The following is a 141,367-nucleotide window of genomic DNA, read 5'->3' on the forward strand; positions in this document are numbered from 1 at the left end:
AATAATAATAATAATAATTTAATGGATACTTAATAATCAGTAGTGAGCACATTTGGCTTGCATCCTAATAGTCCTGGTGAAGAACGAGCCCTCAAGATGTATGGGCGAGATTTCCTTACATCCAGCCTCTCAATTCAATTCAATTCAATTCAATTCAAGTTTATTCTCTATAAGGGTTACAATGTGGGGTTTACAGGTTTTGGGTATTGTGTGGTTTACATGTTATAAAATACTAATTACAGAGGGGGGCCCTAGGACACCTAGCATGGCTAGGCATTTCGAGAAGACTTAGATTAATTCTTAACATTAAATCCTTACAGATTATGGCATTAAGGCTAAGTGACTACATCATAATTTGTGAGTTTAGCAATGTGAATGCTTTTGTTTTGGCACAATACAAAGTGTCTATATTGGAGTATCATAGGCAAATTTATGACTAGTTAGGATTTATTATTTTAAGATTAAGATTAGTATTTCTGGGTTTATAGTCAGTGGGTGAGCGAGTGTAATTGTGAACCACCAGGTGGTTATCATGTAGTTAGTTGTCGGGGTGGATCAGGGAGATAAGATGTTTTCTAACTGTAGTTTTGAAAGTGATGAATATGTCTGCAGTTCTCGAGTTTTCAGGTAGGGTGTTCCAGATTTTAGGTCCTTTGAAATATACATTGAATTTTTGTAAAGGTTTAGTCAAACACGGGGAATGTCATAGAGATGTTTGTGTCTGGTGTTATGCCTGTGGATCCTGTCACAACTATCAAGAAAGCGTTTTAGGTCAAGGTTAATATTGGAATTTAAGGTCCTGTAGATATAGATTGCACAGTAGTAAGTGTGGATGTTCTGAACAGGGAGTAAGTTTAGATCTATGAAGAGTGGGGGGGATGGGTGTTGCCAGGGATGAGATTTACTGATTATTCTTACTGCGGCTTTTTGTTGGGTTATTATTGGCTTTAGGTGTGTTGCTGCAGTTGAACCCCAAGCACAGATAGCATAGGTGAGGTATGGATATATAAGTGAATGGCATTGTGTGAGAAGGGCAGTTTGCGGCACGTAGTATCGTATCTTGGAGAGGATCCCCACCGTTTTGGATACTTTTTTTGTTATGTGTTGGATATGGGTGCTGAAATTTAGGTTGTTGTCAAGGTATAGGCCAAGGAATTTGCCCTCATTATGTCTGGCAATTAGAGTGTTGTCGATCTTAATGTTAAGTTGCGCATCTCCTGCTCTGCTACCAAACATAATATAGTAGGTTTTGCCAGTGTTAAGTGTAAGTTTATTGGCTGTCATCCAAGTCGATATTTTGAGCAGCTCCTCGTTAACAATGGTGTTGAGGGTGGCAAGATTAGGGTGAGAGATGATATAAGTCGTGTCGTCAGCAATGAGAATGGGTTTCAGGTGTTGGGATATGTTTGGAAGATCATTGATGTAAATGAGGAAGAGCAGGGGTCCAAGGACACTTCCCTGCCGAACTCCAGTATCAAGTGGCTGTATTGATGAGGCTGTGTCTTTAATGGTGACATACTGATACCTATTAGAAAGGTAGGATTTAAAATATGCAAGCGCATGGCCTCTTATACCATAGTGGTCAAGTTTGTGGAGTAGGATGTCGTGGTCTGCTGTGTCAAACGCTTTTCTTAGGTCAATTAAAATTCCTAGTGGATATTCCTTATTTTCCAGTGCTGTGTAAAGTTGTTGTTTAATATGTTTATTATGCACCCCATACCCATCCTGTGGGCGGTAGTCAAAAGATTACAGAGGTACATAATTGGTCCAGGGACTGGACTCCAAAGTTTAGATAGCTGAGCAAGTTACAGAGGTAATGAACTCACAATTTACAAAGGTAATGAACTCACAATTTACAAAGGTAATGAACTCACAATTTACAAAGGTAATGAACTCCAGGTAGGTCTAGTCACAATTATGACAAGTTACAAAGGTATTTACAGATTACAGAGGTATGTAATGGGTCCAGGGACTGGGCCTCCAAAGTTCTGATAGCTGAACTAGGTACAAAGGTAATGAATCCTGTAAGAATGGTTACTTACGTTTATACATGGCTACAATCATGAACAAATTATAGAGTAATGAGCAATTCACACTTCCACACCCGGTCACAACTGTAATGAGTTATTGGTGCAAATATTGATTGTTGAGTCACATACACACACACACACACACACACACACACACACACACACACACACACACACACACACACACACACACACATACATGCTGTGCGTGCCTCTAACCACAATCTTCAATACATCCCTTGAAACTGGGCAACTACCTGAGAAATGGAAGACAGCTAATGTAGTCCCCATATTTAAGAAAGGAAACAGAAACGAGGCACTAAACTACAGACCTGTGTCTCTGACATGTATTGTGTGCAAAGTCATGGAGAAGATTATCAGGAGGAGAGTGGTCGAACACCTGGAAAGGAACAAGATTATAAATGAAAACCAGCATGGGTTCATGGAAGGCAAATCTTGTATCACAAACCTCCTGGAGTTATATGACAAGGTAACAGAAGTAAGACACGAGAGAGAGGGGTGGGTAGATTGCGTTTTCCTAGACTGCAGGAAGGCCTTTGACACAGTTCCCCACAAGAGATTAGTGCAGAAGCTGGAGGATCAGGTGCACGTAAAAGGGAGGGCACTGCAATGGATAAGGGAATACCTGACAGGGAGGCAGCAACGAGTCATGGTACGTGAAGAGGTATCACAGTGGGCGCCTGTTACAAGCGGGGTCCCACAGGGGTCAGTTCTAGGACCATTGCTATTTTTGATATATGTGAACGACATGATGGAAGGAATAGACTCTGAAGTGTCCCTGTTCGCAGATGACGTGAAGTTGATGAGAAGAATTAAATCGGACGAGGATGAGGCAGGACTGCAAAGAGACCTGGACAGGCTGGACATGTGGTCCAGCAACTGGCTTCTCGAATTCAATCCAGCCAAATGCAAAGTCATGAAGATTGGGGAGGGGCAAAGAAGACCGCAGACAGAGTACAGTGGACCCCCGGTTAACGAACTTTTTTCATTCCAGTAGTATGTTCAGGTGCCAGTACTGACCGAATTTTTTCCCATAAGGAATATTGTGAAGTAGATTAGTCCATTTCAGACCCCCAAACATACACGTACAAACGCACTTACATAAATACACTTACATAATTGGTCGCATTTGGAGGTGATCGTTAAGCGGGGTCCACTGTATAGGCTAGGTGGACAAAGACTACAGACCTCACTCAGGGAGAAAGACCTTGGGGTGACCATAACACCGAGCACATCACCGGAGGCACATGTCAACCAAATAACTGCTGCAGCATACGGGCACCTGGCAAACCTGAGAATAGCGTTCCGATACCTTAATAAGGAATCGTTCAAGACACTGTACACTGTGTATGTTAGGCCCATACTGGAGTATGCAGCACCAGTCTGGAACCCACACCTGGTCAAGCACGTCAAGAAGTTAGAGAAAGTACAAAGGTTTGCAACAAGGCTAGTCCCAGAGCTCAAGGGAATGTCATACGAGGAAAGGTTAAGGGAAATCGGACTGACGACACTGGAGGACAGAAGGGTCAGGGGAGACATGATAAGGACATACAAGATACTGCGGGTAATAGACAAGGTGGACAGAGATAGGATGTTCCAGAGAGGGGACACAGGGACAAGGGGTCACAACTGGAAGCTGAAGACTCGGACGAGTCACAGGGACGTTAGGAAGTATTTCTTCAGTCATAGAGTTGTCAGCAAGTGGAATAGCCTAGCAAGTGAAGTAGTGGAGGCAGGAACCATACATAGTTTTAAGAAGAGGTATGACAAAGCTCAGGAAGCAGAGAGAGAGAGGATCCAGTAGCGATCAGTGAAGAGGCGGGGCCAGGAGCTGAGTCTCGACCCCTGCAACCACAATTAGGTGAGTACAATTAGGTGAGTACACACACACACACACACACACACACACACACACACACACACACACACACACACACACACACACACACACACACACACACACACACACACACACACACAGCAAATGTAGTCCCAATCTTTAAAAAAGGAGACAGACATGAAGCATTAAACTACAGACCAGTGTCACTGACATGTATAGTATGCAAAATCATGGAGAAGATTATCAGGAGAAGAGTGGTGGAACACCTAGAAAGGAATGATCTCATCAACAGCAGCCAACATGGTTTCAGGGACGGGAAATCCTGTGTCACAAACCTACTGGAGTTCTATGACATGGTGACAGCAGTAAGACAAGAGAGAGAGGGGTGGGTGGATTGCATTTTCTTGGACTGCAAGAAGGCGTTTGACACAGTTCCACACAAGAGATTAGTGCAAAAACTGAAGGACCAAGCAGGGATAACAGGGAAGGCACTACAATGGATCAGGGAATACTTGACAGGAAGACAGCAGCGAGTCATGGTACGTGGCGAGGTGTCAGAGTGGGCACCTGTGACCAGCGGGGTCCCACAGGGGTCAGTCCTAGGACCAGTGCTGTTTCTGGTATTTGTGAACGACATGACGGAAGGAATAGACTCTGAGGTGTCCCTGTTTGCAGATGACGTGAAGTTGATGAGAAGAATTCACTCGATCGAAGACCAGGCAGAACTACAAAGGGATCTGGACAGGCTGCAGACCTGGTCCAGCAATTGGCTCCTGGAGTTCAATCCCACCAAGTGCAAAGTCATGAAGATTGGGGAAGGGCAAAGAAGACCGCAGACGGAGTACAGTCTAGGGGGCCAGAGACTACAAACTTCACTCAAGGAAAAAGATCTTGGGGTGAGTATAACACCAGGCACATCTCCTGAAGCGCACATCAACCAAATAACTGCTGCAGCATATGGGCGCCTAGCAAACCTCAGAACAGCATTCCGACATCTTAATAAGGAATCATTCAGGACCCTGTACACCGTGTACGTTAGGCCCATATTGGAGTATGCGGCACCAGTTTGGAACCCACCATATTGGAGTATGCGGCACCAGTTTGGAACCCACACCTAGCCAAGCACGTAAAGAAACTAGAGAAAGTGCAAAGGTTTGCAACAAGACTAGTCCCAGAGCTAAGAGGTATGTCCTACGAGGAGAGGTTAAGGGAAATCAACCTGACGACACTGGAGGACAGGAGAGATAGGGGGGACATGATAACGACATACAAAATACTGAGAGGAATTGACAAGGTGGACAAAGACAGGATATTCCAGAGATTGGACACAGTAACAAGGGGACACAGTTGGAAGCTGAAGACACAGATGAATCACAGGGATGTTAGGAAGTATTTCTTCAGCCACAGAGTAGTCAGTAAGTGGAATAGTTTGGGAAGTGATGTAGTGGAGGCAGGATCCATACATAGCTTTAAGCAGAGGTATGATACAGCTCACGGCTCAGGGAGAGTGACCTAGTAGCGATCAGTGAAGAGGCGGGGCCAGGAGCTCGGACTTGACCCCCGCAACCTCAACTAGGTGAGTACACACACACACACACTCATACACAAACTCATACGCACACACGCACATACACTCATACACACACACACACACACACACACACACACACACACACACACACACACACACACACATACACACACACACACACACATACACACACACACAAACACACACACTTCACACACACACACACTTCACAAACACACACACTTCACACACACACACACACACACACACACACACACACACACACACACACACACACACACACACACACACACACACACACACACACACACACACACACACACACACACACTCATACACAAACTAATACGCACACACGCACATACACTCATACACACACACTCATACACAGCATGCCAGCAAACACACACACACACAAACACACACACTTCACACACACACACTTCACACACACACACACACACTTCACACACACACACACACACACACACACACACACACACACACACACACACACACACACACACACACACACACACACACACATACACACACACACACACACATACACACACACACACACACAGGAGCTAGGACTCGACCCCTGCAACCACAAATAGGTGAGTACACACACACACACACACATACACGTGGTAATGCATTATTTACAGCTAGCAAAGTCAGGTTATTTCTCCAGAATGGTCTGTAATATACAACTGTGGATAAAATACTTTGCCATTTCTTGAACATTTCTGAGTGAGTTGTTTCTAAATTCAATAATTTTATCGCACTCCAGTACATAATGACGCAGGGTGTGACAATAGTCCATCTGGCGAAGTTTACATTTCGTTTGGTCTACATCTGGTGGTGGTGATTTAACCTGCCAAAGATACTTGTAACCCAGCCGGAGCCGGGCAGTAGTGACATCCAAGAGTCTGCTTATTTTGTTGGATGCACCATAGACATGTGGCTCCTCCTGCATAATAGAATGATGATAGATGGACTGACTGGTGTCAATCTCCCTGAGTCTTAAGTCAATAAAATTCAGTTGAAGTTCTTTTCGTATTATAGTTCTTAAACTACTACATGACAAGCCAAGATTGTAATCTACTCCCTCTTTGAAAGCATACAGTTTAGCCAATTTATCAGTTCTATCATGCATCTGAAGACCAATGTGAGATGGAATCCACAGCATGTGCACTCTGACTCCACTGTCCACAATCTTACCATACCTATGTCTGGCTTCTGACACAAGCATGCCACAATTTATACTTAATGAGTTGAGAGCATTTATGGATGACAGAATCAGTTACAATTAAACTGTCAATCTTAGATACATAGATGCATTTCAGTGCAAGGAGTATGGCAAACAGTTCTGTCTGAAGGGTAGAGGCCCAATTATTGATGCATGCTCCAAATTCTTTAAGAGAGCCATCACTCTGCACGACAACAGCAGCACTACCAGCTGCACCAGTGGATTGGTGAACAGAACCATCAACGTAAATAATTTGCGAGAGTGTGTGCTGTGTGACTAAGTTATCAATACAGCTTAAGGCCTCATGTTTGGCTTCAAGGCGAAGTTTTGGTTGTGATTTAAGAAGTAGTTTGGGGGGGAATGGTAGATTGGAATGGGGTAATATCCCATGGAGCGGAGAATTGCCGCTGTTGCCTTAGTTGACATAGATCATGTAGCTCAGTGGTTCCCAAACTGGGGGTAAATTACCCCCTGGGGGTAATTTAACCATTTCTGGGGGATAATGGAGGGGTGACAAAAAAAGTTATGAATTCTGAAAATCAAGAAAACAATGCGGTACCCGGTATGAGGATTATTGTTAACTTTGTCTTAGTATATAAAGTTGTAAAGTAAACCTATTATAAGTAAGTAATAAAGTTAAACCAAATAACAATAAACATCAAAAACTAATATACAGTATTAGAAAAGAAATATATAGCTAAGTGTGTGGAAACCCAAAAGTATTTTGACAAGTATGCTTCAGGACAAAAGTCACTCAGTAGCCCTGATCGACCTGTCCAGTACGCGTCACTCACTTCCTGAGGCTGCCTCTATTTCACACTGTCAGTTTATCTGTGAGCATCAGCCGAGGTAGACATAAGCTGGTATGAAGCCAAGAATTCCTAAACTAGCTTCAAGTATGCAACTCCATCCATCCCACTGATGTTCTTGACATCTTTGGTAATAGTCATTAGTTAGTTAGTTTAATATGTTTATTATGCACCCCATACCCATCCTGTGGGCGGTAGTCAAAAGATTACAGAGGTACATAATTGGTCCAGGGACTGGACTCCAAAGTTTTGATAGCTGAGCAAGTTACAGAGGTAATGAACTCACAATTTACATTAGAGATGCACAATGTTCAAATACAATAAATAAAAGAAAATATCTCAAGTGTTTTAATTTAGCCATATATATCAATAATAACAACATTTTGTGAAAGGGGTAACATGCTTTATGTGGCATGTTAAATTGGGTAACAAGCTGAAAAAGTTTGGGAACCACTGATTTGTAGCTGGTTCATGCGGAGGTCGATTCCAGTTTTTTCGATCCATCTGGAGGAGTGTTCACCAGTGCTGAGGAAAGTTTGGAGGGCTTCTGTGCAGGGGTTTGAATGGGCTTACCTGAGCATATTAACCCCAATTAGGATATTTCTTTTAGTAACACGATCTCTGATGCTTGGAATATCAAGTTCTTTTTGCATATTTAAAATTTTGGCAGTACGAGGGCATCCTAAAATGATCCTCATTGCTTCGTTCTGCAGTTTTTCCAGCCCTCCAAGCTTCCAGTCAGACACAAGAGCAAGTAGTGGCGCAGCATAATCAACCAATGATCTAATATAAGCAAGATACATCATTTTCACAATTGTAATAGCACCATACCTGGGGTGAAACCCAGCCACAACTCTAAGTGCTCTTAGTCTTGTTACAACAGGTCCAAGTAGTGGAACCTCAAAGCCTAGATACCTGTATCTGCTTACATATTCTAGAAGAGACCCATCATGCAATTGGATCTGACGAACTGTGCCTCTCTGTCGGGGAGGACGCCTATTGAGTATCTTTGTTTTATCAGTAGAAATTATCAACCCCAGGTCCTGACACGAGGCTAGTACATGAATAAGAAAGTTTTGGGTGTTGGAGAATCCGGTGGTGTGAATCATTATATCATCAGCAAAACTAATCATATAATGATGGGGCTGACTAGGCATAGCATTAAGTAATGCATTAATTAGAATATTGAACAGTGTGGGACTGAGCACACCTCCCTGTGGGGTTCCTAATTCCAAGTCTTTAGTTACACTTCTATGTCCCTGGAACAACACAGACGATTTTCTGTTGGACAGGTAGCCTATGATTACATGTCGGCTGGCTACATCAAAAGCGGATTTAAGGTCAAGAAAGGTAGTGTATGAGCTGTCAGTGTGCAGGGTGAGAAAGGTGGCTATGCAATGATGCACGCTCCTTCCATGCATGAAACCATGTAACCGGGGAGACAAAAATTGTTTAATTCTGTACATGAGACGATTAAGAATCATTCTCTCAAATGTTTTACACAAGCAGCTAGTAAGAGATATTGGGCGAAATGCATTTTGTTGATTGAGCTTAGGAATTGGAATGATGAGGCTGTTGGTCCACGATTGAGGGAGCTCCCCAGTGACATAGTTCATGTTATATAATTCAAGTAATGGATTACCTGGTACTCGACACAGCAATCTGAGTATGTTGTAAGTAATACCATCCTCACCAGGCGACGTGGAGTTGCCCTAGTTAGTGCTGCATCAAGTTCGTAATTAGTGAATGGAATGTTGCAGTCATCTTCCTTGCTGAGCATAAAGCAAACAAGTCTCTCCCTTGCATCATATTTGTCATTTAATTTTTCCTGTGTGGTACTGGGAAGATTGTCATAGCTAGATGAAGCAGCCCAAGCACTGTGTAAAGCAGGTCTAGCATTTTTATAATTGCATCATTAGTGCTTTTATTTTTCCTGAATCCAAACTGGCAGGGGTTGAGTATGTTTTGTGATGTTATAAATGAATATAGTCTCCTGTGCACGAGTTTCTCGAGGATTTTGGATAGCAATGGTAAGTTTGATATTGGCCTATAGTTGTTTACGTCTGTAGGGTCACCACCTTTATGTATTGGTGTATTGAGGTTCCTTGACCCTGGTGAGGGGCTCTTGATCTGGGGAATTGGATCTGTGCTCCGGTTCCCTGAATTGAACCTGAATGCCTTCCTTATCCCTCCCCAGGTACTGTATGATCCCTACGGGTTTAGCGCTCCCTTATAATCCTTACATCCCTGCCTATTTAGCAGGGAAAAATAGGTATTTGTGTTAGTCATGTTATTAGTCGCTAATGTGGGTTTAGCGCTTAGTTATTATAATAATCAGTCGCTATACCGGAGGGAAAGTCACTATGCAAATATATTAGAAACTCCTGAAGCCACAGACTGGGCAATACGCCAATGTGAAAGTAAACGTCAGACCTTTGGAAGTATTTCATTGTGTAAAGCAATGTATTTATTAATGTTAATAAAATATACGACTTTATTCGTATTATTAACTCTAGTGTTATATAACGGGAAACAAGGTACGTGATCTGTTTCCTATATGATTCTTTATGGATTTTCTGTGTCCTAGGTGTCTACTGCTAGATTAAAATGAACAATAGTTGTATAAGAGACAATCATACCTACACTTTTCTCCGGGGATTGAACCTTGGTCCTTCTGGTTGTGAGCCGAACGTTCCACCTCATAAAAATCAAGATGACGTTACAGATGACGTATTATCTGGCTTCATCGTTACGGAATAATTCAACTGGGGTCATTAACATCGTCCTATGTACCTATATACATCCACAACTGTACATGTCTCACTTTGAATGACTTTCTAGGGTTATCCTAGGGAATTTACTCTACGTATGATAATTGTACTTATGTGTATCTGTATCTAAAAATCTCAGCATCTATAAAGGGTTATTCTAAGACATTTTTTTTAGGATTTGTAGTTTACTGCAAGATAAAGTACATGTGAACTGTGGCCTTAATGGTCTTTGTGAATTCGATAAATCTTGATTTTAACTGATTTGTTTCTGCTATAAAATATGTACACAATAAGCTCTAAATAATGAGTGAACTGACAATAATACCATCTAAAAAAAGTATCTAGTGTCAAATAACACATTATAAATTTATGTAACTGTACTCATCTGTACCTCAGTTATTATTATTATTATTATTATTATTATTATTATTATTATTATTATTATTATTATTATTATTATTATTATTATTATTATTATTATTATTATAAAAAAGAAGCGCTAAACCTACAAGGGTCATACAGCGCCGCTGTACCTCAGATTTTTAGATTTCAGACGAAGTGACTTATTTCTTATATATATATATATATATATATATATATATATATATATATATATATATATATATATATATATATATATATATATATATATATATATATATATATATATATATATATATATATATATATATATATATATATTTATATATATATATGGTAGGGCAATTTTTAACCGAGATAATGTTCATTCAGGAAATTTACAAATGATTTTACAGATAGTATAGATTTGTATGGTGGTTAGGAGAGCACGTAGATGATGTAGGCAAACATTAATAATGCATTACGTAGATTTAACTCAATAAAGTGAAACAATGTGACTTTATTTCCATATTTCTATTGGTCTTTTTTTTTTATCCATATTAGGTATAAGCAAAAAAAATTACTATAGTATTTAATCCGGGGGATATAAGGTTGGATTCTTTGTGAGACGCTCTCTAAGATAACCTAAACAGTTTTGAAAGCATCTGATGGTACTTTGTCCATATCCATTGATCGTGTCGTCTATAGTGAGTGTGGTGTGAGGGGTCGTGTGGAGGTGGTCATGGAATTATTACTCTAGTGCTTAGAACAGGCAAGATGACTTCTATGAAGAAGATACCTAATGTGCTGGGAGCGAGGAGAAGCAACACCCTGGACCAGGAGAGGGACCAGTTTGAGAGAACACAGGTACTTTTATTCCTGTGAGTGAACTCTTCCACGATATCAAGATCCTGGGGTGGGTTAGGGAAGGAGGATATCCTGTTGACACTGCTTAAATGACAGGATGGACCGGGACACCTTTCTCATGTCTTACCCCTGTCTCTTGCCAGTTACACTTGTTTCTCATCTTGTAGGCCTCGTCTCTCATACCCTTGCCTCTCCACTTAACATTTTTCGTACACTTGTCGTTCGTCTTGTACACTCGTCTCATGCGCTGGTTTCTCATCTACTCTTCTTTCTTGTCTTGTATGCTTGTTTTATGCACTTATGTTTCATTTAACACTTACGTCTCTCTTATCTTAAAAGTGTAAGGTGAGAGATTTCATCTCTCAATGAAATCTGTCAACTTACACTTGTCTCATCTTCTATACTTGTCTCGCAACGTACACCCGTACTCTCATCTCTCATCTTCAAAATATTCAATTGTCTCATCTTCTACCTGTACACGTCGCATCCTCTACCTGTACACCTGTCTCTCATCTTCTACCTGTACACCTGTCTCTCATCTTCTACCTGTACACGTCTCATCTTCTACCTGTACACGTCTCATCTTCTACCTGTACACGTCTCATCTTCTACCTGTACACGTCTCATCTTCTACCTGTACACCTGTCTCTCAGCTTCTACCTGTACACGTCGCATCCTTTACCTGTACACCTGTCTCTCAGCTTCTATCTGTACACGTCGCATCCTCTACCTGTACACCTGTCTCTCAGCTTCTACCTGTACACGTCTCATCTACCTGTACACCTGTCTCCTCTTACCTGTACACTTCTCTCATCTACCTGTACATTTGTCTCTCATCTACCTGTACACCTGTCTCTCATCTTCTACCCCCCCTCAAGGAAGGTTCCTTGATTGTGGTGAGGGGCTCTTGATCTGGGAAATTGGATCTGTGCTCCAGTACCCTAAATTAAGCCTGAATACCTTCCACCCCCCCCCCCACAGGCACTGCATAATCCTACATGTTTAGCACCGCCCTTGATTATAATAATAATCATCGTCATCTACCTATACACCTGTCTTGCCTTCTACTTGTGCACCTCTCTCTCATCTTCTACCTGTACACCTGTCTCGTCGTCTTCTACCTGTCTCGTCGTTTTCTACCTGTCTCTTCTACCCATACACATGTCTCATTTTCTACCTGTACACCTGTCTAATCTACCTGTACACCTGTCCCATCTATCTGTACACCTGTCTCATCTACCTGTGCACCTCTCATCTTCTGCCCGTACACCTGTCTCGCTTCTACCTGTACACCTGTCTCGTCTACTTGTACATCTGTCTCTCATCTTCTGTCTGTACACTTGTCACTCATCTACCTGTACACTTATCTCTCATCTTCTACCTGTGCACCTGTCTCATCCTCTACCTGTACACCTGTCTCATATTCTACCTGTACACCTGTCTCATCTTTACCTGTACACCTGTTTCTCATCTTCTACCTGTACACCTGTCTCTTATACCTGTACACTTGTGTCTTATCTTCTACCTGAACATTTGTCTCTCATCTTCTACCTGTACACCTGTCTCATCCTCTACCTGTACACCTGTCTCATATTCTACCTGTACACCTGTCTCATCTTTACCTGTACACCTGTTTCTCATCATCTACCTGTACACCTGTCTCTTCTACCTGTACATCTGTCTCTCATCTACCTGTACACCTGTCTCTCATCTACCCTCCTCTAGGAAGGTTTGTTGATGCTGGTGAGGGGCTCTTGATCTAGGGAATTGGATCTGTTCTCCAGTTCCCTGAATTAAGCCTAATACCTTCCACATTCCCCCCCCACAGGTGCTGCATAATCCTACAGGTTTAGCACTCCTCCTTGATAATAATCATCATCATCTACCTGTACATCTGTCTCTCATCTACCTGTACAACTGTCTCATCTTCTACCTGTGCACCTGTCTCTCAGTCTTCTACCTGTACACCTGTCTCTCAATCTTCTACCTGTACACCTGTCTCTCAATCTTCTACCTGTACACCTGTCTCTCAATCTTCTACCTGTACACCTGTCTCTCAATCTTCTACCTGTACACCTGTCTCTCAATCTTCTACCTGTACACCTGTCTCTCGTCTTCTACCTGTACACCTGTCTCGTCTTCTACCTGTACACCTGTCTCTCTTCTACCTGTACACCTGTCTCATCTACTTGTACATCCATCTCTCATCTTCTGTCTGTACACCTGTCACTCATCTACCTGTACACTTATCTCTCATCTTCTACCTGTACACCTGTCTCATCCTCTACCTGTACACCTGTCTCATATTCTACCTGTACACCTGTCTCATATTCTGCCTGTACACCTGTCTCATCTTCACCTGTACACCTGTCTCTTATACCTGTACACCTGTCTCTTCTACCTGTACATCTGTCTCTCATCTACCTGTACACCTGTCTCTCATCTTCTACCCTCCTCTAGGAAGGTTCCTTGATGCTGGTGAGGGCCTCTTGATCTAGGGAATTGGATCTGTGCTCCAGTTCCCTGAATTAAGCCTAATACCTTCCACATTCCCCCCACAGGCGCTGCATTATCCTCCAGATTTAGCAGTCCCCCTTGATTATAATCATCATCATCATCGTCTACCTATACACCTGTCTCTCATCTTTTACCTGTACACCTGTCTCTCATCTATCTGTAAAATTATCTCATCTTCTACCTGTACACCTGTCTCTCATCTACCCATACACGTCTCATCCTACACACTTGCCTCATGTTATATATGCTTGTCTCATCTTTTACACCTGTATTTTGTCTGTACAAGTACTTCTCTCATATTATATTCACTTATGGCTCAGTGGTAGCGCCTTTGGCTCACATCCAAGGGACCCGGGTTCAGTCCTTGAGTCCTTACATCTGTTGCCCTTGTTCACTTAGCAGTATATAGGTACCTAGGTGTTTGCTGACTGCTCTCATCCTGGGGAAGACCAAGGATCCCCGAGTAGAAACAAGCCACGTCAATTGTCTTTCTTGGATAATTCTGGGTTACTAACCCTCTGAGCTAATCCAAGTACATTCTTCTACATGCTTAGCTCTTTCGTGTACGTTTATCTCTTATACAATACACTTGCCTCTTGTCCTAAACATGTCTGTGTTTTTTTTTTTTGATACATTTGGTAGGCTTTGCAAATTTAAAGTGAATAAGCCCTCAATTGCAAGGTGTCCCATGGTCTGGTGGCAAAAGCTCTTGCTTCACATGGTGAGGGTCCGGGTTTGATTCCTGGCTAAGGGATTGAAACATCAGAAACGTTTCCTTACACTGGTTGTCTATGTTCACTCATCAGTAAAATGGGTACCTGGGTGTTAGTCGACTGGTGTGGGTCACATCCTGGGGACAAAACTGACTTAATTTGCCTGAAATGCTCAGCCTAACAATGGGCTTTCTATATAGTAGTACACATGTATGTCATTGATGTCAGCTAGGCCTGTATACCTAGTACATGTATGTACTTGTAGTAAATAAAGATATTATTATTATTAAAATGTAGGCAAACCTATAACCCCCCACTAAACTTGTGTGATGGACAGTAGAAAAGTAGTCAAATGCAATAATGCGATCCTTTATGGACTAAGTTTTGCTTACACATTTGGCGAAACATAATCCATAAAGGATCGCATTATGCTGCATATGTGTATATTTCCGTTGTTTCAGTATTTTATACCATTTATCTCCATCGTGTTGGACAGTGCACGGACAGCTGGAAATAAAAAAGTGGTTTCCTTAATCAGGATATACTTTTCGTGGAGAACTTTTGATGATACCATTTTCTTATTTTGAGATACTGCAAAATTCATGTTCTCAGTGCATTGTTTTTGCACTCTGCTTTTCCATTATCTACCCATACTTTAAAAATCAAATCATTTATTTCTCCGTGCAATACAGTGTATAGTTTAATTGTAATAAAATATTGTCGAGCACAAAGAAAGCCACTAGCATGCATGAGCATTTTGAGCAGTCTAACTCTGATGCTTACAGGCTATTTACTACTAGACGTAAGTTACGGAGTGGTAAATTTTAATTATGTATTATTATTTATCATTATTACAACAATGGGATGTATGCCTGGGGATCTACTTTGGCAACCCACCTTAAACCACTCATCACCCACAATCACAGATTCTTATTATAGCCAACACACTGTCCTTATTAAAGTCCCAAAACCTACTAAATATAAATGTCATTCATACATACTGCTGTTTGCTCCACATTTTTAGAATAGTACATTGTGAAGTTCATGCTGACATAAGACATTTTCTAGAAAATTCTAACAGAAGATACAGACACAACACTAGAAATATAAATTTATCTTTGTTAGCCCTCGTGTTTGATTAAACCTTTTCAGAAATTTTGGCCTATTAAAGGCCAAGAATATGAAATTGCTTATCAGACAAGCAAGTTTCTGAATTCAGGTCAGCGCTAAAACAAGTAGTGTGTGCTTAAAGACCTTAATCAGTCATTTTTGACCTTGAACCTAACCTGACCTTGAACAATGAGAACTTTCAAAACTAGGGATTCCATGATTCTCTTCAGATCGCTCGTTCTCTCTAGGCAGGAATATTGCTGCACACTAATGGCCCCTTTCAATGCAGGCGAAATTGCAGAGAACTTTCATGGCACATATAAGTACGATAAAGCACTGAAATTACTGGAACAGTTGAAGTCCCTTGATTTGTACTCCCTGGAACACAGGCGAGAAAGATGCATGATAATATACACTTGGAAAATCCTAGAGGGTCTAGTCCCAAATTTGCAAATGAAAATCACTCCCTATGAAAGCAAAAGACTGGGCAGGAGATGCATCATCCCCCAAATGAAAAGCAGGGGTGCCACGAGTACACTAAGAATCAACACAGTGTCAGGGGTCCAAGACTGTTCATCTGCTTCCCCACATACATATGGGGGATTACAATTGGACCCCTGGCTGTCTTCAAGAAGGTGCTGGACAGGAACCTAAAGTCAGTACCTGACCAGCCAGGCTGTGGATCGTACGTCAGTTTAGGTGCAGCCAACAGTAACAGCCTGGTTGATCAGGCTCTGATCCACCACAAGGCCTGGTCACAGGCTGGGCCGCTGGGGTGTTAATCCCTGAAACCCTCTCCAGGTATATTCCAGGTATCCATCCTTTTCCAATTAATTACAATTTTAAATTTTTAGTTAACCTTGTAAAATGGATTTTGACTTATTCTTAATTTCCTGTCATTATTAGACCCACAAGCATGAAAAATTCCACATATATAGTAATTTTAGTATTAAGTAGATTTAATTCATCTAAGTTTGCCCAAAAAGCTGTGCATTCTACAGGAGGGCCTTGCTGTACAGTGGTTCGCTTTACAGTGTTTCACTAATACAGCAGTTTTCTATTACAGGGGAACCCCGGATTTCGTCCTTAATCCATTCCAGAAGGTCGGTCTAAATCCGAAATGGACGAAAACCAAAGCAATATTTCCTATAAGAAATAATGTAAATACAGTTAATCTCTTCCAGACACCCAAAAATATTAACAAAAAATACATTTTTTAAAGAATAACTATAGTTTTACATAACAGAAAACAATGAGAAAGAAATATAAATGACTAATGAAATGGATAAATGAACATTTAACATCACACCTTTATTGAAAACTCTTGTTGGGGTATGGATGGCGAAGAGGGGAGAGGAAGGAGGAGCAGAGGTTATTGTTTGGAAGGGGAATCCCCCTCCATAAGGACTTCAGGTATCAAAGCCCTATCCAGGGTTACTTCCCTTCTTTATCTTTTACTGGTACTGGGCCCCTGTCACACTAAAAATCTGTCCAGTGAGCTCTGTTTCTGGCATCTCTAAGATTTGCCTAAAATGGAACAAGGTATTGTCACTGAACACGTTGCAGATGAGGCTTGTATCAGCTTGGTCAGGGTGATATTTTTCCACAAATGTTTGCACCCCTAAACGGTTCAAACGTATATATACGTTCACTCGTGTAGCGCCCCAAATTTTAAAAAAAAAAAAAAAAAAAAATTTTTTTTAATAGGAAAAAAGAGCATATGGTACCCAGGCATCCCCAATTATTTTCATGTGGTGCACAGTGAGTGCGCACACCCATTCTCTCATGTCTAGGTGACTCAGGCTTACCTGGAGTTTACCTGGAGAGAGTTCCGGGGGTCAACGCCCCCGCGGCCCGGTCTGTGACCAGGCCTCCTGGTGGATCAGAGCCTGATCAACCAGGCTGTTACTGCTGGCTGCACGCAAACCAACGTACGAGCCACAGACCGGCTGGTCAGGAACCGACTTTAGGTACTTGTCCAGTGCCAGCTTGAAGACTGCCAGGGGTCTGTTGGTAATCCCCCTTATGTATGCTGGGAGGCAGTTGAACAGTCTCGGGCCCCTGACACTTATTGTATGGTCTCTTAACGTGCTTATCGTGGCAGTGTTGAATGAAGGACAGAGAAAATGTATATATACATTTGGGGCGCTACACACATGAACATATATATACGTTTGGACCGTTTAAGGGTTAATTGCTGAAGAAGGCACCTTCTCCCCTCTCTTTTCCTCCTCCTCTAAAGCAATTTCCTCAGCTGTGGTCTGTTGTTGTTCCAGATGAAGGTCTTGCAGCTCTTCAGTGGTTAGCTCTTCCCTGTGGTCCTCCACCAACTCTTCCACATCCTGGCCACTCACATCCAACCCCATGGACTTCCCCAAAGACACAATACTGTAGATTCCACAATACACATAGGGTTGACAGGGTCAACCTCAAACCCTTCATAAATCTTCGTCGAGGACACATTCTGGCCACAATTTTCTCCAAGCAGGGTTCAAAGTTCTAGAAGTCACGTCCTGCCAAGCCTTACCAATAAGGCTTATGCAATGGAGGATATTGAAGTGATTCCTCCAGAACTCTTAGGGTCAATTCATTGTCCCAGGTCACTTCAAAGCACTTTTGAAGCATTGCTTTTGTGTAGAGTTTTTTGAAGTTAAAAATGACCTACTGGTCCATGGGTTGGATGAGAGGAGTGGTGTTAGGAGGCAAAAATTTCTCTATTATAAAACTGAAGTCCCTAAACAATTGGTCTTCCAAGTCTGGAGGATGAGCAGGAGCCTTGTCCAGTACCAGGAGGCACTGGAGTGGCAGTTTATTTTCCAGAAGGTATTTTTTCACTTTCAGGCCAAACACTTCATGGACCCAGTCAATGAAAATTTGCCTTGTGACCCATGCCTTATTAGCTTTCCACATCACGCAATTTACTCTTGACCACATTGTTTTTCTTGAACACTCGGAGATTTTCAGAGTGATACACCAGTAAAAGTTTCATTTTGAAATCCCCATTAGCGTTACCACAGAACAAAAGAGTTAGCCCAACCTTCATAGGCTTGTGTCCTGGGAGTGCCTTTTCCTTCTGCATGATGTAGGTCCTCTTTGGCATTTTCTTCCAAAAGAGGCCTGTTTCGTCACAATTGAAGACTTGTTTGGGGACAAATCCTTCAGCTTCTATGTACTCATTGAATTCGTCAACGAATTTTTTGGCCACACGTTTGTCTGAACTTGCAGCCTCACCATGCCTTACAACACTGTGTATGCCACTACGCTTCTTGAATCTGTTGAACCAGCTTCTTTTGGCCTTAAATTCACTAAGAGCAGCACTCATTGCAGGCATTTTCTTTGAGATCTGCATGCAACTGCCTTGCCTTTTCGCAAATGATCGACTCCACAACACTATCTCCCGCTAACTGGTTTTTGTTGATCCAAACCAACAACGTCGTCTCCACATCTTCGATTGTTTGTGATCTCTGTTTCGTTACCATATTTACCCTTTTTGCAACATCAGCTTCCTTGATTTCTACATACTTTCTTTGCCAGGATGGAACTGATTGTTGATTTGGACTTGCCATGCATCCTGGCAAGCTCAGCCACACATATGCCACTTTTGTATTTTTCTACAGTCTCTTTCTTGAATTCTATTGTGTTTCTCACTTTCTTTACCTAAGGCCTGGCACTAGGAACTTTCTTTGGGCACATGGTGGCTTATTTTGCAATTGCACTCAATAAACAAGCACAAAAAAAAATGGATTATTACAAAATGTTTCAGATGAATGCTCACTCAACCAGTGACAGAGCCAGACTTAGAGACATACACATGAGTAGCAGTGTCCCGGGTGGGCGGATGCATCTGATACGGACGATTTCCAGGATGAGGTACGAAATCCAGAGCAAAATTTTGTCAAAAAAATTGGTTGAAATCCGAATCGTACAATATCCAATGCGGGCAGAATTCAGGGTTTCACTGTATACCCGTTCTTCATTTATTCAGACTTCCTACAATAAATATATTCACCAATCACTATAAGATAAGGACTAAAATATTTCAAGGTAAATGATGTGTGTACTGTATAGTAGAACCCCCATATCTGCTGGTTCAGTATCAGTGGTTTCAGTTGTCCACTGTTTACTGGGACCCAAAAAATACCTCTGAATTTTTGCATAAAAATGGTCCCAAAGTGCAAAAGTAGAGAAGCTGGCAGTTCTTCAAAGCCTAAGAGAAGCCATGAAGTGCTTACCATCAATGAAAAAGTGATAATGCTTCACTTATTTTGCATAATTTATCAGTTACACTTTGTAATAGGTATGTACATATATGACATATACAGTTTATATCGAGTTTGCTACTATTCACAGTTTCAGTATCTACCACAGGTCCTTGGAACATATCCCCTGTGGATATGGGGGTCCTACTGTATGTGTATGTTTTAGGGCTACCTCTATTGCTCACTTAATGGTACAGTATATGAAAATGTAAACATGTTATTAGGCTTTTATGTGCATTTGAAAGTAAAAAAAAGGCTGTTTTGCTTTACAGCAATTTTTTTGCTTTATAGCAGTAGCCCTGAACCTAACCTGCTGTAAAAGCAGGGCCCTCTTACCTGCAGAGTTTACCTGCAGAGAGTTCCGGGGGTCAACGCCCCCGCGGCCCGGTCTGTGACCAGGCCTCCTTAGGTCAGTGTCCCAGGATGCGACCCACACCAGTCGACTAACACCCAGGTACCCATTTTACTGATGGGGAACATAGACAACAGGTGGAAAGAAACACGTCCAATGTTTCTACTCTGGCTGGGAATCGAACCCAGGCCCTCACTGTGTGAAGCGAGAGCGTTAACCACCAGGCCACCAGGCTTTAAATTTATTGTATGATTTATGTGCAGTAGGGCTTTATTTTTATGGCAGGTTAGGTTTCAGGCTACCTCCAGAGAGCGGACATCACCAGAAAACAGTCAGGTGGGGTAGGTATGGTAGACCTTCTGGCCACCCCACCTGCACATAATATACTATGACATTTAAAGCGCTCTAGAGTGATAAAATGCATATACAGTGGACCCCCGCATACCATTGGTATCACATAACGTTAAATCCGCATAGCGATACATTTTATCACTAAAATTTTGCCTCGCATAGCGCTAAAAAACTCGCTCAACGCTATTCGTCCGAGACGCGTCTATGTGAGGCCTGAGCCAGCCTCACATGTTCCGCCGGTGGCAATGTTTACAAGCCAGCCTCCGCGGTAACATCCAAGCATACAATCGGAGCATTTCGTATTACAGCGTTTTTGGTGATTTTATCTGCAAAATAAGTGACCATGGGCCCCAAGAAAGCTTCTAGTGCCAACCCTGTGTTAAAAAGGGTGAGAAATATTATTGAAATACTGTGGTACCATGGTCAACTGCTGATGCTGCTGCTGCTGTAGCACTGTCAGCTGCTGCTGCTGCTGCTGTACCACCGTCAGCTGCTGCTGCTGCTGTACCACCGTCAGCTGCTGCTGCTGCTGTAGTACCATCTGCTGCTGCTGTAGCACCATCTGCTGCTGCTGTAGCACTGTCAGCTGCTGCTGCACTGTCAGCTGCTGCTGCACTGTCAGCTGCTGCTGCTGTAGCACTGTCAGCCAGGATAACCCAAAAAAGTCAGTGTCATCGAAGACTGTCTAACTTATTTCCATTGGGGTCCTTAATCTTGTCTCCCAGGATGCAACCCACACCAGTCGACTAACACCCAGGAGAACAGGAATAAATGCCTGGAACTAGTGCTCATATTGGTGAATTTAAAGCCAGTAAAGGTTAGTTTGAGAGATTTAAGAATCGTAGTGGCATACACAGTGTGATAAGGCATGTTCTGGAAGAAAATGCCAAACAGGACCTACAGTACTCAGGAGGAAAAGGCACTCCCAGGACACACTGTCTCATCAGTCATTGCTGCATCTTCAATAAAGGTGTCATTTATTCTTCATTTAGTAGAGTAGTACATGCACAATATATATTGTGCATGTACTACTCTACTATTGTGCATGTATCCTTCTCTTTGTGTGTAGGAAAATGTATATTTCATTTGGTAAAAATTTTTTTTCATACTTTTGGGTGTCCTGCACGGATTAATTTGATTTCCATTATTTCTTATGGGGAAAATTCATTCGCATAACAATAATTTCGCATAACAATGAGCTCTCAAGAATGGATTAATATCGTTATGCAGGGGTCCACTGTACAGTATACTCATTACTTACCTTAAAATATTTGTAGTCATAATGGTCTTAATGTAGGGTGAGAGGTGAAGTATTTATTTGTAGAAAGTCAGGTGTGAGAGGTATGGTAACCCACCTGGCTACCCCACCCACACATATTACGTATACATTTAAAGCACCCTAGAGCTATAAAATGCATACAGTACACTCATTACTTACCTTAAAATATTTGTAGTCTTAATGTAGGGTGAGAGGTGAGTAAGCTAGATAAAAACGAATAAACATGAGAGAGAGAGAGATAGAGTAAGAAGACAGAGCCGCAGAGAACTATGCAAACAAATGCGTCTGGTTATGGTTGATACACTTTCATACAAACACCTTACATTGTATACAAGTTGTTTCCACAGTGGTACAATAGAATAAATAAAGAGCAACACTCCCATTCTCATGCAACACACCATTTTTAGAGTGAATAATAATTATTATTATTATTATTATTATTATTACATTGGACCCCCGGTTTATGATATTATTTCATTCCAGAAGTATGTTCAGGTGCCAGTACTGAACGAATTTGTTCCCATAAGGAATATTGTGAATTAGGTTAGTCCATTTCAGACCCCCAAACATACATGTACAAACGCACTTACACAAATACACTTACATAATTGGTCGCATTGGGAGGTGATCGTAAAGCGGGGGTCCACTGTATTATTATTATTAAAAATGAAGCGCTGAACCCACAAGGTTCGTGAATAGCTATAGATAGAGTGAAGGCATATGAAAGGAATAGTTTTCTCAAGTTATCCCCCCCAGTAACTGGTGTTTGAATAGAGAAAACTTAATTCTTCTGACACTTCTACAAACTGCTCGGTAAATACATCTCATATTTGTCAATTTTTATGCTGTGGGTGTATCATGTTTATATGTTATGTAGTGTGTTTATTGTATAATTTTGAAAAAAATATCATAGACGGATTAATGGAAACGTCTTTATTAGCGTATTATACGACATTTAACCCTTTGACTGCCTTGGTCGTATAAATACGTCTTACGAGCCAGTGTTTCTGATGTATTAACCCTTTCAGGGTCCATGCCGTAGATCTATGGCTTTACATTGAGTGTCCAAACCGTAGATCTATGCCATAAGCTCAGCTCACTCTGATAAGCTGTGAGCAGTAAATTTGGGCCTAGATATGAGAGAATACATCTATGTGGTATGTGTGTGCACTACATAAAACAAATCCTGCAGCACACAGTGCATAATGAGAGAAAAAACTGAGACCGTAATTTTCGATTAAAACAGCAACTTTGCAGTGTTTTTTCCTGTTTTTTATAGTTGTATTTGTGATTTCTTGGTCTCATTTGATAGAATGGAATATATATTACAGAAATAGAGATTGTAGATGAATGGTTCAGAGAACTGACATGTTGTTGAATTAGACACATGTGCAACTCTTCGGTATCTTTATTGAGGAAACTTTTTGCCACACAGTGGCTTCATCAGTCCATACAAAGGAGAAACTCGAAGAACAGGAGGAGAATGAGGTAATCAGTCCCTCAGCCTTGAGTCGATGTGGTCAGTCCATCAATCTTGATTAGAATACGGCATATGTGCGGAGAAGCAGCTTATAAACCATAGGCAGGAGAGGCGCAGCAGTCGTAGGTGGTGTCACATTTGTCCAATGTGGAAGTAGGTCGTGCCCAAGGGTTAGGCTGCTTCTCCGCACATATGCCGTATTCTATTCAAGATTGATGGACTGACCACATCGACTCAAGGTTGAGGGACTGATTACCTCATTCTCCTCCTGTTCTTCAAGTTTCTCCTTTGTATGGACTGATGAAGCCACTGTGTGGCGAAACGTTTCCTCAATAAAGATATCCAAGAGTTGCACATGTGTCTAATTCAACAACAGAAATAGAGATGCTTTTGATTGGTTTTAGTACTGAAAATAGCTTGAAACTGAGCTCAAAGTAGCAGAAATGTTAAATTTTTGCTGATGTTCAAGAGTAAACAAATGACTTCACACGTCTAATACACATCAGCTGGTGGGTTTAATATACGTTCACAAATGTGCTGATATTATTTATACAATTATTACAATATTGCATGACAGTAAATCTTCTATTTTTTGGTTTGAATAAAAATTCATCATGTGAATTAAAAATCAAAATGGAATTCATTTGTAAAGCCTGAAAACATAACTAATAAACAGAGGAAATGTTACTTTAGTTCCAGGAATGCCTGCATTATTTATTCTGGACCCTATTTTGAAATTGGAATATTTTGAACTTTGCACTAAATTGGCCAAATTACCAATTTCCAATCACTTTATTTTGTAGTTGAAACAGTTGAGTTAGTGATTTCTTGTGCTCAGTCTATAGAATAGAAGTAATACTAGTGAAATAGCTAAGAATTTGGTCGACTGGAGTAAAATAATTGGCCTAAAATGGGAGTCAAAGTCGACAAAATTCACGAGAGCATAATTTCGTCAATTTTCCATCAAATTTCGTACTTTTTGTTTTATTACCTTCAGAAAAAGATTCTCTACCATTTCGTAAGAAAAAATAACAAAATTATTTTTTGAAAATTCTTGGACACTGGTGCATACTTTGAAATTTGGCCTCTGGACCCTGAAAGGGTTAATACGCCAAAATTCTAGTGGCTTCAAATCAAGCGGGAGAAAGCTGGTAGGCCCACATGTGAGAGAATGGATCTGTGTGGTCAGTGTGCACAGTATAAAAAAATCCTGCAGCACGCATTGCATAATGAGAAAACTGACCATGTTTTTGGATTAAAACGCCGACTTTGAGGTGTATTTTCATATAGTATTTATGGTTGTATTTTCGTTTTCTTGGTCTCTTGTGATAGAATGGAAGACATACTACAGAATTAGAGATGATTTTGATTGGTTTCACAATGAAAAGGACCTTGAAATTGAGCTCAAAGTAGCAGAAATGTTCGAATTTTGCCGATGTTAAAGAGTAAACAAATGACATCACCGTCCAGTAAGTGTTCAACTAGCCATTCTAATATGCAGTCATGAATGGGTTGACATTATTTGTACAATTATTACAATAATGCAGTAGTCTGCATAACAATAAATCTTCTATTTTTTTGTGAATAAAATTCAAAATAGAAAGCAGGGGTAATATAAGATGGGCCTGGAGGCATGACTGATTAACAGAGAAAAATGTTATTTTAGTGCCAGGAATGTCTGCAGTGTTTATTCTGGGCCCTATTTTGAAAGTGGCATCTTTTTTAATTTGTGTGAAATTGGCTAAATTGCCAATTTCTGACCACTTTACTGGGTAGTTGAAATCGGTAAATGGGCTGTTTCTTGTACTCAGTCGATAGAACAAGTGGAGTTTTAAAGAAATAGGTATGAGTTTGGTCAACTGGAACAATGGAATTAGCCGAAAATAGGGCTCAAAGTGAGCGAAATCGTCGATGTGTATACATCTCTGAGATCGCTAATTTTGCGAGAGCGTAATTCCATAAGTTTTCCATCGAATTTCATACTTTTTGTGTCATTACCATCGGGAAAAGATTATCATTTCATAAGGTTTTTTTTTTTCGAATATTTTGTGGCAGAGACTTCAGGATTTGGGGTCTTGACAGTCAAAGGGTTAATGTGCCCAAGAGATTATTATATGGCATCAAGAGTAGAGAGAGACTTAGTGATTTTAATGTGTACCTGCACACCAGTACAGTGTGCAAGTATATTTAACCCTTTCAGGGTCCGTCCCGTAGATCTACGGCTTTACGTTCAGGGTCCAAACCGTAGATCTACGCCATGAGCTCAGCTCACTCTGATAAACTGTGAGTGGTACATTTGGGCCTAGATATGAGAGAATACATCTATGTGGTATGTGTGCACCACATAAAACAGATCCTGCAGCACACTGTGTATAATGAGAGAAAAAAAATGAAATCATGATTTTTCGATTAAAACAGCAACTTTGCAGTGTTTTTTCGTATGTTTTTTATAGTTGTATTTGCGATTTCTTGGTCTCATTTGATAGAATGGAAGACATATTACAGAAATAGAGATGATTTTGATTGGTTTTAGCATTGGAAATGGCTTGAAACTGAGCTCAAAGTAGCGGAAATGTTAAATTTTTGCCGATATTCAAGAGTAAACAAACGACCTCACACGTCTAATACACGTCAGCTGGTGGGTCTAATATACATTCACAAATATGGTGATGATATTTATACAATTATTACAGTATTGCATAACAGTAAATCTTCTATTTTTTGGTGTGAATAAAAATTCATTATGTGAATAAAAAATCAAAATGGAATTTATTTGTAAAGCCTCAAAACATAACTAATGAACAGAGGAAATGTTAGTTTAGTGCCAGGAATGCCTACATTGTTCATTCTGGACCCTATTTTGAAATTGGAATATTTTGAACTTTGTGTTAAATTGGCCAAATTAACAATTTCCGATCACTTTATTTTGTAGTTGAAACAGTTGACTTGGCGATTTCTTGTGCTCAATCGATAGAATAGAAGTAATACTAGTGAAATAGCTAAGAATTTGGTTGATTGGAATAATGTAATTGGCCTAAAATGGGAGTCAAAGTCGGCAAAATCGCCGATTCGTAAATATCGCTGACACATCAAAATTCGCGAGAGCATAATTTCGTCAATTTTCCACCAAATTTCGTACATTTTGTTTTATTACCTTCACAAAAAGATTCTCTACGATTTCATAAGAAAAAATAACAAATTTTTTTTTTGAAAATTCTTGGACACTGGTGCGTGACTCCAGATTTGGGCCTTGGACCCTGAAAGGGTTAGGTACAGGTACACATAAGTAATTATCAGAGTACATATAAAATATGCAATAACTTTAAAACACTTGAAATTTTGGAAAGTTTCCGGACATAATAGAGATGTACTCATGGAGAATGTAAACAAACCGGGTGGGGCACACCGTATTAGAAAGACAGGGAGCCGTATAGCAAGTTTTGGTCATAATTTGACATTGCCGTATTAGCAGAATGCCGTAAGGCGAAACGCTGTAAAACGTGGCCCTACTGTATTATAAATTGGGAAATATTATTATTATACATTTGGTCAAAAAACTATAGGATCTATGAAAGTTTATGCAAGCCAGATAATATTTAGCTACTGCCACTCATAAACAGCCTTTATATTACTGAATGGTAGATCCGTTGAGCAGGTTATATACAGTACGTACTTAACAGAGTTTATCAGCCCCTGGTAAAAGGACACTACATTCAGAGCAAACGTTTATTTACAAACTTATAATTTTTCTCTAGGTAGAGCTTTAGCCAGTCATGTTGGTAATGACTTTATAAAGCCTTACTTAGAGCAAAATGCCCTTTGTAAATGAAACTGTTCACATTTGTCAGCAAATCTTACCATCTTATATTGTGCCACTATAGTTATAGTATGGGTACTTGAGTAACCATAGACTTAAGTGTATGGATTGTATAAAAATTGTATATGGTACTATACTGGTACCATACTGTTTATAATTCAGTGCTGGAGAGAAGTGGATAGACCTAGAGTTACTTTCATATGTTAGAGGGAGAGGGTGAAAGATAGTGGGAATGTATAAGAGCCAGAGGGAAAATGGGAGATAAGAGGGAGAAAGATAGGAGGTTGAAGGTGAGAGATGGAAGGGAGAAAGTGAGAGAGATGGAGTTAGTGAGAAGCTTGTAAAATGGAGGGAGTGGAGAGTTGTGAAACACGGTGAGAGATAAATGGAGATTAAGAGATAAGGATACAGAGATAACAGAGAGGTGGGGGGGAATGGGAAGAGGGAGGGAGATATTTAAGATTACACTGTTTACAATTAATATATTGTGATGTACATTATGCATATTGGTGTAAACTTGGTTAGGATGCATGAGCACTTGCCAGTTCTGTGCTTGGGAAACCATTTACTGTACTTAATACAAGGTCAGCGTGAGGTTTGTAGGTATGATCTTGAATAAGTGATTAGACAAGGTACCACTACTGTGCAGCCATCATACCTCCCCACCCCTGCTACCTACAACCCACCACCTCACCACCCACAACCCACTGTTACCACCACCCACAACCCATCATTACCACCAAGCACAACCCACCATTACTACCACCCACAACCCACCATTACCACCACCCACAACCCACCATTACCACCAACCACAGCCCACCATTACCACCACCACCTACAGCCATCATTTCCACCACACCATCCACAACCCACCATTACCACTACTACCATCACCCACAAATTTCAGTTACTTCGTTATGGAAAACATGAGTTAATAATTGCTAGAACGTGGTATACAACAAATTCTAACAACATAAAAGAGCAAAAAACTAATGTGAAGGACTTGGGAGTGATAATGTCAGAGGATCTCGCCTTCAAGGATCACAGCAGTGTCACTATACATTTGCAAGAACAATGATAGGATGGATAATGAGAACTTTCTGGCCGAGGTATGCCTTGCCAATGATAATTCTCTTTAACTCACTTGTTCTTTCTAGGCTGGAATACTGCTATTTATTAACAGCCCCATTCAAGGCAGGTCTCAGATTGCAGATCTAGATAACGTACAGAGAACCTTCACTGCATGTATTAGTTCTGTCAAGCACCTTAATTATGGGAACATTTGAAGTCCCTTGACCTGTATTCCTTGGAACACAGAGGAGAAAGATACATTTTAATATTCACCTGGAAAATTTTAGAGGAATTGGTCCCAAATCTGCACACACAAATCACTCCCCACGAAAGCAAAAGACTAGGCAGATGGTGCAACATACTCCAGTAAAAAACACGGGTACCATGAGTACACTGAGAGAAAACACAATAAGTGTCTGGGGCCCAAGACTTCAACAGCCTCCCATCATACATAAGGGAAATTACCAATAGACCCCTGGCTGTCTCAAGTGGGAACTGGACTGATACTTAAAATCAATTCTTGATCAGCCGGGCTGTGGTTTGTATGCTGAATTGCTTGCTGCCAGTACTAACAACTTGGTTGATCAGACATTGATCCACTGGGAGGCCTGGTCAAGGACCAGGCCATGGATGTGTTGACCTCTGGAATAACCTCCAAGTTACCACCATCACCCACCATTACTACTACCACTGCCCACAACCCTCCATTACCACCACCCACAACTTGCCATTATCACTACCCACAACTTGCCATTACTACCACCCGCAACTTGCCATTACTACCACCCACAACTTGCCATTACCACCAACACCACACACAACCTGCCATTACTACCAACACCACCCACAACCTGCCATTACTACCAACACCACCCACAAACCGCCATTACCACCACCACCACCCACAACCTGCCATTACCACCAACACCACCCACAAACTGCCATTACCACCACCACCACCACCACCACCACCACCCACAACCTGCCATTACCACCACCACCACCCACAACCCGCCATTACCACCAACACCACCCACAACCCGCCATTACCACCACCACCCACAACCTGCCATTACCACCAACACCACCACAGCCCACCATTACTTCCAACACCACAACCCATCCACTATTACTGCCTCCACCACCCTCCACCCAAAACTTCTCAAAACCACCACCACCCACAACCCAAACCCACCTACAGCCTACAATCACCACCTACCCTTAATCCACCCACCAATTTCACCTATCTATGACCCACCAGTCATTCCTACTTCTACCACCCAAAGGCTCCCTTTCACATAATTGTTACCATTAATGACTCATTATCTCTCCACCCCCCTATCAAATCATACTTTCCCCACCACAAACTTTCCCCCTCTCCATCACCACCACCACCACCACAAAGGGCATCCATGCAGTGCTTTGCTATGACTAGAATTAGTAGCAAGTTTAGGATTAGTTTGTCTGGAATGCTATGTATATTAAGTGGCTTACTTTTGAACATGCAAATGTACCAAATAATATTTTAGCATTACTGCACCATAACAGTGACCAAATGAACTATATAGTCAATCATGAATTGAATTGAAATTGAATTGAAATGTTTATTTCTCTGTAAAAATTGCAATGTGGGGTTTACATATTATAGTACGTACAGTACATGTATATTAACCCTTTCAGGGTTTCAGCCGTACTAGTACGGTTTACGCACCAGGGTTTTTGACATACTAGTACGCCTAAATTGTAGCGCCCTCAAATATAGTGAGAGAAAGCTGGTAGACCTACATATGAAAGAATGGGTCTATGTGGTCAGTGTGCGCAGCATAAAAAAATCCTGCAGCACACAGTGCGTAATGAGAAAAAAAAAACTCTGACCGTGTTTTTGAATTAAAACAGCGAATTTGCACTGTATTTTCGTATGGTATTTATTGTTGTATTCTAGTTTTCCTGGTCTAATTTTATAGAATGGAAGACATATTACAGAAATTGAGATGATTTTGACTGGTTTTACAATGAAAAGTACCTTGAAATTGAGCTCAAAGTAGCAGAAATGTTCGATTTTTACCAAAGTTCAAAAGTAAACAAATCGTGCGAAGCGTCCAATATACGTCAACTGGTGAGTCTGATATTATTTCACAAGTGCGCTGATGTTATTTATACCATTACACTAATGCAGTGGTTTGCATAACAGTAAATCTTCAATTTTTTTGTGAGAATAAAAATTCAAAGTGGAAAGCAAAAGAATGTAAGGGGCGTGGGGACATGACTAATGAACAGAGGAAATATTATTTTAGTGCCAGGAATGTCTTTCTTGTTTATTCTGGACCCTATTTGGAAATTGGCATCTTTTGAAATTTGTGTGAAATTGGCAAAATTGCTAAATTCTGACCACTGTATTGGATACTTGAAATCGGTAAATGGGTGGTTTCTTGTACTCATTCGATAGAAAAAATGGAGTTCTAGCGAAATAGTTATGATTTTTGTCGACTAGTACACTGGAATTGGCCGAAAATAGGGCTCAAAGTGAGCAAAATCGCTGATGCGTAAACATCATCAAGAGCGCTAACTTCGCGAGAGCATAATTTCGTAAGTTTTCCATCAAATTTCATACTTTTGGTGTCATTATGATCGGGAAAAGATTATCTTTTCATAATTTTTTTTTTTTTAATTTGGGCGACCCTGAGAACAAGTCTGGGAGAGGGCCTGGGGACCCTGAAAGGGTTAATTACAATTTGTGGTTTACATATTATAAAATATGAATTACAAAAGCCACTAGTATGCCTAGGCATTTCGGACAGACTTATACTAGTTCTTACTCTGTATTGACACAGGTTATAGAGCGTACTGATATTACCCCTGTGACTGTCTTGGTCGTATATATACGTCTTACGAGACTGTTTTTGATGTACAGTGGACCCCCGGTTTATGATATTTTTTCATTCCAGAAGTATGTTCAGGTGCCAGTACTGACCGAATTTGTTCCCATAAGGAATATTGTGAATTAGATTAGTCCATTTCAGACCCCCAAACATACACGTATAAACGCACTTACATAAATACACTTACATAATTGGTCGCATTGGGAGGTGATCGTAAAGCGGGGGTCCACTGTACGTATTAGTATGCCAAAATTCTAGCAGCTTCAAATCAAGCAGGAGAAAGCTGGTAGGCCCACATGTGAGAGAATGGTTCTGTGTGGTCAGTGTGCACAGTATAAAAAAAAATCCTGCAGCACGCAGTGCATAATGAGAAAAAAAAAAACTGTGTTTGGATTAAAACGCCGACTTTGAGGTGTATTTTCGTATAGTATTTATGGTTGTATTTTCGCTTTCTTGGTCTCTTGTGATAGAATGGAAGATATTTTACAGAAATAGAGATGATTTTGATTGGTTTCACAATGAAAAGGACCTTGAAATTGAGCTCAAAGTAGCGGAAATGTTCGATTTTAGCCGATGTTCAAGAGTAAACAAATGTCACTGTCTAATACATGTTCAACTAGCCATTCTAATACACAGTCACAAATGGGTTGACATTATTTATACAATTATTACAATAATGCAGTAGTCTGCATAACAGCAAATCTTCTATTTTTTGTGTGAATAAAAATTCAAAATAGAAAACAAGAATAATATAAGATGGGCCTGGAGGCATGACTGATGAACAGAGAAAATGTTATTTTAGTGCCAGGAATGTCTGCAGTGTTTATTCTGGGCCCTATTTTGAAAGTGGCATCTTTTTTAATTTGGATGAAATTGGTCAAATTGCCAATTTCTGACCACTTTATTGGATAGTTGAAATTGGTAAATGAGCTGTTTCTTGTACTCAACTGATAGAACAAATGGAGTTCTAAAAAAATAGCTATGAATTTGGTCAAATGGAACAATGAAATTGACCGAAAATAGGGCTCAAATTGGGTGAAATCGCTGATGTGTATATATTGCCGAGATTGCTAACTTCGTGAGAGTGTAATTTCATAGGTTTTCCATCAGATTTCGTACTTTTGGTGTCATTACCATCGGGAAAAGATTCTCTATCATTTCATATTTTTTTTTTTTTTAACACAGAGACACTTTAGGATTTGGGGTTGCAACAGTCAAAGGGTTAAAGTTAGGTAACTGTAGTGATTAAATATAGATTTACAATAATGAGGTAGTTCAAAACGTTTAAGAATATTGCAATTTGTAAATTTAGTAATGAGAATAATTTTGTCTTGGCATGATACGCAGTTTCTATTAAAGCTCCTATATTGGGGTATCTCGGGTAAACTTATGACTAGTTTAAAATTTATTAGGCAGTAGCTATTTTTGGAACTTTATGTTTACAGTCATTTGGGTGAGTGTAAGTGTAAATCAGGAGGAATCACAGATATCAAGAGTAAGTCTATTTTGTTTTGCATGTGTGCATGATACGGGTAATAGTACAGTGGTACCTTGGGATATGAATTTATTTTGTTCGAGAAGGCTGTTCGAGTGCCGATACCAAATGAATTTGTTCCCATAAGGAATAATGTAAATTAGATTAATCCATTTCAGACCCCCAAAAATACACTTATAAAAGCACTTACATAAATACACTTACATAAATGTTCAAGTTTTGAGCTGTTTGTATCCCGAGGTACCACTCTTTAGGTGGTTTTCATGTAGTTAGCTGACAGTGGAGTGTGTTAGGGAGATAAGATGTTTTTTAATGGTAGTTTTGAAAATGGTGGTTGAGTCTGCAGTTCTTGAGTTTTCAGGCAGGGAGTTCCAGATTTTAGGCCCTTTTATGTACGTTGAATTTTTGCATAGATTTAGCTGGACTCGGGGAATGTCAGAGATTTTTGTGTCTGGTATTGTGCCTATGGGTCCTGTCACAACTATTAAGCATTTTAGTTCAGGGTTAATATTGGAATTTATGGTAACTTCTGTGTATACTTCTTAGAAATAAAGATCTTGATCCTTGATATTGGTTTGATAATGATAATTGTGATTGCCTTATTTTACATTAAACATTGTCCTGAGACTCCTGGCTTCTAGATTATACAGTGGACCCCCAGTTTGCAATATTAATCCGTTCCTGAGAGCTCATCGTAAACCAAAATTATCGAAAAGCGAATCAATTTTCCCCATAAATAATGGAAAACAAATTAATCCGTGCAAGACACCCAAAAGTATGAAAAAAAAAATTTTACCACATGAAATATTAAGTTTAATGCACACAAACTGAATAAGACATGCACAGTTTGTAGCACTCTACTAACAATAGAATACATGACACTTAACTTTAATGAAGATCTGGTGATGATTGATGGGATGGGAGGAGGGGAGAGTGTCGAACTTATTGTTTAGAAGGGGAATCCCCTTCCATTAGGACTTGAGGTAGCAAGTCCTTTTCTGGGGTTACTTCCCTTCTTCTTTTAATGCCACTAGGACCAGCTTGAGAGTCACTGGACCCCTGTCGCACAACAAATCTGCCCATAGAGCTCTGTACCTCCTGTTCCTTTACGATTTGTCTAAAATGGGCCACAACATTGTCATTGTAATAGTCACCAGCACGGCTTGCAATAGCCGTGTTAGGGTGATTTTCATCCATAAAGGTTTGCAGTTCAACCCACTGTGCACACATTTCCTTAATTTTTGAAGTAGGCACAATGGATTCCACAACTGGCATAGGCTTCTCAGGGTTAGCCCGAAACTCTTCAAAATCTTTCTTAATTTCCATACTATTCTCACCCTTTTTACCACAGGGTTGGCACTAGAAGCTTTCTTGGGGCCCATGGTGACTTATTTTGCAGAAACAAGCACCAAAAACACTGTGATAATATGGAATGTTCCGAATGTATCCTTAGATGCGAGCACATTGGCTGGCTTGTAAACACTGGCACGCACGGGGCAATTCAAGCCACACGTGGACACATCTCGGACGAATCGCGTATGGCGGGTTTTTTAAAGGGAACCGAGGCTAAATTTTTGCGTTAAAATGTATTGAATACCGGATTTATCGGATACCAATGCTAACGCAAACCGGGGATCCACTGTACTTGAGATAAGCCAGCAGATATATATTTTTCTAGTTACTCAAAGGAAGGCTTTGACTACAGTGGACCCTCGGTTATCGGCCATTCCTGTTATCGGTCAACTCGGTGATCGGCCATTTGGGACACATCCGGCCGCTGGCTGGGGCCACTTGTGTATCAGTTTGGCTGTCTCTCTTGGTGTGTGAGGAAGCTTCTGCTCATACATCCAAACATTTCGCTTGTTTTCCATAGTTTTTTGTGGATTTTTTGCAATAAGAACCATGGCTCCAAAGGAAGTTCATGTGGTAAGGAAAGTGAGAAACACCATAGAATTTAAGCATAAAGTGTAGCAGGCATGCAGGGAGTGTAACAAGCATGCAGGGAGTGTAGCAGGCATTCAGGGAGTGTAACAAGCATGCAGGGAGTGTAGCAGGCATGCAGGAAGTGTAGCAGGCATTCATGGAGTGTAACAAGCATACAGGAAGTGTAGCAGGCATCCAGGGAGTGTAACAGGCATGCAGGGAGTGTAACAGGCATGCAGGGAGTGTAGCAGGCATCCAGGGAGTGTAACAGGCATGCAGGGAGTGTAACAGACATGCAGGGAGTGTAGCAGGCATTCAGGGAGTGTAACAGGCATGCAGGGAGTGTAGTAGGCATTCAGGGAGTGTGACAAGCATGCAGCGAGTGTAACAGGCATGCAGGGAGTGTAGTAGGCATTCAGGGAGTGTGACAGGCATGCAGGGAGTGTAGTAGGCATGCAGGGAGTGTAGCAGGCATGCAGGGAGTGTAGCAGGCATGCAGGGAGTGTAGCAGGCATGCAGGGAGTGTAGCAGGCATGAAGGAAGTGTAGCAGGCATGCAGGGAGTGTAGCAGGCATGCAGGAAGTGTAGCTGGCATTCAGGGATTGTAACAAGCATGCAGGGAGTGTAGCAGGCATGCAGGAAGTGTAGCAGGCATGCAGGAAGTGTAGCAGGCATGAAGGAAGTGTAGCACGCATGCAGGGAGTGTAGCAGGCATGCAGGGTGTGTAGCAGGCATGCAGGGAGTGTAGCAGGCATGCAGGGAGTGTAGCAGGCATGAAGGAAGTGTAGCAGGCATGCAGGGAGTGTAGCAGGCATGCAGCAAGTGTAGCAGGCATTCAGGGAGTGTAGCAAGCATGCAGGGAGTGTAGCAGGCATGAAGGAAGTGTAGCAGGCATGCAGGGAGTGTAGCAGGCATGCAGGAAGTGTAGCAGGCATGCAGGGAGTGTAGCAGGCATGCAGGAAGTGTAGCAGGCATGCAGGAAGTGTAGCAGGCATGCAGGAAGTGTAGCAGGCATGCAGGAAGTGTAGCAAGCATGCAGGGAGTGTAGCAGGCATGAAGGAAGTGTAGCAGGCATGCAGGAAGTGTAGCAGGCATGCAGGGAGTGTAGCAGGCATGCAGGGAGTGTAGCAGGCATGCAGGGAGTGTAGCAGGCATGCAGGAAGTGTAGCAGGCATGCAGGGTGTATAGCAGGCATGCAGGGAGTGTAGCAAGCATGCAGGAAGTGTAGCAGGCATACAGGAAGTGTAGCAGGCATGCAGGGAGTGTAGCAGGCATGCAGGAAGTGTAGCAGGCATGCAGGAAGTGTAGCAGGCATGCAGGGAGTGTAGCAGGCATGCAGGAAGTGTAGCAGGCATGCAGGAAGTGTAGCAGGCATGCAGGAAGTGTAGCAGGCATGCAGGAAGTGTAGCAAGCATGCAGGAAGTGTAGCAGGCATGCAGGAAGTGTAGCAGGCATGCAGGAAGTGTAGCAGGCATGCAGGAAGTGTAGCAGGCATGCAGGGAGTGTAGCAGGCATGCAGGAAGTGTAGCAGGCATGCAGGAAGTGTAGCAGGCATGCAGGGAGTGTAGCAGGCATGCAGGAAGTGTAGCAGGCATGCAGGAAGTGTAGCAAGCATGCAGGAAGTGTAGCAGGCATGCAGGAAGTGTAGCAGGCATGCAGGGAGTGTAGCAGGCATGCAGGGAGTGTAGCAGGCATGCAGGAAGTGTAGCAGGCATGCAGGAAGTGTAGCAGGCATGCAGGAAGTGTAGCAGGCATGCAGGAAGTGTAGCAGGCATGCAGGGAGTGTAGCAGGCATGCAGGAAGTGTAGCAGGCATGCAGGAAGTGTAGCAGGCATGCAGGAAGTGTAGCAGGCATGCAGGAAGTGTAGCAGGCATGCAGGAAGTGTAGCAGGCATGCAGGAAGTGAGCATTAGTCTTCAATAAAGGTATGTATGTAATACTGATTTAACTGTTAAAATTTTTTTTTTTTTTTGTGAACATTTTTGTTTGGAACGGATTATTTGTATTTACATTAATTCTTATGGGAAGTAATATTTCGGTTTTTGGCCATTTTGGTTTTATGCCAAGCTTCTGGAATGGATTACAGCCGATAACGGAGGGTCCACTGTACTTTTGACATATTCAGGCCTAAATATCAAGTAAAGGCAGTAATATAAAACCACTATTTTAAAGAACACCATGTTAATGGCCTCTTCAGCTGAAGAATCATGTAGCTTGTGGTAATGATAATGGTTTTGTCATGTAACAGAACACACCAGAAAAAATTGCAACAATCTTACTAAAATTGCAGCAATCTTGTTAAATTCAAAACTAAGTTAAAGCATTGATATGTGCCTAGGCACTGTAGTTTAATCATTTACCTCATCTCTGTTGGTAATTACCTTTTTTTTTTTTTATCCATAAGAGCACAGATGCTACAGTATATTGTACTGCACTTACTTAAAATAGTCATTGTATCTAGAATCTGAGTTATTGTATTGCTTGTCACCTGATGTTATAAAAAAAAATGTACCCAGGAGCTTTAACCAAACTAGTTTTTCCTATTGTTATGTACCATGCTGTGTTTTTGTTATCTACTTGCATATACATTTGTATAATACCGTATTCAGTAAATTAATTTTATTATGTATTTTTTTTTTCAACACATTAGTCATCTCCCACCAAGGCAGGATGACCCAAAAAGAAAGAAAACCCCAAAAAGAAAGAAAAAACTTTCGTCATCATTTAACACTTTCACCATCACTCATACATAATCACTGTCTTTGCAGAGGCACTCAGATCGGACACTTTAGATGTCCCTCTAAACTGCCAATATTATAAACCCCTTCCTTAAAGTGCAGGCATTGTACGTACTTCCCATTTCCAGGACTCCGGCTAACCAGTTTCCCTGAATCCCTTCACAAAATATTACCATGCTCACACTCCAACAGTTCGTCGGGTCCCAAAAACCATTTGTCTCCATTCACTCCTATCTAACACGCTCGCGCACGCTTGCTGGAAGTCCAGGCCCTTTGCCCACAAAACCTCCTGTTCCCCCCTCCCTCCAACCTTTTTGTTGATGACCCCTACCCTTCCTTCCTTTCCCTAAAGATTTATATGCTCTCCAAGTCATTCTATTGTGTATATCTTTAATATAAGCATGTATGTAAAATTTTTTTGTACTTTTAATTTTAAGTTAGATTTAAATTGGCCTGAAATGCTCTGCATAACCAGAGGCTTTTCCATGTCCAGTATTAAATGTCACCCATTTTTTGTACAAACTATGTATCGTGTGGAAATGAGGAATTTGAATTTGGTTTTCTGTCACTTATTCTCATGTCATTGTGAAATTATCAATTTCATTCGTACATTGTAATTGAAGGTGGCTATTCAGTTATGCTACTCCCTGAACAGTATATACAAGCTCTGAGCTTGTGTGAACCTCTAAAGATTAGTGAGAGGAAATCCCACATGAGACTTTTCACATGGTATTTCCAACTGAGATCCCTCTCAGCAGAAGAGGACCTCAACTGAGCAGTCATATTATACAGACTACCATTCTTACATGTTTTTGTCTAATGGGGTTTCCTCTCTCATTGATCATGGTGTTCATTACACATTGTTCCACCAACATCTAATGATGAAGTTTGCTGTTCTTTGCTAGATGAGGTTACATCGATTTTTCTTCAACACCTTTTTGCACACTTACCATGTGACTGAAATGCAAATTCAGGTGTTACAGAATTAGTAGATGAAGTATGGTTTGCAGCAATGTTGAACATGATTATTAGTTGCAGCTTATCACCTGAGGTTTCATTATTGGAAGCTTATCAATTGAGATTTTATTATTAGAGGCTTGATTTTGAAATCTCAATCTTAGCAGTACAAGGATTTTTCTCAATACATTCTAGCACTGGGTAAATAATATTCATATAATAATACTGTAGTAATAGAAATAATACTGTACAGTAATAATTATAATGGTTGGGAGCAAGGGGCTAGTCACCCCTTCTTCTGTATAAATTACTAAATGTAAAAAGAAGAAAAACTTTGTTTCTTTTTTTTTGAGTCTGGCTCACTGGGAGACAATAATAATGATTATAATAATGCATAATAATAGTAATAATAATAATAATATAATAAAGGTAATATATGGCATGATATATTAATAATGATAATAATGCATAATAATGGTAATAATAATAATAATATAATAAGGGTAATACGTGGCATTCTTTTAACAGGAAGCCAGTTTTCGTAAAGCCGTTAATGATGAAGAAGTTCCAGTTAAAACAAAGCACGTGCGAAATCTCATCATTGGCACATTCACTGACAAGAATACCGACCTCTTCTGGAGGAACGTTGCAGTGTGTCCTCCAATTAGCACAGATGTTACTGGCTGGAAATTCTGCCATTGCCTTCATGTTGTCTTACGTGATGGACACCCAAATGTGCTTCGGGATTCTCAACGCCATATTAATCGGATCAAAGACACAGGACAGCATTTCGTAAGTACAGTTTAGTTTTGTATTGTACTACCCATCAACTGTAGCATACTGAAGAGATCTAAAAAGTCTCTCTCAACATTCACGAGGGTTAGGGGATAAAGAACCTCGCAAATATTGAAAAATCGCGAATGTTTGGTGCCCCAATATATTGTAGGGAAATATAATGCAATACTGCTTCCTTAACCTATTGAACCATGAACAATCATAAAGTGCATGAAAACATCGTAAAATATTGTAGTAGTGCCAGCCCTTTGGTAAAGAAGGTGAGAAAAACTATAGAATTCAAGAAAGAACTCATAGCAGAGTACCAAAGTAGAGGAGGAAGAGAGAGGAGAGAATGTGCCTTCTTCAGTGATTCTACTATATGTATGATACTAAAGCAGCATAAGTTGATAAGGGCTATAGAGCCAGCCAGCAATAAAGTGTAGCATTAACAGTGTAGCAAATAAGTTAAGTGATTAATCGATAGAAAAAGAACAGCATGAACCTAATTCCTCCACTCTTGTTGGAGTTATACAGGGCGACTGACAACACCGCCGTCTCTAGTCTCTGCTGCCTTTGATGCCGCCTCCACCACCACTAAGGCTTATGTCTCAGTGGCCCGTATACACCCAACAACAACAACAACACAGCAACACTCGTGACATAATGATGGTCACCTACCATCCGACTTACGACCTGCTCGACATACGACCACTCGATTTACGACCGTGTTTTGCATGCCAAATTTCTGGGAAATAAACAGCTGTTTGTAATGCACACAGTGTTTATCCTAAGCCTTACAGTATAAACCACATTACTAACAGCATAAAAAGTAATGTAAAAAATGAAATACCAGAATAAAACAATAAAATCAAGTCATTACAAAAATGTGATGTTGATATTCAGTAGTATGGTTTGACTTACGTCCATTTTGACTTACGACCAGTTGGTCGGAACCAAGCTCAGTTGTAAGTCGGATGGTAGGTGTATTTTATTCATTCTAGAGTATTTGTCATGTTTCTATGTTATTAATATTGTTTATTATGTCAGATGAGTTATGATAGATAAATAAACCATAGAGTTAATATTAGTGTCATATTGAAGGACTATCTTGTCCTATCTCCAAACAAACTCTGCCACTGCCACAATTCCTAAGATATGTAATGACATATTTTAAATATGATTGGGCGGCTGGGAATCTGCGAATGTTCGAAGACTGCAAAAGTGGAAAACGCGAATGTTGAGGGAGACCTGTATGTATTTGGTTGTTGCAGTTGGTGTATCATTGTCATTTTTTGCTAAACCTTCGTGAAGAAAAAGTAAATGAAATTGAAATTATTTTTGCTATTTAATTGTATATAAAGTTAATCACACACTATTATAGTTTTTTCTTGCTGATATTTTGAGAAGGGTAAATTAATTATACCAAAACGTACCAACTTTCTTTTACCAGAGGCACCTTGAGCATGGTTATGGACGACTGATTAATCGATACTGTGAATTACTGATTGCAAAGTTAAAGTTCCATCAACATTATCCTCGATTTCCGGGTTCATTGTCTGTGACACCAGAAGAATTGGAAGCCCTGGCAGAAAATGATGCCAATAATTAGTAAGTTATTTACGTTGCATCATACCTATATCTCTGATGCTTTAATGGTAGATGAAGAATTTTGTGTATGTCTTGCACAAAATTCTTCATTTACCATTTATGTCACTATACACTGACTCATTGTTAGTTATTTTCCAGGATAATATTTATGAAGGGATTCAGGAAAGCTGGCTTTGAAGGATTTGAGTTCTGGAGGGATGGAGTACAGAGACTCTATTATGAAGAATAGATGGGAAAGTAGCAGTTTTGAGAGGGTCATTTGAATTGTGTTGTGTGTGAGCTTCTGGAATAAAAGTGAGAGAATGAGTGATAGCAATTCTTGTTTTACTATAATATCTGTGCATGTTATAATAAACAGGTAAAATTTTTGCATATGGCCCCCACCCACAAGGATGGGAATATCACAGGTAGCAAGGCATCAGAGATACAGCATAGATAAATAGTCAATAAAAGCTTAAATTAAGCAGTGAACGGTTGAGCAGTTTGCTCAGCAGGTGATACGTTGTGTATCTAGTAACAGATTGAGTTCAGGATCTTTAATTTTTTCATTCAACTTAAGCTTAAGCCTAGGGTAAAAAGTCATCTACCATCAGTTCTAATTTAAAATAAGAGGTTCTTCTTTCAACAAACCAGCCATATCCCACTGAGGCAAAATAAGAGATTATATACATGTATTCTAAACAGTGAGCCACTGGATTAGTTTTTGCAACAATTTTGATATCTTGTATATAGCAGTATGACTTATCTTGGCCTACACAATTGACTTGTCACAAAATAAATATTAGTGGTCTGCCCTGCTTACACAGCTCATGTGTCCAAGCTAGTATTGTCTTGGTCTAGGGTCATACCATACCTCTTAAGGAAATCTTATGGGGGTTTTAAGCATCTTAAGATATGAGCAGGAAAGGAAATAAAAGCTTCTAATAATAAAATGTATTAACTATGGAAAATCAAATACTGTACTATAATCATAGTAATGCTGGTGGTGGTGAAACTTTAACATGATTTACAGCAGTTTGTACAAATGGTTATAGAATCATAAAACTGTTCTTTGTACTTCAAAAGAAGTTATGTCTGTTAAAATAGTGTATATACAACATGCTCCAGGGTCATTTAAATTATGATGTCCATGCACATTTGGCAGTAGTTGATGAATGAACAGTTTTTTTTTTCATTTAGGTCTCCATTAATGGGAAATAGCTATTGTAATAAAAAAAACTTTTCCAGGTACATAAATATCCTTACCAGGCAGCTCCAGTGCATACTGCTAGCACCCACATCCTTGAAAGGGCATGCAGCACAGTAGGCACCTGCGGGCCCACACTACAACAGATTTACAGGTTGCAGTATACACTGCACAGTTTAATTACCTGGATTGGCAACATTTTTGGGCTTATAAATCAGTGCATAATCTTATCACTACCCCACCTAGTCCTAAACCACCATACCTTCAAAAAAGAAAACTGTTGAGCACTACTCACAGATTTTGACTCTGCCACACAAAGTTTATGGTTGAAGTAGGAATGCCCATCATCCCCAAAATCCATGTTTAAGGCAGATTTATCATTCCTATATTTAGCTGCACTAGAGGCTTATTCTGTACTTTGTACTACAGGAAGTCCTCGCTTAACCCTTTCAGGGTCCGCTCCGTAGAGCTATGGCTTTTGAAGCCAGGGTCCAAGCCGTTGATCTACGCCATGAGCTCAGCTCACTCAGATTTGCGAGTGGTAAATTTGGGCCTAGATATGAGAGAATACATCTATGTGGTAAGTGTGTACCACATAAAACAAATCCTGCAGCACACAGTGCATAATGAGAGAGAAAACTGACTATAATTTTGGATTAAAACAGTGACTTTCCAGAGTTTTTTTGTATGTTTCTTACAGTTGTATTTGCGATTTCTTCGTCTCATTTGATAGAATGGAAGATATATTATGGAAATAGAGATGATTTTGATTGGTTTTAGTGCTGAAAATGGCTTGAAACTGAGCTCAACAAATGATGTCACACATCTAATGTGCATTAGGTGGTGGATCTGATATACTTTCACAAATGTACTGATATTATTTATACAGTTATTACAATATTGCATAACAGTAAATCTCCTATTTTTTTGGTGTGAATAAAAATTCATTATGTGAATAAAAAATAAAAATGGAATTCAGTAAAGCCTGAAAATGTAACTAATGAACAGAGGAAATGTTAGTTTAGTGCCAGGAATGCCTGCATTGTTTATTCTGGACCCTATTTTGAAACTGGAATATTTTGAACTGTGTGTTAAATTCGCCAAATTACCAATTTCCGATCACTTTATTAGGTAGTTGAAACAGTTGACTGGGCAATTTCTTGTACTTGCTCGATAAAATAGAAGTAGAGTGGACCCCCGACATTCGATATTAATCCATTCCTGAGAGCCATTGAATGTCGAAAATATATAAAGTTGAATTAATTTTCCCCATAAGAAATAATGGAAATCAAATTAATCCGTGCAAGACACCCAAAAGTATGAAAAAAAATTTTTAACACATGAAATATTAAGTTTAATGCAATAGAATAATTACAATAACAATAGATTAATAACAATAGAATAATTGACACTTACCTTTAATGAAGATCTGGTGGTGATTGATGGGATGGGAGGAGGGAAGAGTGTGGATGGTATTAGTGTTTAGAAGGGGAATTTTCTTCCATTAGGACTTGAACTGGCAGCCTCACCATGCCTTACCACACTGTGTATGCCAGTACGCTTCTTAAATCTTTCAAACCAACCTTTGCTGGCCTTAAATTCACTCACATTACCACTAGTTGCAGGCAATTTCTTTACCAAATCATCATGCACTCCGACACACGCACTCCACTTTCGTACTTTGCAATTATCGCTTTCTTCATTTCAATAGTCATTAGCACCTTTTTTCTCGAAGGGTTGGCACTAGAAGCTTTCTTGGGGCCCATGGTTACTTACTTTGTAGAAACAAGCACCAAAAACAGTGATAATATGGATAATATGGAATGTACCGAATGTATCCTTAGATGCGCACACACTGGCTGGCTTGTAAACACTGGCACACATGGGGCAGTTCAGGCCACACGTGGACATGTCTCGTACGAATCGTGTCGAATGTCGGGTTTTCCATCGAATGTCGAGGAGAAATTTTTGCGTTAAAATGCATCTTATGTCGGATTTATCAAATGCCGATGCCATCGAATGTCGGGGGTCCACTGTACAGTGGTACCCCGAGTTTCGTACAGCTCCCAACTCGAACAGTTATGTAAGTGTATTATTGTAAGTGCTTTTGTAAGTGTATTTTGGGGGGGGGGTCTGAAACGGACTAATCTAATTTACATTATTCCTTGTGGGAACAAATTCGTTCAGTAACGGCACTCGAACAGCCTTCTGGAATGAATTATGGCAGAAACTCGTGGTACCACTGTAATACTAGTGAAACAGCTAAGAATTTGGGCGGCTGGAATAACGTAATCGGCCTAAAATGGGAGTCAAAGTTGGCAAAATCGCCAATGCGTAAATATCACTGACGCATCAAAATTCACGAGAGTGTAATTTTGTCAATTTTCCATCAAATTTCGTACTTTTTATTTTATTACCTTCAGAAAAAGATTCTCTACCATTTCATAAGAAAAATATAAATTCTTTTTTGAAAATTCTTGGACCCTGGCTGTCACTCTGTGATTTGACCTCTGGACCCTCCAACTGTTAATATCATTGATAGGTTCTTGGAAACTGACTTTAAGCGAAATGACATATAACAAAACCAATTTTACCATAGGCTAATTGATATAAACAAGAGTTAAGTTGCTACAGCAAGGGAGAGCTGAGAGGGAGGGCAGTGGTGCTACAGATGCCATGACTATGGGGTGCTATAGAGTCATATATTTACTCTATTATTGACATTTTTATTATTTTAGGTGTCTCATGTTTTTCAGAATTACAAAAGAAACACACTACATATCATAAAATCCAAATACAAACAGCCATAAGGGAGGAAATTGACATAAGCCAACATGGAGAGTTATACCAAAGCATGTCCTCCATCCATATTTTTCATTCCTAGCTGGGAATCTGTTTCTTTTTCTCATCGTTGTTATAACGAAACAGCATTTAGTGAGGACTTCCTGTATTCCTTTTGCATGTATTGAGGTAGAAGGGGCTGGGCTTATGGAATATATTATGTACCTTTCTCAGATCACATAGCAACTGAAATACATCACTACCATACACAATAATATGGCAGCATGTCCTAAAATACTAGCTCTGTAATAATTGTTAGCAGCAAGCCCACAAGCATACACACCCTTGAAGCAAGATTATTTTCACTATCTGTCCTCACTCAGGGTCCTTATGAAATATTTTCAGCCTGTACAGTGTTCCTGTCACTTTTTTTCTTTTTTACATAGCTCATTCTCATTGTTGGGTGGCAGCTTTAATTAGAAAGTGAACTCTTCTGGTTGATGGAGTTGAAGACATTTCTTACGTAGCTGCTGGTGCTCTTATTGAGTCAACTATTGACAAAAAAAAAAAAAAGGAAATTAGGGACCTTATCTACTTGATGAATAGGGAAAAATTGGTTTTATTACAGCATCATACATTATCTTATTGAGCTTGCCCTTAATTACCTCATGTTTACCTCTTGTGGTGTGTTGGTAAAGTATTGCACGGACTTTAGCAGAAGTGGTTGAGGTTGTGAAGGACAGTTGATGAACTACCTGGACAGAGAACCTTTTATCTGGCAACTGGCATGTCAGTGACATATTTTTGGAGTGATGACAGAACATCATTTTAAGTTACTTTTTAGTCTAGTTAACTTTGCATTGACATCAGTTACTCTAAGTTTCCACATACTTTGTGGCTAGGTTTGGTGTGGTGTAAAGGGATGTTAGAATGGATAGATTAAGAAGTTTTTCTAACATATGGTTTGTTCAGAATTATTAGTATTGTATGTTCAGTTGATTCATTATTATTTTTGTGAGTGTAATACTCTGAGGCCTCACATTATCACTAGCACTTGTATATTTTTTTAAACATGCTATGTTTTTATGTCAGTACTACACATTTTTCAAAACTGTACTACTATATTCTTTACAGTTTTGAGTTGGCAGTTGAAATGTTGGAGTACATGGAATGCATCTTAAATCTGTATGAAGCAGGTATGTTTATTTGAACATAAAATTTATTTCAACACTGAAACTAAACCCACCTTAAGTTTGAAATTATATTCAACATAAAAATAATTTGTATTAATTCTTTATGCTGTTCATACATGATTTATAACAGCTACTCAAAAAGAGTGCATTATTTCCATGCCCTTTTATATGTACACGTTTATATATATATATATACAGTGGACCCCCGCATAACGATATTATTTCAATCCAGAAGTCTGTTTGGGTGCCGTTATAGACCGAATTTGTTCCCATAAGAAATATTGTGAATTAGATTAGTCCTTTTCAGACCCCTAAAAATACACCTACAAAAGCACTTACAAAAATAAACTTACATAATTGGTCGAGTTGGGAGCTGATCGTTATCCGGGGGTCCACTGTATATATATATATATTTTTTTTTTTTTTTTTTTTCAACAAGTTGGTCGTCTCCCACCGAAGCAGGGTGACCCAAAAAAGAAAGAAAATCCCCAAAAAGAAAATACTTTCATCATCATTCAACACTTTCACCACACTCACACATTATCACTGTTTTTGCAGAGGTGCTCAGAATACAACAGTTTAGAAGCATATACGTATAAAGATACACAACATATCCCTCCAAACTGCCAATATATGTATGTATGTATGTATGTATATATATATATATATATATATATATATATATATATATATATATATATATATATATATATATATATATATATATATACATACACACACAGTGGACCCCCGCATAACGATTACCTCCGAATGCGACCAATTATGTAAGTGTATTTATGTAAGTGCGTTTGTACGTGTATGTTTGGGGGTCTGAAATGGACTAATCTACTTCACAATATTTCTTATGGGAACAAATTCGGTCAGTACTGGCACCTGAATATACTTCTGGAGTGAAAAAATATCGTTAACCGGGGGTCCACTGTATATATATATATATATATAGTAAAGTGGGTAAAAATGTTGTGGAGGGAGTAGTAGGTAAATTTGGGGTGCCAGGGGTAAATGTAAATGGGGAGCCTTTATAGATGGGGTTGTAAGAGAAGTAAATGCGAGGGTCTTGGCAAGAGGCGTGGAGTTAAAAGATAAAGAATCACACATAAAGTGGGAGTTGTCACAGTTGCTCTTTGCTGATGACACTGTGCTCTTGGGAGATTCTTAAGAGAAGTTGCAGAGGTTGGTGGATGAATTTGGTAGGGTATGCAAAAGAGGAAAATTAAAAGTGAATACAGGAAAGAGTAAGGTTATGAGGATAACAAAAAGATTAGGTGATGAAAGATTGGATATCAGATTGGGGGGAGAGAGTATGGAGGAGGTGAATGTATTCAGGTATTTGGGAGTGGACGTGTCAGCAGAAGGGTCTATGTAAGATGAGGTGAATCATAGAATTGATGAGGGGTTGGATTTGAGTGGGACTTGTACATCATAGCTTATTTCTTGGGTAGCATTGAAAACTGGGTTGGGCAAATGTTTTGTTAGTGGGGTGAATTGTAAAGGACCTGCCTAGTATGGGCCAACAGGCCTGCTGCAGTGTTCCTCCTTTCTTATGTTCATATATATATATATATATATATATATATATATATATATATATATATATATATATATATATATATATATATATATATATATATATATATATATATATATATATATATATATATATATATATATATATATATATATATATATATATATATATATATATATATATATATATATATATATATATATATATATATATATATATATATATATATATATATATATATATATATATTATATATATATATTATATATATATATTATATATATATATTATATATATATTATTTTTTTTTTTTTTTTTTTTTTTTTTTTTTTTCAACAAGTCGGCCGTCTCCCACCGAGGCAGGGTGACCCAAAAAAGAAAGAAAATCCCCAAAAAGAAAATACTTTCATCATCATTCAACACTTTCACCACACTCGCACATTATCACTGTTTTTGCAGAGGTGCTCAGAATACAACAGTCTAGAAGCATAAACATATAAAGATACACAACATATCCCTCCAAACTGCCAATATATACATTATATATACATTATATATATATACATTATATATATACATATATATTATATATATATATATTATTTTTTATTATTATTATCACATTGGCCGATTCCCACCAAGGCAGGGTGGCCCGAAAAAGAAAAACTTTCACCATCATTCACTCCATCACTGTCTTGCCAGAAGGGTGCTTTACACTACAGTTTTTAAACTGCAACATTAACACCCCTCCTTCAGAGTGCAAGCACTGTACTTCCCATCTCCAGGACTCAAGTCTGGCCTGCCGGTTTCCCTGAATCCCTTCATAAATGTTACTTTACTCACACTCCAACAGCACGTCAAGTATTAAAAACCATTTGTCTCCATTCACTCCTATCAAACACGCTCACGTATGCCTGCTGGAAGTCCAAGCCCCTCGCACACAAAACCTCCTTTACCCCCTCCCTCCAACCTTTCCTAGGCCGACCCCTACCCCGCCTTCCTTCCACTACAGACTGATACACTCTTGAAGTCATTCTGTTTCGCTCCATTCTCTCTACATGTCTGAACCACCTCAACAACCCTTCCTCAGCCCTCTGGACAACAGTTTTGGTAATCCCGCACCTCCTCCTAACTTCCAAACTACGAATTCTCTGCATTATATTCACACCACACATTGCCCTCAGACATGACATCTCCACTGCCTCCAGCCTTCTCCTCGCTGCAACATTCATCACCCACGCTTCACACCCATATAAGAGCGTTGGTAAAACTATACTCTCATACATTCCCCTCTTTGCCTCCAAGGACAAAGTTCTTTGTCTCCACAGACTCCTAAGTGCACCACTCACTCTTTTTCCCTCATAAATTCTATGATTCACCTCATCTTTCATAGACCCATCCGCTGACACGTCCACTCCCAAATATCTGAATACGTTCACCTCCTCCATACTCTCTCCCTCCAATCTGATATCCAATCTTTCATCACCTAATCTTTTTGTTATCCTAATAACCTTACTCTTTCCTGTATTCACCTTTAATTTTCTTCTTTTGCACACCCTACCAAATTCATCCACCAATCTCTGCAACTTCTCTTCAGAATCTCCCAAGAGCACAGTGTCATCAGCATAGAGCAGCTGTGACAACTCCCACTTTGTGTGTGATTCTTTATCTTTTAACTCCACGCCTCTTGCCAAGACCCTCGCATTTACTTCTCTTACAACCCCATCTATAAATATATTAAACAACCACGGTGACATCACACATCCTTGTCTAAGGCCTACTTTTACTGGGAAAAAATTTCCCTCTTTCCTACATACTCTAACTTGAGCCTCACTATCCTCGTAAAAACTCTTCACTGCTTTCAGTAACCTACCTCCTACACCATACACTTGCAACATCTGCCACATTGCCCCCCTATCCACTCTGTCATACGCCTTTTCCAAATCCATAAATGCCACAAAGACCTCTTTAACCTTATCTAAATACTGTTCACTTATATGTTTCACTGTAAACACCTTGTCCACACACCCCCTACCTTCCTAAAGCCTCCTTGTTCATCTGCTATCCTATTCTCTGTCTTACTCTTAATTCTTTCAATAATAACTCTACCATACACTTTACCAGGTATACTCAGCAGACTTATCCCCCTATAATTTTTGCACTCTCTTTTATCCCCTTTGCCTTTATACAAAGGAACTATGCATGCTCTCTGCCAATCCCTAGGTACCTTACCCTCTTCCATACATTTATTAAATAATTGCACCAACCACTCCAAAACTATATCCCCACCTGCTTTTAACATTTCTATCTTTATCCCATCAATCCCGGCTGCCTTACCCCCTTTCATTTTACCTACTGCCTCACGAACTTCCCCCACGCTCACAACTGGCTCTTCCTCACTCCTACAAGATGTTATTCCTCCTTGTCCTATACACGAAATCACAGCTTCCCTATCTTCATCAACATTTAACAATTCCTCAAAATATTCCCTCCATCTTCCCAATACCTCTAACTCTCCATTTAATAACTCTCCTCTCCTATTTTTAACTGACAAATCCATTTGTTCTCTAGGCTTTCTTAACTTGTTAATCTCACTCCAAAACTTTTTCTTATTTTCAACAAAATTTGTTGATAACATCTCACCCACTCTCTCATTTGCTCTCTTTTTACATTGCTTCACCACTCTCTTAACCTCTCTCTTTTTCTCCATATACTCTTCCCTCCTTGCATCACTTCTACTTTGTAAAAACTTCTCATATGCTAACTTTTTCTCCCTTACTACTCTCTTTACATCATCATTCCACCAATCGCTCCTCTTCCCTCCCGCACCCACTTTCCTGTAACCACAAACTTCTGCTGAACACTCTAACACTACATTTTTAAACCTACCCCATACCTCTTCGACCCCATTGCCTATGCTCTCATTAGCCCATCTATCCTCCAATAGCTGTTTATATCTTACCCTAACTGCCTCCTCTTTTAGTTTATAAACCTTCACCTCTCTCTTCCCTGATGCTTCTATTCTCCTTGTATCCCATCTACCTTTTACTCTCAGTGTAGCTACAACTAGAAGGTGATCTGATATATCTGTGGCCCCTCTATAAACATGTACATCCTGAAGTCTACTCAACAGTCTTTTATCTACCAATACATAATCCAACAAACTACTGTCATTTCGCCCTACATCATATCTTGTATACTTATTTATCCTCTTTTTCTTAAAATATGTATTACCTATAACTAAACCCCTTTCTATACAAAGTTCAATCAAAGGGCTCCCATTATCATTTACACCTGACACCCCAAACTTACCTACCACACCCTCTCTAGAAGTTTCTCCTACTTTAGCATTCAGGTCCCCTACCACAATTACTCTCTCACTTGGCTCAAAGGCTCCTTTACATTCACTTAAAATCTCCCAAAATCTCTCTCTCTCCTCTGCATTCCTCTCTTCTCCAGGTGCATACACGCTTATTATGACCCACTTCTCGCATCCAACCTTTACTTTAATCCACATAATTCTTGAATTTACACATTCATATTCTCTTTTCTCCTTCCATAACTGATCATTTAACATTACTGCTACCCTTTCCTTTGCTCTAACTCTCTCAGATACTCCAGATTTAATCCCATTTATTTCCCCCCACTGAAACTCTCCTACCCCCTTCAGCTTTGTTTCGCTTAGGGCCAGGACATCCAACTTCTTTTCATTCGTAACATCAGCAGTCATCTGTTTCTTGTCATCCGCACTACATCCACGCACATTTAAGCATCCCAGTTTTATAAAGTTTTTCTTCTTCTCTTTTTTAGTAAGTGTCTACAGGAGAAGGGGTTACTAGCCCATTGCTCCCGGCATTTTAGTCGCCTCATTCGACACGCATGGCTTACAGAGGAAAGATTCTTTTCCACTTCCCCACGGACAATAGAAGAAATGAAGAAGAACAAGAGCTATTTAGAAAAAGGAGAAAAACCTAGATGTATGTATATATATATGCATGTGCGTGTCTGTGAAGTGTGGCCAAAGTGTAAGTAGGAGTAGCAAGATATCCCTGTTATCTAGCGTGTTTATGAGACAGAAAAAGAAACCAGCAATCCTACCATCATGCAAAACAGTTACAGGTTTCTGTTTCACAGTCATCTGGCAGGACGGTAGTACTTCCCTGGGTGGTTGCTGTCTACCAACCTACTACCTAATATATATATATGTGTATGTATGTATGTATGTGTGTGTGTGTGTATATATATATATATATATATATATAGATATAATATATATATATTTATATATATATATATATATATATATATATATAATTTTTTTTTTTTTTTTTTTTTTTTTTTTTTTTTCCCCAACAAGTCGGCCGTCTCCCACCGAGGCAGGGTGACCCAAAAAAGGAAGAAAATCCCCCAAAAGAAAATACTTTCATCATCATTCAACACTTTCACCACACTCACACAGTATCACTGTTTTTGCAGAGGTGCTCAGAATACAACAGTTTAGAAGCATACACATATAAAGATACACAACATATCCCTCCATCAGAGAACACTCATTGGGTGTACGTGATAGGCTGGTACCATACAGTTTTGCACTCTTTATTAGGTACTGTATTCCTAGTAGGCTGGTTTGTAATTTTTTTTTTTTTTTTTTTTTTAAACTGCCTTATTTCTGGAGAGTTTGAGAGTTTATCTCTACATTTGTTTGAAACTATCACCACTTGTACATCTTTGTAAGCTGAAGAATTTTGTTGTATTTAAGCAGTGTGGCTCTGAGGTGGCTGTTTTAGGAATGTGTGTTTTTTGGGCTATCCATAAGGTGGAGTGGTAATGAATAGGTGAAACTTCAACAAACATAGACTACCTACATTTCTTAAGAACAAATAAATTAGTAGTTCAGTATTTTTTCGTAGTGCCATATTTCTTGAAATCAATTTTCTTTGACTCTTTTTGAATGCTATTACTGAAATAGCAGTGCTGAATAACCCACATGCATTTATCACTTTTTTTTTTTTTTTTGAGTAGAAAAGCACAAATTGCAGCGTGGTCCTCCAAAACTTAAGAGTCAACTAATACGATGAGTATAAAATGGGGTAACTAAAGTAAATTAGGCTTTGCTGCTTTCACTGACCTTGAACCTCAGGCCCAAATCCCTTCATACTGGACCGCAACTCTGATTTCCAGCACTTACTGGCTGCCACATGTACAGACTCATACATATGTAGTGAAAAGGGAGTAAGGAATAATAAGTGAACAACAGAGGAGGGTGGTTTAGAGAAAAGGGAATATCCACTAGGGATATCTCTTGTAAAATTAGCAAAATGAAAGAGGGAAGATCAGCAGAATGAAGATAGGGTATAAATGCCAAAGTCATGAGTGAATAGGGAAGTGATGGGCAGTTACGAAAAGACAAGGAGATGGGGGACCCCAGTCATAGAGAGCTTGTGGTGGTTAGGCTGAACGAAGGATAAAGAAATAAGGTCCTGCAAGGAAGGAACGAAGGAAAGTAAGAGAAGAACCACAAATACAGATATGATGAGACAAACTGGAACTGAATGAAATAAAAAAGAAATTGCTTTTTCAAGGATAGAATTGTTTAGATGTTGCAATTTGGAGAGTCAGTCTAATTGTGATAACTACACTCTTCTGGCAAGACAACTCTTGAATGAGTGATGGTGATTTTTTCTTATAGTTCACCCTGCATCGATGGGAGTTGACTGGTGTGTTAAAAAAAAAAAAGTGTATGGGAGAGAGAAGCCAATATCATTACACTCTCTTTACAAAAGCATGAGTGAGAAACCTGCCATTAAGAATTGAAAAGGGAAAGTTTAATACATTTATGTGCAAAAGGTCTATTGTAAATTGTTGAGGGCTTAGATATTTTTAATAGATTACTTAAGATATATAGTATCCAAAATATAAAAGGATTTGAAATTGTGACCATCCAAATGTTAGCAACAGTTGTATTTTTTTTTTTTTCAGTGTTCTCTTCACTGGATCCATCAAGAGCTAATTCCATGACACGTTCTGGCCAGTGTCGCTTAGCTCCATTGATCCCCTGTATTCAAGACTCTTCATGCCTTTATGACTGTACTGTCAGGATCTTGTTTCAACTTCACAAGGGTGTGTCATTCTTAGCTTTTTGTTGTATACTGGAATGACAGTTCTGTATAGTATATATAAATGCTTTGTGCAATTATTTTTTCTAAAGAATGCATGCATGCAAATACGTACAGTGGAACCTCGGTATACGAACAGCTCCCTACCCAAACAAAGCTCAGCACTTGACCAAACAAATACAACCTGCCAGAACTTTGCTGTAAACTATTTTGTGTTTCTTTTCATTTTTTTTTTTTTTTTTTTTTTTTTTTTTGTGTGTGTGTGTGTGTGTATTTGTATAAATAAGTCACAATGGGGCCTACGAAGATTAGTGATAACAGCCAACCAAACAGAAAATTGGTTGGGAAGAACTTGTTCGATACTCAAACGGAGCTGCACTCGAACAGCCTTCTGGAATGAATTAAGGTCACATACCGAGGTTCCACTGTACAGTAATTTTTTTTTTTTTTTTTTTTTTTTGAATGACATTCTTGTGCATGGAGATTACAGTATAGTACTGTATTGTACTTTATTTCTCAGTAGTTTTCAGGAATACTCTTGATATTTCATTCTGAATATCCTGGACATGCATTTACTTTGTTTCTTCCCTTTGCAAGAGACAGTATTTTTATTTTAGTAGATCTGTACAATCCTTCAATATTTGATATTAAAAGGAATGTGTTCATTCATAGTTGGCAAAAACATTAGAGAAATATATCCTAATATCCCTGTGATTATGTGTGAGTGATGGTGAAAGTGTTTCTTTTTTGGGGCCACCCTGCCTCAGTGGGAGACGGCAGGCGTGTTGAGAAAAAAAATCCCTGTGACTAGTTTGGGAACGTAATTTTGAACCATGCCCACTTATTGTTGTATTCTTGGTAAGGAGACTATCCTTACCTCCCCGTTATATTCCCTTATGTTCTTTCTGCCTCCACTGAGTTAAGGCCTAGTTTCTGCATTCTTTGTTTGTAGCTTACTCCCTCAAACTGTCAGTGCTATTAGGTTGTCTGAAATATAAATTTCATTATGACTGTAGCTACAGTATAATAATTTTTTCATTTTAGAAATATTTGATCTTGATAACCCATATGCTGTACCTTCATTTCTTAATGTAACTGACACACAAGGCTTAAAGATTAGTCATAAATAGTGCTATGGTTGAAAATTAGTATATGGCTAATAGTGGAGGAGAGAGAGGAGGGGGGGGGGAACTGAGTATCCAGTATATCACTATATAGGAAGAAATATTTTTGCTGTAGGGGAATAAACATTTTTGCATGAAGAGCTAGCCTTTGTTATGGACTTCCAGTCTCATGAATCCATCTGAGAAAATATAAATTTGCCTCTTCATAAAAAATGGTTAGAACTGGCACTGTGTTAGGTTAGAACTGATAAGAAAAATGGTATTGGAGGTACAATTGAATCACCCTGATTTTCCTAAATAGGAAAAAAAATCTTGTTGAGCCTTTATATAGTTTTTTAAGAATGTGTATTGCAAAAAGATTCTGGCCACATTGCTTACAGAGTAGTGGTATTTGATTGTATTTAAATGATCAAAGTACCACAATTGTGGGTTGGTGCTATCAGCTGAGGAGTGTTCAAATGGCAGCACTTGCCGGGCTCCAGTGGCACTACTTGGCCCATTAGTCATTATAGCTGATCATGGAATGTGATAGGAATCTGGCTCACAGAGCCATCATTATTGTGTTCTGAAAAATGGTATGGTGATACTGACTAAGATGTGGAAAAGTACACTTATATACAGTTCAGGATATTTATTAGAAGAAATGTTTCGCCATGTGAAGAAGCCTAATGTGGCGAAACATTTCTAATAAATGCCCTGAACTATAAACATCTTTTTCCATATTATTGTGTTTGTTTTAATTAAATTATTCATGTTATATTACTAGTTTGGTAGAGGTACACCCCAAAGGATTACTTGTAAACATTAAGCATGGTTATAGGTAGTAGGTTGGTAGACAGCAACCGCCCAGGGAGGTACTACCGTCCTGCCAAGTGAGTGTAAAACGAAAGCCTGTAATTGTTTTACATGATGGTAGGATTGCTGGTGTCCTTTTTTCTGTCTCATGAACATGCAAGATTTCAGGTACGTCTTGCTACTTCTACTTACACTTAGGTCACACTACACATACATGTACAAGCACATATATACACACCCCTCTGGGTTTTCTTCTATTTTCTTTCTAGTTCTTATTCTTGTTTATTTCCTCTTATCTCCATGGGGAAGTGGAACAGAATTCTTCCTCCGTAAGCCATGCGTGTTGTAAGAGGCAACTAAAATGCCGGGAGCAAGGGGCTAGTAACCTCTTCTCCTGTATATATTACTAAATGTAAAAGGAGAAACTTTCGTTTTTCCTTTTGGGCCACCCCGCCTCGGTGGGATACGGCCGGTGTGTTGAAAGAAAGAAAGATTAAGCATGGTGTCTAAATAATCTTTTTTCGTGTCACTTTAATTTCAATACTTCTGCTTCCATTGCTTGTCCTCTGTACTCCAAGTTAGCACTACTACAATAATTTTTTGTAAATACTAATGGTATTGACACATCTATCTCTTTCAGTTCCCAGCAAATATAAACCCACATTTGAATGTAAGTCTTTTTGAACTAATTAATAAGAATTCATGTGGGGAATAATGGTGGGAGCTTGTCACTAGCATTTTTTAATGCTTTATATTTAAGTTTATTTTTTATTTGGCTTTATGAAGATGCACTTTTTGCTTATATTTTAATTTGCACTATGCAAAAATATTCTGCTCTTTTTTATGCCTTAATTTTATTTTATTTTAGTGATTTGCAAATTCAATATCTGCAGCAGAAGTGTTTGAATATAGTGTTTAATGTCTTGCTTTTGGAAGCTGCTAATATTTATTCATTTGTAATGATTTTGCTTCCAAATTTTAAAGAATAATCTATTTAATTTAATGCCTTGTATATTCATTTTAGGAGCTTTAGGTTCAACTGAAATGGGAGACTCAAATTTGTCAGGAGATCTGAAAAAAAAATGATGGGAGGGTAAGGTTTTTCTAAAAAACTGTGTAATTAAAATGCATTTGGTCTATGGTACACATGTTAGGAGAGACAAAAAACTTTACTTATCTACAGTAGTAGTTCTCCTAATGTGTATAAATGTTTATTGTACAGGATGTTGTATACTGTATATTCCATCAAACATTTCAATGCTGCAACTTTGGAATAAGTTGTGGAAATGTGTAATTACAACATTGTTAGAGTTACTGGGTGACATGTACTGGGGAGGCTAAAGATGTGTAGCATAGCAGGGCAACCAACTGTTGAAAATTTCCTCATTTTCTCGTACCAAGGTACTTGTGTGAGGCAGTGCACAGTGTTTAAAATAATGAGTGAATACCCATGCAGTACCCCCGCCTTACAACATCATATGCAAAAGGAGGGTGTGGGTGTATAATAATGTAGTTAATGCTCAAAAGAATTGATGAGCTTATTGTCAGTAAGACAACAGTTCACATAACATACTTTACAGTATACAGAGTATTCCCTTAAAACTGTGTTTGTAAGCAGGCATGTAGGAAAGTCACATTCCATGACCTTGACAAGTTTTTGACTGTCTTGACTGTGAAGTGTGTATTGATTGTGTAGTTGCGACAAGAATTTTAGCAAGGAGAAGAAAGTGTGCCTTGTGATGCTAAGGTACAAACATGTGGTCCTCATGATGCTGTTTGCGAGGAAGGAAGAGTCCACCAGCCCCTTCTGGGAGGGCTAAGTCCCTCAGGGGGCTGAGGGGAGCTGAGAAATACCCCCTTTACTGGAGAATTTTCTCCACAGGGGGTATCTTCAGGGGTCTCCCAGATCCCTTCTTAATGCGAGTGGTGCAATGAAGCAGGTTTCTTGTAACACTGTTGAGGTTCAGTAGACTGCAGGATGTATCCCAGCCTGTCTGCAGTTTTATTCACATTGACTCCCTGGTTCAGAAGAGTGATGCAAGGAGTCTAATTCCCCATACATAGCCAATATCAATCCATTGTGATAGACAGGAACTTTTGTAGATGGTGGAAAAAGTGAATTGTGAGTAAGACAACACTTCCCTCTATCATAGTCTGTGGGTTACTGAAAAAAACTCCGTACTACTACGTCGTGTTTACCAGAGTTTAGGTGATGCCAAACGTGTTTGTTAATTGCTGACGAACTTTTTTTTATTACATTTTGGCAGGGCCTACCGCCAAAGTACAGGATGATGCTTCGATTCCCTAATCTCCCATAATCTCTCCACCAGCCTACTTCGGCTACTAGGTTGCACCTTATCTACACACTTAAACTAAACTGCATCATATTAAAGCTTGAGAGGTTTAAGGAAAAACTGTCACTCGGTTAACAGACAGGGCTAAAGAAAGGAATACGTGATATTTTCCATGTGTTTTCAGAGCATCAGCAATGAACTATTGCAAATATTTGGGGTTTGACTATCCTCATTTGTGTTTAGGTTATCATTGGAAAACTGCAGTTGCTGTCACAGATTTGTACAGCATATTCTGATAAAATGGGGAGATGAGGATATGCAAATTGTCATCATATCCATCTGAAAACTGGATTTCTGTACTTTAACTTTAGAGACCCTTGACTAATTAATTTTGAAATAAAGAATAAATGTCATGATACTGTGACTAGAAAATCTCACAATTAACCCACAAATTGGAGATGAAACTTTAGGCAACATTTTAGTCTATCCAGGACAGGCTGAAACTTAGTCTATATTGGTCTCTTGCTTTATGTTATGGATATATGGGTCAGTCGACCACCACCAGCAGCAGCCTAATTGATTAGTTAATTTTTTCAAATAATATTCTATAGTTGCATTTAGGAGTGAATTTTCCTGCTGAATTCTTTCAGTCTATTTGGAATATAATTAATGTAAGGCTCAATTAGACTATAATTTTACAATTTAAGAAATTTAAATTATTATATACCAATGCAGCACTTCCTACGGACATGCTAAGTGGCCATCGCTCAAGGTTCTATAAACAGTTTAAGCAGCTGCAGCAGTTCTACAATAATACTCGGAATCTTCAATATTTCAAGGGGCTGATTCAAGTGCCAGCTTTGCCACAGGTACTGTTTAGTTTTTTTTCTTTAATTATAATAAAAGTATAAATTTGGTAGTAGAATAAATTTGATGTTCACTATACATGAAAGTTTTTAAGTGCAAAAGTAAAATAATTTGAATTTGAGTTATTTTGTAGAGTTACAAGTGAGTGAGCTCAGACATTTAGGAGGCTGTTTTCACAAGAGCAGTGAAAGCCCTTTGGGCTAGTTAGGCATAGGCCTACAGAGAGAGCCTATATTTAGTATATAATCATAGTCTTACATATAGTATGGTGGATAGGGGTGCAGTATGGCAGATGTTGCAAGTGTATGGAATAAGTGGTATGTTACTTAAAGAAGTTAAGAGTTTTTATGAGGATTGTAAGGCTCAGGTTAGAGTATATAGGAGAGATGGAGATTATTTTCCAGTAAAAGTATGCCTGAGATGGGAATGTATGATGTCACCATGGTTGTTTAACATATTTATAGATGGGGGCTGTAAAAGAAGTGAATGCTAGGTTGTTGGGAAGAGGTGTGGAATTAAAAGATAAAGAATCTAATTTGAAGTGAGAGATGTCATAGTTGCTTTCTGCCAGTGACAGTACTTTTGGGAGCTTCTGAAGAGAAGTTGTAAAAGTTGGTAGAAATATTGGATATCAGTTGAAAGGGGATAGTATGGGGTCACTCTGCCTTGGCCATTTCCCACTGAGGCAGAGTGACACGAAAAAGAAAACGCATCATCACTCGTTCCATCACTGTCTTGCCAGAGGCATGCCCACACTACAGTTCAAAAACTGCAGCATATCTCCACCCATTCTTCAGAGCACAGGCACTGTAATCTCTCCCCCCCTAAATCTAACAGCATGTCAAGTCATAAAAACCATTTGCCTCCACTCAGAAGTGAATATATTCAGAGATTTGGGAGTGAACTTGTTGATGGATGGGTTTACAAAAAATGAGGTGAACCATAGAATTGACAAGGGGCAAATGGTGAGTGGTGCTTCCAGGCATCTGTGTAAATAAAGAACTTTATCCATGGAGGTAGAAAGGGTAATGTACAAGAGTATAGTGGTACCAACACTATTATATGGGTGTGATGCATGGGTTTTAAATGTTACAGCGGAAAGGAAACTGGAGGCTGTGATAATGTCATATCTGAGGGTAATGTGTGATGTGAATGTTATGCAGAGAATTTGTAGTTTAGAGATTAGGAGGAGGTGCAGAGTTACTAAAAGTAGTGTCCAGAGGGCTGAGGAGGGGTTGTTGAGATGGTTTGGGCATTTAGAGAGAATGGAATGAAACAGGATGACCTGTAGAGTGTATAAATTTGTAGTGGAGGAAAGAAGGGGAAGTGGGTCATCCTAAGGGAAGGGTTGGAGGAAGGGGGTAATGGAGGTCTTTTGTGTGCAAGGGGCTTGAACATCTAACAGGCATATATTAGACAGGAGTGAGTGGAGGTATGACTTTAATGCGCTATTGGAGTGTGGGCAAGGTAAAATTTATGAATCGATTTGGGGAAATTGGTTAGCCATAATTGAGTCCTAGAGGTAGGAAGTACAGTGTCTACACTCTGAAGGAGGGGTCTGGATATTGCAATATAAAGGGTATTTGAGGTATAATGTCTGCACACCTCTGGCAAGACAGTGATTGAGCGAATGATGGTGAGTACAGGTTGACTATCACTAATCCAGCATCATCGGGACCTGTAGGGTGACAGATTAGTGATTTTACTGGATTACAGAGTGGTTAGGTTAGAATACACTTAATCCAACAGCCGCTAGTATTTCTTCTTTTCTCTCGATTGAGTACAAGAAACCGCCCATTTACCTATTTAAATTACCCATTAAAGTGGTCAGAAATTGGTAATTTGGCCAATTTCACACTAATTTCAAGAGATGCCACTTTCAAAATAGGGTTCAAAACAAACAATGCAGACATTCCTGGCACTAAAATAACATTTTCTCTGTTCATTCATCATGTCTCCAGGCCCCCCTCTTATATTACACTTGCTTTCCATTTTGAATTTTTATTCACACAAAAATAGAAGATTTACTGTTATGCATTATTGTAATAATTGTATAAATAATGGCAACCCATTCATGACTGCATATTAGACTGGCCAGTTGGACATGTATTGGATGATGACTTCATTTGTTTTCTCTTGAGCATTGGCAAAAATTGAACATTTCCACTACTTTGAGCTCAATTTCCAGGTACTTTCCATTGTGAAACCAATCAAAACTACATCTATTTCTGTAATATATTTTCCACTATCAAAAGAGACTAAAAAACTAAAATACAACCATAAAACCCATATGAAAATACACCGCAAAGTCGCTGTTTTACACCAAAACCACGATTACAGTTATTTTTCTCATGCACTGCGTGCTGCAAGATTTTTTTTGTATAATATACACTTACCACACAGACCTATTCTCTCATATGTAGGCCCAAATTTACCAGTCACAGCTTGTCTGAGTGAGCTGAGCTTGGCGACCGACAGTGGGTTTAAAACCACTTTATCTTTTATGGGCCATGTACGGTGTATGTGCTTTTCACGATGAGAAGTATTTCTTTTATTCATTGGAACCGTGGCTAGGGCTAAAAGTGAGAAGGTTATAACAGTAAATGGAGAAAAAGAAATTTGAAAATTTGAAATTATGCCAGCCAGAATTAATACCAGATTACTGATTGGCAGATCAGTGATGTCCGACCTGTATTTCTTCTTTTTCAGGCCACCCTACCTCAATGGGAGACAGCCATTGTGTTAAAAAACAAGTGAAGCCTTGATTTAATAGACTAATAGAAAAAGGGGATGTCCATTAATGTTAATTGTTTGTAAACTTTCAAGTGATGAGATTATTTTACCATGCTTGTAACAAAACAAATAATTTTGGATTTAATGAACTGTTTATTTCAAAATTCAAGTTACTCAGTGAACAGAGGCAATTCTGAATTTAATGTAGTTTGTTAAATGTGAAATCAATTTACCCACCAGACTGTGAGTAAATTGACTTAAGTGCGTGTGTTTATCCTTATATTTTTGGGGTAAAGATAAATCAAGAAATATGATTTTTTTTTTTTTTCAAGTTTTGACTTTTATGTTACTGGTACAGAATTGTTAATGAATTTTTTCCTTCATTTTTTACTAAATACACTTTTTTTTGTATATGATTAGTCCAGGTGCGGTTTAGTAATTTTTTGGGGGCAAAAACAAGAAATGTGAATGTTTTATTTTCAACCTTAGTAAGTTTTTAATGAGGGTTCTTTTATAGTATGTTGTATTAGCAAAGGCTCTGACTTCGTGAGCGTAGAGAAGGGTATTGAACCCAACTTCGGCTTACTTTGCATGCAGCAGCATGTGTACGTGAGCGTGTTAGATAGGAGTGAATGGAGACGAATGGCATTGGGGACCTGATGAGCTGTTGGAGTGTGAGCAGAGTAATATTTAGTGAAGTGATTCAGGGAAACTGGTTATTTTTATATAGCCGGACTTGAGTCCTGGAAATGGGAAGTACATACAATGCCTGTGCTTTAAAGGAGGGGTTTGGGATATTGGCAGTTTGGAGGGATATGTTGTGTATCGTTATACGTATATGCTTCTAAACTGTTGTGTTCTGAGCACCTCTGCAAAAACAGTGATTATGTGTGAGTGAGGTGAAAGTGTTGAATGATGATGAAAGTCTTTTCTTTTTGGGGATTTTCTTTATTTTTTGGGTCACCCTGCCTCAGTGGGAGACGGCCGACTTGTTGAAAAAAAAATATATTATATATATATATATATTTAATATATTTATAGATGGGGTTGTAAAGGAAGTAAATGCTAGGGTGTTTGGGAGAGGGGTGGGATTAAATTATGGGGAATCAAATTCAAAATGGGAATTGACACAGTTACTTTTTGCTGATGATACTGTGCTTATGGGAGATTCTAAAGAAAAATTGCAAAGGTTAGTGGATGAGTTTGGGAATGTGTGTAAAGGTAGAAAGTTGAAAGTGAACATAGAAAAGAGTAAGGTGATGAGGGTGTCAAATGATTTGGATAAAGAAAAATTGGATATCAAATTGGGGAGGAGGAGTATGGAAGAAGTGAATGTTTTCAGATACTTGGGAGTTGACGTGTCGGCGGATGGATTTATGAAGGATGAGGTTAATCATAGAATTGATGAGGGAAAAAAGGTGAGTGGTGCGTTGAGGTATATGTGGAGTCAAAAAACGTTATCTATGGAGGCAAAGAAGGGTATGTATGAAAGTATAGTAGTACCAACACTCTTATATGGGTGTGAAGCTTGGGTGGTAAATGCAGCAGCGAGGAGACGGTTGGAGGCAGTGGAGATGTCCTGTTTAAGGGCAATGTGTGGTGTAAATATTATGCAGAAAATTCGGAGTGTGGAAATTAGGAGAAGGTGTGGAGTTAATAAAAGTATTAGTCAGAGGGCAGAGGAGGGGTTGTTGAGGTGGTTTGGTCATTTAGAGAGAATGGATCAAAGTAGAATGACATGGAAAGCATATAAATCTATAGGGGAAGGAAGGCGGGGTAGGGGTCGTCCTCGAAAGGGTTGGAGAGAGGGGGTAAAGGAGGTTTTGTGGGTAAGGGGCTTGGACTTCCAGCAAGCGTGCGTGAGCGTGTTAGATAGGAGTGAATGGAGACGAATGGTACTTGGGACCTGACGATCTGTTGGAGTGTGAGCAGGGTAATATTTAGTGAAGGGATTCAGGGAAACCGGTTATTTTCATATAGTCGGACTTGAGTCCTGGAAATGGGAAGTACAATGCCTGCACTTTAAAGGAGGGGTTTGGGATATTGGCAGTTTGGAGGGATATGTTGTGTATCTTTATATGTGTATGCTTCTAGACTGTTGTATTCTGAGCACCTCTGCAAAAACAGTGATAATGTGCGAGTGTGGTGAAAGTGTTGAATGATGATGAAAGTATTTTCTTTTTGGGGATTTTCTTTCTTTTTTGGGTCACCCTGCCTCGGTGGGAGACGGCCGACTTGTTGAAAAAAAAAAAAAAAAAAAAAAAAAAATATACACACACACATACATACATACAGTGTAGGCCATCTTACCAAACATATTTTAATTATAAGTAAACCTTTGATATAATGTACTTAAAGTGGGAAGAAGGTGGCCAGTAATGATGGTTGTGGTGGACAGAGATGAGAGATTTGTCATGATCTTTACAATAAGACTATTTTGTTATCGATTGACTTCAAGAAGTTTTTGAAGTTCATTAAATCAAGGGTTTACTGTAACCATATTATATGCTGAAGAAACCATGTGGTATTCCAAATGCCCAAGTAATGGAAGTGTGTGTGAAATATTACCATAGTTACACAAATAACCCGCACATAAAAGAGAGAAGCTTACGACGATAGTGTTTGACCATCCCCCCAAAATTATGAAGATTCTACATAACTTGTAGAATGCAGCACTATTTTCTACATTAAATTTACAGTTGCTCAAATTGTGCCATATCTGAATTAACGAATGAAATGTTATAGATACAGAACAAATAAGCACTATATATGTACAGGATAGCTTAATTTCTTTTTTCTTCTTGTTGTACAGGATGCTCCAAACTTCCTTATAGAAGCTGAATTGCGGAGTCACGAAACTCCAGTGGTGGTCGTAGAGGAGCAACATGAAGCAGCCGATACATCAGACTCTCTTCTTATTGATACATCAGAGCCTGAGCCACCACCTATACCACCACATCCTGACCTTATTGACAATCATAATGGGCAAGTAATCATACTGGTATACTTTTTAAAAAGTAAGACAGTATTCACTGTCCTTTGTGATTTTTATTTTATTAATTTTTACAGGTAATGTATGAAAGCTTGTAATTACTGTATACTCAGAGTTCAGCATACTGCACCAATATAATTAATAATACAAATATAGTAATTCAGTAATCTTCATCTTTGTTACTGTTTTGTACAATTTTAATTATTGACGTAGGATACGGTAACTTGGTGTCATGTGCTTTGCAACCTATCATAGCAGTGGTTTATTACAAAGTTCAAAAAAATGAAGAGAAAAGAAAAAATCCACAATTCTTGCCTGGTATTTATCAAAATATGAACCATGGTTCATATTCCAAATGGTCATTTGGAATTTTTTTTATTTTTTTCAACAAGTTGGCTGTCTCCTTCTGAGGCAGGGTGACCCAAAAAGAAAGAAAAAATCCCCGAAAAGAAAATACTTTCATCATTCAACACTCGCCTCACAGATAATCACTGTCTTGCTGAGGCGCTCAGATACGACAGTTTAGAAGTCCCTCCAAACTGTCAATATCCCAAACCCCTCCTTTAAGGTGCAGGCATTGTACTTCCCATTTCCAGGACTCAAGTTCGGCTAACTGGTTTCCCTAAATCTCTTCACTAAATATTGCTCTGCTCACACTCCAACAGCTCGTCAGGTCCCAAAAACTATTCATCTCCATTCACTCCTATCTAACATGCTCACACACGCTTGCTGGAAGTCCAGGCCCCTTGCCCACAAAACTTTCTTTACCCCCTCCCTCCAACCTTTTCGATGATGACCCCTACCTTGCCTCCCTTCCTCTACAGATTTATACTCTCTCCAAGTCATTCTACTTTGATCCAATCTCTCTAAATGACCAAACCACTTCAACAACCCCTCTTCAGCCCTCTGACTAATACTTTTAGTAGCTCCACATCTCCTAATTTCCACACTTAGATTTTTTTTTTTTTTTCGACAAACCGGCCGTATCCCACCAAGGCAGGGTGGCCCAAAAAGAAAAATGAAAGTTCCACTTTTTAAATTTAGTAATTTATACAGGAGGAGGGGTTACTAGGCCCTTGCTCCTGGCATTTTAGTTGCCTCCTACAACACGCATGGCTGATGGAGGAAGAATTCTGTTCCACTTCCCCATGGAGATAAGAGGAAATAAACAAGAACAAGAACTAGAATAGCAGATGAACAAGGAGGCTTTAGGAAAGGTAGGGGGTGTATGGACCAGGTGTTTACAGTGAAACATATAAGTGAACAGTATTTAGATAAGGCTAAAGAGGTTTTTGTGGCATTTATGGATTTGGAAAAGGCGTATAACAGGGTGGATAGGGGGGCAATGTGGCAGATGTTGCAGGTGTATGGTGTAGGAGGTAGGTTACTGAAAGCAGTGAAGAGTTTTTATGAGGATAGTGAGGCTCAAGTTAGAGTATGTAGGAAAGAGGGAAATTATTTCCCAGTAAAAGTAGGCCTTAGACAAGGATGTGTGATGTCACCGTGGTTGTTTAATATATTTATAGATGGGGTTGTAAGAGGGTCTTGGCAAGAGGTGTGGAGTTAAAAGATAAAGAATCACACATAAAGTGAGAGTTGTCACAGTTGCTCTTTGCTGATGACACTGTGCTCTTGGGAGATTCTGAAGAGAAGTTGCAGAGATTGGTGGATGAATTTGGTAGGGTGTGCGAAAGAAGAAAATTAAAAGTGAATACAAGAAAGAGTAAGGTTATGAGGATAAAAAGATTAGGTGATGAAAGATTGGATATCAGATTGGAGGGAGAGAGTATGGAGGAGGTGAATGTATTCAGATATTTGGGAGTGGATGTGTCAGCGGATGGGTCTATGAAAGATGAGGTGAATCATAGAATTGATGAGGGGAAAAGGGTGAGTGGTGCACTTAGGAGTCTGTGGAGACAAAGAACTTTGTCCTTGGAGGCAAAGAGGGGAATGTATGAGAGTATAGTTTTACCAACGCTCTTATATGGGTGTGAAGCATGGGTGATGAATGTTGCAGGGAGAAGGCTGGAGGCAGTGGAGATGTCATGTCTGAGGGCAATGTGTGGTGTGAATATAATGCAGAGAATTCGTAGTTTGGAAGTTAGGAGGAGGTGCGGGATTACCAAAAATGTTGTCCAGAGGGCTGAGGAAGGGTTGTTGAGGTGGTTCGGACATGTAGAGAGAATGGAGTGAAACAGAGTGACTTAAGAGTGTATCAGTCTGTAGTGGAAGGAAGACCGGGTCGGGGTCGGCCTAGGAAAGGTTGGAGGGAGGGGGTAATGGAGGTTTTGTGTGCGAGGGGCTTGGACTTCCAGCAGGCATGCCTGAGCGTGTTTGATAGGAGTGAATGGAGACAAATGGTTTTTAATACTTGATGTGCTGTTGGAGTGTGAGCAAAGTAACATTTATGAAGGGGTTCAGGGAAACCGGCAGGCCGGACTTGAGTCCTGGAGATGGGAAGTACAGTGCCTGCACTCTGAAGGAGGGGTGTTAATGTTGCAGTTTAAACTGTAGTGTAAAGCACCCCTCTGTCAAGACAGGGATGGAGTGAATGATGGTGAAAGTTTTTCTTTTTCGGGCCACTCTGCCTTGGTGGGAATCGGCCAGTGTGATAATAAAAAAAAATAAGAACTAGAAAGAAAATAGAAGAAAACCTCCCTTCAGCTTTGTTTTACTTATTGCCAGGACATCCAGCTTCTTCTCATTCATAACATCCACAATCATCTCTTTCTTATCATTCACACAACATCCACACACATTCAAACATCCCACTTTGACAGTTTTCTTCTTTTTCTTTTTAGTAAGCTATACGGGAAAAGGGGTTACTAGCCCATTGTTCCCGGCATTTTAGTTGACTTTTACAACACGCATGGCTTACGGAGGAAAGATTCTTATTCCACTTCCCCATGGATATGAAAGGAAAACAATAAGAACAAGACCTATTAAGATAAAATCTAAGAAAATTCAGATGAGTGTGTATACATAAACATGTACATGTATGTGTAGTGTGAACTAAGTGTAAGTAGAAGAAGCAAGACACCTGAAATCTAGCATGATTATGAGACAGAAAAAAGGACACCAGCAATCCTACCATAATGTAAAGCAAATACAGGCTTCCTTTTTACACTCACTTAATAGGTCGGTAGTACCTCCCCAAATGGATTCTGTCTTCCAACCTACTGCCTACAAAAAAAATCTGCATTTAATGAAAATACAGAAAAGCTATTGTATTATATTCTTGGGAGGGATGACACACCCTGCATTTACTATATCATGTTCATATCTTGTTTACAGACTGTAGGTGCCTGTCTGATGCTTTCAGTAAAAATTTAGGTTTCATTGAGAAAAACTGGATGGAAAATGGGTTTTGATGAGTGTGAAATTTACTTAACATCCTTTTTTTTTTTTTTTCTTTTATGCATCCTGGTTGTTAAATGTGGGATTACAAAGTCTTAATTAATGGAAATAGTGACTTTGCAAAAGTGTTCTAATTATAGAAAAATACAAATAGCAGTGTGATATGTTTGTTTTATTCTGGAAAAAGTTCTGAATTAAAGATCAGTTTTCAAAGTTAGAACAAATCTAGCCTCACTCCTTAATAAGTTAATTGTGCATTTCAGAGGTTACACTATTCTGAATTCAAGAATTTAAAATATTCCCTTTCATTTGTAAATACTATGTTATGAAATTCAAGATTTTATAAAGCAGTGTGTTGCACTATTCAGAAAATCCTACATTGAATCAGATCAGAGTTTTTCAGACAGTGGGCTGCTGCTCTAATGGGGGCCATAAACAGGGTGTACCTTAAACTGGTGGGTCATCTGGTTAATTGGTTGAGAAACCCTTGTTCTAGATGGTTGAAACAGCATAATAGGAAATATTTTTTGGGAAGGTCATATTATATAATGCTGGGCCTTTTGAGCAAGACTTAAGCTTACACAGGAATTTAATTAAAAGTATTCATGGGTATACAAGACAAGTTTTGCATTACCATGCAAAACTTGTATTAAACATGATAAACCAGCAATGATTACCTAAACTGGAGTCCTTGGAGTGGGAGGTCCAGTGCCTGGGTAGGGAATGTTGCAATTTGGAGGGTTGTTTGAAATGTAATCTCTATACTTCTGATAAGACAGCTACTTAGTGAATAAGGGTGAATGTGTTTTCTTTTTTTGGAGCTTTTCTTAGTGGGAGACAGTTGGTGTGTTAACAAAAATTATAAATAAAAAAAAGAATAAATACAGTACAATGCCAGCACTCTGAAGGAGGGGTGTTAATGTTGCAGTTTTATAACTGTAGTGTAAGGACGCCTCTAGCAAGACAGCGATGGAGTGAATGATGAAAGTTTTTCTATTTCGGGCCACCCTGCCTTGGTGGGAAATGGCCAATGTGTTAATAAAAATAAATAAATTCAGTTAGCATTAATGAGCTAAATTTTTAAACACTACATGATGTGTAATGACATAAAAGTATAATCTTAATAGGAATTAAGGGAGACTATACTCATTGTGTTTCAAAATAGGTCTCTGGCTGAGGTAGTAGCAGAGCGGGAGTCACTCATAGAAGCTCTTCATGCGGAGTTGGAGGCCATGCGTATTGAGGTACAGCGATCACGCTCCCATGCTACACACAATGAAGAACAACTTAGACTTCGTATTAATGATCTTGAATCAACAATTGCTGAACTGGTGAGTTGGAATAAATGTTTTTCTGAGTCATACATGGCTCTTTTTGAACTAAAGTGATTTTAATTATGATTAATTTGCTTTAATTCTATTTCCCTCTTAGGTAATATTTGCCAGATTAATAAGATTAGATAAAATAAAGAATATTGTAATAAACAGTGGTAGTTGTTTCTAATGAAGATGATTATTGATGCTGCATATCAAAATTTGCTCTCGTAAAATTTTCTTTTTACGTTTATAAGGGGCATGAACATTCAGCAGGCATATGTGAGCATGTTCTTAGATAGGAGCGAATGAAGACAAATAGTTTTTGGGACTTAACGAGCTGTTGGAGTGTGAACAGGGTAATATTTTGTGAAAGGATTCAGGGAAACTGGTTAGCTGGACTTGAGTCCTGGAGGTGGGAGGTACAATGCTTGCACTGTAAAGGAGTGACTTCTGAACTGTCTTATCTGCGTGCCTCTGCAAAGACAAGAGATAGTGTGAATAATGGTGAAAGCGTTTTTTTTTTTTTTAGGGGGGAGGGTCACCCTGCCTCGGTAGGAGACAGTGTATTAAAAAAACTACCCAAACTATTCTAACTCTCTCATTTATCATCATAATCCTAAAAACTAATAATATTCTTGGCCAGTTTCTTCCTCCCAATCAATATCTTGTACTTCAGAAGTTTGAGTCTAGATTATTTTTTGTGATGTACACCATATACAGTGGAACCTCGGCTTATGAACGCCCCACCATGCAAATTTTTCAGGATACGAACCATCGTTCCATCGATTTTTTGCTTCTGTATATGAACGAAATTTCAGGATGCGAACTTCCCCATCAAGGGAGGTTCCTTAAATAAATAAATAGGTAAATAAAATACACCTACCATCCGACTTACAACCTGCTCGACTTACGACCACTCGACTTACGACCGTGTTTCTTATGCCAAATTTCTGGGAAATAAACAACTATTTGTGTTGTACACAGTGTTTATCCTAAACCTTACAGTATAAAATACAGTACTAACAGCATAAAAAGTAAAGTAAAGCATGAAATACCAAAATAAAACAATAAAATAAAGTCATTACAAAAATGTTTTGTTGATATTCAGTAGTAAAGTTCAACTTACGACCATTTCGACTTACGACCGGTTTCTCGGAACCGAACTTGGTCGTAAGTTGGATGGTAGGTGTATTTATTTCTTTGCAAAGGTTACAATGTGTGTTTACATATAATATGATTGGAGCAAAGAAAGCTTCTGTCATGCTGAGGCATTTCGGGCAGACTTAACCTAATACTAATAGACTACTAAAGTCTAGACAGGTGAAAAATGTACTAGCAGTGGTTACCAATGGTTTGCTGATGGTGGCACCAACTACTGGCTGCCTTTTGAAGTTTCTCCTTACTGTTATTATTATTATTACTATTATATTGTATTATTAATATTATTGTTGTTGTTATAATCATGATTATTAATATTATTATTATTATTAGTAGTAGTAGTAGTATGTACATGGTGAGGGGCTCTTGATCTAGGGAATTGGATCTGTGCTCTTGGTCTCCAAATTAATAATAATGATAATAATTATTATAATATTATTAGTTAAAGGTAGTAGGTTGGTAGACAGCAACCGCCCAGGGAGGTACTACCATCCTGCCAAGTGAGTGTAAAGCGAAAGCCTGTAATTGTTTTAAATAATGGTAGGATTGCTGGTGTCCTTTTTTCTGTTTCATAAACGTACAAGATTTCAGGTATGTCTTGCTACTTCTACTTACACTTAGGTCACACTGCACATACATGTACAAGCATATATATACATACCCCTCTTGGTTTTCTTCTATTTTCTTTCTAGTTCTTATTCTTGTTTATTTCCTCTTATCTCCATGGGGAAGTGGAACAGAATTCTTCCTCCGTAAGCCATGCGTGCTGTAGGAGGCAACTAAAATGCCGGGAGCAAGGGCCTAGTAACCCCTCCTCCTGTATAAATTACTAAATTTAAAAAGTGGAACTTTCATTTTTCTTTTTGGGCCACCCTGCCTTGGTGGGATACGGCCGGTTTGTCGAAAAAAAAAAAATCTAAGTGTGGAAATTAGGAGATGTGGAGCTACTAAAAGTATTAGTCAGAGGGCTGAAGAGGGGTTGTTGAAGTGGTTTGGTCATTTAGAGAGATTGGATCAAAGTAGAATGACTTGGAGAGAGTATAAATCTGTAGAGGAAGGGGTCATCATCGAAAATGTTGGAGGGAGGGGGTAAAGAAAGTTTTGTGGGCAAGGGGCTTGGACTTCCAGCAAGTGTGTGTGAGCATGTTAGATAGGAGTGTTGTAAGAGGCGACTAAAATGCCAGGAGCAAGGGGCTAGTAACCCCTTCTCCTGTATATATTGCTAAATGTAAAAGGAGAAGCTTTCGTTTTTCCTTTTGGGCAACCCCGCCTCGGTGGGATACGGCCGGTTTGTTGAAAGAAAGAAAGATTATTATTATTAGTGGTAGTAGTACGTACATGGTGAGGGGCTCTTGATCTAGGGAATTGGATCTGTGCTCTTCCAGACACACATACAACAAATCACCAAGAAAATCTCCAAGACTGTAGGCATACTATCAAAGATAAGGTACTACATTCCACAATCAACTCTCCTGGCACTGTACCATTCACTCATATACCCTTATCTTACATATAGAATTTGTGCATGGGGATCAACAACATCCAATCACCTAAAACCCCTAATAACCCAGCGAAAGGCAGCAGTAAGAATGATAACAAATTCCCACTCCTGTCAGCATACTCCACCAATTTTCAAAAGTCTGAATCTGCTCACCATTAATAACATCCATACTTTCATGTGCCTACTACATACACAGAACAATACATGCCAATATAATCCCTCCACTCAAACTTCTCCTTACCAACCTCAACAGGACACATGACCACAACACAAGACACAGATCTCTTTTTGATATACCTCGTGTCCATATCACACTGTAAAAACTCTATGCACATAAAGGGCCCCAAAATATGGAATTCATTACCAGAAGATATTAAAGTAACCCGGTCTGAAAATCAATTTAAGACTCTTCTCAAAAGCCACTTAATCACTCTAGACTAAATGCTAATACTCAGTACACACATACTCACTTAAGTACTCCCACATTATAACTTCAACAATCACTTTGAACCTTTTATCCATTGTTGACAGGAATATAATTGAATCATTGTCTTCACAAAATGCATTTTTGAATAGATGAATTTATCTTTTGTCTTATACAAATTTTGATTTACTTATAATTAATAATCTACTGTTCAACTATGAAATAATTACTATCCTACTGTACAACTATGATATAATCCTTAGTGTTAAGTAGACTGTAAGCCAATAATGTTAAGTTGGACCATAATGCCTAGGCATAATAGAGGCTATCTTTGCATTGCAACCCACTATTGTAAATATAAAATCTCAATGTACTGTTTGCAAAGACATAAAATAAATAAATAAATAATAATGCGTATGTACTAATAATAATGATAATACATAATAATTATCTATAATAAAATAAATAATAACAGTATATTAATAACAATATTATGTACTGTGTATAATTTAGTTTGACAACACCACCACAATGGTCACCAGTGTACATGTTCCTTGCGGTGCAAGGAATTCTCGTGATTTCCTTAAGTTTCGTGCAGTTAATTCGCCAGATTTCTTTCTTCTTACCATGGGTCCTAAGAAAGCAAGTGCAAAGGACAGTGCAGAGAAGAAAAAGAGGATGATTTGCTTGGAATTAAAGCAAGAAATCATTGATAAGCACAGACTAGGTACATAGTGTAATGAGATAAACAAAAATTGTACATAGTGACCACTCTTGCGACAGCAATCCGTCTCCCTCCGCTGTCCACGTAATGACATATTTTATTCATTCTAGAGTGTATAACAGGTTCTATGTTATTTATATTGTTTATTATTATACAGTGGACCCCCAGTTTGCGATGCCATCAGTATCTGATAAATCCGGTATTCGATACAGTTTAACGCAAAATTTTTGCCTCAGTTCCCGTTAAAAACCCGGTATACGATTCGTCCGAGACGTGTCCACGTGTGTGCCAGTGTTTACAAGCCAGCCAGTGTGCTCGCATCTAAGGATACATTCGGTACATTCCATATTATCACAGTGTTTTTGGTGCTTGTTTTTGCAAAATAAGTCACCATGGGCCCCAAGAAAGCTTCTAGTGCCAACCCTTTGAAAAAAAGGGTGCTAATGACTATTGAAATGAAGAAAGAGATAATTGCAAAGTACGAAAGTGGAGTGCGTGTGTCGGAGCTGGCCAGGTTGTATACAAAACCCCAATCAACCATCTCTACTATAGTGACCAGGAAAACAGCAATCAAGGAAGCTGTTGTTGCAAAAGGTGCAACTGTGATTACAAAACAGCGACCGCAAGTGTTAGAAGATGTTGAGAGACTGTTGTTGGTGTGAATAAATGAAAAACAGATAGCAGGAGATAGCATCTCTCAAGTGATCATTTGTGAAAAGGCTAGGCAGTTGCATGACGATTTGATAAAGAAATTGCCTGCAACTAGTGGTGAGGTGAGTGAATTTAAGGCCAGCAAGGGTTGGTTTGAAAGATTTAAGAATCGTAGTGGCATACATAGTGTGATTAGGCATGGTGAGGTTGCCAGTGACTCTAAAGCTGGTCCTAGTGGCATTAAAAGAAGAAGGGAAGTAACCCCGGAAAAGGACTTGCTACCTCAAGTCCTATTGGAGGGGGATTCCCCTTCTAAACAATAAGTTCGACACTCTCCCCTCCTCCCATCCCATCAATCATCACCAGATCTTCATTAAAGTTAAGTGTCATGTATTCTATTATTAGTAGAGTACTACAAACTGTGCATGTCTTCTTCAGTTTGTGTGCATTAAACTTAATATTTCATGTGGTAAATTTTTTTTTTCATACTTTTGGGTGTCTTGCACGGATTAATTTGTTTTCCATTATTTATGGGGAAAATTGATTCGCTTTTCGATAATTTTGGTTTACGATGAGCTCTCGGGAATGGATTAATATCGCAAACCGGAGGTCCACTGTATTAAATGAATTGTGACAAATAAATAAGCTGTACAGTTGATATTAGGGTTATTTTGTCATGCCTCCTGAGAGCAGGAATTCAGCTGGAACAAATTAATTGCATTTCAATTAACCCTCAAATGGTCCAAACGTATATATACGTTCTCTTGTGCAGCGCCCCGAATATTTTGAAAAAATAAATTCTTTTTTTTTTTTTTTTATAGAAAAAAAAAACACTAAGCGTTTTAGAATAAAAATTTTTAGGGTCAGTACTTACCGAGATATGAGGCCGCGAAGTTGGCACTTGACAATCACCTGACGGCAACATGGAGCACTGCCGCTTGCAGAAATTCTACATATTTACCGTTTTCTTCCTTTTTTTTTTTTTTTTTTTTTTTCATTTTCTTGGTTTTCATGATATGATAATTATGTTTTTTAGTAAATCTTTTGATTTCAATGCCAATTGTTATTTGTACATCAATATTATATACGAAATCATTATCATATTGTCATAACATACGTGTACACACTGACAGGTGATTTTGCACACCTGGCTGAATCACATTCTATTATCTACAACTATATACAAGTATTTAGATGTCCCACTTATGTTTCTAGAATTCCACAATTGCATGATACTCCAGGAAGCATGGATTCATACAGATTGCCACCCCACACTGGTGACAAATGAATTGTCTCCTTCTGCTGTTGGGGTCATTTTTTGGTGGTAGCACACAACACACTTTTTCTGGGAATTCTTCTTCTTTGGGGTAGGTGGTATTGGTACCAGATAGTGACAGTTATGAGTGATTTGGTCTGGTACTTCCCCCACTGGCTGTGGTTATGGGACAAGTTGCTGTTGAGGGGCAGGTACAGGTGTGGTACCATACTTTCTTGCTATCTGTTTGACAAGATTCAGAGAGAATTCTGCAAAACATTCTCATTTTCCAGTCTTTATTTCTTACACATTGAATGCATTGAGCACTGCAGTCTCTACAAGGTGAAAAAACAGTTTTATATACCACTTGCGACTCCATACACAGTCAACAAATCCTATCATCATGTCACACTTGTCAACTAGTCGCATATTGTTCATATAGTCCACAACAGCAGCTGGCTTTACAATAGGTTCTTTGTTGAACCTGCTCAGTCTGTCTGTTTGTACCATCTCATTTCTGTGGATGGTTGACAGCAATGTCATGTCCCATTTGTCATGCCACGTCAATGCCATGATGTCATTAGCATGAAGCACTTGCACTGCACCTTTAACACTGCCTCCACTGAACCTTGGCATGTGTTTTCTATTCCTTTTCACTGTTCCACATATATCAGTTTTGTTCACACATAGGAAATCAGCAAGCATAGGGCTTGTATACCAGTTGTCTGTGTACAATGTATGGCCCTTGTCAAGGTATGGTTCCATCATCCTGCGAACAACATCACCGGAAATGCCCAACATCCATCTGTCATCGAGTGTGTTTCTCTCAGTGTATGCAGTAACATCCAACACAAGACCACTCTCGCAGTCACACATAACAAAACGTTTTATACCAAAGCGATTACGTTTGCTCGGTATATATTGCTTGAATGACAGACGTCCTTTGAACAGAATCAAGGACTCATCAACAACAATGTTCTTGAAGGGATAAAAGTGTGCACTGAATTTCTTCTTCAAATACATAACCACTTCCCGGATTTTGTATAGAAGGTCATTTCTGTTTGGCATATTTCTGTCTGAGAAGTGCAACATTCGTAACAACAGAGTGAATCTGTTGCAGGGAAGGAGGTCACGGAAAACTGAAGTACTGATGAAGTGGTGTGTGACCAGTAATTACGTATATTGTTCTTATAGATATGTGGCATAACTTAGCATGACTGTGGCAGGGAATAAATACATTTCAGCCACTGTTGTCTCTTTCTACCTGTGCAGCCGTGACGAGTCTCCAACCTCTGCTGTGTTGTCCACGACATATCCGTAATATTTGTTTGCCTGGGTCACTATCAAGTTCATTATAGGCTCATCAAAGTACAACTGGAAATAGTCTAACTCTGTAGACTCGTTCGTTAGGGGACATTCTGGCTGGATACCACTTCCACTCGCATCAAAATCACAAGGCTGTGGCACGAATATACTTTGTGTCCAGTTCCACTCACGATCACATGGTGTAGGGTGGACCTGTGGCATGGGGTGAGGGGGAGCAGGAGGAGGGACAGGAGTGGAGGCAGCACATGGTTGAGGGGATGCCAGGCGGTCCTTTGTCTGTCCACCCACCGTGCCATGTGGTACAGGCACTGTGCCACCAACCACTACTTCCTCCATCCCCCACATACTTGCCTTCATGATCACTTTCACTATCAGTGGCTGGGGTTTTGGATCGTGACCTGCCACTACCCTTGGGGACTGCATATGGCACACTGCCTGAACGTAGATGATGACGCCTAAAAGTACGCTTCACTGGTGAATAATGAACTTCACTATCGCTAGATGAATCCTCGAATGGCATAAAATCAATCTCATCACTTTCATCACTTTCACTATCACTAAAACACTGGGAAAATGATAGTTTCCTCTTGCGAAGTTGCCTGTGGGTAACACTCGCCACTCCAGAGGTGCTTGGCCCAGGGTCTTGTGTGGCCACACTGGCTACCCCAGAAGTGCTTGGCCTAAGGTCTGCTGTGACCACACTGGCTACCCCAGAGGTGCTTGGCCCAAGGATAGGTGTGGCTACCCCAGAGGTGATGGGCTGAGGGTGATCTGGGTTATCATCGACATTTTCACTAATTCCTTGAATATTACTGGCCCCATTGGTGTCAAATCCACTAAACTCGTGATCTCTATCACTTTCCTCAAATAATAGTGTTAATACAACAAGGCGTGAGTGAATCACGAGGATATGCCATTTTACTGACCCAAGATGAAGCTGAATGTAACTGGACCTATGATGTGGTACCCAGGCGTCCCAAATTTTTTTCATGTGCACACTGAGTGCGCATGAGAGAATGGAGCGAAACAGAATGACTTCAAGAGTGTATCAGTCTGTAGTGGAAGGAAGGCGGGGTAGGGGTCGGCCTAGGAAGGGTTGGAGGGAGGGGGTAAAGGAGGTTTTGTGTGCGAGGGGCTTGGACTTCCAGCAGGCATGCGTGAGCGTGTTTGATAGGAGTGAATGGAGACAAATGGTTTTTAATACTTGACGTGCTGTTGGAGTGTGAGCAAAGTAACATTTATGAAGGGATTCAGGGAAACCGGCAGGCCGGACTTGAGTCCTGGAGATGGGAAGTACAGTGCCTGCACTCTGAAGGAGGGGTGTTAATGTTGCAGTTTAAAAACTGTAGTGTAAAGCACCCTTCTGGCAAGACAGTGATGGAGTGAATGATGGTGAAAGTTTTTCTTTTTCGGGCCACCCTGCCTTGGTGGGAATCGGCCGGTGTGATAATAAAATAAATAAATAACTGAGTGCGCGCACATATTCTCCAGGGGACGGGTGTATCTCCGAGGGACGGGAGTATCTCCAGGGGACGGGTGTATCTCCAGAGGACGGGTGTATCTCCAGGGGACGGGTGTATCTCCAGGGGACGGGTGTATCTCCAGGGGACGGGAGTATCTCCAGGGGATGGGAGTATCTCTGGGGGATGGGTGTATCTCCAGGGGACGGGTGTATCTCCAGGGGACGGGTGTATCTCCGGGGAACGGGAGTATCTCCAGGGGAGGGTGTTTCTCCAGGGGACGGGTGTATCTCCGGGGGACAGGAGTATCTCCGGGGGACGGGAGTATCTCTGGGGGACGGGAGTATCTCCAGGGGATGGGTGCATCTCCAGGGGACGGGTGCATCTCCATTGGACGGGTGCATCTCCAGGGGACGGGTGCATCTCCAGGGGACGGGAGTATCTCCAGAGGACGGGTGTATCTCCAGGGGACGGGAGTATCTCCGGGGGGTGGGAGTATCTCCGGGGGACGGGTGCATCTCCAGGGGACGGGAGTATCTCCAGGGGACGGGTGTATCTCCAGGGGATGGGACTATCTCCAGGGGGACGGGTGCATCTCCGGGGGACAGGAGTATCTCTGGGGGACGGGTGTATCTCCGGGGGACGGGAGTATCTCCAGGGGATGGGTGTATCTCCAGGGGACAGGATTATCTCCAGGCGACTCAGGCCTATTGCGCCAATTTTGAATGAATGAAAAATGAAACGTATATATACGTTTGGGGTGCTGCGCGAGAAAATGTATATACTCTATACGTTTGGACGGTTTAAGGGTTAATTTCAATGAGGAAAAATTGACCTAGCATACAAACAAATCAGGATGTGAACAAGTCCATGTAACGGATTAAATTCATAAGCTGAGGTTCCACCGTATATGAATTCATATTTTTTTCACTTTTCAAGCACAGCAGTAAACATTCTTCAACATCAGAATGTATCAGGTGCTGCTAGTAATACTACAGCCATATTTTTTCTAAGGTTTCTGTAGTGATATTAATTTTATTTGATTATTTAATTGCCTCCTGTTCTCCCATTTAAACTTGGAAATGTTGCAGAATCAAGTAATCAAATGTTCACATTTTCACACTGCCTTCTCCAGTTTATTCTGTGTGGCATAAAACAAAGCTCTGATTAAAAGTGTAAAAAAAAGGTGCATCTTGTTCTGAATTAGGTTGTGATGTGACTACTGTAGTTCTATGCTAAGGTCATTTTCTCTTCATATAAAATAGCATCCTCTTTGGAATCATCATGTAACTATCATAGTTCTAGTGTTAAAACCAAGTTCTCATCACATAAACAGGACAGCGAGTAATACACAAATAATCTGTACATACAGACTTATGACGATGTTTCAGTTCAACTAGTTAATGGTTCAAGTGCGGGTTATTTGTGTATTGTTCCAGTCATGTTGTCATCTTCTTTCAACAAACTGGCCATATCCCACTGAGTCAGGGTGACCCAAAAAGAAAAAAAAAATAGTCATGGTGTCATGCCTTTTTATTCTTTTTAGGACAGTGAGCTTCTGGCCGAGAAACAAAGCAAGGAATCTATCATGGCGCAAGTAGAAGCAGCAGCAGCAAGTGCAGAAGCAGTAACAAGAGTAGCTGATGAGGAAACAAGGAGACGTTCTGCAGAAGAAAAATTTCTTAAGATGAAAGACGTGTACCAGAAGCTGCGTGACGAGCACATACATCTCATCAGAGGGGTAAAGCTACATGATCTCTTTAAATATATTGTGGATCTTAATTCTTTTTTCATTACAGTACTCTGCGCTGTATGACCCCTTGCTGGGTTAGTGCTATCTAGTGAGCATAATACTTATGATTTTTAAACCACAGTACGCTATTACATTTTTAAAAATTTTTTTGACATTTTTGTTTCTGCCTTTTTTTTTTTTTTTCATGTTCCATATGCATTAGCCTTTTTCTAACATTTTATATCATATGTTCCCCATTTGAAAATACTTTGTATCAGTATTTTAAAGCTTTTTCTCTTTTAACATACCAGAATAATCAGTCTTTAAAAAGCATAACGAGTTCAAAGGGGTATTGGAAAAAGGGCAGTATTCAATGCAATATACTGTACCTATATAGCTTATAGGCCTGAATCATTGAAAAGCTGTTCTACTTTATGGGTTTCATTAACCCCTAAACGGTCCAAACGTATATATATGTTTTTACCGCTAGCGCCCCAAACGTATACAGGTCCACCATCACAAATCCGGCAATCAGTTATTCGGTTCCTTCAGTTATTCGGCACTAATTTTGGCTAGCATAATTTCAAATTTCCAGGGTTGCCACACCAACCTGCTGGTACTGTTTGGTGGTGCTACTTGCTACATAAGTCATTCTAATTTCTTTTTCTCCATTACTTTTAGCCCTAGCCATGGGTCCAATTAATAAAAGAATGCTTCTTGTTATGTAAAGCACCTACACAGTACATTGTCCATTAAAGATAAGGTGGCTTTGAAGCCACTGTCGGTTGCCATGAGCTCAGTCTCGTGATGCAGGAGAATATGCTTTATTATTATGCTAATACAGTGGAACCTCAAATATCGAACTTAATCCGTTCCAGGAGCTAGTTCTAAATTCGAAAAGTCTGAAAATCGAAGCAATATTTCCCATAAGAAATAATGGAATTACAATTAATCCTTTACAGAAACCCGAAAATATTCACAAAAAATACATTTTATAGAGATTAATTATAGTTTTACATACACACAACAAATACTATAGTGTTCAATTATGTATATAAATATAAAATAACATTTTTACTTACCTTATTGAAGATTGGTGATGGCATCTGGAAGATAGGGAGGAGGAGAGAGGGAGTTGTGGTTAGTGTTTGGAAGGAGAATCCCCCTCCATGATGAATTCAGGTAAAGCCCTCTGTGGGGTTACTTCCCTTCTCTGTCTTTTAATGCCACTAGGACCAGCTTGAGAGTCACTAGACCCCTGTCTCACAAAATAACTGTCCACAGTCCTCTATTTCTGGTTCCTCATTAACATTTCCCTAAAATAGGACATGGTTCTGTCACTGAACTGGTTCCAGGAGTTTTCTGTACCAGATCGGCATGCACCTTCCTTGACTTTTCACAAATAATCGTCTCTGAAACACTATTACCTGCCATCTCTTTATTCTTGATCCACACCAGCAACAGCTTCTCAACCTCTTCAACTATTTGTGGTCTTTTTTTTTGGTTAGCATATTAACACCTTTCGCAACATCAGCTTCCTTGATTTGTTCTTTCTTTGTCAGGATAGAACCGATGGTCGACTTGTTTTTCCCATACATCCTGGCAAGCTCAGCAAGTCTCACACCACTCTCATACTTCTGTATTATTTCCTTCTTCACATCTATGGTGTTTCTCACTTTCTTTACCACAGGGGTACCACTAGCAAGTTTCTTTGGGCCCATGGTAGTTTACTTCACAGTCCCACAAGCACTAAACGCAATGAAATAATCATAAAATGTTTGAATGAGAGCGCAGGTTAGTGTTCACTCAAGCATCAACAAAGCCAGACTGGCTCACGGCGCCTGCGCAGGGACGCGGACAGAGCGGGCTGGTGAACAGGTCCGGTACCCGGCGGTCCGAAAATAGGGGCACGTTCGATAATAAGGACAAAGTTGGTTTGAAAAAAGGGTTCTATTTTTGAAAAGTTTGATAAGTGATACGTTCGAAATTTGAGGTTCTACTGTATCAACAATACAGCTTATTGCCTATCACAATTGATCTAATATGACATAATAAACAATATAAATAACATAAAACATGTTAAATACTCCAGAATGAATAATATTTGGCATAATACCGAGCAGTTCGATGGAGGTATGAAGAGGATATGGTATACAAATACCATTCTCATATCCCTGTCTTGGGGGCTTATATTAGAGAAAATGGAGTATAGCACAGGGCTAACTGTGATATACACTCATACTGTACCATAAACCTGAAACAAAAAAGTTATTTTCTCTATATAGATTATCACACAGCATGTGTGTATAGAACCTAGGATAACCCAGAAAAGTCAGACAATGTGGCTTATTTATATTACCTGGCTGGGGTTAGCCATATATGATTTTTGGTAAATGTTCAATTCCCAGCCAGGGTAGAAACATTGGGTGTGTTTCTTTACACCTGTTGTCTATGTTCACCCATCAATAAATGGGTACCTGGGTGTTAACCGACTGGTGTGGGTGTTATCCTGGGACACTGACCTAATTTGCTTGAAATATTATGCCTAACAAGCGACTTTCTATATAGTAGTATGTCACTGATGTCAGCTAGGCCTGTGTACACTGTACATATACATGCAGTAAATAAAAATATTATTATTATTATTACTATTATTTTTTATTATTATTATTATTATTATTATTATTATTATTATTATTTATTATTATTTTCTCAATTGTTTGTTGGGTTATCTTATTGAAACTTGGGCAATGTATGATGGAAAGATACTTCTTAACATATACCAAAAATGAAAGAAATCAGACCATAAATAGCAGAGTTCACTTCTCAGCCATTAGCGGCCACTTAGCGGTATATTTTTGTATGGTTTATATGGTTACATTCTAGTTTTTTTGGTCTCATTTGATAGAATGAAAGATATATTACAGAAATAGATATGATTTTGATTGCTTTCATGATGAAAAGTACCTTGAAATTGTGCTCACAGTAGCGAAAATGTTCTATACTTTAGCAAAGCTCAAGAGTAAACAAATGACGTCACCGTCCAGTACCTGTCTGCCTGTCAGTCCAAATTCCAATACAGAGTCAAGAATGGGTTGACATTATTTATACAATTATTACAATAATGCAGCAGTCTGCATAACAGTAAATCTTCTATTTTTTTTTTTTTGTGAATAAAAATTCCAAATGGAAAATAAGAGTAATATAAGAGGGGCCTGGAGCCGTGACTGATGAACAGAGAAAATGTTATTTTAGTGCCAGGAATGTCTGCATTGTTTATTCTGGACCCTATTTTGAAATTGGCATCTGTTGAAATTTGTGTGAAATTGGCCAAATTACCAATTTCTGGCCACTATATTGGGTAGTTGAAATAAGTGAATGGGCGGTTTCTTGTACTCAGTCGACAGACTAGAAGTAAGTAAATAAGTAAGTTTATTAGGTATACATAAATACAGTTACATAGATTATCATACATAGCAGTGTATGTATAGAAAACCTAGGATAACCCAAAAAAAGTCAGACAAAGTGACTGATTTCCAGTACCAGGCTGGGGCTTGCCATATATGATTTTTGGTAAATATTTTTTTTTTCCTCAATTGTTTGTTTGGCTGTCTTGTTGAAACTTGGGCAATGTATGATGGAAAGATGCTTCTTAACGTACAACAAAAATAAAAAAGACGAACGATAAATAAGGGAGTTCACTTCTCAGCCATTAGCCGCTTCTTTGCGGTATATTTTTGCATGGTTTTTATGATTGTATTCTCGTGTTTTTGGTCTCATTTGGTAGAATGGAAGATATATTACAGAAATAGACATGATTTTGATTGCTTTCATGACGAAAAGTACCTTGAAATTGGGCTCAAAATAGCGGAAATGTTTGATTTTTGCCGATGTTCAATGAACTTTGTGACAGTCAAGTTAGTTAATTTTATTAAGTGTATTCTAACCTAACCACTCTGTAATCCGGCACACTACAGGTCCCAGTGATGCCGGATTTGTGATGGAGGACCTGTATATACGTTTTAATTTTCCTGCCTCCAAATTTGGCACGATTGGCCTGAGACGCCTGGTCAGTATAGATTGATGTGTACCATGTTAAAAAAAGATCTGGGACCACTTAGTACTTTGTGGGAGCGCCAGTTAAATTGAGTGCCAGCTCAAGCAAACAGTGCGGCAAACACCAAGGATTCACTGATGCAGTGTCATATTAACACTCCCCTTTTAAGAGGAAAGTGATGTTAACCCCAAGTTTAGGGTCTGTCTATCTCTGTCTGCCTCTGTCTATCTGTCTCTCTTTATCTGTCTCACAGGTACACACAGATACAATTATACATAGTGTAAATTATCTAGAATAACCTAAAAAAATCCAAAGTGCTGTACTGTGGTTGTAGATATAGTGCATAAGAATACCTGTTGGTTCACAGTGGCTCTCTCTGAGACAGATAGAGAGAGAGACAAGCAGAGAGATGGAAAGAGACAAGCAGACAGAGAGATAATCAGAGACAGAGATACGAGCTCATCAAATGTCATCCCTTATCTCTGCACCCTTGCTGGCGCCCATTAAATGTCATAGCTTATCTCGTTTTATCTCTGCACCCTTGCTTGTGCCCGTCATATGTCATCCCATATCTCGTCTTATCATTGCCCTCCCGGATGCTTGTCACATTACTTCAAGGGAACTTCTTCATTCTTCCTCCTCCTCCTCCTCCTCCTCCTCCTCCTCCTTTTCCTCCTCCTCCTTTTCCTCCTCCTTCTTTTCCTCCTCCTTCTTTTCCTCCTCCTTCTTTTCCTCCTCCTTCTTTTCCTCCTCCTCCTCCTTTTCCTCCTCCTCCTCCTCCTTTTCCTCCTCCTCCTCCTGTTCCTCCTCCTCCTCCTCCTTTTCCTTTTCCTCCTCCTCCTTTTCCTTTTCCTCCTCCTCCTCCTTTTCCTTTTCCTCCTCCTCCTCCTTTTCCTCCTCCTCCTCCTCCCCCCCCCCTAGACAATAGTAAATGACCAGGGCAGGTGTAAATGTCCTCCTGTCAATGTGTTTGTGACAATTTGAGTACAATTTTAGTACCTAATAATTAGTTAGTGTCAGAACAAAGATTGATTATGAAATGCCAGGAACTACAATAAATTGTAATTATCATAACATAAAAATTACATAAAATAATATAGAAATGAGAAAAATGGTATATTGGCAACACTTCCTCAAGCGGCAGGACTTGATATTGCCGTCAGGTGAGCATTAATGCCAACTTTGCAGCCTCTTATCTCAGTAAGTACTGACCATAATTTTTTTATTTTAATCCTATAACACAGAAAAATTTTCTCTATTTCTATGAAAAAAAAACTATTTTTTTATTTTTCAAAATACATATTCGGGGCACTGGGGGAAAGAACGTATATATACGTTTGGACCGTTTAGGGGTTAAGGTGTACACTATCTCTCATTCATACATATGTGTTCCATGTTCACTTTTACTGAATCTACTTACATGCTTGATGTTCTGTGTTACACTCTCTTCTGGGAAGGTGCCTTCATGCTAATGAGGGACTCTTGGGTTTCAAGTACTTGAACTCTTCCTTCCCTTTCTTGGATTGAACCTGAATACCTCCCATTCCCCAGGTGCTATATAACCTTTATGGGTTTAGAGCTTCCTGATGAAAATTTAATTAGAGATCTATCATATATTCATTCTTTTAATAAAATTTCAAATTACAAATGAGCAAATGTATCTCAAAATTACCTTTTCAGAAAGCAGAGCTAGACAAGCAACTTTCCATGGAGCAGGAAGCGCATGCATCCACCCAGCGGTCAAAAGATGAACTTGCTGCTGCCCTAAACAGACTACAGTCTCAAGTGACACAAGATTCAGAGGCTCATCGCAGTGTAACTCGTATAGCTGAGCAGGTAAAAAAGAGTACATATATTTATAACCATACTCACCATCATTCTTTTGAGTGCTTTCTTACCAGAAGCACTCAGAAATCACATTTCAAAAGACCCTCTGAACTGCAGCATCCCCACCCTTCTTTTAGCATGCAGTCACTTAACACATTCAGGATTTAAGTCTAGCTGTAATGTTTTTTTTTTTTTTTTTTTTTTTTTTTTTTTTTTTTTTTTTTTTTTTTTTAAATCTCAACAGCCCTCACCTGACTGAGTCGGGTGACTCAAAGAAGGAAACATAGCTGAAAATTAGACGTATATGAGTCACATGGGAGTCAAGAAGTACAGTAGACCGTCATTTAGCATGGTAGTTACATTCCAGAAAATGCCGTGTTAGGTAAAAAATTGTGTTAGATTAACTGAAGAACTTATGGGAAAAATAGGGTTATGTTCCTGGGAGCCCCCAAAAAGCCAAACCACTTTTTTTTAGGCCTCCACATCTTAGAAAAATAAAAGTGAATATGTCGTTTTAGTTCATTATTGTGATGTATTATGTTGTTTTTACTGCTTAAGACTACAAATGTAACAGAAATAATAGTATTTCTTACCTTAAATTGTGGGTGCTGGTGTTTGTGGATGATTGTGAAGAGAGTGGAGAGTTACGTTGTGGTCCTACTGGGCTGAGGTGGATGGTAGAGGTTCTGGTACTGAAGTTGATGATTGTACTGGAGTGTCTAATTTTAAGTCATTCAATCATTCAGTCAAGTCAATCAAGTCAGTCAATCAGTTCAGTCAGTCAGTCAGTTCAGTCAGTTCAGGCATTCAGTAAGTCAGTCACACACTCATGTTTACTTCTTTTTCTGTGTACAAATTAACACTTCATTAGGACTACAGGTTATCTCTTGTCTAATATCTTTGTTTCTTTGTTAATTCTAAGACTTAAGTGCTTATACCTCTTAGTGCCACTTTCAGCAACACTGGTATGGCTACTGGGCGTCATAATTGCTTGGCAGATACAAGAGATAGTAATTAAAATATAACGCAATTCACAAACACAGCTGCCTTATAGCAGAGAAAGACTGGACTGGACACGTATGAGTTACGAATGGTGGGGTGGTTTCGGGGAGTGGTAGAGGATGGCGGGAGGGCTCCCCCGGCTGCTCCACAACAAGGCTGCCGCTTGAGCAAAAGAGATTTTTTTTCCTTCCCACAAAGTGAACTTTGTTAAATTAGTTATACGACGTGTTACATAAAATTGTGCGGCAATTCTTCAGTCGTGCAATACCCAAATCGTGCCAAATAAACTCGTGCTAAATGACGGTCTACTGTATTTCTACATTTTCACAATGGTTGAGGAGTGCAATGATCTCAGTGAAGTTGTGGAAGCAGACCCCATACATTGAAGAGCAGGTATGATAGGGCCTAAGAGGCTAGGAGGGAGTGAATTTGGCAGGTATCAGGTAGAAGGCTTTCTCAGCTATAAAAATGTAAGGAAAGGTTGAAAATGCCTGAGTTAGGTCGAGGAATTTATAACTACATGTAAAATGTATGAGGTGGTTTGGTCATTTAGAGAGAATGGATCAAAGTAGAATGACATGGAGAGCATTTAAATCTGTAGGGGAAAGAAAGCGGGGTAGGGGTCGTCCTTGAAAAGGTTGGAAGGAAGGGGTAAGGGAGATTTTGTGGGCGAGGGGCTTGGACTTCCAGCAGGCGTGCGTGAGCATGTTCGATAGGAGTGAATGGAGACGAATGGCATTTGGGACCTGATGAGCTGTTGGAGTGTGAGCAGGGTAATATTTAGTTAAGGGATTCAGGGAAACCGGTTATTTTTATATAGCTGGACTTGAGTCCTGGAAATGGGAAGTACAGTGCCTGCACTCTAAAGGAGGGGTTCGGGATATTGACGGTTTGGAGGGATATGTTGTGTATCTTTATACATATATGCTTCTAAGCTGTTGTGTTCTGAGCACCTTTGCAAAAACAGTGATTATGTGTAAGTGAGGTGAAAGAGTTGAATGATGATGAAAGTATTTTATTTTTGGGTCACCCTGCCTTGGTGGGAGATGGCCGACTTGTTAAAAAAAATAATGTAAAATGTCCATTAAAAGGTAAAAAACAAGTAAAGATTTCTTAGCACCTTCAGCAAGGAAGAGAAGAGGCTACATTACATACCCTACCTATACTGGTACAGTTGTTGAAAATGTTGGTGATTGAAAAAGTTGTGTGAGAAGTCTTGATTGTGACTGGCCCAGCTCATGGTGGTGGTGTTGGTGTCAGCAGTTTTGAGGGCCACCACAGTAGGGCCATATTGAGCCCTGGCCACTTTCTGTGGAAGGAATGCTCGGTGTCCTTTGGTTTGGTTGGCAGCACACATTCCTCACATGCCAAGTGTCCGTTGCTCAGTCCCCAGCATGAGCGGAAACACTAGGCGTGTTTTCGTACACCTTCTGTTCTTGTTCACCTAGAAGTAGTAGGGACCTGGGTGTTACTTGACTGGTGTGGGTTGCATCCATGGGGATAAGATTAAAGGACCCCATTGGAAATAAGACAGAGCTCGATGATGCATTGACTTTCTTGGGTTATCATGGGTGGATAACCCTTTGGGTTAAGTCTGAGCAAATCTTATCTTACACTAAACTTAATCATATGACTTTTTCCAGGCCTTAGGTGTTGGTGGTGGTAGGTAATGGCAACAGGTACTGCTTGCCATATGTTTATGCAGGTATTATGCAGGGCCACATGTTTGTATAGGTATTGTGCAGAACCACATGTTTATACTGGTATTGTGCAGGGCCACATGTTTGTATAGGTATTGTGCAGAACCACATGTTTATACTGGTATTGTGCAGGGCCACATGTTTGTACTGGTATTGTGTAGGGTCACATGTTTGTACAGGTATTGTGCAGGGCTGCATGTTTTTACAGGTATTGTGTAAGGCTGTATGTTTGTATAGGTACTGTCTGGAACCTCATGTTTGTACAGGCATTGTGCAGAACCACATGTTTGTACAGGTATTGTGCAGAACCACATGTCTGTACAGGTATTGTGCAGGGCCACATGTTTGTACAGGTATTGTACAAGCATGTGGTTCTGCACAGTATTTGTAGTTCTGCACATTAACCCTCTCCAAATACCTGCATAGCATCAAGCAACAGTTTTAGGCAAGAATAGTTCATTTCTTTTTTATTTATGTACATATTTTAAAAAGTTATTTTCTGTTTTTGGAGGATTTACGAGGATGGTGAGGCTCAGGTTAGAGTACGTAGGCGAGAGGGAGACTATTTCCTAGTAAAAGTAGGCCTTAGACAGGGATGTGTTATGTCACCATTGTTGTTCAATATATTTATAGATGGAGTTGCAAGAGGTGTGGGGTTAAAAGATGAAGAATCTAACCCAAAGTGGGAGTTGTCACAGTTGCTCTTTGCTGATGACACTGTGCTTTTGGGAGATTCTGAAGAGATGTTACAGAGGTTGGTTGTTGAGTTTGGTAGGGTATGTAAAAGAAGGAATTTAAAAGTGAATATAGGAAAGAATAAGGTGACGATAACAAAAAAATTAGGTAACAGAAGATTGAGTATCAGATTGGAGGAAGAGAGTATGGAGGAGGTGAATGTATTCAGATATTTAGGAGTGGACATGTCAGCAGATGGGTCTATGAAAGATGAGGTGAATCACAGAACTGACAAGGGGAAAAAGGTGAGTGGTGCACTGAGGAGCCTGTGGAGACAGAGAACTTTATCAGTGAAAGCAAAAATGGAAGTGTATGAGAGTATATTTATACCAACACTCTTGCATGGGTGTACAGCATGAGTTGTGAATGTTGCAACAAGGAGAAGACTGGAGGCAATGGAGATGTCATATCATAGGGCAGTGTGTGGTGTGAATGTAATGCAGAGAATCCATAGTTTTGAGATTAGGAGGAGGTGCAGGATTACCAAAACTATTATCCAGAGGACTGAGGAGGGGTTGTATAACTCTGTAGTGGAGGGAAAGTGGGGTAGGGGTTGGCCTAGGAAAGGTTGGAGGGAAGGGATAAAGGAGGTTTTGTAGGTGAGGGGCTTGGACTTCCAGCAAGCGTTCATGAGCATGTTAGATAGGAACAAATAGACGTGCTGTTGGAGTGTAAGCAAAGTAACATTTATGAAGGGATTCAGGAAAACCAGCAAGCAGTGCCTGCACTCTGAAGGAGGGGTGTTAATGTTGCAGTTTTATAACTGTAGTGTAAGCGTGCCTCTGGCAAGACAGTGATGGAGTGAATGCTGAAGGTTTTTCTTTTCTTTTGGGCCACCCTGCCTTGGTGGGAAATAGCTGATGTGTTAACCCCTTGACTGTCGCAACCCCTAATCCTGATAGTGAATCTTTTCCCGATGGTAATGATGCCAAAGGTACGAAATTTGATAGAAAACTCGTGGAATTATGCTCTCGCGAAGTTAGCGACCTCGGCAATATTTACAAATTGGCGATTTCGCCCACTTTGAGCCCTATTTTCGGCTAATTCCATTGTTCCAGTCAACCAAACTCATAGCTATTTCTTTAGAACTCCATCTTTTCTATCGATTGAGTACAAGAAACTGCGCATTTACCCATTTCAACTACCCAATAACATAGTCAGAAATTTGCAATTTGGCCAATTTCACGAAAATTAAAAAATATGACAGTTTCAAAATAGGGTCCAGAATGAACAATGCAGACATTCCTGGCTCTAAAATAACATTTTCTTTGTTCATCAGTCACGTCTCCAGGCCCCTCTGATATTACTCTTGCTTTCTATTTTGAATTTTTATTCAAACAAAAAATAGAAGATTTACTCTTATGCAGACTTCTGCAATATTGTAATAATTGCATATTGTCAACCCATTCATGACTGCATATTAGAATGGCTAGTTGGACATTTATTGGACAATGACATCATTTGTTTTCTTTTGAACATCGGCAAAAATCAAACATTTCCCCTACTTTGAGCTCCATTTCCAGGTTCTTTTCATAGTAAAACCAATCAAAATTACCACTATTTCTATAATATGTTTTCCATTCTATCAAACGAGACCAAGAAAACGAGAATACAACCGTGAATACTATACGAAAATAGACCACAAAGTCGGCATTTTAATTAAAAAAAAACGATCGGAGTTTTTTTTTCTCATGCACTGCGTGCTGCAGGATTTTTTTTTATATGGTGCACACTGACCATAGAGACCCATTCTCTCACATGTGGGCCTTCCAGCTTTCTCCTGCTTGATTTGAAGCTGCTAGAATTTATGAGTATATATACGTCAAACACGGTGGATCGTAAGACGTATATATACGACCAAAACAGTCAAAGGGTTAATATAATAATAAAAATATTATTCACTCCATGTAACAAGACTAAGTGCAAAATCCTTTCATCATCATTCAACACTTTCACCATCACTCATACATAATCACTGTCATTACAGACATGCTCAGATATGACAGCTTAGATGTCCCTCAAACTGCCAATATCCCAAACCCCTCCTTTCACTGCCAGTCCCATAATATTATGGCTTGCAAGCCAGTGTCGGTCCCGTAATACTACGCCAAAATTCTAGTGGCTTCCAATCTTGTGGGAGAAAGCTGGTAGGTCTACATATGAGAGAACGAGGCTGAGTGGTCAGTGTGTGCAGTATAAAAAAAAATCCTGCAGCACGCAGTGCATAATGAGAGAAAATACACAGAAATAGAGATGATTTTGAATGGTTTTCAGACTAAAAGTACCTTGAAATTGAGCTCAAAGTAGTGGAAATGTTTGATTTTTGCTGATGTTCAAGAGTAAACGAATCACGTCATGCATCCAATACACATCAACTGGTGGGTCTAATATGCTTTCACGAATGTGTTGATATTACTTATACCATTTTTACAATAATGCAGTAGTCTGCATAACAGTAAATCTTCTATTTTTTGTGTGAATAAAAATTCAAAATGGAAAGCAAGCATAATGTAAGAAGGACCTGGAGATGTGACTAATGAACATAAAAATTTTTATTTTAGTGTTAGGAATGTTTGCATTGTTAAGTTTGGACCCTATTTTGAAATTGGCCTTACTTGAATTATGAATTAAATTGTTCCTATCTAACATGCTCACTCACGCTTACTGGAAGTCCAATCCCCTCACACACAAAACCTCCTCTATCCCTTCCCTCCAACCTTTCCTAGGCCAACCCCTACCTTGTCTTCCTTTCCCTACAGATTTATACGCTCTCCAAGTCATTCTACTTTGTTCCATTCTCTCTAAATGACCAAACCACCTCAACAGCCCCTCTTCAGCTCTCTGACTAATACTTTTAGTAACTCTACACCTCCTCCTAATTTCCACACTACGAATTCTCTGCATAATATTTACACCACATATTGCACTTAGGACATCTCCACTGCTTCCAGCTGCCTCCTTGCTGCAGCATTTACAGCCCATGCTTCACACCCATGGAGGAGTGTTGGTACCACTATACTCTCGTACATTCCCTTCTTTGCCTTCATGGATAATGTTCTTTGTCTCCACAGATAACTCAATGCACCGCTCGCCTTTTTTCCTTCATCAGTTCTATGGTTAACCTCATCCTTCATAGACCTATCTGCTGAGAAGTCATTTCCCAAATATCTGAAAACATTCACTTCTTCCATACTCCCTCCCTCCAGTGTGATATCCAGTTTTTCTTTATCTAAATTGTTTGATACCCTCACCACCGTACTTTTATCCATGTTCACTTTCAGCTTTCTACCTTTACACACCCTCCCAAACTTGTCCACTAACCTTTGCAACTTTTCTTTAGAATCCCCAAAAGCACGGTATCATCAGCAAAAAGTAACTGTGTCAACTCCCATTTTGTATTTGATTCTCCGTAATTTAATCCCACCCCTCCCCCAACACCCTAGCATTTACTTCTTTTACAACTCCATCTTTAAATATGTTAAACAACCATGGTGACATTAAACATCTCTGTCTATGACCTACTTTTCCTGGAATTAATTTCCCTCTTTCCTACACACCCTAACCTGAGCCTCACTATCCTAATAAAAAACTCTTTATCTAAATATTATTCACATATATGTTTCAATGTAAACACCTGATTTACACATCCCCTACCCATTCTAAAGCCTCCTTGCTCATCTGCAGTGTGAGCAGGGTAGTATTTTGTGAAGGGATTCAGGGAAACCAGTTAGCCGGACTTTAGCCCTGGAGGTGGGAAGTACAATGCCTGCACTTTACAGGAGGGGTTTGGGATATTTGCTGTTTAGTGTCATCTAAACTGTCGCATCTGCACTCCAATGGCAAGATTTTGAAACTATGAATGATGGTTAAAGTGTTTTTTCAGGTTACCCTGCCTTGGTGAGAGATAGCCAGCATGTTAAAACATCTATAAACATAATTTCTTTTACCTTTTTTTCAGGAGAGAGAAATGTTAAATAAAAAAATATTTGAATTGACTACTGAAAGGGATAAACTGGCAGGCCAGGTGAGAGATCTTCGGGATAATATATCACATCTTAACACTGAAATGGAGAGTCAAGCTCAACAAGCTACATACCAGGTTAGTACAGAAGATCTGTAACATGTATATACTCTATATTAATCTCTTGATTCCTTTCTCTTGGATACTTTTTCCTGAAAGGGGAATGACAATAATAGAGCTTTGTTTTACGTATTAGAAATCCATGTCTGCTTTGTTTTTTCTCATGCTCTTACAGAATTTTTCCTCTGTTAATACCCCCCACTTTTTCTGTACAGGATATACTTTTACCTTTTTATCATGTGTGCTGTTTCTTTTTTTTGTTCTTTCTTTCTTTCAACACACCGGCCGTATCCCACCAAGGCGGGGTGACCCAAAAAGAAAGAAAATCCCCAAAAAGAAAATACTTTCATCATTCAACACTTTCACCTCACTCACACATAATCACTGTTTTTGCAGAGGTGCTCAGAACAGTAATATGTACAGAAGAAGGGGTTACTAGCCCCTTGCTCCTTTTTTGTTCTTATATAATTATATTTTCCTAGGTAGTAGGTTGGTAAACAGCAACTGCCCAGGAAGGTACTACTGTCCTGCCTAGTGAGTGTAAAATAGAAGCCTGTAATTGTTTTCATGATGGTAGGATTGCTGGTGTCTTTTTTTCTGTCTCATAAACATACAAGGTTTCAGGTACATCTTGCTACTTACATTTAGGTCACCCTACACATGCATGTACAGTGGACCCCTGGTTCCCGATGTTACCGGTATCCGATAAATTCGGTTGCCGATGCATTTGATCGAAAAAAATTTTGCCTTGCTTCCCGATACAAAACCCAGTATGCGATACGATTCGTACGAGACGTGTCCAATTGTGGCCTGAACTCCCCCGTGTGTACCGGTGTTTACAAGTCAGCCAGTGTGCGCACATCAAAGGATACATTCGGTACATTCCATATTATCTATATTATCACTGTTTTTGGTGCTTGTTTCTGCAAAATAAGTCACCATGGGCCCCAAGAAAGCTTCTAGTACCAACCCTTCCAGACCAAGGGTGCTACTGATTATTGAAATAAAGAAAGAGGTAATTGCAAAGTACGAAAGTGGCATTGGGGAAGTCCTTGGGGTTCGAGGTTAGTGGGGAGGATGTGGAAGAGTTGGTGGAGGGGGACAATGACGAACTAACCACTGATGAACTGCTGGATCATCTTCAACAGCAAGAGGCCAGACCTGAGGAAACTGCTTCGGAGAAGGGGATAGAGAAAGTGAAGCAGTTGCCTACTTCAAAGATTAGGGAAATGGGTGCAAAGTGGCTTGAAGTGAAAAGCTTTTTTGATGAAAATCACCCTCAGACAGCTACTGCAAGCCGTGTTGGCAACCTGTACAATGACACTGTTGTGAACCACTTTAGGAAAGTCATAAAGGAACAGGAGGTACAGGTCTCTATGGACAGATATGTTGTGCGACAGAAGTCCAGTGACTCTCAAGCTGGTCCTAGTGGCATTAAAAGAAGAAGGGAAGTAGCCCCGGAAAAAGACTTGATACCTCCAGTGCTACTGGAGGGGGATTCCCCTTCTATGCAATAGGTTCAACACACTCCTCCTCCCATCCCATCAATCATCACCAGATCTTCATTAAAGGTAAGTGTCAATTATATTCTATTGTTATTAATCCATTGTTATTGTTGTTATTGTAATTATTTTATTGCATTAAACTTAATATTTCGTGTGGTAAAAGTTTTTTTTTTTTTCATACTTTTGGGTGTCTTGCACGGATTAATTTGATTTCCGTTATTTCTTATGGGGAAAATTGATTCGCTTTCTGATATTTTTGGTTTACGATGAGCTCTCAGGAACGGATTAATATCGGGAACCGGGGGACCACTGTACAAGTATATATGTTTGATAGGAGTGAATGGAGACAAATGGTTTTTAATACTTGACGTGCTGTTGGAGTGTGAGCAAAGTAACATTTATGAAGGGATTCAGGGAAACCGGCAGGCCGGACTTGAGTCCTGGAGATGGGAAGTACAGTGCCCGCACTCTGAAGGAGGGGTGTTAATGTTGCAGTTTAAAAACTGTAGTGTAAAGCACCCTTCTGGCAAGACAGTGATGGAGTGAATGATGGTGAAAGTTTTTCTTTTTCGGGCCACCCTGCCTTGGTGGGAATCGGCCAGTGTGTTAATAAAAATAAAAAAAATACACCCCTCTGGGTTTTCTTCTATTTTCTTGCTAGTTCTTGTTCTTGTTTATTTCCTCTTATCTCCATGAGGAAGTGGAACAGAATTCTTCCTTTGTAACCCATGCGTGTCGTAAGAAACGACTAAAATGCTGGGAGCAAGGGGCTAGTAACCCTTTCTCCTGTTTACATTACTAATTTTAAAAAGAGAAACTTTCATTTTTCTGTTTAGATCATCTTGCCTCAGTGGGATATGATGGAAAAAAAAAATTATATTTTGCAGTGTAAAGGCTAGAGGCAGTGTAAATATGTTGAAGAGTAATGATGTGGTGTGAATATTGTGCAAAGAATTCAGTGTGTTAAGAAATCAGCTAACTGGACGTAAGTCCTGGAGGTGGGAAGGGCTGTGCCTGCACTCTGAAGGAAGGGTGGTGGGTATGGACAGTTCAAGAAGTGGTTTGATTATGATGTAATCACACTTCAGGAAAGCATTTGAGTGAATGTTTGTGAATGTGTTTTCTTTGGGTTACCCTACCTTGGTGGGAGATAGTTATTGAGCTAAAAAAAAAAATAGGAGACAATGTGGGTTTACCAAAAGAGCAGCTCAGAGGGCTGAGAAGAGGTTTTTGAGATTTAAAGAGGATGGAACAAAATAGGATGACTAAGATGGTGTTTGAATTTTAGATAAAACTTCTAAGACTGATTTTTATCTTGTACGTAGGTGACAGTTGTCCAGAATAGCTGGGAAGGTGGTGTTCACAAGTGTGTTGAAGGAGCTGTAGATGGAGCATTGATTGTGGTCTCACATGCTCTCTCCCACTTTGATCTTGAGACTCATGCAGATATCAAGTGTACACCAGGTAAGTTGAAGCTGGTTCCACTTGATTCTTTTAATATTTAAAATATTAATATATATATTAGTAATTTAATTGATAAAAATTATTTCTCTTTGCTGATATAGAATAAAAATTCACTTAATAATAAAGATGCCCAAATTTATGAATGCCAGAAATCACTTGGATAAGTAATTAAAGACAAGTAAGCAAGTTTGTGTATCATAAGTAGCATATGGAGGATGGAGCCTCCACCACTCTGCTGAATAAGTTCACAGGGTTTAGCACAATAAAATAAATAAAAATCTACTTGATTTTAGTATTGCATTATTTATGCTGATGTAACCAAAACCTTAAGGAATTTTCTTGTGTACTTTATCTGTAATTTTTCCTTTTTATCTAGTGCACTGTAGTGAGAGAGAGAGAGATAGGTTTCTACCCAAAAATAGAGATTCTGAAAACACATTCACAGTGTATTTAGATCAGAAATGTCTTGTGTAATGGTAGTGTGGTGTCTACACCTAAAAAAAAAATTAAAAAAGGGGGATGAAATGGAAAATGTTCAGAAACATGTTACAAAATTCCTCTCGGGTACCTTCATGAGCTGGTAATGTAGTGTCATAAAATGATAAAAAAAAATTGATACCATCAACTTGGAAAAACAAAAAGCCACTGTTATAAACGGATAGAAAAGCAGAGGAAATGAGATACTACAGTTTTTTTCTTCACAGTGCAAGAACAGTGACGTGTCTGACCTCACTAGGTCAGTGAGGTCAGACGGTCGGTGAGCCTAAGGTCACTAGGTCAGTGAGCTTAAGCCAGTAGGGGAATTGGACCTGCCTTGCATAGGCCAGTAGGCCTGTTGCAGTGTTCCTTCTTTCTTGTGTTATTAACAGTGCAGTGAGGTACAAGAAAAGATTGTGATACAACCAGTAGAAATTTAAATAAACTATAGATTAAACATGAAACAGAGCAAAGCTCTTGTTCCTCTAGCTGTACATTGGTACTGTAATGACATACAAACAACAAGAAAGTCATAGAAACATGTATTTAAATTTATTTTTAATTTGATGGTTTATAGGAAGATCACAGTCAGTATACAATTTGACCCCCATAATTCTCATTAACTGTAAATATATGGTTGAACCCTGCAATTCACATGAGCTTTTGTTTTGTCATTATCTTTTTGCTTGGTGCTTGACCCTATCTGTGGCTTCCATATTCATTTCTTTCTGTAATTAAAAATTAATACCTGTATATTGTATGCTATAAGGTACATTCTGTATGTTGTCAGAAATAGAAAATCTGTGTTTAGCATGATTCTCCTAGCAAAGTTCAAAAATGTGTCCGCATAGTCATGCGTCCAGATATTGACCATGCCTAACAGTGCTTAACATGACTGATTGATCAGATGTAAAATGTTAATTCATTAAAAATATATTAGTGTACATGAAAATTAAGCCTATAAATCTTAGCATTAGCAGATTTTAATTTTGTGCACTGTATTACAGAATACACTCTGGCATACCATGCATTGGTGGTAGATTCTCTGACAAAGCTTTGGAGTTCATACGAATCGTATATCAGCAGTTTCCATGCAGCCCCATACCTCATCACCAGCATCTCCTCAACTGCTCATTACATTGCTACTTTTCTACTTTATGCAAAGGCCACCTCACATGCCAGCCCAAATATTGAACATGCAGAAAGTGAGTCATTCTTCTTATTTCCTTTTTTTATATTTAAGTATTTAATTCATAACAGTGTAGGTAGTAGGTTGGTAGATAGCAACCACCCAGGGAGGTACTACCGTCCTGCCAAGTAAGTGTAAAACGAAAGCCTGTAATTGTTATACATGATGGTAGGATTGCTGGTGTCTTTTTTCTGTCTCATAAACATGCAAGATTTCAGGTACGTTTTGCTACTTCTTACGCTTAGGTCGCACTACACATACATGTACAAGCATATATACACACGCCCCTCTGGGTTTTCTTCTATTTTTTTCTAGTTCTTGTTTCTGTTTATTTCCTCTTATCTTCATGGGGAAGTGGAACAGAATTCTTCCTCCGTAAGCCATGCGTGTTGTATGAGGCGACTGAAATATCGGGAGCAAGGGGCTAGTAACCCCTTCTCCTGTATATATTACTAAATGTAAAAGGAGAAACTTTCATTTTTCCTTTTGGGCCACCCCGCCTTGGTGGGATACAGCCAGTGTGTTGAAAGAGAGAAAAATTCATAACAGTAGACACAATTTCTTGTTATACAGCAGGGCCCCGCTTTACGGCGTTTCACTTTACGGTTCCGCTAATACGGTCATTTCAAATTATGACCAAAACTCGCTATACTGCTCCCCCCACCTGACTTTCTAATACGGTCACCGCGCCCCACCTTGTTTGTTTACATTCTTCGTGAGCTCAGTAAGCACTAAGTCTCTCCATTTTGTCTGGAAACTCCAAAATTTCAAATGTTTTTAAAAGTTATTTCATATTTTATATATACTCTGATAATTATACTTATGTATACCTGTACTTAAATAAACTTACATACTGTGCTGGCATGCAGGTACACATTAAAATCAGTAAGAGTGTCTTATGTCTCCAAACGTCATATTAGTAATGATAATAATCATCGAGTCTCATTTAAATGTCGTATATTACGTTAAATACACATTTTCATTAATCCATCTATGATATTTTTTCAAAATTATATAATAAACACGATACATAACATAAAAAGATGGGAGACGGCCGACTTTTTTAAAAAAAAAAAAAAAAAAAAAAAATGAGATGTGGTAGCAGACGACTTGCACAAGTGACGCCATATTAGAAATGCTAATAATAATAATAATAATCACCGAGTCTCATTAAATGTTGTATATTACGTTAATATACACATTTTCATTAATCCATCCATGATATTTTTTTCAAAATTATATAATAAACACGATACATAACATAAAAAAATGATAAATACACCCTACAATAGAATAAATAAACATAAATATGAGATGTGGTAGCCAGATAACTTGTACAAGTGATGCCAAGAATAACATTTTGTCTAATCTAACATAAGAGAAAATGTGTTACTGGGGGTAATTGTAGAAAATTATTCCTTTCGTATGTTGTGTACGAAATGGTATATAATACCGACAAGATGAGAGTAAGACACATGTGCAACATCTGGGTATCTTTATTGTAGACGTTTCGCCATCCAGTGGCTTTATCAATACAAATTCTAGGACATAACTTGAAGACAGTAGAACTATGTACAGAAGATGAGGTAATCAGTCCCTCAAACTAGGAGTAGGTGCGAACAGCACCATAGTCGTGGAGATTCTGAAGCAGAAGAAAGAATCCTGGCGCTTATATAGTAACGTCAGGTGTAGCAGACGAGGGCATATTCACTGGTAGGCGGGATTCCCCAGTGGAAGTAGGTCCTTCCCAAAGAGATGGGTTAGTTGTAGAAGTAGTTGTCGTAGTCGTGAAGGTTATGTACATGTCCTCAGAATTAAGATTCCATGATGTTGCAGTGTCTGACAAGTTGTGTACGAAATGGTATATAATACCGACAAGATGAGAGTAAGACACATGTGCAACATCTGGGTATCTTTATTGTAGACGTTTCGCCATCCAGTGGCTTTATCAATACAAATTCTAGGACATAACTTGAAGACAGTAGAACTATGTACAGAAGATGAGGTAATCAGTCCCTCAAACTAGGAGTAGGTGCGAACAGCACCATAGTCGTGGAGATTCTGAAGCAGAAGAAAGAATCCTGGCGCTTATATAGTAACGTCAGGTGTAGCAGACGAGGGCATATTCACTGGTAGGCGGGATTCCCCAGTGGAAGTAGGTCCTTCCCAAAGAGATGGGTTAGTTGTAGAAGTAGTTGTCGTAGTCGTGAAGGTTATGTACATGTCCTCAGAATTAAGATTCCATGATGTTGCAGTGTCTGACAAGTTGTGTACGAAATGGTATATAATACCGACAAGATGAGAGTAAGACACATGTGCAACATCTGGGTATCTTTATTGTAGACGTTTCGCCATCCAGTGGCTTTATCAATACAAATTCTAGGACATAACTTGAAGACAGTAGAACTATGTACAGAAGATGAGGTAATCAGTCCCTCAAACTAGGAGTAGGTGCGAACAGCACCATAGTCGTGGAGATTCTGAAGCAGAAGAAAGAATCCTGGCGCTTATATAGTAACGTCAGGTGTAGCAGACGAGGGCATATTCACTGGTAGGCGGGATTCCCCAGTGGAAGTAGGTCCTTCCCAAAGAGATGGGTTAGTTGTAGAAGTAGTTGTCGTAGTCGTGAAGGTTATGTACATGTCCTCAGAATTAAGATTCCATGATGTTGCAGTGTCTGACAAGTTGTGTACGAAATGGTATATAATACCGACAAGATGAGAGTAAGACACATGTGCAACATCTGGGTATCTTTATTGTAGACGTTTCGCCATCCAGTGGCTTTATCAATACAAATTCTAGGACATAACTTGAAGACAGTAGAACTATGTACAGAAGATGAGGTAATCAGTCCCTCAAACTAGGAGTAGGTGCGAACAGCACCATAGTCGTGGAGATTCTGAAGCAGAAGAAAGAATCCTGGCGCTTATATAGTAACGTCAGGTGTAGCAGACGAGGGCATATTCACTGGTAGGCGGGATTCCCCAGTGGAAGTAGGTCCTTCCCAAAGAGATGGGTTAGTTGTAGAAGTAGTTGTCGTAGTCGTGAAGGTTATGTACATGTCCTCAGAATTAAGATTCCATGATGTTGCAGTGTCTGACAAGTTGTGTACGAAATGGTATATAATACCGACAAGATGAGAGTAAGACACATGTGCAACATCTGGGTATCTTTATTGTAGACGTTTCGCCATCCAGTGGCTTTATCAATACAAATTCTAGGACATAACTTGAAGACAGTAGAACTATGTACAGAAGATGAGGTAATCAGTCCCTCAAACTAGGAGTAGGTGCGAACAGCACCATAGTCGTGGAGATTCTGAAGCAGAAGAAAGAATCCTGGCGCTTATATAGTAACGTCAGGATTCCACTGGGGAATCCCGCCTACCAGTGAATATGCCCTCGTCTGCTACACCTGACGTTACTATATAAGCGCCAGGATTCTTTCTTCTGCTTCAGAATCTCCACGACTATGGTGCTGTTCGCACCTACTCCTAGTTTGAGGGACTGATTACCTCATCTTCTGTACATAGTTCTACTGTCTTCAAGTTATGTCCTAGAATTTGTATTGATAAAGCCACTGGATGGCGAAACGTCTACAATAAAGATACCCAGATGTTGCACATGTGTCTTACTCTCATCTTGTCGGTATTATATACCATTTCGTACACAACTTGTCAGACACTGCAACATCATGGAATCTTAATTCTGAGGACATGTACATAACCTTCACGACTACGACAACTACTTCTACAACTAACCCATCTCTTTGGGAAGGACCTACTTCCACTGGGGAATCCCGCCTACCAGTGAATATGCCCTCGTCTGCTACACCTGACGTTACTATATAAGCGCCAGGATTCTTTCTTCTGCTTCAGAATCTCCACGACTATGGTGCTGTTCGCACCTACTCCTAGTTTGAGGGACTGATTACCTCATCTTCTGTACATAGTTCTACTGTCTTCAAGTTATGTCCTAGAATTTGTATTGATAAAGCCACTGGATGGCGAAACGTCTACAATAAAGATACCCAGATGTTGCACATGTGTCTTACTCTCATCTTGTCGGTATTATATACCATTTCGTACACAACTTGTCAGACACTGCAACATCATGGAATCTTAATTCTGAGGACATGTACATAACCTTCACGACTACGACAACTACTTCTACAACTAACCCATCTCTTTGGGAAGGACCTACTTCCACTGGGGAATCCCGCCTACCAGTGAATATGCCCTCGTCTGCTACACCTGACGTTACTATATAAGCGCCAGGATTCTTTCTTCTGCTTCAGAATCTCCACGACTATGGTGCTGTTCGCACCTACTCCTAGTTTGAGGGACTGATTACCTCATCTTCTGTACATAGTTCTACTGTCTTCAAGTTATGTCCTAGAATTTGTATTGATAAAGCCACTGGATGGCGAAACGTCTACAATAAAGATACCCAGATGTTGCACATGTGTCTTACTCTCATCTTGTCGGTATTATATACCATTTCGTACACAACTTGTCAGACACTGCAACATCATGGAATCTTAATTCTGAGGACATGTACATAACCTTCACGACTACGACAACTACTTCTACAACTAACCCATCTCTTTGGGAAGGACCTACTTCCACTGGGGAATCCCGCCTACCAGTGAATATGCCCTCGTCTGCTACACCTGACGTTACTATATAAGCGCCAGGATTCTTTCTTCTGCTTCAGAATCTCCACGACTATGGTGCTGTTCGCACCTACTCCTAGTTTGAGGGACTGATTACCTCATCTTCTGTACATAGTTCTACTGTCTTCAAGTTATGTCCTAGAATTTGTATTGATAAAGCCACTGGATGGCGAAACGTCTACAATAAAGATACCCAGATGTTGCACATGTGTCTTACTCTCATCTTGTCGGTATTATATACCATTTCGTACACAACTTGTCAGACACTGCAACATCATGGAATCTTAATTCTGAGGACATGTACATAACCTTCACGACTACGACAACTACTTCTACAACTAACCCATCTCTTTGGGAAGGACCTACTTCCACTGGGGAATCCCGCCTACCAGTGAATATGCCCTCGTCTGCTACACCTGACGTTACTATATAAGCGCCAGGATTCTTTCTTCTGCTTCAGAATCTCCACGACTATGGTGCTGTTCGCACCTACTCCTAGTTTGAGGGACTGATTACCTCATCTTCTGTACATAGTTCTACTGTCTTCAAGTTATGTCCTAGAATTTGTATTGATAAAGCCACTGGATGGCGAAACGTCTACAATAAAGATACCCAGATGTTGCACATGTGTCTTACTCTCATCACCCCTCCTTTAAAGTGCAGGCATTGTACTTCCCATTTCCAGGACTCAAGTCCGACTATATGAAAATAACCGGTTTCCCTGAATCCCTTCACTAAATATTACCCTGCTCACACTCCAACAGATCGTCAGGTCCCAAGTATCATTCGTCTCCATTCACTCCTATCTAACACGCTCATGCACGCTTGCGTGCATGAACTGTTTGAGTTACTAAAAGTATTATCCAGAGGGCTGAGGAGGGGTTGTTGAGGTGGTTTGATCATTTAGAGAGGATGGAGCAAAATAGGATGAATTAAAGGGTGTATAAATCTGTAGTGAAAGGCAGGGTAGGGGCCGTCCTATGATAGGATGGAGGGAGGGGGTAAAGGAAGTTTTTGTGTGCAAGGGTCTTGGACATCCAGCAGGCATGTATGAACATGTTAGACAGGAGTGAGTGGAGGCAATTTGTGTTTGGATCTGACAAACTGTTGAGTTTGAGCGGGGTAACATTTTGTGAAGGAAATCAGGGAGACCAATTAGCCGGACTTGAGTCCTGGAGGTGGGAAGTACAGTCCTGCACTGTAAAGGAGGGGTGGGAACATTTGCTGTTTGGAGGACCATCTAAATTGCCATTCTGTGTGCCTCTGCAAGACAGTGATAGTGTGAATGATGGTGAAAGTTTCTTTTTTTGAGTTACCCTGCCTCAGTGGGAGAGAGCCAGTGTGTTTTAAAAATATTTATCAATTTTGTCATGTTTTTAGCTTACCCAAAATGCTGTGCATAACCAGGGACTTTCTATATGCATATATTGTACTATTATTATCTAATGTATTGTACTATTATTATCTAACTTTATACATAAAAACTTTTTTTTTTTTCCAACAAACTGGCCATATCCCACCAAGGCAGGGTGGCCCAAAAAGAAAAACAAAAGCTTCTCTTTTTAAATTTAGTAATTTATACAGGAGAAGGGGTTACTAGCCCCTTGCTCCCGGCATTTTAGTTGCCTCTTACAGCACACATGGCTTATGGAGGAAGAATTCTGTTTCACTTCCCCATGGAGATAAGAGGAAATAAACAAGAATAAGAACTAGAAAGAAAATAGCAGAAAACCCAGAGAGGTGTGTATATATATGCTTGTACATGTATGTGTAGTGTGACCTAAGTGTAAGTAGAAGTAGCAAGACGTACCTGAAATCTTGCATGTTTATGAGACAGAAAAAAGGACACCAGCAATCCTACCATCATGTAAAACAATTACAAGCTTTCGTTTTACACTCACTTGGCAGGACGGTAGTACCTCCCTGGGCGGTTGCTGTCTACCAACCTACTACCTAGGTAAAAACTTTGTACCTTATGGAAGTAAAATAGGTTTCTGTTTCACACTCATATGACACAACGGTAGTAACTTCCTAGATGATTGCTGTCTACCAATCTATTATCTAGATGGATAAATACAAACACATTGGCTGTCTCCCACTGAGGCAGGATGACCCCAGAAAGAAATGCTTTTAATGCCTTACTTGGTTATTGTAGTCTTAAAAATGTACTTTGAAGTGCCTTAATTTTAACAAAATCTCAACAGATCTTGTTGCTTCTCTGGAGCAATTTGCCAAGGAATGTATTGATAGCCTTGGAAGGATGCGTACAAAACAAGCTCTAGCGGATATCTTAACAACCAAGGAAAGGTTTGAGAGGTATTATTCTTTTCTTATTATTTATCTCCTACCACATTGGCACACTCTCGTCAATTTAGGGTGATCCAAACAAGGAAACCTTCACCATCACTCATTCAGTAGCTATCTCCCTTCATTAATGTTAAGTTGCTCTCCACTGACAGCACATTACATCCCAAAAACCACTTGGCTTGACTTCAGTCTAGGAAGCTTGGACATATATTATTAAACCATAATTGTCATGCATTATAATAAAAGAACCACTGACTGTTCATCATTCTCCAAAGTCTCAGAAATGTAGATTTTTTTTTACTTTTAGTCATTTTATTTTATTTTTTAAGAATGCTGAATCTATATTTATGTAAAGTATAAAAAACATTTAATCAGTTAGTTTCCCTTTTTCTTTGACTTTGTTCAGTTAGTACCTACCTTTCTTTTTTTAATATGGATGCCTGGTACCCATATTAAAAATCTTTCTTTAGTACCCAGACATGTTAACTTTGCCCACCATTTTCTCTGGTGATCCCTCCTTTGCTGCAGATTCTGTGGTTCTTAACCAACATTAAATTGCTAAATCAGTTGTGAGTCCCATCCTTACAGTCCATGTCTTTTCCTCAGCATTATTTCCCTCCCTTATCCCCATTCTGCACCATCTCTCTCACCTCTGCCATGCAATGCTGAATTACCATTATAAGCTTAGCTTTTTCCATGAATATTTTACTAGAAGCATGTTATCCATTATTTACAAGTACATTTTGTTTATAGGTGCTGTTCACTGGTTTCCTTGTGTGAAGATCATAGCCCTGGAATAGAAGATATGGCTTCCGTAGTACAGCGAGAAATGGAGAATATGGATACTGCCATTAGGGATGCTGTTGAAAAGTTCACTGCCATGTTAGAAAATTCTCGAGCTAAAGATACAGGCACACAGCTAGAGGTAAGTTGTAACGAAGTATTTTGGCATCCATCAGGTATGTGTGAAGCTATTATATTGGAATGAGTGGGAACAAAAGGTTTATGAAATATTACAAACTGTTGGAATGAGAGCAAGATAATATCCATGAAGGGATTCAGTGTAAACCATTTGAGTTGTGGAGGTGGGAGGTGAGAGGTATTGTACCTGCACTTTAAAGGTTAGATGGTATGTTATGGTTTGGTAGGTTATTTCAATTTTAATAGATCTTGAAAGACACCAGAGAAATGGGTGATGATGAATGAGTTTTCTTTTTTTATCACTGTCCCTTGGTGTGAAAAATGGTATCATTTATTTTTTTTATTTACCTAGATTTAGTTTAATTTTTTCTTGTTCCCTATAGAATGATGTAGCACCTAAAAAGTAAGATGCATAGTAATGTACATTTTTATATATTTTGTATTTATGAATATTTGTAAGAATGAGGAGATAATTAGAATTTTGCTGATGTGCATATTGAGTATGTTTCAAATATTATAAATTTACTTAATTTTACCAATTTTCAGATTAAGTTAGGAAAGGTGCAGAGATGCAGTTGTGGCTTAAGTTTTTCCTTACAGTTTTTTAAGTGTTTTGTGTGTTTCTGATGTCAAAAGTAATGTGGTATAACTAACTTGATGTGTAAATTTCAAGCCCCCTCTGGATATCATCTCATGTTTATCCAGTAGTCTCCATCAGATATTTTGAAAATATTTTTTTTTTTTTTTTTTTTCAATTATTTAGACAGCTTTTACTTTTCTTGAAGCACTGCATTTGTGTTGATATTAATTAGTAAACTATTTTTACCATCCTGTGTTTATTAGTATCACTAATCATTGAGTATCTTTGCTATGATAACTATTTTCATCTGTTCTTGCCCTTAGAATTTGAACTGTGACAGGAACATGGCATTTTTTGAACTAACAGAATGTTATTAACTACAGCCTCTCCTCACTTAGCGACGTACTCATTTACCAACGCCTTGGACTTATGACGGGCTCTCTGACCAGTATGCATACCTAAATAATGTATAGTAGAGCTGATTTCTTCTGTTGTGTTTATTACAATATGCAGTGCACTACTGTATAAACATTTAAAAATACAGTGGAACCTCGACTTATGAGTGCATCCACTTGCGAGTTTTTCCAGTTATGAGCAGTCACTCGGTCGATTTTTTGCTTCCAGACACGAGCAAAATTTCCAGATGCAAGTGAGCCTCAACGGAGGTTCCTTGATGCTGGTGAGGGGCTCTTGCTCTTTATCTAGGGAATTGGATCTCACTTATTTGTTGGGCTATCTTATTGAAGCTTGGGCAATGTATGATGGAAAGATGCTTCTTAACATACACTAAAAATGAAAGAAATCGGACCATAAATAACGGAGTTCACTTCTCAGCCATTAGCTGCCCCTTAGTGGTATTTTCGTATGGTTTTTTCTGGTTGTATTCTCGTATTTTTGGTCTTATTTGATAGAATGGAAGATATATTACAGAAATAGATTTGATTTTGATTGGTTTCACCACGGAAAGTACCTTGAAATTGAGCTCAAAGTAGCAGAAATGTTCGATTCTTTGGTGATGTTCTAGAGTAAACAAATGACGTCACTGTCCATTTCAATATGCAGTCATGAATGGGTTGACATTATTTATACAATTATTACAATAATGCAGTAGTCTGCATAACAGTAAATCTTCTATTTTTTGTGTGAATAAAAATTACAAATTATTTAAGTCAACCGTCTCCCACCTAGGCAGGGTGACCCAAAAAGAAAGAAAAAAAAAATCCCCAAAGCTAAAATACTTTCATCAGCATTCAACATTTTCACCTCACTCGTATATAAACACTGATTTTGCAGAGGCACCCAGATACAACAGCTTAGAAGTATATGTAAAGATATAATATAAACAGTGACCTGAAATAATATAATTAACTCTATATAGAATATAATATCAGGGCCCCAATTATATATATACCATCCTATTACACATCCCTCCAAACAGCCAATATCCCAAACCCCTCCTTTAAAGTGTAGGCATGGTACTTCCCATTTCCAGAACTCAAGTCCAGCTATATAAAAATAACCGATTTTCCTGAATCCTTTCACTGGATGGCAGTGAATATCACAACAATGTGGGAACAGTTATGGCTGCCTCCACCTGTCACATAATGATATATTTTAGTCATTCTATAGTATATATCAGGTTTCTATGTCATTTATGTTGTTTATTATGTCATATTAGATGAAGCGTGATAGATAAATAAGCTGTAGAGTCGATATTAGCAAAATATTGAAGGAGTATTTAGTTCTGTCTCCAGACAAACTCTCGTCAACCGCCAACGCTGCCGATACCAATACGTGACTGACATTTTATTCATTCTAGAGTATATATCAGGTTTCTATGTTGCAGTAGACCGTCATTTAACATAGAAGTTACGTTCCTGAAAATGCTGTGTTAGGTGAACTGAAGAACTTGTGGGGAAAATAGGGTTACGTTCCTGAGAGCCCCAAAAAAGCCAAACATTTTTTTTTTAGGCCTCTACATCTTACAAGAATGAAAATGAATAAGTAATTGTAGTTCATTGTTGTAATGTATTATGTTGTTTTTACTGCTTAAGACAACAACTGTAACAAATAATAGTATTTCTTACCTTAAATTGTGGGTGCTGGTGTTTGTGGATGATTGTGAAGAGAGTGGAGAGTTATACTGTGGCCCTACTGGGCTGAGGTGGATGGTAAAGGTTTTGGTACTGAAGTCAGTGGTTGTACTGGAGTGTCTAACTTTAAATCATTCAGTCAGTAAGTCGTCATTCAGTAAGTTGGTCAGTCAGTAAGTCAGTACATCAGTCAGTCAGCCATTCAGAAAGTCAGTCATTCAGAAGGTCATTCAGTAAGTCATTCAGTCAGTCACACAAACTTATGTTTACCTCTTTTTATGTGTACAAAGTAACACTTCATTAGGGCCACAAGTTATCTCTTGTCTGATATCATTATTTGCTTCGTTAATTCTAAGACTTAAATGCTTATATATCAGGTTTCTATGTTGCAGTAGACAATCATTTAACATATATATATATATCAGGTTTCTATGTTGCAGTAGACCGTCATTTAACCCTTTCAGGGTTTCAGACGTACTAGTACGGCTTATGCACCAGGGTTTTCGACATACTAGTACGCCTAAATTCTAGCGCCCTCAAATCAAGTGAGAGAAAGCTGGTAGGCATACATATGAAAGAATGGGTCTATGTGGTCAGTGTGTGCAGTATAAAAAAAAAATCCTGCAGCACACAGTGCGTAATTAGAAAAAAAAACTTTGACCGTGTTTTTGGATTAAAACAGCGACTTTGCACTGTATTTTCGTATGGCATTTATTGTTGTATTCTAGTTTTCCTGGTCTCATTTTATAGAGTAGAAGACATATTACAGAAATTGAGATGATTTTGACTTGTTTTACAATGAAAAGTACCTTGAAATTGAGCTCAAAGTAGCAGAAATGTTCGATTTTTACCAAAGTTCAAAAGTAAACAAATCATGCTACATGTCCCATACACATCAACTGGTGAGTCTAATATTCTTTCACAAGTGCGCTGATATTATTTACACCATTTCTACACTAATGCAGTAGTCTGCATAACAGTAAATCTTCTATTTTTTTGTGAGAATAAAAATTCAAAGTGGAAAGCAAAAGAATGTAAGAGGGGCGTGGGGACGTGACGAATGAACAGAGGAAATGTTATTTTAGTGCCAGGAATGTCTTTCTTGTTTATTCTAGATCCTATTCAGAAATTGGCATCTTTTGAAATTTGTGTGAAATTGGCAAAATTGCTAAATTCTGACCACTTTATTGGATAGTTGAAATCGGTAAATGGGTGGTTTCTTGTACTCATTAGATAGAAAAAATGGAGTTCTAGCGAAATAGTTATGATTTTTGTCGACTAGTACACTGGAATTGTCCGACAATAGGGCTCAAAGTGGGCAAAATCGCCGATGCGTAAATATCTTCGAGACCGCTAACTTCGCGAGAGCATAATTCCGTAAGTTTTCCATCAAATTTCATACTTTTGGCGTCATTATGATCGGGAAAGGATTCTCTATCATTCCAAAAGATTTTTTTTTTTTTTTTTTTTTTTTTTTTTTTTATTTGACGACCCTGAGAACAAGTCTCGGAGAGGGCCTGGTGACCCTGAAAGGATTAACACAGAAGTTACCATACCCCCGGCCGGGATTGAACCCGCGGTCATAGAGTCTCAAAACTCCAGCCCGTCGCGCTAGCCACTAGACCAGCTAGCCACAATAAGATTCATCCAACTAGGTATATTTCTACACCATAGGAAAGTTAGCACAGGCACCTCTGTGACCACAAATGCAAAACTTGCATTTGTGGTCACAGAGGTGCCTGTGCTAACTTTCCTATGGTGTAGAAATATACCTAGTTGGATGAATCTTATTGTGGCTAGCTGGTCTAGTGGCTAGCGCGACGGGCTGGAGTTTTGAGACTCTATGACCGCGGGTTCAATCCCGGCCGGGGGTATGGTTTATTTGCAATCGTGTCATTACGATTTCTTAAGTCACAGAAGTTACATTCCTGAAAATGCTGTGTTAGGTGAACTGAAGAACTTATGGGAAAAATAGGGTTATGTTCCTGAGTCCCCCCCCCCCCCCCCCCCCCAAAAAAAAAAAAAAGCCAAACATTTTTTTTAGGCCTCTACATCTTACAAGAATAAAAGTGAATATGTAATTGTAGTTCAATGTTGTGATGTATTATGTTGTTTTTACTGCTTAAGACTACAAACGTAACAGAAATAATAGTATTTCTTACCTTAAATTGTGGGTGCTGGTGTTTGTGGATGATTGTGAAGAGAGTGGAGAGTTATGTTGTGGCCGTACTGGGCTGAGGTGGATGGTAGAGGTTCTGGTACTGAAGTCAATGGTTGTACTGGAGTGTCTAACTTTAAATCATTCAGTCAGTCAGTAAGTCATCATTCAGTAAGTCGGTCAGTCAGTAAATCATTAAGTAAGTAGTACGTCAGTCAGTCATTCAGAAGGTCATTCAGTAAGTCAGTCACACAAACTTATGTTTACCTCTTTTTATGTGTACAAAGTAACACTTCATTAGGGCCACAAGTTATCTCTTGTTTGATATCTTTGTTTGCTTCATTAATTCTAAGACTTAAATGCTTATACTTTTCTTGCCACTTTCAGCAACACTGGTATGCCTACTGGGTGTCATGATTGCTTGGCAGATACAAGCTATGGTAATTAAAAGATCAAAACACAATTCACAAACAGCTAGCTGGTAGCAGAGAAAGACTGGACATGTATGAAGTACAAATGGTGGGGTGGTGTCGGGGGGTAGCAGGGAATGGCGGGAGGTCTCCTCGACTGATCCACAACAAGGCATCCGCTTGAGGAAATCGTGCCATACCCAAATCATGCCAAATTAACTCATGTTAAATGACAGTCTACTGTATTTATATTGTTTATTATGTCATATTAGATGAATTATTATTCTTTCAACAAACCGGCCGTATCCCACCAAGGCAGGGTGGCCCAAAAAGAAAAACGAAAGTTTCTCTTTTTAAATTTAGTAATTTATACAGGAGAAGGGGTTACTAGCCCCTTGCTCCTGGCATTTTAGTCACCTCTTACAACACGCATGGCTTATGGAGGAAGAATTCTGTTTCACTTCCCCATGGAGATAAGAGGAAATAAACAAGAACAAGAACTAGTAAGAAAATAGAAGAAAACCCAGAGGGGTGTGTGTATATATATGCTTGTACATGTATGTAGTGTGCCCTAAGTGTAAGTAGAAGTAGCAAGACATACCTGAAACCTTGCATGTTTATGAGACAGAAAAATGGACACCAGCAATCCTACCATCATGTAAAATAATTACAGGCTTTCGTTTTACACTCGCTTGGCAGGACGGTAGGACCTCCCTGGGCGGTTGCTGTCTACCAACCTACTACCTAGGATTAGATGAATTGTGATAGATAAATAAGCCATATAGATGATATTAGCAAAATATTGAAGTATCTTGTCGTGCCTCCTGAGAGCTGGAACGAATTAATTGCATTTCAATTAATTTAAATGAGGAAAATGGACTCTGCAACTGAGTAAATTCAGATGTGAGCAAGGTCACGGAATAGATTAAACTCACAAGTAGAGGTTCCACTGTATAGCAGAAATATTATAAATGGTGTAAAGGTGACATTAAATCAGTATCGAAGATAGTTGACACAAACCCACTACCATTATAGTATGTTCCTCACTTAGCAATGAATTCATTTACTGACGTGGTCTTCAGACCACAACTCCGTCATTAAGTGAGGAGAGGCTGTATTGCATTAAATAATGTGCATTTGTTGACTTCTTAATTTACTGAATTAGAGGGTGGATATAGTGTTTTTGTGATTAGTAATTGTTAATATTTGCAAATGTTTATGTATAATTTTGTTCATGTAATGCATAAAAGAAAAATTTATTTAATATTTTTTTTTTTTAAACAGCCTTCTTTGTTTGAAGTGCATATGATAAGATTTCTGGTATGCATCTAATTTTTTTGACCACATTTTGATATTTCATTCAGAAGTTAATGTAATTTAATTTTCAGAATTACTCGTATAATTCTCTATATCTAGCCAAGCTAAAAAATTATTCACTTTTATTATAAATCAACAAATTATATTATAAATTAAAAAAATTATTGTGTACAGGTAAATGAAAGCATTCTTGGAACCTGCAGCGACTTGATGGCAGCAGTTAGATTATTAGTTCAAAGGGCGGCAGAGCTTCAGAAAGAAATAGTGGATGCAGGGAAAGGAGGAGCTTCCCCTCGAGAGTTTTACAAACGCAATCATCGCTGGACGGAGGGTCTACTCTCGGGTGCAAAAACCGTTGCTATTGCTTGCCAAGCTCTCATGTAGGTACTCATACATACATACATACATACGTACGTACGTACATCCATCCATCTCCTCCCTGATAAATGTTAAAAGCATTATTCGTTTATATAGAGCTGGTGTCTTTTGTTATGTATAGAAATAATGGTGGGAGAAATAAAAGGGATACTCTTGCTGCTATTGATGGGTCTTCTCTTTGGCTTTGCTTATATCTTAGCAGCAGTTTGCACAGTTTCTTAGGTGCTGTCGGACTTCACTTGTGAAGGAGTCTTGATAAAAGAAATTAAAACTACCCTTCTCTTCATTGGGTTAAACCTAATTCCCACCTATTTCCCACACCTCAATGGGTTTAGCACTTTGTGTTGCTTACAAAAAAAGACTACCTGAAATGAAGACATCAGTGGAATCCAAAAATGAAAATATTTTTTTTTTTATCACACTGGCCGATTCCCACCAAGGCAGGGTGGCCCGAAAAAGAAAAACTTTCACCATCATTCACTCCATCACTGTCTTGCCAGAAGGGTGCTTTACACTACAGTTTTTAAACTGCAACATTAACACCCCTCCTTCAGAGTGCAGGCACTGTACTTCCCATCTCCAGGACTCAAGTCCGGCCTGCTGGTTTCCCTGAACCCCTTCATAAATGTTACTTTGCTCACACTCCAACAGCACGTCAAGTATTAAAAACCATTTGTCTCCATTCACTCCTATCAAACACGCTCACGCATGAATGCTGGAAGTCCAAGCCCCTCGCACACAAAACCTCCTTTACCCCCTCCCTCCAACCTTTCCTAGGCCGACCCCTACCCCGCCTTCCTTCCACTACAGACTGATACACTCTTGAAGTTATTCTGTTTCGCTCCATTCTCTCCACATGTCCGAACCACCTCAACAACCCTTCCTCAGCCCTCTGGACAACAGTTTTGGTAATCCCGCACCTCCTCCTAACTTCCAAACTACGAATTCTCTGCATTATATTCACACCACACATTGCTCTCAGACATGACATCTCCACTGCCTCCAGCCTTCTCCTCGCTGCAACATTCATCACCCATGCTTCACATCCATATAAGAGCGTTGGTAAAACTATACTCTCATACATTCCCCTCTTTGCATCCAAGGACAAAGTTCTTTGTCTCCACAGACTCCTAAGTGCACCACTCACCCTTTTCCCCTCATCAATTCTATGATTCACCTTATCTTTCATAGACCCATCCGCTGTCACGTCCACTCCCAAATATCTGAATACATTCACCTCCTCCATACTCTCTCCCTCCAATCTGATATCCAATCTTTCATCACCTAATCTTTTTGTTATCCTCATAACCTTACTCTTTCCTGTATTCACTTTCAATTTTCTTCTTTTGCACACCCTACCAAATTCATCCACCAATCTCTGCAACTTCTCTTCAGAATCTCCCAAGAGCACAGTGTCATCAGCAAAGAGCAACTGTGACAACTCCCACTTTATGTGTGATTCTTTATCTTTTAACTCCACGCCTCTTGCCAAGACCTTCGCATTTACTTCTCTTACAACCCCATCTATAAATATATTAAACAACCACGGTGACATCACACATCCCTGTCTAAGGCCCACTTTTACTGGGAAATAATTTCCCTCTTTCCTACATACTCTAACTTGAGCCTCACTATCCTCGTAAAAACTCTTCACTGCTTTCAGTAACCTACCTCCTACACCATACACCTGCAACATCTGCCACATTGCCCCCCTATCCACCCTGTCATATGCCTTTTCCAAATCCATAAATGCCACAAAGACCTCTTTAGCCTTATCTAAATACTGTTCACTTATATGTTTCACTGTAAACACCTGGTCCACACATCCCCTACCTTTCCTAAAGCCTCCTTGTTCATCTGCTATCCTATTCTCCGTCTTACTCTTAATTCTTTCAATAATAACTCTACCATACACTTTGCCAGGTATACTCAACAGACTTACCCCCTATAATTTTTGCACTCTCTTTTATCCCCTTTGCCTTTATACAAAGGAACTATGCATGCTCTCTGCCAATCCCTAGGTACCTTACCCTCTTCCATACATTTATTAAATAATTGCACCAACCACTCCAAAACTATATCCCCACCTGCTTTTAACATTTCTATCTTTATCCCATCAATCCCGGCTGCCTGACCCAGTTTCATTTTACCTACTGCCTCACGAACTTCCCCCACACTCACAACTGGCTCTTCCTCACTCCTACAAGATGTCGTTCCTCCTTGCCCTATACACGAAATCACAGCTTCCCTATCTTCATCAACATTTAACAATTCCTCAAAATATTCCCTCCATCTTCCCAATACCTCTAACTCTCCATTTAATAACTCTCCTCTCCTATTTTTAACTGACAAATCCATTTGTTCTCTAGGCTTTCTTAACTTGTTAATCTCACTCCAAAACTTTTTCTTATTTTCAACAAAATTTGTTGATAACATCTCGCCCACTCTCTCATTTGCTCTCTTTTTACATTGCTTCACCACTCTCTTAACCTCTCTCTTTTTCTCCATATACTCTTCCCTCCTTGCATCACTTCTACTTTGTAAAAACTTCTCATATGCTAACTTTTTCTCCCTTACTACTCTCTTCACATCATCATTCCACCAATCGCTCCTCTTCCCTCCCGCACCCACTTTCCTGTAACCACAAACTTCTGCTGAACACTCTAACACTACATTTTTAAACCTACCCCATACCTCTTCGACCCCATTGCCTATGCTCTCATTAGCCCATCTATCCTCCAATAGCTGTTTATATCTTACCCTAACTGCCTCCTCTTTTAGTTTATAAACCTTCACCTCTCTCTTCCCTGATGCTTCTATTCTCCTTGTATCCCATCTATTGAAATAAAAATTGAGACATATTTTGCTGACCTTCACAGATTATTGCAGTGCATTGATGGAAGAAATGATAATCCCTTCTCATACTACCATTATTAAAAAAGAAAAATGGTCTGGGAGACATTTGTAAGGGATAGTATGGTTAAAAAGAAAAAGTAATTTGCTTGTACATTAAAAAGAGAGCCAAGGAAAGTATCACTTGGCTATTTTAACAGACACTGGAGTGAAAATCATAAAATGTTAACAAAGACAGCAACATAGAGGATTACAAGAAGACTTGAGGATAAGTTTTCTAGGTATTGTATGTCTGCATCTTTTAAATTACTGAATGTATTAGAGTTCAGCCCCCCCACCCCCCCTCCAGGGAGGTTACTTGATACCTGGCAAGGAACTCTTGATCTAAGTAACTGGACCAGTACTCCAGTTCCTTAAGTCAAGTCTGAATGATGTATGTCCCTTATGGATTTAGTGGTTATCCTTCTTCCCATGAATGTACTACTAATAATTAGAGGCCAGGGAAATGAGCCAGAATATGTGATTAGGTCTATAGTATAGGTCTTATTTCACAATTACAATTTTTTTTAGGCTAAGAGCCTTGTAATGATTAAGAAAATTTAATATGTATGGTTTTAATAAAATTCATTAGGTAACTAAACTATTTATCAAAAAGTTTGTTCACTGTTTTAAATAACTTTAACATTTTTACATTTCAGTTCACTGATTTGTAACTTTATATTTAAATCTGATTTACAGTACATGTAACCTAAAATAACATAAATATGATATAGGACAGCAGCTGATCAAGTTGTGAGTGGTAAAGGCAAGTTTGAAGAAGTGATTGTAGCTTCACGGGAGATTGCTGCTTCCTCCATGCAATTGGTGATGGCTTCTAGAGTGAAAGCTGACAAGTCTAGTGTCAAGCTGGGTAACCTTAATGCCACAGCCAAGACGATATCAAGATTGACAGGTACTGTTGTTGCAACCGCAGAAAATTGCCGGGATAAAGTAGCAATTGCTGGTAAGTTACTCGATTAACAATAGGAATAAGAAAAGACAAAGTTGTCTACTCAGAAATTTTATGATACGGCCGACTTGTTGAAAAAAAAAAAAAAAAAATAATAATAAGTCTACATAATCAATGTTCAGAATTACAATTAACTATTATAGAAGTCTCGTTTCATTCTGGTTATCTGCAGAGAGTTAGTAACCAGCCTATTCTAATTTTTGCTATGATGCGCACTTCAGCTTGTATTCTTGGTTTCTTTCAGGTACCTTAGACTTTTCAAAGCTGAGTTTGCACTATACTAAGAGGATGGAGATGGAAACTCTTGTTAAGGTCTTAGAAACAGAGAAGCAGCTCGATACAGAACGCTCCAAACTTTCTGAGCTACGTAAACATCACTATCGCCTTGCTGGAGAAATAGAAGGCTGGGAAGCAGCAGTAAGTATTAAGAAATTTTAAGTAAAATACTGTACAGTATTATAATATAGGAGTACAAATGTTTTATTTACAAAAAGTACATATATATATAATGTGAATACTTAGTTTGTCTTGTTCCCTCTGGGACTTTTTCTTTTATGATGGACTTGCTTACACAGTATTTTCCCTAGAAATTTTAAATAGCTCCAGGCAGTAAATTGTCATTGAAATAGCACTTGACAGAATTGCTGCCAATACAGTGTACACGTTGTTTGCTGTCAATTTATATTACTTAGAGATCATCATTTCTGCAGCCCAGTCTGAAGTTAAGAGTAACTGAAGAGATAACCATTAATCAGAGAAATAATAATAATCCTATGTAGTTACTTCAATAACTGTGAACAAAGAGTCTATTTTCTTTAGTAATATAAATGTAGTTAAAAATAAGTTTCAGCAGTTATCACTGCACCATTATTATTAATTTATTTATTTCAGGAAATGAGCTGAGTGCACCTATAATATCTATCCAGTGTTGCTGTGGATAGGCCACAAGTATCCTTCACCTTATATTATGAATTCAGACAATTTAATATTGAATACACACTTAGCACATGCTGTGTAACTAAATACTGTATACCTATCTTAATGTTGTAAGTTTTTCACCTGTCTGCTGGGCCCATATTTTACTTAGTTTTTTTCTCTCTAATTTATTATCTCCATGTGTTTAAAAAGTATCAGATAACTTTATAAATATACATCTTTTTTATTTTCTCCATCACATTCCATCTACATCTGAATCTCATTGTGCCAGCTGCAGTTCATTAAAATTATATACTTTTACATTTCAATGTGTATTTTCTCAAGCAACACAACTTGTTTACAGTCATTTCTTATATATTCCCTTAATGCTGTTTGCTCTTACAGTTGTTCTTTTCAGAGAAAATTAAAGTAGACTTTGTCATGCATTGTGCAACTACTGCAGTGTATGTTTACTTAGCTTCCATGTACAGTGCCTCATTAGAGGTATACTGCATAATTTGGGAAAAGAGAAAACAAAGACGTGACTGCACTTAGGATCAGAAATCTTCGAAATTTCAAGGAGTTGAAAAGCTTGAACTTTAGTGAGTTCCATGACTACCTAGTAGGAAAAATAATAACTTCTTGTATCGCACTTTGATTAGCAAGCAAAACATTTTTGAATAATACATTCATATGCCTTCTATTCTTTCCATAATTGTTCGTTCAATAGTACCTCCTCACCTTTAATTCTTGATAAGTGAGACACGTGTGCAACATTTAGGTATCTTTATTCAGAAAGATTTTGCCTACACAATAGACTTCTCTACTCGAATACAGAGGCAGCAGAAGAAGTAGAGTTGTATAGACAATGTAATCAGTTCGTCACCCCGGAAGACAATAGTTTTGAGGTGATCAGTCCTTCAACCTGGAGAAGAGTTTTACTCCAAAGACTGGAACAATAAGTAGGCAAAACATTTCAGAATAAAGATACCTAATTGTTGCACATGTCTTACTTACCAATTTGTTGGTATTGTATTCCATCATATCACCTCTAATTCTTACTTAGATACTTTTTTTTTTACGAACTTAACAAATTTAAATACTTCTGACCTAGAACTTATAATTTTGTTTCATTTATTACATCTACAAGGTGCAGAGCATAATTTCTTTATTACACATAATGGGTATCATATTCAGGATGAAAAGTTTGTACGATAATCACATTAAACAGTATGTACAGGAGCCCCTAGTACACTGGCACAGCTATGAATTCATGTATTAAGTTAAATATGAAGACCACATCTGTTTTATTTTTTCATCACACAAAGCATCAGTCATTTTAACTTTTTTTTTTTTTCACCCTTCATTTTAGCTATCTTATTTCGCTGCTTTTCTCATCTTAATATTGTTTCTGTTCCCTTGGTGTTTCTTTGTTTGAGCATATTTTTATGTTCAAACAAGTTTCTCAAAAGGATCACTCACATGGACAAGTCTTTAATTGCATTTTGTGTTTTTCCAGTAAGTACAGTGGAACCTCGGTTTTCAAGTTTAATTTGTTCCAGATGTCGATTTGACAACCAAAATCGAGGACAACAAAAGCAGTTTTTCCCAGAAAGAATAATGTAAATAGAGTTAATCCGTTCCAGACTCCAAATGACAGTATAATAATCATGTACTAACTACTACATAAAACAGTGTATAAAATTATACAGCACAGGGAAACTGTAAAAATGAATACTAAATGAAAAAGTTAACTGAAATACTGTAGAGTAAATGAAAATTTAACTACCCCTTACCTGTCAGAGGAGAGCTAATGTTGATTCTCTTCTTTTTTCACCACTAACACTTGTTCTGGCTCACTGGTTCTTTGTCTCACTAAAAAGCTGTCCAGTGAGGCCTGTTTCAGGCTCTGTTTTAACACTTGTCTAAATTAAGACATTACACTCTCATTGTACACTGCACCAAGAGAATGTACGAAAACCAGGACATTTTTTCTCAAACACCCATTCGAAAATCAATTTATTTAACAAGTAATGCAATTGACAACCGAGGTTCGACTGTGTTTAGTAAATGCACTTTGTCTTTTTCCAATAAGTATTTAGTAATTTAATTTATAATCAAATTGTATCCTATTTATAAATTTTACTCCAAATAATTGCTTACGAATTGTATTCAAAATACATTATCAAAGAAGGAAAATGACTGTGTATTTGAGGGCCATTTAAAAGGAGATGCCTTGTTGAAAAACATTTTATATTACACTGACAATATGATGCTTACTAATGTCAACTATCAGAGAATAATATTTATGTTATAAATTTCCAGTTTTGTCAATCATAACTAATCTCTACTTTCTGTAATATTTTGTGTTCATATAATAGTCAAATAAGTACCTCATGGTGGTGTTGTGTGGTGCTTTGTGCAAGCGCACAATTTAGTAATAATTAACAAATAACCTGATAGTATTTAGAGTATTAGTTTATAATAAAACATAGCCTATTTTTCTATTGTAAAAAAAAAATTGCATCTGGTTAAAAATCAGCCTGGTATGTTAGAAGTTCTTTGCTCTATGGTAATCAGAGCAGAACTGCTAGTTACAAATTTTATATTTAGATATCCCATCAGGCTTCTTAGTTAGCTGCCAAGCAGACATCTATACACCATTTGGTGTAGATGATAAACAAAGTTGTCATCATCATCATCATTATCATGGTAAGATAAGAAACACAATCATTATGTAAAAAGTCATATTCTATCATTCATATATATAATTATATAATGTATATATAATTATATATAATTATTTATTCGTATGTGATAAGTGGTATAAAAAGAAGTCACTGACTTCAAATAATCCTCACAAATTTCAGTTTAGAGGAATTATCATTAACCCTCAATTTTTTAATTCAGGTAGCTTTTGAAGTCACATTTCTCACTTTTTTAATGCAAGAAGGAAATACACAGTACTTATATATACGTACAGATTTAGTTTATAACCTGATGATATATTGTACTGTATATGCTGCTTATATATGCACATACACATCCAAGCACAAAACTGTAATAAATGTTGGTCAGTAGCACAAATGATCCCATATGGAGAAAATAACAGTAAATAAGAAGAGTACTGTATAATTTGGCTTAAACAGGGCAACAGTTGTGTGCTGGAACATACAGCACTTCTTTTTTTCCTATTTCCTTTTATTTTCTCCATGTCGCTTTATTTGTGCATTAACCACTTTTTATTACACTTGTGTTTTGAGATGCATGCAGGACAGTCACTAAATCTACACTTTTGTATGCCATTTAACTACAGTGAAAGAGCAACAAATTCAGAGCACTTTTGTGATGCATCAATCACATTTTCGAGGCACAAAATCAAGGAAATTAGCAATAGGTTTCTTAACGCACAGAAGGGTTGTACCTCGCATAGACCTCACTTCATGATAGTCAGGTAAAAAGTGATTTGGTGTGTCAATATAGTTAATAATCACTGAAAATTTTAAATTGTAAGACTTTCAGCATTAAAATTCCTGGACCTGTGTTCAGATTATAGTCAATGCTAGTTTTTATACCACTTGACTATTTAATTCAATTTTTTATTCACTTGTAGCAATTTTTATTTTTCATCCATTAAAAGGAGGATGAAAATTTCTTACATGAATAAACAACATTTGGCTCTTGGTCAAATAGAATACAGGTTGACCATCACTAATCTGGTAATCAGTAATCCGGTTTCATCAGTAATCCGGCACTAATTTCGGCTAGCATAATTTCAAATTTCTGGGGTCGCCATACCATCCTGCCACTACTGTTTGGTGGCGCTACTTGCTGCATAAGTAATTCCAATTTCTTTTTCTCCATTTATCGTTATAACCTACTCACTTTTAGCCCTAGCCATGGTTCCAATGAATAAAAGAAATGCTTCTCATTGTGTAAAGTACATACACCATACATTGTCTATGAAAGATAAATTGGCTTTGAAGCCACTGTCAGTCACTATGAGCTCAGCTCACTTAGATAAGCTGTGACCGGTAAATTTGGGCCTACATGTGAGAGAATAGGTTTATGTGGTAAGTTTGCACTATATATAAAAAATCCTGCAGCACACAGTGCATAATGAGAAAAAACTGCAACCATATTTATGGTGTAAGCCTGACTGTAGTGTATTTTTGTATGGTTGTATTCTTTTTTTTTTTTTCTTATTTGATAGAATAGAAGATATATTAAAGAAATAGATATAATTTTGATTGGTTTCATGCCAGAAAGTACCTTAAAATCGAGCTCAAAGCCACGGAAATGTTCGATTTTTGCCGATGTTCTAGAGTAAATGAATGACATCACCGTCCAGTATGTGTCCAACTAGTGGGTCTAATATGCAGTCATGAATGGGCTGGCATTATTTATACAATTATTACAATAATGCAGTAGTCTGCGTAACAGTAAATTTTCTGTATTTTGTGTGAATGAAAATTCAAAATGGAAAGCAAGCATAATATAAGAGGGGCCTGGAAATGTGACTAATGAACAGAGAAAATGTTATTTTAGTGCTAGGAATGTCTACATTGTTTATTCTGGACCCTACGGTGGACCCTTCCTTTTTGTTGAGCTCTGTTTTCGCTCATTTCCGTTATCGCCGATTTTTTGCGTAAAATTATTGGCTCCATTTTCATTGCTTTCCTCCATTCTTGTCAGTGGTATGGTAAAAATATTGGCTCTTTCTGTTGCTTTCCTCCATTCTTGTCGGTGGTACGGTACATGCCCGAGTGTGCCGGGCACACAACCTCCCACACATGCGTTCTGAGGAGACAGTGTCGCTTTGTTTATGGGTAAGTGAACATTATCCTGCAAGGCCATAGGAAACATTTCGTAATACGTAATTCGTTTTTTGCACTTGTTTAATCTGTGTGACTGCTAAATAAGCCACCATGGGCACAAAGAAAGCTGCTAGTGCGAGCCCATTGATAAGGAAGGTGAGAAACTTGATAGAATTCAAGAAAAAACTCGTAACAAAATACCAAAGTGGAAGAGGAAGAGAGAGGGAAGAATGTGCCTTCTTCAGTGATTCTACAATATGTACAATACTAAAGCAGCAGAAGCCGATAAAGGCTATAGCGCCAGCCAGCGATAAAGTGTAGCATTAACAGTGTAGCAAATCAGTTAGGCTTATATTAAGCGATAGAAAAAGGACAACACGAAACTGACTCCTCCAGTGTTATTGAAGATATATAGGGCCAATGAAAAACATACGCCGCCTTGCCTATCTTCCACTACCCTAACCAGTGCCAGCATCTCCAAGGTACAGTAAGTGTACATAAATAACCCTCACATAGAAGACTTTGTAAATGGTCCAAGTCGGACCAAAATGCCATCGTAAGCTCCTCTCTTCTATGTGTGGGTTATTAGTTTATCGTTCCAGTCACGGTATTATGCCTTATTTGTTATTTACAGTAAGTGTAAATTATTTTTTTTTATAAATTACGTACATTGTTTGTGTGAATAGTGTTGGTGGCTTCGGCTGCCGCCTACACTACCACTAATATGTAGAGCTTCTCTCAGTGGCCCTTATAAACCCAACATCACCACCACCACTTACTACTCATATATATAATGACATATTTTATTTAGTCTAGAGTATATATCATGTTTTTATGTTATTAATATTGTTTGTTATGTCATATTAGATGAATTGTGATAGATAAACCGTGGAATATACTCCTCTATAAAATGTATTTTTTGTTTATACTTTTGTATGTCTGAAACGGATTAATTGGATTTACATTATTTCTTATGGGGAAAATGATTTCAGTTTTAGTCGATTTCACACTTTGTTGAACTCTCTGGAACAAATTAAAGACAAAAAGGAAGGGTTCACTGTATTTTGAAATTGGCATCGTTTGAAATTTGTGTGAAACTGGCCAAATTGCTGATTTCTGACCACTTTATTGGGTAGTTGAAATAGGTGCATGGGCAGTTTCTTGTAGTCAATCGACAGAATAGAAGGAATACTGGCAAAATAGCTAGGAGTTTGGTAGACTGGAATGGGCCAAAAATGGGGCGTAAAGTGGGTGAAATCACCAATGCGTAAATATCGTCATTGGGTTAAGTGTATTCCAACCTAACAACTCTGTAATCTGGCAAAATCACTAATCCGTTACCTTACAGGTCCCGATGATGCTGGATTAGTGATGACCAACCTATACTATATTTTTGTTGTTTCAACTTTAAATCTATAGTACATATTTCAGTATGTCCTACAGAAAATGTATTAAATTTTGTAAAGCAAACTAATAGGCACAAACTTACATATTCTTTAGTGAATTGATAATCAGAATTTTTTTTTATATCTAGATTTTTTTTAATACAGCATTAAGGCTAAATTGTTGAATAAAGGAGGAATTTAATGAAAGTGTACATGATAGGAAGTACAAACATATTTTTTATTTTGTATGGTTCCTTATCTTTTCCAAAGAATTATCAATAAAAACTTTTAGGTACCTTAGGTTAAAGGCTATTTCGTACATTTTCATTATTTCATTTGTGAACTCGGGACTACAAACGTACAATGCTCTTAAGAACATGGTAGAGAACACAGATTATTTAAATTTGTCATAGGTCATAGTTTTTTAAATACAAGTGAATATTGGAAAGAGCATTGGCTCTTTAGCAGTTGAATAAAAATATGGAATAATAAAACAACTCCAGCATAATTTTCATCCTATTAACCCAACTAGGCAATAATCACCCATGAATATCTGGCTAAGTTCGCTTCAGATTTCCACGTTCATTTTTTTTTTTACAGGCGTCTGGTTCTTACCTGATAAAATTTTTAATAGGAAAAATGTGGATAATACATCATCAAATGTAACATGAATATCTATGGGAAAACTGGGATTCACTTAGCATGAAAAATCTCATTGTGAATGATTTCTCTAGAATGCATCTTTGTCATTAATTGGGGGACTAGGAAAAAAAAAATTAAAGATTAATTCTTATATACCTCCACTTTGCAGGTTGATTTTTAACTATTTGAAGTTTGGTATGAAAAGAACATTACTTACATACTGTATGATGTACTGTAATTCTTCTTTTTTCAACAAACCGGCCATATCCCACCGAGGCAGGGTGGCCCAAAAAGAAAAACAAAAGTTTCTCTTTTTAAATTTAGTAATTTATACAGGAGAAGGGGTTACTAGCCCCTTGCTCCCAGCATTTTAGTCGCCTCTTACAACACGCATGGCTTACGGAGGAAGAATTCTGTTCCACTTCCCCATGGAGATAAGAGGAAATAAACAAGAATAAGAACTAGAAAGAAAATAGAAGAAAACCCAGAGGGGTGTGTATATATATGCTTGTACATGTATGTGTAGTGTGACCTAAGTGTAAGTAGAAGTAGCAAGACGTTCCTGAAATCTTGCATGTTCATGAGACAGAAAAAAGGACGCCAGCAATCCTACCATTATGTAAAACAATTACAGGCTTTCGTTTTACACTCACTTGGCAGGACGGTAGTGCCTCCCTGGGCGGTTGCTGTCTACCAACCTACTACCTGGGATGTACTGTAATATGATCAATATTATACAGTAGTTTGTGTGGGTTTATTGATATACAAAAGTAAGCAAATGTTTAATTTTTAAGCTCTTATTGTTTAGAGGTTGTCATGTGTAAGTACCATTGTTAATGAACACAGTCTACAGTGCTTGCCAAATATTGAACCCCAATAATCTGAGCCTCATTGTACTGTATCTCTTGATTAAGAAAAAGCTTAATTTATTAGAGCTTGTGGGCATGTGACTTAATATATACTATAGTAATGTTGCAGAACTCAGTATCAGGCTTTTATAATCATTTTCTTGTTAGGTATAGCATTTAATTATTATTGTTGACCCTTGTGGGTTTAGTGCTTGTTTATGATTATAACGATAATTGTTATTGTTATTTTGTAATTCACTGGCCGTCTCCCACCAAGGTAGGGTGACCTGAAAAGAGAAACTTTCACCATCATTCACTTTATTACTGTCTTGCCAGAGGTACATAGCTACTACAGTTCAGATGCTCCTCCAAACTGCAGATATCCCCATCCCTTCCTTAGAGTTCAGGCACTGTGCTTCCCATCTCCAGGACTCGAAGTCCTGCTAACTGGCTTTCCTGAATCTCTTCACAAAATGTTTCCTTGCTCATACTCAAACAGCTCATCAGGTCCCAAAAATCATTTTATTTTAAATTTATAATGGACACTGTCATGACATCATCTGATTTTAAACATGCTCTAAATAGTGATCTTCAAGCTTCTTAGGACCCTTGTAGGTTTAGCACTTTTTTTTATTATAATAATAATCAGCCTTCCTACACAAGTCTGCCACATTGATGGTCAAAGGTGTGATGAGGGCTGCACAGTTTTGTTGACACTGTACAGTGTGTAACCTACATAAAAGTTCATTCATAATCTCATGTGAGGGCCACATCCATTTCCTAGAAGGGCCATGTGCAGCCCGTGGGCCACAGGTTGGGAATCCCTGCTCCTGCCTTCATACTTGGGGTAAGTCTTCACTGTATAGTTTTCAGAGAAAATTGTAATAACACTTTTCAGTGAGAAGTAGGAACCCACTTCCCTATGTTTCTGTCTTCTTGGTGGTTCTCATGTCTTCAGCTATATTGACTGATTGCACTTGATTGAAATCTTTCATCTTGTAGTTTGGGACTATAGGTTGTGGGAATGGTGACCCTTGGAATAGTCTTCAGGTAAAAAGTCAGAGTTAAAACATTTGATCATTCAAAAGGTTTCTTTCACTTTCCACTGCAGTTCAGAAGTGTTAACTGCTTGGCACATGATTTTTTTTTTTTTTTTTTTTTTTTTTTTTTTTTTTTTTTTTTTTTTTTTTTTTTTTTTTTTTTTTTTTTTTTTTTTTTTTTTTTTTTTTTTTTTACTAGAGTATCATCTTGTTCTTAAAGGAGGTTCTTATCCTATGCTTATGTAGTTTTATATTGACTTCTATTCACAGTTCCTCTGATGAAGAATTGAATGTCCTTAATTTTCTGTAGGATTAAAGTTATAAGGACTTTTTGGTGATTCAGTTATTGTACTCTAAATTCATTCTTTAATACAGTTAAAGAAAAATACATACTTCCCATTTTCTTTAGCTTTCATTAAAATAGAATTCATTATTATTAAAAGAATTTCACTTGAAATATTCATCAAGCATTTATACCAGAGATAATTTTATTCACAATCCAGATGGATATAATCTATATTAAATTCTGATATTAAACAGATTAGCTGTACATAAATGTGCACCTTTCCTATTTTTTTTAACTCAAGAGTGATTTAATTTTGTCTTAGAACTGAGAGTTACACTATACTACTTTGTAACTTTGAAAAATTTGAAGCCTAATGCTTAGTCTCATGAGAGCTTCTCTTCCCCAAGTAGTGGCATCTCTTACAATCCTCCTGTCACTGCAATTACTATATTTAAAAATATGGAAAGAACTAAACAAAAAGGTTTCCTCTGCAAATAGATACACAGAGAAAAACAGAAATGGGAAAGAAGGTTGAGTGTTCAGCCTTGAATGCAATAATTTGAGAACTGAACTCCTTCAGTGGGCAGTTTTATTGAATAGTGTCATATATTTAGAATACTTTATCAAAAAAAAAATTCACAGCAGTAATTTACATGAATAAGGGTAACTGCTCATCTGTCAACCTGTTCTTAAACTAGCATAATTAGCAACAGCTTCATATAATTGCCAGCTGAGTATTTAGAATATTGATTACAATGCTCTAAGCCTTATCAGTTATTTTCCTATTGCATTATCAAGGCTTTTGCCAGTTTGGCTATGCTGTAAAAATGTTTGAAAATTAACCCTTGGATTGTTTCGGTCCTATATATATGTCTTACGAGCCACTGTGTTTGACGTATATATACATGTACTCATAAATTCTAGCAGTTTCAAATCAAGTAGGAGAAAGCTGATAGGCCCACATGTGAGAAAATGGGTCTGTGTGGTCAGTGTGCACCATATAAAAAAACTCCTACAGTACGCAGTGCATAATGAGAAAAAAAAAATTCCGACAGTTTTTTTTTTTAATTAAAATACCGACTTTGTGGTCTATTTTCGTATAGTATTTATGGTTGTATTCTTGTTTTCTTGGTCTCATTTGATAGAATGGAAAACATATTCCAGAAATAGAGGTGATTTTGATTGGTTTTACTATGAAAAGAACCTTGAAATGGAGCTCAAAGTAGGGAAAATGTTTGATTTTTGCCGATGTTCAAAAGTAAACAAATGATGTCATTTTCCAATAAATGTCCAAGTAGCCATTCTGATATGCAGTCATGAATGGGTTGACATTATTTATACATTATTACAATATTGCAGTAGTCTGCATAAGAGTAAGTCTTCTATTTTTTGTTTGAATAAAAATTCAAAATAGAAAGCAAGAGTAATATCAGAGGGGCCTGGAGACGTGACTGATGAACAAAGAAAATGTTATTTTAGAGCCAGAAATGTCTGCATTGTTCATTCTGGACCCTATTTTGAAATTATATTTTTTAATTTTCGTGAAATTGGCCAAATTGCAAATTTCTGACCACATTATTGGGTAGTTGAAATCGGTAAATGGGCAGTTTCTTGTACTCAATCGATAGAAAAAGTGGAGTTCTAAAGAAATAGCTATGAGTTTGGTTGACTGGAACAATAGAATTAGCTGAAAATAGGGTTCAAAGTGGGCGAAATCGCCAATTCGTATATATCGCTGAGGTCGCTAACTTCGCGAGAGCGTAATTCTGTCAGCTTTCCATCAAATTTCATTCTTTTGGTGTCATTACAATTGGGAAAAGATTCTCTATAATTTTTTTTTTTTTTTTTTTTTTTGCAACACCAGGAGACACCTCAGGATTTGGGGTTGCGACAGTCAAGGGGTTAAGTGTGGGGTTAAATCATCCTTTTTGAAGACTTAAACCTAGGAGGAAGAAATCAGTATTCTGTATTGTTCACTGCTTAGCCCGTAAACGGTCCAAACGTATATATACGTTCTCTACCGTAGTGCCCCAAATTTTTTGAGAAAAAAAAATCTTTTTTTTTAATAGGAAAAAGAGCATATGGTAACCAGGCATCCCCAATTATTTTAATATGGCACACAGTGAATGCACACACCCATTCTCTCATGTCTAGGTGACTCAGGCTTATTGTGGCAATGTTGAATGTATGACAAATAAAACGTATATATACGTTTGGGGCACTAGCGGTAAAAACTTATATACACGTTTGGACCGTTTACTGGTTAAACAGTATTAGATAACAAAAATTAGGCTTTTATTCTTTTATCATGATGTCATTAGTGAATGCTTAGAAGAAAAGAAGGAAACTGGCTTAAAACAAAGGAATGATAATTGTTTTTCAGCTGCAGCTGTTTATTTCCCTTCATTGAATAAAGAGACTTCTAGTCTTCTATACAATATAATAATAAGGGGATATACACAATATACTGTTAAGGTTTTTGCTTAGATAATTTTCACATGAGGTAATAGCTTGTCCACAGATTATGGTCTGACTGTAGCCTGTACAGTCTTTTACAGTAAATGAATGTAGTAAATATGATAGTACAGTCCATCCCATATTATTATGTTACTAATTGTCAGTAATTTGCCTTGGAGATAAGACTTAACATGAGGACAGATTACTGGGAAGGTGGCAGTATGTTGTATTTTTCTGTTACACTTTATAAATAATTCCTACTACAAGCACCATATTGCAATTTTAGTAAAGTTATATTAAACATGATTGGATTATTTTATGAGCTATTGTAAAATGATTGCTCATGAAATTATTAACAGTTTGCTAAACTTTGCAGACATTATATTCATTATCCATTGTTGATATGTTGCATTTTGTATTGTTACAGGTACTGATCAGTAGAATATATATGCATAACTAATATATGTTTTGATTATTGGCCTTAATGTTGTGAGTTGCATCTTACTAGATGAAATCACTTAATTGAGAGATCTTACGTACAGTAGCACTATTTTTAGAATGTGATATACTAGTAGCATCCAGTATTTAGAAAACGTGTGTTTGAACTGACAAGGTAAAGTTTATTGTTAAGATGAGCCAAAGAATACTAGTTTCAGCATCTTTTTGCCACATTTGAAAGAGTAATATTGGGGCCAGATTTTATTGAGGTATATTTTTCATGTATTTATTAGGGAAGTACCACATTAAATAGTTGTATTAAAGTGATGTATTTTGTTAGTAATAAATAAAAATATATTTTGTGAATGGAAAATAATAATCAAATATAAGTTATTATGCAAATTAGTGTGAAATGTAATATATTATGAAGATTCGTTTAGATAATTGTGCATTTAATCAGAATTTAAGCCTTATTGTAATAGAGTGAATAAAGTTACTCCATCATTGCCATTAAGATTTTTCTTTTCATGTTGAAAGTTTACAAAGAACAAGAAGGCACAATATCATGACTGGAAGAATACACAAATAATCCTCATGTAAGAGAGAGGAGCTTATGTGTGACTTTGTTAACCCTTTGACTGTTTTGGTCGTACGTATACGTCTTACGAGCCACTGTTTTTGACGTATATATACTCATAAATTCTAGCGGCTTCAAATCAAGCAGGAGAAAGCTGGTAGGCACACAGGTGAGAGAATGGGTCTGTGTGGTCACTGTGCACCATATAAAAAAATCCTGCAGCACGCAGTGCATAATGAGAAAAAAAAACCTCCGACCTTTTTTTTTTTTTCTTTTTTTTTTTAATTAAAATGCCGACTTTGTGGTCTATTTTCGTATAGTGTTTATGGTTGTATTCTCGTTTTCTTGGTCTCATTTGATAGAATGGAAAACATATTACAGAAATAGAGGTGATTTTGGTTGGTTTTACTATGAAAAGAACCTTGAAATGGAGCTCAAATTAGGGGAAATGTTTGATTTTTGCCGATGTTCAAAAGTAAACAAATGATGTCATTTTCCAATAAATGTCCAAGTAGCCATTCTAATATACAGTCACGAATGGGTTGACATTATTTATACAATTATTACAATATTACAGTTGTCTGCATAACAGTAAATCTTCTATTTTTTGTTTGAATAAAAATTCAAAATAGAAAGCAAGAGTAATATCAGAGGGGCCTGGAGACGTGACTGATGAACAGAGAAAATGTTATTTTAGAGCCAGGAATGTCTGTATTGTTCATTCTGGACCCTATTTTGAAATTGTTGTAATTTTTAATTTTCGTGAAATTGGCCAAATTGCAAATTTCTGACCACGTTATTGGATAGTTGAAATCGGTAAATGGGCAGTTTCTTGTACTCAATTGATAGAAAAAATAGAGTTCTGAAGAAATAGCTATGAGTTTGGTAGACTGGAACAATGGAATTAGCTGAAAATAGGGCTCAAAGTAGGTGAAATCGCCGATTCGTAAATATCGCCGAGATCGCTAAATTCGTGAGAGCGTAATTCCGTCAGTTTTCCATCTTTTTTTTTTTTGCGACGCCAGGAGACACCTCTGGATTTGGGGTTGCGACAGTCAAGGAGTTAATGGTCCAAGTTGGACTGAAATGTCATCATAAGCTGCTCTTTCCTATGTGCAGGTTCTATTTTGGAAGTTTGCAGTTTGTTTTATTTTTTTCATCGATAAGCATTCAACCTACAGGTTCACTGCTTGGGGAATGAAAGGTGATCATTGTTGATCCAGGGAAGGGGAGGAGAGCTCCAATTTTTTTTTTTTTGATCAAGAGCTTTTCATCAAAGGCCTTATTCTGGGTTAATAGTCCTAATAAAGAAATTTCCTCAAGAGGTCTCTACATTAGATACTTTGACCCTTGTGGTTTTAGTGCTTAGTTTTGATTGTAATAATGCATTAAGTACTTTGTATGCTATTTTATATTTAAACTAATTACTGACTTGGATCCATTGCCTCTGTTTAAGGGTACTGGATCCAAGGAAGTGAACCTGTCCTACCCTTCTTTAGATCAAGTGTGATTGCCGTGGCATCTTAGGTTAAAGAAGAAAGTCACTGATTGGATTTCTTGGGTTATGCTAGGTTATTAACTCTTGGGGTTAATGTATCATTAGAATAGTCATCATGACTCCCATTCTCCAAGGTTTGTATATGAACCTTGTGAGTTAAGAGCATCCCCTAATTAATTTTATTGACCTCCAGTCCTGATCTAAGTTGATTTAATAATGTATTCCTTGAAATGTGAATATTAAGTAGGTTATGTAGGTTTATTTTACAGAAATGGTTAGAAAATTCAATATAACTCAAGTTAAAGTAACTTGATTTTACTCTGCCAGTGGTAGCAATAGCAATGGCACACCTTTGTTTACATTTAATGCATCTTTGTTTACATTTGTTACTATGAATTTTGGGTTTAGTGCTCAGTTCGATTATAATTACACTATTTATCTTTGTTTACACACAGTGCATCTGTTTACATTTATGCATCTGTTTACATTCATGCATCTTGTTTACACTTGATGCATCTTTACTTGAATTCTGTGCATCTGCATTGACATACTATGCCTCTTTTTTTTTACATTCTATGCATCTTTTTTTTACAGTCTGTGCATTTTTTTACATTATATGCTCCTTTGCCTACATTCCATACATCTTTGCCTACATTCCATACATCTTTGCTTACATTTCATGCATCATTGTTTATATTTCACGCATCATTGTTTACATTCCCTGCATCTTTGTTTAAGTTTGATGCATCTTTATTTACATTTCACTCATCATTTACATTCCCTGCATTTTTGTTTACATTCCCTGCGTCTTTGTTTACGTTCGATGCATTTTTGTTTACGTCCGATATTCTGACATGCCAGAATACATTATTTTTGCCAATATGTCCCAAAATAAAAATTGTGCAAGAAATGACTCTACACAACATGCTTGTATTTTTTAACAAGTTAGCCGTCTCCCACCGAGGCAGGGTGACCCAAAATGAAAGAAAATCCCCAAAAAGAAAGTACTTTCATCATCATTCAATACTTTCACCTGACTCATACATAATCACTGTTTTTGCAGAGGTGCCCAGAACACAACAGTTTAGAAGCATATACGTATAAAGATATAAAACATATCCCTCCAAACTGCCAATATCCCAAACCCCCTCCTTTAAAGTGCAGGCATTGTACTTCCCATTTCCAGTACTCAAGTCTAGCTATATAAAAATAACCGATTTCCCTGAATCCTTTCACTAAATATTACCCTGCTCACACTCCAACAGCTCGTCAGGTCCCAAATACCATTCGTCTCCATTCACTCCTATCTAACACGCTCACACATGCTTGCTGGAAGTCCATGCCCCTTGCCCACAAAACCTCATTTACCCCCTCCCTCCAACCTTTTCGAGGACGACCCCTACCCTGCCTTCCTTCCCCTACAGATTTATACGCTCCATGTCATTCTACTTTGATCCATTCTCTCTAAATGACCAAACCACCTCAACAACCCCTCTTCAGCCCTCTGACTAATACTTTTATTAACTCCACACCTTCTCCTAATTTCCACACTCCGAATCCTCTGCATAATATTTACACCACACATCGCCCTTAGAGACGACATCTCCAACCGCCTCCTCGCTGCAGCATTTACAACCCAAGCTTCACACCCATATAAGAGTGTTGGTACCACTATACTACTTTCATACATTCCCTTTTTTTCCTCCATAGATAATGTTTTTTGTCTCCACATATACCTCAATGCACCACTCACCTTTTTTCTTTCATCAGTTCTATGGTTAACCTCATCCTTCATAAATCCATCCGCTGACACGTCAACTCCCAAGTATCTGAAAACATTCACTTCTTCCATACCCCTCCTCTCCAGTTTGATACCCCATTTTTCTTTATCTAAATCATTTGATGCCCTCATCACCTTACTCTTTTCTATGTTCACTTTCAACTTTCTACCTTTACACACTATAATAATAATATCTTTATTTCTACAAGTACGTTTACAAGGTATACAGGCCTAGCTGACATCAGTGACATACTACTTACTATATAGAAAGCCGCTTGTTATGCAAAGCATTTCTGGCAGGTTAGGTTAATTTTGTTCCAGGATGATCTGTGCTCCAGTTGACTGGATTGAGCCTGAATTCTTTCCGTTCCCCTCCCACATGCGCTGTATAATCCTACGGGTTTAGCGCTGCCCCATGATTATAATAATTTACCCCAGGAAGAGGGAATGGGAACAGTTGGATATCACGCTGACGAACGAAAATAACCCAGACGACTCTTTCATCTCGGTTAGAGATGCCCAGAGAGAGAATCTTCAGTTCCCTTGTCACTTCCACCATTAGAACCAGAAGTTGTAAGCAGGGAAGAAGTGGATAGGAACCAGGAACCTGAAGAAGGAACCAACGAGGACTTCAAGCAAGCACCGGATCGGGAATCCCACTCTCTCTGGTGTTAAATCCCCCCTCGTATGTAATTGGGAGGTATATGCTTGGGCGTCTCTAACAGTCAAAAGAGTCGTCTGGATTGTTTTCGTTCGTCGGTGTGACCACCAACCGTTCCCATTCCCTCTTCAGGTGTTCTAGAGGGCATTCCTGGGTGGCATAGTTGCATGTTGGGTCATCTAATACCAACACATCAAGGTTTTCCTTAGGGATTCTTCTCGGTTGCTTCGTATGTGAGAGGGCAAAGCTCACAATATCCTTTGCCTTTTCCTCCCCTTATTCAAGCTTCAGGACCTGTTTAAAGGCATTGATTCCATTCTTCAGTTGTTCCATGGCTACTCTAAGTCCCAGGGCTTGGAGGCTAGTGAACCTGTTTACACAAGAAAAAATTTCCTGCTCACAGGTTTGCAGGAACCACTCAGGGTATGAACAGGTACTAGGCATAGATGCTAGTCTGAAGGACTTGAAGCCTAGCTCTGGGAGGACGTTCATGCCCTAGCAGTCTTGCATATATGTATACTTAGTTCTGTGTTTATCTAACTCCTGGTAGTATGCTCTAAGTAGTGTTATTGTTTTTTTCTGTTCTCTGGAAAAGGTTATTTGTGGTGTCCATGCTGTTGTCAAGTCGGGAAATGGGTCTTCTATCCTTTGAACATACAGGGTTTGTTCTGTTTCTACTTTGAAAGGGAGTAGGGATAGAATCCCTCCAGATCAAAGCAAGTGCAAGTGGCCCAGGCACCCTTAAAGAAAGTTGAGGGGTTATCAGCTATTATCTTGGTATCTGTGCTAAGGGGATACGGGCAGGTGGATGGGGATTCAAGAGGACATCATCTGCAGGAAGGTCTCCTTGCCAGTCGTCGTCTTCAGGTGTATCTAGATGCCAGCTTCTAGCTTCCATTTGCTTGAATGGGCTAGCATTCCTGTGTGGCACGATGTCGGCAAAATATTCAGTAAAAATACTGTTAGTCACAAGTCACTGGAATAATAAAAGACTAAGGAATACATTGTTACTTGGGCAGGATACTAGGTAATTGGTGTCGATAGTGACGCGTTTCGCTTCACGTAGAAGCTCTTCAGACTATGATCTCCAGTCGTCATAGTGTAACTTAAAAGGGTCCTTTTTATTGATCAAGTTCCAGTGACAGTCTATATATACAGTGGACCCTTGTTTTTTGTAAGCATTGGAATTCGAAATTTTTGCAAATTGTAACATTTTTCATCAAAATACTACTGACTCGCAAATAGTCATTCGTCCCAAATGCGTACGAGCAGACCCACACACCATTCACAGTCAGTGTGCCATTGTTTATCAGAGAGTGAGCAGGATCCCATGCGTTCTTATGATACATTTCATAATACGTATTCCATTCGATTTAGTGCTTGCAACTGCTAAATAATCCACCTTGGGCCCAAAGAAAGCTAGTGCCAGCCCTATGGTAAGAAGGTGACAAGCACGATAGAATTAAAGAAAAAGATTGTAGAAAAATACGAAATGGTGGTGGTAGTGATAATGGTAGAGGGTGGTAGTGGTTGTGATGGTGGTAGTGGTGTAGAAAGGGTTTGTGGAGATATGAAGGTTGGAGTTAAACACACTTGTTGGATGGTAACACTATATTGCAGAGTGAGAAGGGAGAGCCCAAACTGCCTATCCTGTTTCTAGGCTTATGCATGGAGAACTGGGAGGGAGGACGAGCGCGCTGCGCTCATGACGGCATCACAGTGACGTTACACGTTAGTCACTGAGCCTACTGAAAGGGAGCCTAAATATATGCATGGATGATACGATCTACAATATACTAAACAAGTATAAGTATGGGGAATTCAGTAGCTATACTGACAGTGGTTGTGATGGTAGAGGGTGGTAGTAATGGAGATTTGTGCAATGTGGAGTAGGATGGAAAGATTTGTGGAAGAACATCACCCTAACAAAGCTGTTGCAAGCCATGTCGGCAACATGCAGAATGACAATGTCATGTCCCATTGTAGAGGAATTTTAAAGAGATGCCAGATATTTAGTGCCATAGGTGTGCAGTGGCTCTCAAGCTGGTCCTAGTGGCAAAGAAGGGAGGTAACCCTGGAAAAGGACTTGGTACCTGAAGCCTTTATGGAAGGGAATTCCCCTTCCAAACAATGATTTCTCCATCCTCTCCCCTCCTGTCTTCCATACACTAAGAATAATCTTCAATAAAGATAAGTGTCGTGTTATTATTGTTTTATTCTCGTCTCATTGTTTTCTGTGTATGTACATCAATATTTCATGTAAAAAAAAAAATTGTTTTAATACTCTTGGGTGCTGTATAGCCCTTGTGGCTTAGCGCTTCTTTTTGATTATAATAATAATAATACTCTTGGGTGTCTGGAATGGATTAATTGGATTTACATTATTTCTTATAAGGAAAATAGTTTTGCAAATCATCAATTTTGCCATTAGTCACACTCTGGAATGGTTAATTACGAAAAATGAGGATCCACTGCATATGCCCGGCTCAGGCTTGCATGTAACATGAAAACTTAGCATGAGAATTTATCCACTCTGCCTACCCAACATTTTGTAATACATCATAGAGCAAAGTTTATCTAATTATCCATAATTTCCTAATAGAACAGTAGTAGTAGTAAACAGAGTAAAGTCTAAGGTGGCTACAGTGAAAAGCTCTGTTCCACAAGGCACAGTACTTGCTCCCATCCTGTTCCTCATTCTCTTATCTGCCATAGAGAAGGATATAAGCCACATCACCGTGTCTTCCTCAGCAGATGACACACGAATTTCCGTGAGTGTCCTCCATTGAAGACACCGCAAGACTCGGGCAGACATCAACCAAATCTTTAAATGGGCTGCAGAAAACAATATGAAGTTCAATGATGAGAAATTTCAATTACTCCAATATGGAAAACATGAGGAAATAAAATCTATATCGGATTATAAAACAAATTCCAACCGCACAATAGAGCGAAAAACTAATGGAAAAGACCTGGGAGTAATCATGTCAAAGGATCTCACCTTCAAAGACCATAACAGAATATTAATCACATCTGCAAGAAAAATGACAGGATGGATAATGAGAACCTTCAAAACTAGGGATGCCAAGCCCATGATGATGCTCTTCAGGTTGCTTGTTCTATCTAAGTTGGAATATTGCTGCACACTAACAGCACCTTTCAGGGCAGGTGAAATTGCTGACCTAGAAAATGTACAAAGAACCTTCATGGCACACATAACTGGGATAAAACACCTGAATTAATGGGAATGCTTGAAGTTTCTCAACCTGCACTCCCTAGAATGTAGGTGGGAGAGATACATGTTTATATACACTTAGAAAATCCTAGAGGGGCTAGTACCAAACTTGCACACAAAAATCACTCCTTATGAAAGTAAGGCTCTGCAGAGGATGCAACATCCTCACAATGAAAAGCAGGGGTGCCACTAGCGTGATAAGAGACAACACAATAAGTGTTAGGGGGCCCAAGACTGTTCAACTGCCTTCCAGCATACATAAGGGGGATTACCAATAAACCACTGGCTGTCTTCAAGAAGGCGCTGAATGGCACCTAAAGTCGGTACCTGACCAGCCGGGCTGTGGTTCGTATGTCGGGTTGTGTGCAGCCAACAGTAACAGCCTGGTTGATCAGGCCCTGATCCACCATGAGGCCTGGTCACAGACTGGGCCGCGGGGGCGTTGACCCCTGAAACCCTCTCGGGTAACCAGTTTGTAAGGCGTGATAATGTTTGGTAGAATTACCGACAATAAGATAAGATTTCGTTCGGATTTTTAACCCCGGAGGGTTAGCCACCCAGGATTACCCAAGAAAGTCAGTGCGTCATCGAGGACTGTCAAACTTATTTCCATTGGGGTCCTTAATCTTGTCCCCCAGGATGCTACCCACACCAGTCGACTATCACCCAGGTACCTATTTGCTGCTAGGTGAACAGGACAACAGGTGTAAGGAAACGTGTCGAAATGTTTCCACCCGCCGGGAATCAAACCCGGGCCCTCCGTGTGTGAAGTGGGAGCTTTAGCCACCAGGCCACCATTATTGTGGCAACTTTTCGCTCTCCAGGAGCTTTGTCAAGCCGTTACGGCTTGACAAAGCTCCTGGAGAGCGAAACGTTGCCACAATAAATTGTCACATTAGTTGCATGTGTGTCCTTTTACTTTACAATTTGTAAGGCATAACACATCGTAGTGGGAGACTTATCCAACTTGTTGCCCAAGTATTTATAATACATTGTGGAGCAAGGTTTATCCAGTCTGTCACCCAAGCACTTTATTCATAGTGGTGGGAGACTTATTCAACCAAACATTTAGGTAAAAGTGCAGCAGTAGTGAAATTTGCAAACATTGATGTCAAAATATGCGTTGGAAATACATGCGGAATACATAACAGCTGCAATACATATACAAAATGTACAGAAGAAACGTAGGAAATATAATATTAGAAGGCGGGTGAGATGAAGCAGCACCCAGGGTAATCACGCCAAGGGCAGCCCTGCCTGCAGCTGGAGTGAAAGGGTTAGGTTTTTTTTCAAAAGGGGAGACAGCCCCGAAGGGTCGCTACATTATTATTATAATCAAAAAGAAGCGCTAAGCCACAAGGGCTATACAGCGCTGCAGGGCAGGAAGGAAGCGAGGGCATCAGGTGGCAAAAGGGAGGTGGATGAGTAATAGGTTACGGATAACAGCGGAGCAGTGGATGGTGAAAGGGTAAAGGGCAGCAAGAGACTGAGCTAGAAAGGGCTGAGGGGAGTGCGTAAGGTATCATCATTAGAGTTTGTGGAGTAAATCAGTCGTTGTCAAGAAGTCAATGAGAGAGTCAGGATTAAAGGAGGGTCCATCAGCAAGAAGGGAAGGTAAAGAGAGAGTAGTAGAACGAAGACGGCGTTGGAGGTAAATTATGCGTGCTCGTTGATAGAGAGGGCAGTCTAACAGAATGTGGCTAATCGAAAGGGTCGCTACAACCCAGGAAAGCTCCGGGCACGCAGGTTAGAGCCGTCCATGGGTGACCGTTCAGGGCCAGCTCTGGTGGGCCTTCTGCCCCTGTATTTGCCTTTAGGGAACTTCGCCCTAACTAGGTAATCTTTCAGGGATTTGAATTTCCTCCGTGCAATTGTAGGTGGTTCGGTCGAGAAGCGGTGGAAACTACGAGGCGTCTTTATACCTCTCCTTCAGCCACTCCTATAGGTCCTTAAGTTGGTTGCGCAGGGTTGAAGCAATTCTTGGATCATAGTTCGTTGCTAGGATATTCTTGGTGGCTGTCTTCTTGCTGGTTTCAGAGAGTAGGTTTTCACTGGTGATCCGTCTGATCTATTCTCTGGCCTCATTCAGTGTCTCCGTCGGGTAGCCTCTTGTCTTGAAGAAACTAGCATTTCTTCAATCGCTTTAACACACTTACTTTCTTTGCTGCAGATCTCTTGATTTTGAGTCCTAGGGAGAAAGGTAAACACGTCCTCAATGATGGGCGATGCTGGGAGGTCCATAGAAGACACTGATGCGTGTTGGATGGTTTATAATACGTCCTGGTTTATATGGTCCTGTCCTCCGCCAGATAGATCATTGTGTCTAGGAAGGATAGTTCTGCATCATTGCCTTATGGGCACTACTGAACCAGCGGTGTGTTCGGGCAACATCACTACCACCAGGCGCAATGTAGAAAATATCGTCGATGTAGCGGGAGTATGGCAAGATCCCCAGGTTCGCTTTAAAAAGGCGTACGTACTTCCAGTGCAGAGTAGACCAAGATCGGCCACAGCCACGCTTACCGACACTCCTATCGCTGTTCCTGTCATCTGTTTGTATATTTTTCCATCAAAGTATAATAGGCGTGTCTTTGGTTCCTGATTCCCAGTTCTCTTAGTTTAGGGTGGATATTATCTAAGTTATCCTGATAAAATCTTGCTGCTGCTTCTTTTTGCGGAATTGAAGGATACAACGCTTCAATATCTAGCGATACTCGTCTGTAGTCTTCGGGGAATGGTCCAAGTTCAGTTTTCAGTGCTTCGAGCTTTTGTAGGAAGTGAGTCACATCTCGTATTCTACTGGGTAGGAGGGCCAGTAGAGGCATGAGCAGGGCCGTGAGAAACTTGCCAACTGGCCTGGTTGGTGCTGCACATCCTGGTCGTTTGTCTTTCTCTTTGTGGGTCTTCGGTAGAAAGTACATAGGTGGCACTTTGCTCTTGTGTTTCAGGAAGGAGTCTCTCAGCACCACCGTCATTGTACCTTTATCTCCTCCATTTTGAAACAAGGCCGAAATTAGTTCCGTCTCTCGCTTGGACTAGTTCTAGCATGACCACCAACTGTTGTGTGTGACCTTGGAGACCACTGCACCCTAGGCAGTCAGTGCTGACGCTGGGGTGCTGAGTGCTCGTGTACTCACCGAGTATTAATGTAAGTGGTTAGAAAACCTACAAGTTGAAGAATGAGACGCTTGTGTAACATTTGGGAATCTTTATTACGGAAGCTTTTCGCCAGCCAGTGGCTTCTTCAGTTCACTAGAGAAAAGAACTACAGAAAATGAGCAATAGTTTGAGGTAATCAGGCTGTATAATCCTCCGGGTTTAGCGCTTCCCCCTTGATTATAATAATAATTGAGGTAATCAATCCCTCATCCTGGAGTCGATGTGTTCAGTCCATCAATATTCTCTGTAATGGACTGATGAGTCCACTGACTGGCGAAATGTTTCCGTAAAATAGATAACGAAATGTTTTATAAGTGTCTTTACCGAGGGGATAGAGCCTCGGCTCCTATCCCCGCCCTCTTGAACTCCAATCGCCGGCATTATCGGTTCCTGGCCTCATGGGCGATGACTAAGGGATTGAGACAACTGGTCCAAAGGTCCATCTGACCTAAGAATTTCTGCGTTGGTATTGAAGTGTAGACGCCTTGCTCTACCCCTGCCTTGAACGTCCCTGATAAATTTTCCATGCTGTATAATTCATACGGGTTTAGCGCTCCTCGATGATAAATTTTCCTAGTTTTCAACCCGGGATGATTTCCTCTACATGAACCCTTTGGCGCCATACATCAACTCTTGAGTCAACAAAAAGCCTGTTGTTGTTGTTGTTGCTAATTCAAGTGGAATAAGTGAAGTAAAATAATGTAAGTTTTTTTTTCCATAGTATTACATAAGTTTACATGAAGAGCATAAGAATGGAAGAACAATGCAGCAGGCCTACTGGCCTATACTAGGCAACTACTACTAAAATCCAATCGTCCCCACCCACATTTCAGGCAGAAGTAATGGAGCCCAATGGAAATAAGTCACTGTCTGACAATTTTGGGTTATCCTAGGTACTCTACACATATGCTGCTATGTATGATAATCTACATAACTGTATTTGTGTATACCTGAATAAACTTACTAATGGTGGCTCTGGCGGGGGGTTAATCATGGCATTCCACCTGATCGGGAACTTACTTTTCTCGTGTCTCTTTCCAAAGGAAACCTTGTTTCTTTTATGATTCCTTCCCAAATTTAGCCAACATTATTTTCCCGGACTCCCTAACTTGTCGTCGTCGTCGTCGTCGTCGTCGTCGTCGTCGTCGTCGTCATCATCATCGTCATCATCATCATCATCATCATCATCATCATCATCATCATCATCATCATCATCATCATCATCATCATCATCATCATCATCATCATCATCATCATCATCATCATCATCATCATCATCATCATCATCATCATCATCATCATCATCATCATCATCATCATCATCATCATCATCATCATCATCATCATCATCATCATCATCATCATCATCATCATCATCATCATCATCATCATCATCATCATCATCATCATCATCATCATCATATTATTATTATTATTATTATTATTATTATTATTATTATTATTATTATTATTATTATTATTATTATTATTATTATTATTATTATTATTATTATTATTATTATT

General features: G+C 38.9%; 1 protein-coding gene across 2 annotated transcripts; it reads left to right on the forward strand.

Annotated features, from left to right (window-relative positions):
- The first annotated feature begins 11,334 nt into the window (after positions 1-11,334).
- On the forward strand, positions 11,335-117,315 carry Hip1 (Huntingtin interacting protein 1). Of its 2 annotated transcripts, XM_053785368.2 has the most exons (20): positions 11,335-11,505; positions 38,978-39,241; positions 40,677-40,834; positions 45,936-45,997; positions 53,523-53,663; positions 58,608-58,741; positions 64,285-64,457; positions 68,987-69,152; positions 79,183-79,377; positions 85,106-85,261; positions 92,648-92,788; positions 95,601-95,739; positions 97,224-97,421; positions 104,284-104,395; positions 105,140-105,311; positions 105,854-105,868; positions 112,040-112,245; positions 115,870-116,099; positions 116,350-116,522; positions 116,997-117,153. In XM_053785368.2, exons 1-20 carry the CDS (start codon positions 11,416-11,418, stop codon positions 117,006-117,008), a joined length of 2,937 nt encoding a protein of 978 aa, XP_053641343.1. In that variant the 5' UTR covers positions 11,335-11,415; the 3' UTR covers positions 117,009-117,153. The 2 variants fall into 2 exon arrangements, with proteins under 2 accessions (XP_053641343.1, XP_053641344.1); XM_053785369.2 differs by lacking the exon at positions 105,854-105,868 and having other exon boundaries at positions 116,997-117,315.
- The last annotated feature ends 24,052 nt before the right edge of the window (positions 117,316-141,367 follow it).

This window comes from Cherax quadricarinatus, chromosome 35 (assembly GCF_038502225.1).
Source record: "Cherax quadricarinatus isolate ZL_2023a chromosome 35, ASM3850222v1, whole genome shotgun sequence".
Taxonomy (NCBI): domain Eukaryota; kingdom Metazoa; phylum Arthropoda; class Malacostraca; order Decapoda; family Parastacidae; genus Cherax; species Cherax quadricarinatus.

Bases quoted from the DNA above. Each gene is read 5' to 3' on its own strand.
- Hip1 (XM_053785368.2), top strand. From the start codon at position 11,416: ATGACTTCTATGAAGAAGATACCTAATGTGCTGGGAGCGAGGAGAAGC. The intron at 69,153-79,182 runs GTGAGTTGGAAT...TATTCTTTTTAG, and splicing joins AATCAACAATTGCTGAACTG to GACAGTGAGCTTCTGGCCGA. The intron at 92,789-95,600 runs GTTAGTACAGAA...TCTTGTACGTAG, and splicing joins CTCAACAAGCTACATACCAG to GTGACAGTTGTCCAGAATAG.